Raw genomic sequence first — 144,179 nt, 5'->3', positions numbered from 1 at the left:
TCGTACGCATACAGTTACACGCGCCGACGACAGACATGGTTGGAACTGCCGCCTCCGCTGTGTATTACGCCGCCTGTTGTTCCTGTCTGTTCTCACCTTGATCATCAGCAACAGCAAGGACGAAACACGAGCTTTCGCGCTTGTTTTTTTACGAGCAAACGCGCGCGCACAACCGGCTCAGTGCTTTTTTTATCTGTGCTTTTGTTTCCGCCCCCTTTCAGCGCTTTAGCACCGAGGATGCGCGCAGAACACGCGCACAGCTGCCTAGCAATGGCGGTAATGAACGACACGTACATGTACAACGCGACGCACCGACGACGTGGAACCGGATGTTAGCTGCTGCGACACGAATCGACCATGTGTCGCGGACTGCGACGTAACCTGCCCTCAGATCAGCAGCTGTCGGTGTAACCCTGTTCGCGCGCCCTTCCGCGTGACTGTGTTGCTGGAACTCACTGCTGGCAACATCTCTTCATTGTAAGTTCAAAAAAAAAAAAACGTAAAGGTATTTCGTTTTTTTTTTCTCAGGTACAACAATAGGAAACTTCCTTTTTGTACGACGTGATTTTTCTTTATCAGTTGACGCAGTCACTCCGCATGCGTGTACAGCATTTATAGAATGTAGGAATTTCGTGGTGGGGGGCCGCTGTCCTTGTGCTGACATTGGGTGATCCAGAGATAAAGTGAGGAACTTATGACCTTGAAATATGGCCATGAAACGACGGATGTGAGCTTTACAAGACACAGTGCGGATGTGCCTCAAAGCTTCACTCCGCTGCTTCACGTCAGCCGCACGTATTCGCGACAGGCGGTGTGTTCTAGGGACGATGTTTCGACGAGCGCACTTGTCTCCTTCAAAACGGCAACGGTCAGCAACCACAAAGAAGGAAGCTGTGGTCATGAAAACGCCGGCTCTCGCTCATGGCCTGTTTATGAATTTACCATATCTCGTGTAATGTAAAAATGGAACCATCCGTCTGGTTAATACTCATCTCCTCGTTTCACTTTTTTTATCTAGCTCTTCGAAATCCGTTCTCTACTCTGTACGCGTAGGCTAGTTTAACATGTTCATGTATATCGGTGTGTATGGGGGTGGGGAGGAGGTCAAACGTTGGCAGGCCCCAATACCACGTCCTCCAGGCTTGTGAAATTTCAACCGTGCCAGTTGGGAAATCTTAGCCGTGCTTTGCTGCCACTCACCTCCCTCTGATTGATACGACCACCACAGGTTTACATGTATTCGTCAGTACACTTGCGGCACTGCGCCATGCTTTCGACTGGGTTGCAGAAATTATGTGCCTTTGCCCCCTTCTAACCACTACCACCACCACTTAAGTATCTGTCTTTCGTGGAACAAAAATGGCGTCGGGAGACTGGCCTCGCAGCTCATCAGCCCTGTTGGGGTCATGAAAGCCTTTTTTTTTTGCCATGCATAAATGCAGTTGACGTGCTGGAGGCTCCTACATGGTTTACAGATCATCGAAAACCACGTTTTCCCTCTTTCCGGTTTACTTACCTTCCCAACCACCACATGTACAGTGAAAAAAAAAGGGCAATGTCTATAGTTAACCTGTCTCACTTCTTTTTATCTATCTGTCGTTCTCAGTTCCCCATAAGTCAAACCACCGTTAAGTGCAATAAACAAGCGAGGAAGGGAACAGAGAAAATGTCATGAAAAGTTAATCATGTGGAGGTGGTTAGTAAACTAACAGATTGCTGTTTTTGGGATGTTCCTCTCTCTACCTACTAATATCAAAGATATATATCCTCCGGGTTACTTGACGACGTTGCACGATTGAGCTGTACAAGCTTCAAGGCACGTCCACTTTGCCCCTGAGGCCGAAGGAAACATACACGGAAATGATACTCGAGTGACAGCACATACACACAAAAAAAGGCGGTCGCTGTCAGAAGACTTAGCGAAAGGACAAGGGGTCAGGCTTCTCAGAAGGGCCAATAAAGCCCGGTGTTGTTTTCTTGCACTTTGACCACCGGCCGGTTTACAGACAAACTAGACGCATCACCACACGAGAGACGATAGAGACAGTGAAACGGCTTGTCGGGAAGCGACCTTTTGATGAAGCTGTTCAAGGAACTTTCTTCGTCAATTTTGTAGTTGCTAGCCGAGAGTGGGTAGACTCCACACTATCTTGACATTTAGAGGAAAATACAACAAAAAAAAAATGACCAAAAGAGCAGAGTTTCGCAATAATCGCCCACGACGTGGAGTGGTTAAGAAAAGAAAAATACTGTAACGAAGAAACCGCCGATAAGGGAACAGTTGGTCCGAGAAAGCCAGATGAACGAAAGAAAAGCAAACTAGAAGCATAACTGAAAAAAAAAAAAACGCTAACTTAGCGCGAAGAGCAGGCGGTGGCGAGATGCGAACGAGAGTTCGCGAGAGGGCAAACAAGCGACGCGATGACGTTATGGAAGGGTGGTGGGTGGATTGCAGGGAGGAACACTAAATGCGGACGCAAATGAACAGGCCGAGGCGCGATCTGATGCAAGCTGGGGCCGACAGAGTGCCGCCTCGGTGACAAAAATATCCATCTCAAGGCCTCCTCAAGGTCAGCGCTTCGAGGAGAAGCTCCGCTGCGCGCTCAACAATCCCAGTGCCTTTCGACGAAAGGACCTTGGGGGTATTCGAAGCGTGCGCCGGTCGCCGTCGCCGCGGCGGTTTTGCAACACCTGGGGCGCCCTGCACGGTGGGAGGTTAAAGAGCGCCGCCCCCCAACCCGCTACAGCTGCTTGCTTCCTACGCACTGTGCTTCGGCGAGTCAGCGCAGTTGCGAAGTTTGTTCCTAACGCGCACTGACCGCCTCTGCGCGGAGGGAGACGCATGACTAGAGAGAGCCCCAAAAACTTCGTTCTAGGGGCTTTAATAAAGACCGGTGACGAGTCGAGAAAGATGGAGAAATCCAGTCAGTTACGAGCTGCGAAAATCGTCAGATGGCAAAGCTGTCTTAATGATGATGATGACTATCGATATATAAAATCATTATAGTTACTTTTTTTTTACTTTTTCACTTTTCACTCTCACCACCAGACCTGCGTGACGTCACTTCTAATGGTGTCATTTCATTTTCACTACCCTCTTGGTCGCATGAACTGTATGACGCCTATTATTACCACTGGGACACCACCACCACTACCACCACCTACACCAACAATAAGAACAAGTACTACTACTACTACTACTACTACTACTACTACTACTACTACTACTACTACTACTACCATTGAAAGAGAAAAAGAATCAGGCATGATTCACCGACCCCCGTTGACGTTGTCGTCCACGCACTGAGCACATAGTATGACACGCACACTTTTTATTTTCTTTTGATATCTCTATTCAACACGCGGCTAAAAAGTTCTGCAATTAATTTTGAGGAAGTATAAGACGTATCCGTAATATCCCCAAATCATACATAACTAGTAGATAGCTCAATTATTCAAATAAGAATGAATGAAGGACGGGGTGCTGTCACGTGGATCAGTTATAGCCAAGCCAAATTTCACTAGAAAGAGCCAGTACGTTACCACCACGCAGACATCATTAGAAACTCGGAATAATTAATCAACACCAAAAACGAAGACATAAAACACACGCACACAGAACTAGGGCTGAACTACCAAACGGTAGTTCTTAAAGGGGGCATCCCACAGGGTCCGCGGAGCCATTTTAGTGCGTCCGTGGAACACAACCTGAAAAAAAGAAAAAAAAACAGAAAAAAGGAAGAAGAAAATTTTCACTAGCCATGTCATGGTCACCATGACAGGGACCATGACAGGGTCACCAACACTATATGGTTTTCAGTCAAAACGTGAACTAGAGGGTATATTATGCCTATACAGGTATGAAAAGTGAGCCGGAAAAGAATATCAAAAAGAAAGACAGGCCCTCGAAGTCACCAGCTGTACATCCTGCCCACCGCCGGTGACCGCCATATTGCCCTTGTGCCTGGGACGTCACGTCCAGCATGAAGCGGTGGTGCCCTCATCGTCTACCACAGTTTCGATCGCTGCAAATCGCCCAGTTTCTGTGCCAAGAAGAATAGAGCTAAAATAGGTCGATTTCGCGCACCAGTGATCACAGGGCAACATTTTTTTGCCGGAATGCAGGTGCTCACACAGCCAGCTGCTTTGTACGTCCCAGCTGGCGAGTGCACCAGTGATGCCGGACTCTAAGGCCATTCCCGCGTTCAGTTATAGTTAAGTATTTGACGAAATGAACAAACATTCTGCCAGCTTATTAGCGAATGCTCAAAGAATAACTCACAATACATGAACTATGATCGAAAATTGGGTGCCATGGCCTCTTTAAGCACAGCAACCGCAACACTGCTTGATATCCGGGTCTTAACATGAAATTTTTGGCCGATTCTGGGTGTTTCCTTGGCGTGGGCAATGCAGAGTCGATCCACAGCCCATTACAGACCATGCAAGGATGTCCAAACTCCAGTGCCCAAACTTACGTGCAAAATCTGGCTGTGGCACGTCCGAATGTAGAGCGTGCCTTGCGTCGCTCGCGTTAATTCGGGCCGCGGGCAAACTCGGCCCTGCTGTTGCACGGACTGATTCTGTAGGTGGTCGCGGCTGATAAGCAAGGGCGGGGAAGGTTTCTAGCGGACGTTCAACGCTTTACCTGGGGCTTTGAGACCTTCGCTTAAAAAAATAATTGAATATGCATTTTCCAGAGGCACATTAAGTCCCGTTACAGCAGCCCCTTCAGATATTTGTTATGCTTCACCAACTCACATATCTGCTTTGCGGCAGAGCTGACTTATAGTTCCAAGGCCTCTATGAGATAGTCGCAAAGATTTTTCTGGCACTTGCGGTCTATGCACGCTAAATTGCTTTTTCCAGTTTTGAACGCTTGGAGAACAAGCACAACTAAAAGCAGGTCAAATGCGGCAGCAAACCACACGACAAATTTACAAGCCCTTGAGATTGAATACTGAATCGGTGTGGCCCTTTATTTAGTTTATTCTTTGCCACGCAGGAATGAATGTACCCTATATCACGCTGAATGTTGTGTTAATTTAGGTCTTCCCCTTTTCTCAAATACTGCAAAGGGTCCCTCATCTCTTCCACCAGTCCAGAAGGGGTTACCGAAGCATCTATGACTGCGAACCACGGTTACGTAGCTTAGCAAATAACATCCCACTCGTACTGCCCTAACTATCACATGCAGTCAACTCTAAACAACAGCAATTAACCCAAATCACTGTATGAGCGGTTCGTGTAAATGAGATATGCCACAAAAAGACCGCTCAGCGTTCGCACTTCATTGTTCAAAAGACCGGTGCAATAAAGGCGAATATGTCTAGGTGCTTAGAGTATGTAGAGGGCCGGTCTCGCAAGGTAAGGACATCGTCGGTAGTACTGGTGCTGGACTCGTACACCCGCTTCCCTAGTTTCGTCAAACAATTACAAAAAAAAAACGAAAATGTTTGGCATCATTATATGCGGGGTATCTTAGTCACGCAGCCGTAGACACTTGTCAGTATGCCATCAAAAAAAAAAAGAACTTGGTTGTATATGCATTTGGCTAAGGTGAGTTGAAGGCGAAAGCCATAATATTTTGTTGAAATAAAAAAAATTAAATATAATAGTTGTCACCGTATCCGGGTGAACGCTCACACTTGGCTGCTTTCCAATGGGCGTTTGCCATCCTAAAAATGATTAAGAAACAATATATATGTATACGTGTAAACTGTAAACAGTTCTACGTCGGTTAGTTCACAACTCTCATTTGGGCCGAGCGAAAACGCAATCGCGGGTGTACACTTTCAGCAGTGTCACCTTGACACTCATCACAAATTTTCGCATCCGCAAAAAAAAAAAAAAAAACGCTGGAGCACTTTCATTCCTGTGCCGTTTGTTCTTAACGGCCATGATCCTCATATTTTCACCGACGAAAACGTTCATTCCGAGTCTAACATATGAAGTCCCTGTTCTAATCGCTTCCCGAAAAACGTCTGCACTTAGCCTGGTTGTATACGGCCTCCGTGAGCAACACACCTTCTACCAAAACATGACGGTTAACGTAAAGCTGTCAGTGGAGCCACTTTTACCTGCGGCATCGGTGGGAACAGCCCAACTATTTTAGGTTGTTCGTGGCAAGGTCTGCCTTCTTTTTCTTTTGCTGTTCACACTGTCAACGCGTTATGCAACAGGACACCGAAAGTTGTGCAAACGTTCTTCTCAGTTTTACGCCGTACGTTCGTAACTGCTTCTTAATAAATCAACTCTTACCGAACTGTCGCAGCAATTATCAGCCTTCCTCACACTGTGCTATACTACCACGTGGACAATAAATGTTTTGAAACTTCATATCACCAATAAAGTGCTGACGATCTCTGAAAGGCTTACTAAAGATATAATGTTTTCTTATTGTAATTGCAACGTACTTTTTCACAATACCTAAAACACCCCCCTTGCTGCCATAAGACGCTTCAGACGCTAATGGCACTTCGTTTGTTTGCAGTGGTTCGCTCAAGGTCACGGCGCAATCAGACATGCAGGACTTTCAGCGTAATGTATGTAATGATTGAATCAGGCGTTAAGCGTTTACGTCAAGTTTCTACACAGAACACTAATAATAGTAATCATCATCACCAACATCAGCCAGACTACGGTCACTGCAGGACACGGGCCTTTCCCGTGTTCCACTCGTGAACTCGGTAATGTGCCAGCTTACTGCTGCCACTTAATACCTACAAACTTCCTAGTATGATCTGCCCACCTAACTTTCTGTCTCCCGCTCCACCGCTTGCCTTCTTTTGAAATCCAGTCCGTGGTCCTTAATGACCAGCGGTCATCTTGCCTTCGTGCTATATACGCGCCCGGACGATGTCGATTTCTTCTTCTTGATTTGGACTATGATATCCTTAACACCCTTTTGTTCCCTGATACACGCTGCTCCTTTCTTGTCCCTTAGGGTTAAACGTATCGCTTTCATGCCACATGTACGACATCCCTATATATATATATATATATATATATATATATATATATATATATATATATATATATATTTATACAAGTTTCTTTTTTTTTGTGCTGAGGCCATGGCTATGCGCACTACAGTGTGGGAGGGCCAAAGGCTGTTCCGAGAAATGAACTAGAATATGCTGGTTAGAAAAGTTGGTTACGATTATTAGGACTAAGTACTACATTACGGGAGATACATCAGTCCCGTGAAAACGTCGCGAGCGCACAGCATACCTAGCCGAATGTTGCGGAGTGCTCAAGTAGCCCACTTTATTTTCAGACACAGACGCAGAACAAGGTTTCTAAGAACTTCTTTTTCATTTATCTCTATAAACAGGAAATATACGCATATTGAGGTAAGCCATCAAGCTAATTTGCTAATCAAGTACATAAGCCTTCACAAAAAAAATTGAAACTGCCTATTCAAACCTTGTTTGCGCAAATTTATTGCTTGTGTCTTTTAGCGCTGAAGTTTTGCCTGTATTCTGTTAAGCTGTCCAGCCTTAATCTGCAAATCTGGGGTTGTGGCCTCAAGTGAAGACCTTCGGGCGCGTTGACGGACTGCGCTGCTGCTTTCGGGCCTGGACGAGCGACTCTGGGTGATCCAGCATGTCGAAAAAGCTGCCGGGAGGCACGACTCTCCGTTAGCTCCTAGGTGGGAGCCCTGCAAAGTAATGCTGTGGAATTCAATAAAGTTTTGCCCCCTCTCGCTCTCTACGCAGTATCTCCTAGTAGCCGGATTAGGTAGCAGGATGAGGGCTCCCACTTTCCCGATTGGTCACGCTTCAGCTAGCTTGCGCGATTGGAGCAATGGAGAGCGAGACAAGCACCGGGAAGTCGGGCCACCGCCAAGTGATAGACGAGCCTGAAAAGCGAAAGATTTGTTCCGATCAAGAACAAGCGTACCTGGACGCCACTCACAGCCTCCTTGCAACCAGTACAATGCATCTTTAACAAACTTCTAGCTTCGCAGTTCATGCTTAATCAGCTGAACGCAAGAACAAAATATGACGCCGTATTCACGAAGGGAATATTTATCAAGGAGCTTGTCCCGGAGGTTAAATCTGGTAAACCATGAATCCTCCGGACATTGGCTATATCATCATACAAAGACGTGCTCTGTGAGGGGCAGTGAAGAATTTAGTACCTTAAACTCCAACAATTATTATTATTATTATTATTATTATTATTATTAGTAGTAGTAGTAGTAGTATAGCGAAAGTTTGCCGTAGCTTCCTCCCACCCCTATTAAATCAATGTATGACGAAATCCCCCCCCCCCCCCCCCCTCGAAACATGCTGACCCGGAGGAGTCCACGCTGCAGCCGTCTTGCGAGCCCTCCGCTCCACCACCCAAGCTTCTTCTTCGAAGGTGGGATGGGCAGAACACGACGTAAGTCAGAGACGAACGCTACTAAATCACGTGGAATGCCCCTGTCACACAGGCACCCGCGAACACCTTTGAACTCCCTCGTCCTTACGACAAGAGACATGCGGTCTGTGTCACACGGCGACCCTTACGAAAACGAAGGTAAAGGGATTATTTCGCAAAAGAAGTTCGATGATCTCCCATATCTGCGGAATGAGATACTCTCGTCCTCAGTAGTCTGCAGGTCAGAAAAAAATTCGAGCACTAAACTACCGCATTGAAAACAATAATACTTCTTGACAATATGATACATTTTGGAAATAATGAATATTCTTTCGTTGCACTACTCATTCATAACATATGTTCCTTCACATATGTATACACCCGCCAAAGTGAAGCTACTCTCCACACTAGTGCCCTCCACACCGTGCCTAGCGAGTAAGGCCAATGTATTTCGTCCGTTCGTGTGGTTGTTGTCGCCATGTTTGCGTTTGTCCGTGAGAGGCATGACTGACAGCGCTGCATCATCATCACCAGTTGAAGACACATCCCAATATACAAAAGTCAAAATGTGCGCTCTCGAGGCAAGGAGACACAAGAACTTTCGTACATGGGCTACAAAACAACTAGTTATCGAGCGTGGCGCAATTGTAAACAAACATTTTAGGCCCAAGGTGGCCAGTGTCGCTTCTAGCATCGCTACATTTAGCGAATGCTTTTTCATTCGAAATAAATTTTAATGCTGTGTTCACTTCAAACCTATTAGTTAGCGTGCCTTTGTAAAAACCGCATAACGAAGATTTACAAGAAAAACAACTAGAAATGATATTAGGATAATTCTGCGAAAATCAAACAGCGCCGGCTGAGCCGCTTGCGCCAACTATTACAACCTTGTCATTGCCATGCGACACTGGCACAACTCCATCTCCGTTGAACTCCCTAGGGGAGATTTACGTTGACGAAGTTTGGTGGTGGCCATGTGACAGGGCACAAACTTGGTCGAGTCTGCAGGAAGATCGTCCGCGCTGCCGTGTCCAAACAAAATTATTCCCGTGCACGACATTGCGAGCATCCTACAATGAAAAGTGCTGAAAAAGGCGTCGCAGCTCTCGCGAATTCCAAGGAGACCAACCCCAGCCAGAACCTAGTACACTGCTTCGCGTATTTATTACCGGTGTCTTACGGGCATTTTTCATCGCGATCAGTGCATATCCGGATCAACCATGATACGGTTTAGGTGCGGCGCTACATGGTCACTTGTAATCTCGATCAGGCCCGAGTGGTATTGAGACTATCGGGATCTGTCCAAGAGATCGCGATTTAGCTGTCGTCTGCGCCTCTAGCCAACACCACCTAGACTATTGTGAATAGTCTAGGTGGTGTTGCCCTAGCCGAGCTTGTTGAAAGCACGATAAACAAGAAAATAAAAAAAAACTAGATGTTCATTTAAAAAGAAATTGTAAACTGTTTAAATTAGAAGAATATCTGAACTATCGCATATTTGAAGAATCGTATTGACCGCATGTAGTTATGGGAGAAGCTGGCGATAAGCAGACGACCGTTGTCTTCCGCACTCTGTTTCGCGCTACTCTCGCACCGTTGAAGCAGTCAAGAGCACCTTGAAGCAAACTGATTATGAGCGTCGCAAGCCTTTCGACTACGTCGCAACCTACGCGCACTTCGTGGCCAAATGAAGAGGCCTTTACAGTAATTCAATGCTGACAGGAGCGACTCGGACATTTGAGGCGCCAGAAGTGAATCTATGGCGCGTACAGCGAGATGGCCGCTTCGCTGCTCCTCGGCGGCTACAAGCAGGTGCCATCAGAAATAAAAGAACATTGAGAATCTCACACAGCAATACAGGTAAGTTGAAAGAAAATCCATCGAATGATGGATTTATGAAATTACTTTTGTAGTGAGACGCAAAGTTTTGGACGTTTGAGTGGTTCTTGCACCAATAACATCGTTGATAAAAGGCTCTTTAGAAACATCGTGCGCTGAGTTTCGTCAATGACATGTTTTACGGCACGCAAGCACCAACTGCCGCATTTCACCTGACCCAAGCTCGAACCGGATCAGCTTGGGCCGTGTAGCGGCGGCCATAAAGTTCGTCGCGATGAAGAAAACGGATCTGGATCACCCTGATTTCGACTAAAAGTGCCCGTGTAGGCCCGTGTGCTCAGATTTGGGCGCACGTCAAAGAACCCCAGGTGGTCGAAATTTCCGGAGCCCTCCACTACGGCGTCTCTCATAATCATATGGTGGTTTGGGGATGTTAAACCCCACATATCAATCAAATCAAAGTGCCCGTGTGACAACAATATTACACACAACTGAAATCGCCAATTAGAATAACATGAAGACCATCGAGAGAAAATTCACAGCATATCCTAGGAGTGAATGATGAGTGGTGCGACGCGTCCATCCATCCGTCCGTCCGTGCTTCTGGCTGTGCCTCTGTGCGTTTGTGCATGCTTCCATCCATCCGTGCTTCCGTACGGCCTATCTTTTGTCTGTCTCTCTGTCCGTCCGTCCATCCGTCTGTGCTTCTGTCTGTCCGTCCCTTCATAGCTTATTCTGTCTGTCTGTCTGTCCGTCCGTCTGTGCTTCGGTGTGCCCGTCCGTCCGTGCTTTTGTCTGTCTGTCCATCCGTCCATGCTTTTGCCGGTCCATCAGTCCGTGCATACGTCTGTCCATGCGTTCGTTCGTGCTTCTGTCCGTCCGTCCGTGCTTCTGTCTGTCTGTCTGTACGTCAATCCGTCGGTCTGTGCTTCCATTTATACATCGGTCCGTCCATGCGTGCGTACGTCCATACGCCTGCCCGACTGTCTGTTCGTCCGTTTTTTCATGCTTCCGTCCATCCGCCCGTGCTTCTGTCTGTCCGTCCGTGCGGGCGTCCGCCCATGCTTCTGTCTCTCTCTCCATCCGTCTGTCCATGCTTCTGTCTCTATCTGTCCACGCGTCAGCCCGTCCGTGCTTTTGTCTGTCTGTCCGTGTGCGCATGCGTCTGTACGTCCTTCTTACCACGCTTGTCTGCCCATCCGTTCATCCGTGCCTGCGTCCATCTGCCTGCCTGTCTTTCTGTCTATCCGTCCGTCCATTCATGCTTCTGTCTGTCTGTCTGTCTGTCTGTCTGTCTGTCTGTCTGTCTGCCTGTCTCTCCATGCGTGCGTCCATACTTCTGTGTTTTTGCCAGTCTGTATGCTTGTCCGTCCGTCCATGCTTCTGTCTGTTTGTCTCTCTGCCCATCCACTCGTACGTCCACACGTCTGTCTATATGTCTGTGTTTCCGTCCGTGCTTCTGTCTCGCTGCTCGTCCGTCCGTGCTTCTGTCTGTCCATTCGTCCATGCAACTGTCTGTCTGTCTGTCTGTCTGTCTGTCTGTCTGTCTGTCTGTCTGTCTGTCTGTCTGTCTGTCTGTCTGTCTCTGTCCGTTCGCCCATCCGTGCTTCCGTGTATTCACCTGTCCTTGCTTTTCTCTGTCTGTCTGCTCAGCGGTCTGTCTGTACATCCGTCCATTCGTGCGTCCATCTGTCTATCCGTCCTTCCGTGCTTCTGCCTCTCTGTCCATCCATCCGTCCGTGCGCTCTTACGTCTGTCTGTCTGTCCATTCTCAACTATACGAATCGTGAAAGATAGAAAAATTACTAACGCCATCTAGTGACATTATTTCCAAGAATATATACGCACAACGCCATCTATTGAGCAATTCATAAACTTGAGGTGGCTACATACTTACACTAGTGCTACTGCTACAAAAGAGGGAACGACCCACAGCCTGAAGAGCCTCGCCTTAAAAAAAAAAACCACCAGGTCTGATAAAAGAATTATTAGGATGCGCAGCTTGTGTTGCCCATACACACACAGCATGACTACTAACAGTGTGTTTAGAAAACGTGGTGCTCCTGTGTTAAGAAAAAGTTGTTAAGGATTCAGAGCACCAGATCATGTACTTAGGGAACTGCAAGGAGGTCATGTGTGTTCAGGAAAAGGGCTTTTATTTAGTTGATTTAGAGTACTGGTACTCTACTATGGGAAGCCCTGTGTGTTTAGAAAAAGTGAGTAATGATTTAATGTACTTGGTACTCTACTATGGGAGAGCATAAAACCGTCCCGTGGGCCTCACACTTGATAAGGTTTTCTTGACAAAAATTACACATACAGTATCGCAGTGCGAAACGTCGTTGCATTGCATCAGGTTGATCGAAAACGACACTACCCAGTACCGTTGAGCCCGGACAAATCAAGGTCCATTAAAAATAATCGAGAACAATATCAATCGCAACTTGGCCTAATTACCGACAAGCAAGTTATATATCTCCGCTGTGAATGAAATTGCTTCTTTGTTATACTTTCTTAACCCTTCTAGCTCCCAGACGCATGCGCTGTTGAAATACTTTGGTATCCACCTCCTTCTGTTATCTAAATACTACGTCGGGCATTAGTATTGTGGATATATTGAGGGCAATAAGTGCCTTAATTTCTGCCCACGGAGATAAATGCAGTGCTCGTACTGTGTCCTCCCTGTCTTCTTATATTTCGTATTGTTCTATCTATCTATCTATCTATCTATCTATCTATCTATCTATCTATCTATCTATCTATCTATCTATCTATCTATCTATCTATCACGGTGTTAGTGAATCTATGAAAAAATTACGCTGGGTGTCAGCTGTACCAGTAGTCGATTGATATGTGGGGTTTAACGTCCCAAAACTACCTTATGATTATGAGAGACGCCATAGTGGAGGGCTCTAGAAATTTCGATCACCTGGGGTTTTTTAACGTGCACCCAAGTATGAGCACACGGGCCTACAACATTTCCGCCTCCATCGGAAATGCAGCCGCTGCAGCCGGAATTTGATCCCGCGACCTGCGGGTCAGCAGCCGAGTACCTTAGCCACTAGACCACCGCGGCGGGGCGCTGTACCAGTAGTCAACGAGACGTTAAAGGCTATGTACCCCGTGTAGAGGGATGACGATATGTGGGGTTTGACGTCCTAGAACCACCAACACTTTTTTGCAGACTAGTTGGTTCATACTTGAAAAATTGAATTTGATTTGTTTTGGGTCGGCTTTGTTTGCGGCATTTTTGGTTTTGTGCGCATCGTGGAAGTGCAGCGTAGCATGCGTATATATTGGCTTCAAGAAACGACAATAAACAGTTGGTAGTCTGCGCTCTTTCCTGTCTCCCTTGTTTTCCTTCAAGTTTGTGCAGCAATTCAATTTTTCAAAACAACCATATGATTATGAAAGACGCCGTAGTGGAGGGCTTTGGAGATTCGGACCACCTGGGGTTCTTTAACGTGGACCCAAATCTGAGCACACGGGCCTACAACATTTCCGCCTCTATGGGAAACACAGCCGCCGCAGCCGGGATTTGATACTGCTGCCTGAGGGTCAGTAGCCGAGTAATTTAGCCACTAGACCACCATGACCGGGCCCCTTGCAGAGGGGAATGGTTATCCATATAAGCGTGACGGAAGAGCACTAAACAGTAAGGGGCCGCCTGACGAAGCTGTGTGCAATCGCGCAGCGCATATCCCGAACTAAAGTCGGTTGTTTCGCGAACCCGCGGAACAGCGAAAATGCATTCGCGTGAACTCGATAGAATGTGGGGTAAAATGCTTTGGATTCCGAATTTTTCAGATAGTGTTGTCATATACTTGTGCGTGGGAAGGCCCGCGAGATTGAAAACCAGATGATAGCTCTTTTTCCAGATTGCGGCCACAGGCAAGATTTCTTTGTCTAATGAAGTGGTACGGGTGAGCTACTCGTTGTCGGCTCGGTTTCGCAATACCAAGCAAAAATATATCGCCTAGGAGTGTTACTAGGAAACCAGGAAGAGATAAAATAAAACTAGCTCATGAACTTTCTATCGCGGGCCGACAGCAGTATACATCGGAAACACTGCCCCGTTTTTTCGTATTGTTTTTATGTGTTATCTTATTGCAACACGTTTCGATTTGCTGATGGCACAGAACATAACGATTAGCTGCGAGCTGCGGTGTGTTTGCTAAAAGGATGTAGATTTGATTATCGACAAGCTATAATTTCAAATCTCGCCCATTCGATTATAATCAACATTGCTCGCATGAAATGCTGTCCAGGTTAATAAAGGAAAGAAGCGCAATTTTATGAGCTCGTTTTTCTTCTTAGACACAATAATGATGACATTCCACAGGTAATAGAGAGGAGTACAAGAACAACAAGAGAGAAGGCAGGGAGGTTAACCAGGCACATGCCCGGTGTGCTACTCTACGCTGGGGGAATGGGAAGGGGGAGTGTAAAGATAAAAGAGAGAAGAAAGAGAAGATAAAGAGACAAAAAAAAGGATTGTCAGTCAATGGGCTGACGCGTATGCAGCGGTGGCACCACACAAAAGTTTAGAGTGTTCACATAGGCCTGCAGTAGTCCACAAAAAGCTCAAGACGGCTTTAAGTGCTTTTTGAGCCGACGGTAGAAAAGGACGGTGCTCCAGTAGCATCTGCATAAAGAGTGGCTGATTGTCCAATTGACAGATAATCACGCCAAGGAAAGTATAGGGGATGTTATATGAGGCAATTGTAATGTAGATGTGAAGAAAGAAAAGTGGGCGAAAGATAACTGGGCCGTGGGGAGGGATCTAACCTGTGACCTACCTTCGAATAACGCGTCGGATGCTCTAGCAACTGAGCTACCATAGCGGTTGTTCACAATCACGAACGGTAATCATGAAAGATTATGAGTCCCACAATTCCATGTTCTTCTATGTTCACTGTTCTTTTCTTTTTCGTCTCTACCGCTGCGTATATAACGTAAGTATTTCAACTACCCGAACTTTCCTTTCTACTACTTTATAAACTTCACTGCGCTCTGCGGGTGACTGCGTAGTCACCTGGCCAAGTTACTTTTTTGCCTTAGTAGTACATGTCCTCGACGTATCTTGCCCGTAGCTTAGTTCTCAGTATTCAAAAGAAAAGTTTACAAAGGACAACATTCTCATTACACTCACGTTGTAATAATCACGCCATCCGATATATCTGCACTTAATTATATTACATGCCAAGAAACCTTATCCTATCTCCATACCCACCACGTTAATGTTGCGGTTTTGGAGCAAAAATGCTTACCCGAAGGCCGTTAGTTTGAATGCCAGCCACAGCGGTCGCATTTCGTCGGAGACACTACATATGATAGACGCCCTTGTGCTTAGTTCAGGTGCCTGTTGAATAACCCCAGGTGGTGGATATTGTCGGAGCCGTTTACTACGGCGTCTTAACAATCATATCGTGATGGCGGGATTTAAAACCTCCCCAATTAATAGTTCATATACCAAACTATCCATACCTGGTCCTGGCACCATCAAAAGCCTGCATGAATATCGGTTTGATTGCATCATGGTTGCTTGAATGCATTTTTCTGTTACTCATTCCCATGTTCACACTTGCAACGAATCGTTGATTCGATGCAAGGAAATTAGGCATCGGTGAGAGAAAAGAAATAAAGAAAAATAATGTGACAGTGTGTTCAGAAAGAACGAACATTAGGTCTTTGTAAACAATCCCGTTTGCTATGAAATTATTTCATGCGCAGATTTTCGACCAGGAACAACGACCCCGAAGTTAGTTTTTCAAATAAAAAATTTTTTTTGTTTAAAAATGAATCAAGTTTTGGCGGTCGCAAGAAACACATTCCTACCAATATAGTGGTTCCTACCAATATGGTGGTTGAACGCACCGATAACGGCAAAACGCAGTTCTCCTCGTTTTTTTCGCACAATAGTTCTTTTTCTCAAATAATAAGTGCGACGGGAACATTTTGTCACCGTTTGCTGTCGAAAGAGAGATACAAACTTAGTTATTCACTTTTATTTCGTGCCACTTACCTACAAAGTAAACATTTCAAAACAAATGTTTTACTTAGAACATTTTTTTACGAGTTGAGGCGTGCGCACGCGCAGATGTTAGCGTGGTTGTTCATGCCTAAAAAACTTAGGCGCATGTTGAGCGTTGTTTCTGTCACTCCTATGCCCTCTTTTTTAGGTGTGTAACTATTTTCTCGCTCGTTGTCATGTCACACCAAACTGTTGACACTCGTAAATGTTATCTGCGCGCCAAAGACAGGCAGGCAACATAAATTATATTGGATAATTTGCGCATTATTGTGAACCAGAAAAATTAGAAAGATAATATTATCTGGGGTTTAACGTATCAATACCGTGATGCGATTGGGGAGGCACGCTGTAGTGGAAGACTCCCAAGATTTGCACAAGCCAGTGTTCGTTAACGTGCACTGGCCTCACACAGTGCACGGGCCTTTAAAATTTCACCCTGATCGAAATGCGAACGCCGTGACTGGGATCGAGCCGGCGACCTTCGGTTCAGTAGCCGAGCACCATGACAGTTCCACAAGAAACTACAAAGAGAACACATACTGAGATAAAACAATCTTGAGCTCTCTGCCCGGTGCTTCTTTGCGTTCGAGACCTTGTGTAATAAATTTGCACGAATGCCGCTTCCCTGAAGTTCAAGGCGGAAAACTTGTTTTCCGCATGTGGCCGTCGGGCAAAGAGAATGGCCTTCGAAGGTTCCGCATTTTGTAAACAGAGCTCACGCGCTCAGCATGTGAGTTGGAAGTATGTAAAACAGGCTGCAATCGACGCACAACTGGTTTGTACGCTCCTACAGGGTGCAGTAGATTTAAAGAAAACCAGCCGTCGATAACTAGCAAACGAAATCAGCAGAGTCACCCGGGTTTGAATCTGACCCGCTGATCGATATTACGAGTTTACCCACCAGAAACGTTTGCCTGCGTATTCGGTAACAGTTCAGAATTTTTCGGCACTTTATTGCCACACAAATGGGACCGGCATTTCACCCCATTTTATTCCAGAACCGAAGGTACAAGACGCCAGCTCGATAGCATTACAGAATGCTGAAATAGATGGTTGTGCGACTTTCGCCGAGTGGTGGTATGCCTAACATATTTGTGACTCTTTTTTTTTCTTCAGCGTAAAATGTGCCATCAAGAAATTGTACTGAAATTTGCGTCAAGCGGTAATAGCTGGCGAAATACAGTTGCGATGAACATTTTCAAATTTGCAATTTTTAATAATATCGCACCAACGTCGACTCGCGGATACGGTAGTTTCTATAGTAACGCCGACATACAATTAGATCAGCGATATGGCCGTCAGCGTCACACCTGCCGTTTTTACGTTTGATATCACAGATGAGGCTGATACATCTCTAAGCAAAATGTGTGTTCAGGTGGCCATCGCTCACGATTGCACTTTCTGCGCTTGCGCATTGTGTAAAATATCTCTCTCGGTTCTTGTCTCTATTAGGCGCTAGCATGTCCAAGGGTAAACACTCGCGCGATGTTAATAATGATCACGAGGGTGCGCACGTGTCAATATTTATTATGATGGCATTTTTACTTTGATGTAGCAGAGTGCATAAATGTCTGAAACGACACTCTCCATCCACGAAGAAAGAAAGAGAGAAAAAAGAAAGAAAGAAATAAAGAAAGGAAGAAAAAGAAGTAAGTAGAAAGGAAGGAAAAAGAAAAAAAAGAAGATAGAAGTAGAGGAAAATTGACAAAAAATAAAGAATCGTTTTTCTACTCGCACATGTCTTATCTCGTGTGAAGGAGAACTGATCAATATGCTGGAGCATATGCGTCTCCATGTTTCTTGGATTTTTTTTGCGGCAAAAGTTATTGTACACTGTCGCCCGCGGGTGGACAAGGATGTGTCAATAAGCTTCCCGCATGCAGAGGCGTCGGTGCGAGACGTGAATGAAATGGGAGCAGCCCCGGCATGGAGTTGCATGAAGGACCTTTTAAGAGTCGGTTAGAAAGGCTTCAGCTGAAGCATTTATGGGAAGTATCTCCACAGCGATGGGGCTTACACGACAATGGTGTTGGAATTCCATGCAGTGGTTTGAGCAAGTACAAGAGGTGAAAAAATCACAGCATATCCACGGAATGAATGATGATGTGTGGGGTGAAGCATCCGTCAATCCGTCCGTGCTTCCGTCCATCCATGCGTTCGTCCGTCCGTGCGTGTTCCCGTCCGTGCATACTCACGTCCACGCGTCCATCCATTAATCCGTCAATGTCTCCGTCTGCCTGTCCGTCTGTTCGTCTTCTTGTCTGTCTGTTCATCCGTCCATGCATCCGTCCACCAATCTTGAGAACTCTTCAAGTACCGTCATCTGGCTCACTTCAAGTACCGCCATCCAGCGGATAATCCAAGGACTAACCGAGAGTATGTAACACATTTCTGCTGCCAGAGCTTTGTTATCACAGAGAGCGCGATAACGATGCCGTGCTACGTTTTTCGTAACATGTGGACATGTGGATCTGTGCCCGAGGATGGGTATGTGCCACTGGTATGCGGGTACATGCCACAGGTTACGTACGACAACGGGGGACGCACAAGCCATGTCATGGCTTGTGCGTCCCCCGTTTCGCCAAGTTTCGCCCCTAAAAGAGAAAGGAAGAGTAGGGTTCTCGTGCAGTGATTTGCATATGGAAGCCATGCAGCTCTCCCAACAACTCGCTTCTATAAATAGCTGCGCTTCATTCCTTAAGGTCGCTCCACAGCGTAACTGTGGAATGAAATAAAGCATGCGATAGCTGCTATCTCAGAGTTCTATGCATTGAAGAATGTATTGCATTGATGAGGCACTCTTGCGTGAGAACCCGCGAATAACACTTCCACCGAAAAAAAAAGACTCTGAAGAAATTAAGAGTTGACGTGTGCATTGCCCCATTTATTCTGCAGTACCACTGCCTAAACTAAGCCAAATGATGTGTTCATTATCAAATTGATATTGTAACTCTTGCTGCCTATCAACGGGCCTTGATATCCATATTGCCGCCTCAGAGGTGTTTCTGTTATCTGTGAGCCTTAGATTTGGACAGCAGTCTTGGTTGGTGGCGTATGGTATAACGGTGCACGGAACTGTGAAAAATAGGAATTTATTGGTTCCACGCGAGTGGTAGCAAAATAATTTATACTCGCTAGATGTCTCGTGGGTTACGAAACCGAGCCACTGTCCCAGCCGCTCAATAGCGTCGTGAAGCAATTTGTCCAAGACACAAAAGAACTCTGGAGGTCACGGCTGGAAAAAGAAATGCCTGTATGGCTGTGAACAACAAACAAAAAAACATGTAAGGACACTATGAAAGCACTCGTGCGAGTAATTGACTACCGAACAGTCGAAGAAAGGCTTCAGATTCTAATAGACCCGTTTCGACGGGAATGCCCTCCGAGTAGTAGTCAAAGGCCAGAGAAGAGAACATTGGGTCCTTGCAGTGTCAGTTCTGTGTTTCTTTTTGATCTTTCGCTAGACGATTTCAAAATATGGCTTTGACAGCAACTCTACAACGCCGGTTGCGAAAGTGGTGTCGACGTGTCCGCAATGTAGAGACGGGTATTTAAACTCATTTTCACGACTGCACAAAAGAAGGTGCACGTCGACGTTCACCAATGTATGATGCAACATACGCAGAAAAAGAAAGGAGGTGGGTTGCCTGGCAACGGATAACTCGTATGAATATTGTCGCGTGGGAAGCTTAAGGTTATTCACTCGGAGGTCATATTTCTTTCAAGTGCAACTTTAGAGTCCACTCGAGGCGTTACAAAACATTCTTTCGCAGTGCAACACGAAATAACATTGCTTCATGTCCTCCCCAGCTCTGCTGCCACTAATTACCATTTTAAATGCTTTGTCCAAACCAGGAGTCTCCGAAATCGATTCCATCTTCACGCACCTACAAAGAATCGTTTCGCAAGAACCCAGGGAACACAGAACCTGACTTTTTCTTTTCTGGCGAGTCGAGTATCGTTATGAAATTTCTCGAATGCGGAGTTTCGAGAAACTTGTTTTCGTCATCACTGCGGGCTGAGCCTGGAAGTTTTGCGACACATTTCAACGCGTTAAACTTGCTCAAGTCCCTTTTCATCTCTTCATGTTAGCGCCTTTAATTTACAGCTGCCTTCTACACAATGGTACACAAGGGCTTAGCCTAGTTTCTGAGCTCAAAGAATGTGATGGGGTGAACAAAATGCTAAAGAAAGAAAAAAACTCTGGCCGCAGCTTTGTCAGATCTGAATTTTTCCACATTTTTCCGAATGAGGAATGACAAACGCAAGATGGCCCGAAAATAGAAAAAGAAAGGAATGCTAAGCTTCTATTCATAAGAAATTTGCAGATATTATTCATCACAGGAAATAAATCATGACTGGGAAATCATTTGTAAGCTTAGCGTGTGTTTGAATGTCGAGTGTGCCGTATATGTCTTGCTAATTGTCGATTAAAAAGATCTGTAACAGATGGAGGTAATAAAAAACCTATTTGCTAAATAATAAAAAAACTCATGACATACACTATTCATCAGTTCATTACTAGTTAGTTGCCTGGTCTATTTTCACTGCTTCATTCCTACTAACCTTGTAAGTTCAGTGTAATTGATAGATGATTTGGCCCGGCTATTGGTAAGGATCCACCATTTCAGGTAGCGACACTTTGTGAAGGATGTATTGTTTGTTTTATAAAGACGATAGTCTTTCTTGCAATGCTTGGACGCAAAAAATTTGCCAAGTCTCTTTGTCGACTTCTCTGTTCGTCACCTGAAACAAGATGTTTCTTTGCCCTGCATTCTGTTTGCCTTTCATTCCAAAACTTAACCACATCTTCATCCCCAACCAACATTGCTCTGGTTTCTGCTTCCATATTTTGGCGTAGTGTCGATAAGAGCAAATGTTGCACACATCCGTGAGGCAGAGCATCAACACGACAATATACTGCGGCGTGTTTTTTCATACTTTAAACGTCACACATAAGTAATTCCAAGGAACGTAGTGTTCATTTCGCTAAGCTGACAAGGCAACGCTTTGCACGAAAAGGCGGGGGTTTCTTGTGCTTTGCTGAGACAATAGAGTTTCTTTAGTTTGACGTTTTTGTGGTCCGCCTCGCTCCGGGATCACCCGCGAAGCCGCAGCGGATCGGTGGCTGAATTTTCTTCTTTAGCTATTCGTTGCCGGCAGCAAAGCGGACCTTTCGCAGTTGCAGCGCCCTCTGGTCGTTTTCATCGTCGGTAAACAAAATAAAAAAAACATTTTTTTCACGTATACAAAGCAAAACAATAACGTATAAATTATCTTTTCATGAAGTATTTAGAAATCCACTTTCAATGTATTAACCGTCTATTGTTTTGACAAAGAAGCAAGCTCTGACTTGATAGTAGCCACTCAAAAGCCAGCAAGGTTACGTTCCAGATCCATTGCAAGCATTCACTGTGTGTTGTTTGCGCTTTTGACGCGTGTGTGGTGGCGGCGTTTTCATTTTTCACCGTTGAAACTGTGTCTGCATAACCATTGATGCCTCCGAGAAGTGTGCTAGAGGACCCATTTTTGATGGGTCTCTTAAAGTGATCCGAAATCGAGGACTTGTTGTGCCTTGAAGTCTTCCAATACACTCGGCGAGACCCGCTGTCACGACATGGCCTCTTGAACAACGACAGCACGGACAGAGCAAAATTTCGCACGTATTTTAGGTCTGAAAGAGAGGACGTGCGAAGCCTGTGCCGTGCACTTCAAGTGCCTGAAAATGTGACAACGCCGCAGGGCGTGCACGTTTCCGGAGTTGAGGCACTCTGCCTTACGCTACGGCATTTGGCTTATCCCAATAGGCTGCGAAAACTGGAGCCACTGCTCGGGCGGCATTATTGAGTGATTTCTTCAGCCACTAATGCAGTGGCTGAAGAAATCGCACATTGACAGCACGTTTGTACATCTGCTGCGAGATGTGAATAACCACACCTGGCTGGACATCGCTAAACTCCAACTCTTTTCCGAGTTATGAAGTTTGTTAATTTGTTTCGTTACTTCTAATCTAATATAACATTTTATCGCAAGCTGTGCATTCCAAAGGGACGCCGTTGCACAACTGTTGGGTCTTCATAGAGGGGACAGCGCGAGCCATTTGCCGTCCGTCGAAGGACAAGAAACGATTCTTTTCGGGGCATAAGCGCTTTCACGCCCTTAAATATCAGTCCATCATGTGTCCTAATGGATTCATTTGCCAACTGAACGGACCATACGTCGGCAGCCGGCATGACACAGGCAAGTTATTTTTGTTATACTGAGCCCCATCCTACTTGTCCAACTTAAAAAAAGAAACCATCATCGCACCTATCTGAGGGAGTGCTCTGTGCTACTTCAGCAAACAAGCTATCACTTCGTAATAATGTTGTGAAGTAAGCTCAGTCGGGACAACTAATTGTGGTTACAGCAGAAAGCAGCATATTATTCAAATCGAATGGTGTTGCAAAGAGAACATGAAAAAATTGTGAACTGTTTAATTCGAGAATAAGGTGCAAGCTAAAATGATAAATGCATGCTCCAGTTACCATTATACTGCTGTGGGCAAGTTTTCTTTGTTACTCTGCAACAAGTCTTCAGTTATAACTCGTCACAGGTAATGCCATGCAGGTTCTATTTGTAAATGCAGCATAAATGTGTTTTACTGCATAGTATTGTGAAGAAACCTTCATACTTGGATAGGCATCAAAGCTTTTTAATTTTTTTTATTTGAAGAGAGTGCATCTAAAAGGGCGCGCTACAGAGTCCACTTAACAGTTGTGTAAATTTATTGGGAAGTGGCAAGAATTTTATGAAGCATTCAGTGTCGCATATCATGTGGCAATATGTTTTCATATGCTCCTGTATTTCCAGGTATCCTTCGAAAGAGCAACACCTATCGCAAGCTAGAGAAGCTTGCCAAAGGCCACAGCTTTTGTTTGTACGGTGACCCTGCCTATCCACTGTGACCTCTGCTGCTGAAACCTTATGGCGGGAACGAGACTGTGCAGCAGTGGGCTTTCAACAAGAGAATGAGTTCCGTTAGACAAGCAGTCGAATGGGGTTTCGGAAAGATTGCAGGCTTGTTTGCTTTTCTGGATTTTCGTAAAAATCAGAGATTCAAACGACAGAACGTGTTACGCATGTACAAAGTTGGCACAATACTCGCTAATTGCCACACTTGTATGTATAGCTCACAGGTATCTCAATACTTTCTAGTTGAACCTCCCCAGCTGGAAGAATATTTGAGACCAAAGAACTGAGCAGATTCCTTCGAGACAGTTTCTTTATTTGTGTAGGCTAGTAATTTTTTTTCTAATTGTTCAAGCTTGTTGCTCATTTCCTGGAGAATTTGATTAGAATTCTGGCGCTGAGCCTCCATTTTCAGGCGCTCTTCCTCCAATGTTGGTTTTCTTGCTGCTTGTGTCATACGGCGTTCCTCGACGTCAAATCGTCGGTGTTCTAGCTCCCTTTCCTTCTGCCGGAGAAAGAACTCATTTTCTTCCCTTTTCAGAAGGAGCTGCAGTCCAAGGGCCTGGTGGCCTCTGATTCCTATCAAATAAAGTAGAGCACAAATGACATAGTTCTAAAGTGTTGCAGCTCATAACTAATTTACTCTGGGATCAGCACCATCTTATCACATTCGGGTATGATGAATGCCCAGCCTCAAATTGGCATTAAAAAAACAAGCAAACTAATCACATGTAGCGCATGTATGTTGTTTCAATGCAATGAGAGCTATGCATCATCTGGTGCAACTTGAAAAATCCTGCAAGTTTGATTTGAAATACCTGTCGGAACAGCAGACTGTCTGTAACGCCGCCGTTCCGGCGTACGAAGGGGCCCTTGAGCGTCATGGGCAGCGTCGCTGTCCTCTATAGTCTCTGCTTCCAAGGTATCCTGTGCTACAAGGCCATGAATGATCATCAGAAGTTAGGCACTGAGCACATTAGCTAAGGTATTGTGTATATCTCTTTTTAATTCATGTTTTGTAGTACTTTACTCAACAATGTATACACGGTGCAACTTGCGCTGCAGAATCGTGCATAAACACTTTCATCTGCGAATTTCTGCTAGTAGTAGTATTAAAGAATATAAATTAGCATAGTAGTAAGGGTGCACTTGCGTCTCATGTGTTTTTTTGCCTTCGAACATTTGTTTAATGTGGCTTGTTGTACACGTTGTGAATAAGTAAATAAGAAGATATTTCGCTTCCAATGTACTTTGCACATACCTGGTGCAGCAGCCGGCACGCCTGGTGCAGCAGCCGGCTCCTCTCCAGCTGGGCTGGTTGTGGTTCTGTCGCCTGCTGTCCCGTCACCTCCATGTGGTGGCTCACTGAGGTCATCCTCATAGATTGCCAACAGCAGATTTGTTGCTGTTGCCTCCTCTGCACATAGAAAACGAGGCACATGAATGAGAATGTCATTAGTAATTCTATAGGACCCCTGAAGAAATAATTCACACAGAATAAAAGCTACCTTTCTTCCCTATATCTGTCAAAATAGATATTTGTTTTCCCAGGTAATGAGCTTAATTCACAAATATGTTCACTGAAGTTATGAAAGAAATTCAGCAAGCTGAAACAAAGCATTAGATTATTTTTAAATTCAGTCATTTCTCACTGAGTGCCGATTAAGTACATCACACATCCACAACGTGGGACTGTTTAGTATATTGACTGCCTGAGGATCAATGCCATATAATGAACAGGCACAGTGGCCAGCATACTACTGAATAATGTAATATTTATAGTGAAAACTTTCCAGCTAAGTAACCTGTCTGACTACTGTGTCACAACAATTCATTCTGTGAACACCGCCATTGAAATACATGCCGTCACTCCCGATACAGAAATCGCTAAGATGAACACTTCACAGATGCCGTTTGCCTTCCGCGGCACGGTTCTGGGGGCATAATCGACCTCCCTCATGAGGTCCGATACATCTTGAAGCAGCTGCTCCCGCTCTCCAAATTGTTCTTCGGTGCCGGACCTACGGAGCAATCAGGCACGTTACGCTGCGACTGTTTCATCTACAACACTTTAACGGCGTTTACTAATAAAGTAAGCAAGCACTCACTTCCTCAGGTTCACTGTGTCCTGCTGTCGGAAATAGCCGATGAGGAGGTCCACTCGCTCTTTATTTCCGCGAATTGTGAGCTCGCGATTTACCGCTGTCATGACGTTTCACAGCACGCCCTCCCACGCGGCGGGATTGCTGAAGGGGTCAGCACACACCACTTCTTTCAACAGGCACAAATCTTCATAGATGCGAAATCGTTTGCGCGGCTTGCGCTGTGCAGGTGACGGCCAAGCTGCAGCACTCGCGGAAAGCGTGCCATCTCCGGAGGCAGCCATCTTGAAATGAGCAAAGTTGCTGCACGCACGAGAGAGGGCACGCGCGTTGTCCCCCTTCCGCTTGCAAAAACGGCAGCGACGCACCGCGCTCCGCTTAGGCCGCTCGTAAGCGGACCGTATTCCCCGCTCCGGTAACCCGCTTAAGGCCTTGGCGGAGGGCGCATGCGCACTCGCGTTCCCGCTCCGCTTACCTGCTAAGCGGAGCGTAAAAACGTCAAACTAAAAACCTCTAATGCGGTGGTCGAGACTGCACGGATCGATACTCTCTATCGCAGCGCCTCCAGAATTCTATTCACCAATTTTCTCGCGCAGATCATGAAATAAATATTTTATTGGCCCTCTGCAGACGGAAACACTGTCGCCAGTCGACATTTGCAGTGAAACATGCAGATACTGGAACATTCTTTTTTTTTTTCATTTTTCGCTATAGGCCGGCAAGAACCATATTTCACTCAGACTCGCCCAAGAAATATATTTTGCTGTGATGGCTCATTCGGAATCGGAATCAGCAAAATTTTCCTCAACCGAACTCGCTCGGAATCAGACTCACTAAACGTTTTCCCAACCTGACTCGCTCTGACTCAAGCTCACCAATACAACACTAAACCGGGCTCACAGGTACTTTGATCAATGACTTCACGTTTCATCGGCATGTGAAAGCGTGGCAATTCAGGCAGCTCTGAAGAAACTGAAGCATTGTAGGCAGCAACAAGTCGTGCTCTTTTCGGACAGTAAGCCCGCTTTGCAGCGGCTAAAACATGCATTGCTTTTGGATCGATGCACTCAAAGATCACTGCGAATCCTTAAAGACCTGCATGGCATTGGTATAAACATTAAGTTTCAATGGATTCCATCGCATGTGGGTATAGCGGGTAATGAGGCAGCTGACAGACTTGCCCGGAGTGCTCTGGAGCTTACAACAACGAAGAAGGCTCCCAAATACAATCAGCGTATCTTACGAGAGGCTGTCAATAAGCATTTTCACCCGTTATGGCTGACGCCTCACCAGCCATGCGTGACACAAGGGCTATCAAGGCAAGAGGCTTGCTTGCTTCATCGCACGCGAACGGGATCAGCGCGTACACCAGCATGGCTCCACATATCAGACTCTCCGCGACGCCCTGGTGCTCGAAGTGCAAGGAAAACGCTGATATAGAACACTATTTGCTTAAATGTCGTGAGCTTAAGAAGGAACGACAAGGTTTATTTGAGGAAGTGCAACAGTTAGGCTCGACATGTGACAGCGTGACTGATATTGTGTTTCCGCGTGGTTCCTCAATCTTCAGAAAACAGGTGTCACGACTTCTCTTGAAATTTTTGATTGCTACAGACCTCGCATGTGAATGGTGATAAGTGACAATTATGTTTGGGGTATAGTGCAGCGAGATAGAGTACCGGCACAATACTGCAAGTGGAATAGCACAAAGGCCGCCGTCTTATGCAGGATTACGTCGCGCTATGCACGATTTTTTTAAAGCCTACTCGTGATTAGTTAAAAAACAAAGGACATTAGCTACAACGATAGTTATAGCGCGAGAACAAAACGACGACACAGAGACAAGGAGGACGCGAAAGACACCTTGTCTCTCCTTGTCTTGTCTCCTCCTTGTTTCCTCCTTGTCTCCTCCTTGTCTCTGTGTCGTCGTTTTGTTCTCGCGCTATAACTATTGTCATGCCATACCAACTAGCCCAAGCTGCCACACTTCTAAGTTATATTAGCTACAACTAGCAAAGATAAAACCACGCGGGGCAATTGCGTGCAAATTATGCAAAAATAGATCCTCCGGCTACCTACAACATCCTCAACCTCAACCTCAACGACTTCACATGGGCTTTAGTGAGCTTCAGTGAGCCGACTCATGAGTCTGTCAGCGTAAGTTTAGGCTTTTTGATAATGGTGTGAATGCTATTTAGTGCCTATATCTGGTGCAATCACTGCTTTACGATATCTTTTAAATCTTGAAGCATCAAACACAAGTTGTCAGTGGATTCAATACGATTAGCATATATTGATTATATACTCAACTTACCCGAGGTTTTTCTATCAACTACCCGAGAAAGAGATTGCGGGCAAAAAGCAGACCCCCCTCCCCCTGTGCTTTTGGTCAATATATATTGAGTAATAACTGCAGGTAGGAGACCACAGACATTTACCACCTCAGAAGCAACCAGAGGTAGTAAATGTCCGTGCACTATATACTACCTGCATTTAATACTTAGGTAGGGAATGTTGTGACAGTGCTTTGCTACCTAAAAGTTAGTACGTATGGGTACCTTTTATTCAAGAGCTTAGGTCTGCAAAATATTTCCACATCAATCAGACTCACTCATGAAATAAAGAAATATGCTTTGCTCATATTATGAGGCCCTGGTTGAATGCTGGCTAAATCAAGGAAACCAGACAAAGAATGTCCGGTTTTCTGGCTATGTTTAGAACTTTAAGTGGGGTCTGATTAAGAGTTTACGTTCAGGGCTATATCTGACTCTGAATCAGCAATATTTTCTCTAGAGTCACTTATACTCACGGAATATTTCACCGGCCGGACTAATTGGAACTCAAATGCACGTAAAAATTGCCCACCCAGAATCACTGGAACTGAAACTGACGGCAAGACTCTGAACGAGTCACAAAAGTGCTTTACGCTATAAAGTTTCTCAAGAAAATAATTAAGCCAATCATGAATCAGGGCGTATCATTAGCAAAGCCGGTCAGACAATGGAGAAATGAACTTACGAAATACAAGTTTTGTGAATTCTGGCGCACTTTATTCGATGTCACCATAAACCAGAAAAAGAATTTCGAGCGAGAAAATTATAAATCACATTATAAAATGTAATGAACCATGACAAGACGCATTCTTCAATAAAAAAAAACTATCATTCTTGTTTCCACGGAGATAATTGTGCGTATACTCTCGCAGAGGCGATTCCGTGAAAAGTGAACATTACTGCTGACCTCGAAGGTTTAGACATTTTTTTTTCAAAGCAATCATGAAATTGTGACACATCGCACAATTTCCTTTTGCTTATGCCATCAGTTTTACGACTACTTACCATCCAACCACTGTCACAAAAAAAAGAAAACAAATGTATCCGACAAACCATGACCATGAGTGGATCTTTTCAAATATAATAACAATGACGTCATGCATCACGCTTCAAGCTGCACTAACCAAATCATTAGTTGAACTGAATGGGGTGCCAAAAAATAACCTCAACTCCAGAATCAGACACAATCGCCCTCAAATCCTAATAATGCATGAAGTTCATTCTTTCTCGCTGGCCGTGGATCTCACGTTCTAGAAATACTGCGAATTCAACATATTCCCTCTTTTTTTAATGTCACACCCGTACCAGTACCTGTAGCCTCTCACTAATGCATCACGCCTTCGTGTTGAATAGCTGATGAGGGTGTCATGGCAACAGATACGAAACTTCGCTCACCTTTTAGCGTAACTGGCGTTCAATATTTTGCGCAGCGCGAGAAAAAAGAAAAAAGAAATCATAGCATATCCTTGCAGTGAATAATGATGAGTGGGGCGAAACATCCTTCAGTCCGTCCGTGCGTCTGTCTGTGCAACCGTCCGTCCATCCGTGCGTTTGTTCGTGCGTCCATCCGGTCGTCCACGCGTCTGCCCGCCCGTCCGTGCGTTCGTCCATCCGTCCGTCCATTCATGCGCCCGTCCATTCACGCGTCCATCCGTCTGTCCATGCGTCCATCTATCCATCCATGAGTTTTTCCGTCCTTCCATCCGTCCGTTCGTGCATCTGTCCATGCGTCCGTCCGTGTGTCCCTCCCTGCGTTCGTCCACGCGTCCGTGTGTGCATCCGTTCGTGCGTGCGTCCATCCCTCCGTCCGTTCATGCACCTGCCGGCCTGTCTGTCCTGCCGTCTGTCCATCTAGTGAACACTCCAAGTACCGCCATCTCGCATCTTTTTATCGTATATTCATCATATACAAGTGCCGCCATCCAGCAGACATTCCAAAAACTAAACGAGAGGTGCCGCAGTTGGGCTAGAGGAGCGGCACGCGCGCATTCTCTTACACTCTCCGCTTCGTGTCTAGTTCCCCCCTTTTTCCGCCGCTAGTTCATGGCACTGCGGTCCAACCCTCGCTAAACCTGTTTAGAAAGATTTATTGTCACAGACGTCAACAACATTTCACCAGAACGTTTTCTTTTTATACATACAATAACGATGATGACAAAACAGACTTCAATTACATAAACATGGATACTGTGTTTAGAGAAATTTATTCTCACGGACAGTGAACATCAATTACAATCCAACAGAACATCGAGACAGAACACAATATCCACAAACACACACACCAAAAGTTGGTGTGTTTAGAAAAAGTGGATAACGATTTAGAATACTAGGTACTCTACTATGGGAGAGCGTAAAGCTGTCCCGTGAGGAGCCGAAATCATGAAAAGTGAGGTTAGCAGTAGTGGTTAACGATTCAGAGTACTAAGTACACTACTATGGGAGAGCATAGAGCCGTCCCGTGGGTAACGCCGCACTTGCTCAAATGAAATCATGAAAAGTAGGCTAACAACAAGGAGGTTACGCCGAGCGAATTTAAACGGCAAACTATTCTGGCCAGATAGTGCTCAAAGTGCGTCCTTCTGTTACCATTTTTTTATTAGTAAGCATCAAACTGAAGGCAAATTTTATTAGAGATTAAGTCACCGATACTTGTCTCTGTAGGTTATTTTTTCAGAAACAACTATCCTTTTATTTACGATTTACGTGCGCGGGTTTCCTCCTACATTAAACAGGAGGCGCGCGTGCCACTCCTCTAGTGCGACCGAGGGTCCCGTTGCAGTCTTGTACTTTGGGACCCTCTTCTGTATATTTTACTCCCTGTAACATTGTTTTATGACATGATAATAAACTGATTGATTGATTGATTGATTGACCGTGCAGGTGGTAACCTACTACTACTACTACTATACTACTACTACTACTACTACTACTACTTCATAAATAGTGGACGCACGACCCACGGCTTACGGAGCTTCGTCCCTGAAATAGAATATTCACACTTTTCTCATATTCATGCGACAAAGCAAATTTGAAAGCCTTGATGCATAATTTTTGCGCTGGGTATAGATTGCAGTCGGTACGGGTACAAACTCCTGAATTGCCTAATAGCGAGCAAATAATAAAACAAAATATGGAACCTCCACACAAGTGGGGTCAAACCTCAAGCAAGAGTGGAGCTTAGTGGCGTTCCTCGCATCTCCTCATTCCTTTTTATTCTCTTTCCCTCTATTTCTGGTATCATTTATTGTATGCGTTTGTTTCTATTTCTTACTCTATTTCTTTCTTTTTGTATCTTTTTCGCTTGCTCCCTCTATCGATATTGATTTTTATTTCTTCTCTTTGCCCATCTCTACCTTTTTATCTCCTTCTTTGTTTTTCTCTATTATTTTTTCGCTTTCTGCCTACCTCTTTTTTTTTACCGTTTCGCTTCCGCGTCTATTCCACTTGAAAAGATTTGAAAAGACTTGAAAAGACTTGAAAAGAGAGATACCAAATGAAAACATTTGGTATCTCTCTTTTCAGGTCTTTTTTCTCTCCTAATGTTTTTTTTATATTTTTATTCCGTCTGTCTATCTCTATTTTCGTTTTTCTCTTGCTATCGTTTTCTTGTCATCTCTTTTTTTACGGGTTTCACGCGCTCCACTTGCCGAACGGAGTTCTTTTTTTTTACCACTCGCAACCCCCTCACTTGGACGTGGGCCTTGTCCAATTGGTGTGCCGTATGCCAACCAACAGAGTTATCGCATGATGGAGCCAAGTTGCCGATAGCCTGAAAAGCCTTCGCTGTCAGGAGAAATACTTCAGCTTCAAGCACAATCTGTTGGCAGTGCTGCGAATTAAACGAACATGACAGTACAGAAATTAACTATCAGTGCCCTTATCAAAACTACAGCGACCCCCTATCACACAGAGGAGCTGACTGTGACGCAAACAAGTGAAACGTTCAAAGTTTGCGACTTTATTAATATGCAATACACAACGTGTTACACGGCAAACGTGTCATGAGACGAGTGTTTCATTTGTATTGGTTCTTTCGTTGCAACATGAAGTAAAAGTATGGCACTAAAGCCCATATTTTTACCAAAATAATAATTGTAACAAAGCTAAAGTAATAATAACGTAGAGTTTACAAGCGGGGCACAAAGTCACCACTTTTTCAAGTGCCTTACAGAGGTCATGATCACTCACTTCTGGGGGCGGAGTGCTAAGCTTGTGGTCAAACCTCAAGTTGTGGCTACTGGCTGGTAACTCGATAAAATTAGGAGCAGCTCTTGAATTAGACGCGCTTGCAATGAGCTGGCGCCACTTGGCAGCGTAGCAACGTTCGCGCGAGGCGGAATCGCTAGAGGCCTAATTTGGGCGAGTTGGTTCATCGGGGCTGGATTGTAGTAACAGCGTGACGACTGTAGAAAGAGACAAAAAAGGACTGCAAAGAGCACTGACTGTCAACTGAATTTTATTGAAAGTGCTACGACCGCCTTTATACACAGTGCAAGAACTAAGGTAGAGAGCGAGCACGCTTCGTGGCGCGCGTTCAAGGTCACGAGGCACGCTGGCGTAGCTTCTTTACGCCGTGCCATCCATCCCTATGCAGCTTCCCGCACGTCCGTCGGGAGGTTAGTTTCTCACGAAATTACCTAGAGAGAAATCTGGTGCTAGTTATCTGCTGGATGCAAGGGAATGTCTGGATATAGAAGCTTCGAACTTGGCTCGGATTCGTACACCTAGAAGATGCGTCTGGCTTCGCGTTAAAATGGTTTATTTCTTACTAAAAGAGCCCGTAATATGCTATTTATGTTTTGCCATTGCACGGGAACGTGTTCTATTTAACACTCAAAACTTCTGCGCCGGTGTACAATTTTACAAAGCATAAAAAGTAGCCAACGGCTACTAAAGTTGGAAGGCAGACGACAAAACCAGTGTACCTTCTGCCATTTTATGTCGTCTTTCTTTAGCCATTAGGTTGTGCTGTCAGGGTGGGGGACTTTTATTTTAGAATATAATACGCGCGAATGAAATCCGCTTATAGAAGTTTTGTTTTAGACGAGATTTATTAGCGCATTGGTATCCGCTTTTCAGCCGAAGCCTCGCTACACACCAGCCAACAGAAGCCTCGCAGACACATTAGCCGTTATTCCCAGTGCTCCTACGAGGCCCCTTAAGAAGTTCGCATAGATGGTGGCACCAGATTTTTCTCTAGGTATTTTTGTGAGAAACTGTATGGTCGAGACCAGATAAGAAAGGAAGTGATTGAAAGCGTGCGACACTTTTCTTCGTGTAGTTAGGGAGCAGCGCGAAAGATAGAAACAGAAAAGGCACTCATACAATCACAGGTATAGCTGACTGGCAACTGAAGCTTATCGCGGGAAAGAACGTAAATAAATACGTATCTGCGTATCAGCTCTCGTCAGTAAGAAAAAGAAAAAATATATCAAGAAATGTTTGCGGATATTGATTTGTGAGGCAATGAGCTCCGATACTCGGGTCATGCGATGATTGCGTCGCGAAGGGTTTCAGAATTCGTTTAGGTATCGTCCAAGAATTATACGAGCGAGATATTAGACTATTTTTTCTGATAACGTATCTACGCTAATATGTCATTCGATAGGTATTTGCTGTCGTCTTTGCCATAGTCATCATCTCCGGAGTAAATTTTAAATTAGTAACATGCATAACATGATACCACACCTCGTACCATTTAGCGTGAAGAAAAGCACGCGAGTTGGGGTGATAAACATGGCTAAAGCAGACATAAGACGAGCTCGTTGATTTTCGGGGCTCGGAGGCCGCACGCGGTAACATCACTGTGCTCGGGAGGCCTGCCGTCGAAGATAGGAAACGCACCACCCGTATTGAACAAACATGAAAATACGCACGAGGAGAGGGTGGTGTGTCACTTGGGCGGCAACTTCGAACTTTGATTTTATAGGCGTAGTCGCAATCACTGCTGGTGCACGTGAAATCTCAGCAACCATCATCGGGCGGCTTGTATACCCCTGTACGTGCGGCGCTATCAAACAAAACAGACTGTGCGAGAGGAGCCTCCCTCCCAAGAGTGACGCTATTATTGCGATAGCAATTATATCGACACTCTAGGCTGGATTTTGCCGCTGGCGTTGACGTCGGTGTCACCGTTACTCACCCTATATGTATACCTATCTGTATATACAGAAATGCAAGAAAGAAAAAAAAACCAGAAAAAGACTCCGGCGCGAGGAATCAAATTTGTATGCCCTGAATCTAGAATGCGAAGCGTGAACCACTGAGCCACAGCACGTCCTTCAATGCTCTATCGGCAAGCTATTTATATCTACCACTTACCGCTGCAGACGAGCATGTCGAGGAGGGGAGGGGGGGATTATTGTGTTTTCAACATTACCAGAAAGATGGCGCATTGAGCGCGCGTCGCCACATCACATGGCGGCGCGCGCTCTAATCTCGCACGTGTACTTTGCTCCAAGTAGAGGAGGGGAGCAACACTCCTTCGCGCGCCCTTATCTCGTGGTGGGGAGAAGGGAAAAATCGCACGTCATGGCTGGCCTCGGGCTTTACCTGGAATGATTATGTTGTAGTTACCGGGTGCACAAAGGTCACTGCAATCATTGCAGTCTTCATTTGCGAAAAGCGTGCGCTTTTCAGATACAGCGAAGTAACAACAAAGACGCCTATTTGTGTACATCTGTACCTGTGAGTATGTTTCGTGCGGCATTTGTGCGTGAGAAACTCGGGGCACGTTTTGATCTGCTTTCCATTCTGTGCGTGACCTTTCATTTTGTTGCTATTGCGTTAATTGCTTCGCCTTTGCGGCAAATCTGTGACTTTTTCTCTGACACCAGCGTTTCGTAGAGTAATGCGATTTCGGATCCCAAAGGGTTAGCTGGCTGCCTCACTTCTCATTACAATTGGTTGCTATCGGATTCATTGCTTCTCCCGTGTGGTGAAACCGTGACTTCTTGCTTAATCAGAAATCAAATTGGAAGCAAGACACGAAGTCCCCGTCAAACACAGGTTTCAGATTTCTTTTTTATAATTTTTTTCTTACCGGTAGTAAATAATCTTGACTAATATTTGGACACAATAAAACCGGTGCTTATCTTTATTTAGCGAACCGAAGTCAGCACATGGCTCTCGAAATGGTAAGCTTTTCTAACAAACAGAATTCGAAGTTCTGGGCATGAATTTTCAAGAACTCCTTATATCGTGTTCGTTTCGCATAATCCATAATTCAAAATGTTAGCTGCGAGTGAAAACTTTCGCTACGCACGTCATCTGCTACTGTTGCCGGCTTTCCACACATTATAAGCACGTGTTGAAATCTGTGACGGGCCGAAACCAGCTCGAAAAATGATATTATGGATAACAGAAGAGGGAAATTGTGCAATACTTTATAAACTCAGTACATTGCTCAACGTGGTAACACGGAGATCGAAGTAATTCCCGGGGACCAAATGCGGGGCGCAATTCGTTTCCCAGTACTACACAATCTGCTCGGTAGTGTAGAAATCTGAAGAGCAGGGCGATGGCTCGTAATCAATACATCAATACTTCTTTCTCTGCGTGGCGGCGCGGGGCCTGCGGATAAGAATCACTTGAGGGGAAATGTGGTACAAATGGTTGGGAGCAGTGATTCGATGGCAAGTCAGCCGCTATCCCATATTTCGAAGTTCTCAAGCAGTGAATCGTTGCCACTACTCGATCGAATTCAGAACTTGGGTTAACCGTGATACCCTGAGCTCCGTCCGTTCGCTTCTGTTCGCGAAGTGCCGTTCTTAGGCGTTGCATTGAAGAAAGCATTACTCAAGCGAATAGGTGACCAGCGTAGGTATTCACAGAGGAGGGGCCATGCTGCAATGGTTCGAGCACAGGTGGCAGCTAATTGCTGTGCTTGAGATGTCGAAGGATGTTGCCTAGTGAGGAACAGCATAATTAGCAAACAAAAATATCAGCATGCGGCCTAGTGATTTTTTTTCCAAAAAAGTTCTGAGTACCCATGACAATGCATTGCGGTGTGATCGAATTTCCTACTTTTACAATCCCCACTTCAACTAACGATTCCGCAACAAAAGCCACACTAACGGCTTCAGCTTTTTGAAACTGTTGAAACTGTTGAACACCTTTTGTGTTACTGACCGACGTACGCAACCGAGAGGCCTCATCTCCGCACTGACACCAACTACACGGAAGCGCTTTGACTGTCGAAAAGATATTGGGATCACGGGCTGCCCATCCAAGTTCCGAAAGGCAACGAAAACACTGTTTAATTTTTAGAAGGACGCCGGCTGATTCACTGGAGGGATGTCAATCGAAGAGCTGTTGCGTCAACTGAAACTGACTTTTTCTCTCCTGCTCGGTGACTTTCCTTTCCCCTGCCCCCTTTCCTAGTTTAGGCTACCTTTTTTATTACTATTCTCTCTCTCCTATTGAAGGAATTCTCGACCACTTTTAATGTGACCATGCAATGTCCTCAGTGTCGGTTTATTGTCCCACGAATCGTTTGCCGCTCTAGGTGATCGAATCCGTCAAGAACGTGTGAAGTTACAGTCGCACGCTTTCTGAGCTTCATCTCTTTTCTAGTGATGGGGAATAGAGTAAAAAAAGATTATAATTGATACGTATATTAACAAAAATATGAAAAGCTAAAAGTGAGAGAGACAGCAGAGAAAGAACTGATAATTATGCTAACAAGGTGCAGTGAACTGCATACCACTTGCTTACATGAAGTGTAAAACGAAGACGTTGGGGGAAGCTAGAACTATGAGAAACAGAAGAATGGTGGATGTCGGAGTGAGTGCAGGTTTTCTATAGAAATGTAAACATAGCAACAAGACGGCAGTGGCGATACCACCTCGAAATTCCACCTCTAGCTTTTCGTGAAATGAACCGAATTTGAAAAGTCACAGTTTCGACACAAGGTTGAAGCAATGAATGCGATAGAAACACGTCGGGCTATTATGAGAAGTAAGGCTAGGAGTTTAGGAACCATAGCAAATGTAGTCAGCATGGTCGAATGTGCTTGAACTGACAACAATGCAGTAACAATAATATCTAAACAGTTGTTGTGAATAGTTGACTGCGTGACGCACAACAGAATGTGAAGCCCAAATTTGGGATCGAAAAGCACGGCAAGCTGACTGTTTTTCACGTCCAAGTACATTAACGTTGAAATTTCTATTAACTATTACCGGCACATCCAGTAGGCATACCGTACGGGTGTCGTGCAACAAGAGGTTCATGACGTCAGTGTGCAAGGCTCCCATGGTGAGATGTACACTGCTGCGACGACGAAGCCGGGCGATGCAGCGCCGCCATAACTCATCTGGGCAACGAGTTGAGTTTGTCCGTCTAGTGTTAGTGGCAGTGCGAATTTCGTTGGGATACCAAATCACAAGCACAAGACCAGCAACTTCCCGGTTAGACCTGGACTTTATTGGAGCAATTTTTTCCTTTTGCTTCAAAGGGAAAGTGAAGACAGAGACGTCTTAGAATCCCCCTTTCATCCAACTGTATGTGCTTCAGGGAACGCACCCCTTCATTGATCAAGCCATCGGGAACGTCAATTTTTAGAAAAGATATTTATGGCTTGTCCTAACAAAATACATGCTTTTTTTCAAGAATATTTTTTTGCAGTCCACTGATAGTAAGCCAGTAGTAAATGATTTATATACATAACTGGCCGTTAGTGAGATGAGCAAAGTATATGAATGGCGCTGCCTAGCTGGTTATCGCAGTGCGCTAAGTAGCGAGGGGTCACTGGTTTGTATCTCCGGTAGGTGTCCATATAATTGCAAAGGTGTCCGTATCGTTGCTATTGCAATAAAATTTTTTCACAGGGCGGCATGAGACCGACTAAGATTTGTTAACTACTTATACGTCATTTACGAAAACAGGGAAAATTACAGAAAGTTGTTCATAAATGCTGAAGTGTATGATACTTATTTACCACCGATTGCAAGGTTTGATTCTGAAAGCTCTACACTAGTGTATTGTCGAAAACTTTTCTTAAATTTGTCTGATGCCCACCTACGAAGGTCCTCTCGGTGGCTGCAACTACGTCACGAATATGGCTTGCTTGAGTCCTTGAATACTCGCGAGTCGTGACACGCGCCTCGAACATACGGTCTTCAAGGAACCCCCGCAGGACAACGTCTGGGTCCCTGACGTCAGGTGATTGGGCTGGCCCAACAATTTTGCCGACAGTTCGCAAAGAGTTCCGAACATTTTACGAACTACGCTTTATTGAGCGGCATACCGAGGAGGCCCACGTCATAAAAGGGCGTAATCCGTTATTCCATTTGCCTTCTCGGCAATCGCGGCTATCTAACCCGACGGCGCCCTATACACACGCGAAATTCGTTAGTTTGTTCCACGCGACTCTGTGTGAAGGCTTATTTATTTTGTAGTTTATGAATACGTACGAAGCGCCATAACATATCTAAAATACAAAGAGCCAGCTATTTTTCAGCGTGAATTAGACCATGCAAAAAGAGAATTACGCGTAGCCAGATAATATAAGCGGAAATGCCTGGATACATGCCTGCAGCGCACCTATCACTTAAAATGGCTCTGAAACAAAGATTGAAGATGTCGTTTTTTTTACAGTTGCAACGAGTAGCTAACGACCCTGTTATCACCACCGGAAAGCATGTTTGCTGGAGCGCGGGATTTTTAATCATTCGCAGACGATTTTACAGCACCCAGTCGCAGTTCTGGTTTCAGAGAGCACCGAGTGAGACGAGACCCGGAGTGGTTTTCATGTGAACACATCTGGCTACATGAGTAAACAATACAGCATGCACATGAGCGCCTCATTGACAATTGCTCTGAACGAATGTTGCCTGGGTGCTGCTAGCATCTCCCATGAGACGTTGCACATACTACTCGCGAACCTTCAAAAATGCACTGCCAAGGCGAATAGTTATGCCTTTGCATTCCCGTGCGAGTCTGCGCACCCTACACTTTCTTTTAGAGTGGGCAAGAAGAAAGCAGTCACAAAGAATGTAGCAGCCAAAACAAACACGTGACGTGACGCAGGGAGCGGTTCTTTGTTTGCACGCGTTCGCGTGCAGCAGCGCAACGTGCAAATCGAAAGGAATTTTAAATATGTTGTAGGCAAGCTATTCATCGATATATCGTATAGATGATGCATCTGTGTTTACAAAAGTTAATCTGACAGGTTATCTCAACTTGAAAATTTTGTATCAGTGCTTCTTCACAGAAACTAAAATGATGTAATATTGAATGACAGGATCTGGTTGAATTACACTCATATCAAGGAAAATTCACAAATTTCAGCGAAGGACAATAAGCTTAAAGCGCACTTGATTCGGAAAACACAAGTCACTGCTCTGCGCGCACACACACACACACACACACACACACACACACACACACACACACACACACACACACACACACACACACACACACACACACACACACACACACACACACACACACACACACACACACACACACGCACACACACACACGCAAAGCACAGATAGTCATGCGAATTTACATCTCCAAGTAAAGATAGCAAAGCTTCAATGCATGCAGCCTTCAAGGTCAGCGGAAGTCTCCGTTCACTTGAGGATTTTCCGCACGCATCGTGTATCACCAGCGTAACTATTGCAATCACTTAAAGAACTTTTCCCGGAAACTTCGTATTAGTCGGACAGTTGGTAACAGAGTGGCATCGAGCCGCCTCATCACTTCATCGCTTCCATTATAAAGGGCAGGAAAAAAAAAGAAGACAACCGCTTGGATTGCGTGACCGTCTAACTGACGTACATGGGAGGAGTTACACGACGGCAGCGTTAAAGAAACTCTGCGTGCGCAGCGTATTAACTGTGCTTGCTTCTGGCGTTCGACCTTGAAATTCTTGACGTAGCACGAGCAACCTTGGCTCTCGACGAGATCTGTCCTCGACTTCTACGCTCTGTCACTTGCGGAGAGGAGACAAAGTGAAAACGAGAAATATGCAAAGCAAAAATGTGGTATGTTATCTTACGCATTTACCTAAGAGGACTGGAAGGTGAAATCGATGTTCTTTTGCTTCTATGTCGACTGTATTAACATCCTCTATCCGTTACCCCTAATCTAACCATGGCTGATGTGTCATTGGTTGATAGATATGTGAGTTTTACCGTCCCAAAACTACCATATAATTATGAGAGACGCCGTAGTGGAGGGCTCCGGAAATTTCGATCACCTGAGGTTCTTTAACGTGCACCCTAATCTGAGCCCACGGACCTACAACATTTCTGCCTCCATCAGAAATGCAGACGGGATTTGATCCCGTGACATGCGTGTCAGCAGCCGGATACCTTAGCATCTAGACCAACCACCGTGGCGGGGCAAGGTGCTTTTGAATTGTCGTCAAGATCGGAGGCATCGAAATCTTTCTGTGCCTCACGTGGCTTCGCAGTGCCTCCGGGATCGGTCCACCTTTGTCCAAGCGGCAATGATGTGTGACGGTGTACGGTGACGTCGTGATGACGTCACAAAATTTGCTTTGCCTCTCACGTATTGATAACATCTAAGGAGGACGACATCATGTGATGATTTTTTTTTGTCACTCACGCCGACGCCAAAAGTCAAATTTTGCGTTTGATGAGGCATCCTGGCTCCCTCCTTACAACAAAGAGTTTGTGAAACTATTATCACGTGGCCACGACCATGTAGAAGCTCCAGCAGGACTTGGAAGTCTACGGGACTCTTTTATTGTGTGAACTCTTGCCCAGAAAAGAAAACTTCCAGTTCAAGCAATTTAAGCTGCGCATTGGTGGCGTCGAGACTTGCGTCGGCTGTCGCAAAATTTTTGCTGAGGCATGTCGACATTCATACATGCGGCATCAAAGGTTTTAGCGTTACTGCTAGTGCTGGGAAAAGCTCTCGAACAAACTTCACTATTAGCACCCTGCGCATAATCTTAACAAAATGATTTGACACACTCGGTTCTAAGGCAGCCAGTATTTAAACTGTTTTACCTCCATGTCCTTGCTTTCCTCATCTTAAAACAATCGCAAATCTTCCCAATCATGGCAGATGTGGTCTGCGTCGAGCGCTAACAGTTTTTGTGAGTGAAACCCAAATACGCCGAAAGCAGACATCAAACGCACGTGGTAATATTGTTCAGCCAGCGTATCAGCCGAAATCTGCGATATCCGTCGGGTCGGGTCGATTTCGTCATAAGTGCGGTTTCAGAGGCACGCGTCGATTTCAACACATGGTCGATGGGGCCCGCTCGTTCTTGTGTGACAAGACTGATAAAAAAGCAGAAAACAAGTTCGTGGCGTCCTTGTCCTTGAAGACGACTCGAGATTTAGCGCAAAATACACCCAAGGACGTATTTTAGAACTAAGAAATGACGCAGAATGGCACAGTTTTTTTATTTTAACTAACACGTGTTTATGCTAATTTTCTACGAAGGCTAGACTGACCTGACTAGTAGATCTTGATAGAAGAAGCATTTAAATTCTACTTCTCTGGTTGATTTTATTCTAAGGTTACGCTTCTTCGCATGCTAATTCGCGATTTGTTCACGTGTTTTATGCCTTCGTGGTTTGCGAAAGAGCAATAAAAATAGTGCCAAAACGCAGAAATAGGGGTTGTCGAGCACAGTGGCGTTGAGACATTTAAGAGATATTAGGCCACTTAATCTGTCATTTTTTTGATGACGAACTTCGATGTTCGATGGAAAGGACTGAGCTGCGAAGGCAACCGGAGTCCACAAGCTTTAAGGGGCCCTGAACCATTTTTTTAGTAACCATGGAATTAATTCACTAGAAAAGTGTATTGCTACACAAATCGAACGCCATAAAAATTATAAGAACCCGTCCAGTACGAGCAGAGTTACAAAGATTTGTCACACGCTGCAATCATATTCTTTCTTCTCTCGTCCCGACTAAAGCTCTGGAAGGTGAGCAGAGATGATGGCAGGGGTAAACAAATAACGCCCCTCACGCCTCGTGACCTTGCATTTTTTTATTTTTTTCCTCGAATACGCGGCAATATCAGTGCGATCGCGCGTGGACGCGTGGACAAGTGACGGCCTCTCACGGCGACCTTCGTAACATCCAAGCGCGCCATGTTCAAATCAACGAATGGGTGATAGACAGGCTTACTGGGCTCAATTCCGTGATTTGTCGATAGAAGAGAAACCTATTTTTAGCTGACTTTAATAGTTTTTTGTTAATTCCTGGCCGCGTGCTGCGCTATATTATTTGGCTCACGTGTTGTCGGGAGCCTCTACTACCGATCGGCAGTGCTTTCTGACCATGCTCAAAAACTGTTGCAGGGCCCCTTTAGGATCATCTCAGTGACTGATTGGATGAGGCTAGTACGGTGACCACCGTCCCATGCGAACGTAATGAGGGCCACGTTGGCCGATGGGTGAGGGGACGGGGGACTGGTAGGAGAGTTGACACAGCCCGATAAAAATTATCAATTTTTCAACCCATTGCGTGAAACTGACTCTGGTAATATTTTATCATCTCTGAGACAGGCAACGAAGCCAAAGAAAGCATGGAGAACAGTGATGGTATTATTATTTAGGCATCTCTTAATAATTGTGATTTAGATGTGAAGAAAGTAAAGGGAACAAAAAAAGAACTTGCCGCTGGTTGAAACTGAACCTACGACTTTGTTACAATACGTTTAGAAACCGCACAGTTTAACTTTTCTGTACCTGCCTTGGCTTCCTTATCTGCTAGTTTTTATTAAAGCTGTGCGAAGAAAGAGACGAGCCCTCAAAAATTTTTTCCTTTAATGAAACTGTAATTTATATGGAAGGTGAGAGAGGGAGGTCATAACCACGACTTAAAGGGCCACTCACCAGGCCACATACCAAATTTTAGTTAGACCATGGAAGCTGTTGGGTGTATGATGAGAGACATTTTGCCGCAAAATTTTTAGAAATGGTTCTTTACAAGCTGAGAAAACAGTTCTTTTTTTTTTTTTGAAGCGGTGCAAAACGAGGATGAGACGAGGCGACCTCGAAACCCTTGCCGCTCTTCCATATCTATAGTCTTCGCTAGCCAAATCTCTTCCCTACCCTCTCTGCCAGCCGACCAAGAGGTCAAACGAGCATGACGTGCCCGAACAAACAAGCCCAATACCCGTGCACGCGAGCGGCGTTTTTTTTTTAAGTTTTAAAGACTATCGTCTTTCTTGGGGACCTTCGACGCAAACATTTTGGTCAGTCAGTCAGTCAGTCTGTCTGTCTGTCTGTCTGTCTGTCTGTACACTTGTCTCTTTGTCAACTCTTAACGGTTCCAGGTACTCTAAGTGGCACCAGCCGAAACCCCGAACGGCCGGCCCTATCCGCAGCGCCCACCAATGCTGCTCAAGATTCAGCGTTCATACTTGTGCGATTGTCAATTAAAAAACAAGTATTGCGCATATCTGAGGCATTATAACAAAACGTATATATTATGTATGTGTGTATTTTACTAAAAAAGGCATCATAAGTAATTCTAAGGCCAGTAGCGTTTATCACGCTGCACTGACCTTGCAACGCTTGTACGAAAAGGCTTTGCTAAAACGACACGGTGGTGGTACCTACCCGTCGCCTTGCGTTTTACATCTTATCACCTCTGTGACAGGCGCGCACACCTGTCTCAGAGCGACGCGCTTTGTTTTCCAAGAAAACTGCCAGATAGCACTCATGTCTCACGCGTGACGTGACTTGATGCGCTCGATCGCCTCCGCTGCACGCTCGAGGCAGAATACCATTAACCAATTTTCTTGCGCTGAACATCAAATAAATTGTTCACTCTCTCCACACGTAAGACTAGCGCTTTCGACAACGTTTGCAGATTAACATGCAGATATGGGGCCAATTTTTTTTTATTTCTTTTATTTGCATCGTTCTTAGTATCTCGGTCACGCATAAGATGACGATTTCTGTCTCAGAACCAATAAATTCACAATTAATTATCAAAGTCAGCTCAAAATTAGTTTCTTTTCTCTCGAGAAATGACGGAAAATGCTCAAAAATTGCGCATAAGAGGTCATCCCTCAGCCATTAGCTGATTTGAACATGGCACGCTCAGTTGTTACATGGATCGCTGCGAGAGGCCGCCACTTGTCCACGCGTGCGCGCGAGCCCACAGGGAAAGTGCCCAAGGTCACGAGGTGCGCGTGACGTTTTTTTTGTTTTGTTTTTTGCCCGTGAAATTCTTTTATGCTTAGCCTCTAGCGCTTTCGCCGGGACGAGAGAAGAGAGAGCGCGATTGCAGCATGCGACAAATCTTTTTACCGCTCGTCTGGACGGATTTTAAAAATTTTTTGCGGCGTTGAATTCGTGAGGAAATGGGCTTCTTTTAGTCAATCCATTCCACGGTTACTTGGAAAAGTGTTTCAGGGCCGTTTTAAGAATATAAGACCGATCTTTCTTACATCGTGTACACGAAAACTGATGAAGCATGTAATCAAAAATCGCTTTACCGCTACATGGGGGAAGAAAAACTCTTTCACTCCACCATGCACGGCTTCCGAGCGGGACTCATAACTCAGGATGTGATGCTGCAGCTTAAGGAGGATGTGCTCAATACTACTTTCCCACACATCACCAGAGCCATCCTCGTATTGGACCCGACCCAGGCTGTTGATAGTATTTCTCTCTCCTAGATTTTAGTCTATTGCCGAACTAAACGTAGGCTCTCGCACACACAGGTATGTCGCTGCCTTTCTCAGCAACAAGTCCGTCACCGTACGGTTTGGCACATTCACAACAGATTCCTTCACGCCATAGGTAGCATAGGAACGCCCCAGGGAGTGGTTTTGCCCCCATTCTTATTTAACATTACTCTCATCCCGCTAGCACGAAAGTTGCCAATCTTCCTGCCATCAATCACACCTTGTACGCGGATGACATCACCATCTAGATCAATGCTGGCAACCATGGCGAAATCGAATGGACACTTCCGTTGTACGCTGACACTGTTGTTGGGCATGCCGACAGTATTGGGACAACCTGCGGCTAAATTGAAACTCTTAGTAATTGACTTTGAAAAACGAGGTATACCTGGATCATTCAAGTTATACTTGATGACACCCCTATACGCCGTGTCAACAAAATCACAGTTTTAGGACTTAATATTTCCGACAATTGTTCCAAAGCTGACACCATAAAGTAGATCCGCACTTCCGTTCATAATGCACCTCCTCTCATTAGGCGCATTTCCAATCGTCATCGTGGTATGAGGGAAGCAGACCCATGCAGCCTCATGCAGGTGTTTTGCCTACGCAGAATTACCCACTCCATCTCGTAACTCTATCTCACACCCTCGGAGACCAAGGAACTCGATCGATTCAATCGCACTGCCTGTAAAGCTGCTTTCCATCTACCTAATTCAACAGCCACGGATAAATTACTTCAACTATACACAACAGCCTCGTAGAGCTTGTAGAGGCGCATCTTTTCAGTCAGTATCAAAGACTATCGCTTACAGAAATGGGTCAAGTATTCCTGCGCCGATTTGGAATCAACGTTCTTGGCCACACCACGCCCACGCACGCAGTTCCAGCAGCTGTTAGCAGCAACCTATGCATACCGCCACTCCCCAAGAACACTCACCCAGATCATATTCGAGCGAGACGGGAAGCTGTAGAGCCGAAGGCCTTCACAAGCGCTTCTCTCCTAATCCTCCAGCAGTATACGTAGACGTGGCCGAATATGCACGCCATCCAGCTTTAGTAATAGCCGTTGTAGACAGATTTCAAAAACTGGCCGCTAGTGCGTCCATTCCATATTCGACAATATCCCTAGAAGCAGATTTTCTCTGATTCTAAAATTCATATTGGTCATTTCGCCCCTCTCAAACTCCACTATCCTGTTGCTAGAATTCTTGAATTATCTCCTCCACCTGATCACCTCATCACCTTCCTCTGTGTCCCTGCGCACTGTGGACACCCAGGCAACACGGCCGCTCAAACCCTAGCCCGAGCACTCGTCAACCGGGCTCAAAGCGACCTGCCTTCGCTTCGATGTGCCAGGGATCTACACTGCCACTACCACGGTGTCATGCTCTTTTTTTACAGAAATTCCCGCCTAACGTATCCCTCACCACATAAATCTCTTTTCAAAAGTGACCAGGCTTTGGGGTGCAGACTTCAAATGGCTAGTCACGGCTCCTTTGCCTCTTCATTTTTACGCATGACGAACCTTCTCCTCATTGAAACTTGTGTCCTAGCATCAGAGCCGACTTCAAACGCGTATTTCTGAATTGCCCTAACAAACCCAAGCCACCGTGGTAAGGGTCAGAACACCAAAAGTAATGGGAGGCTACTCTGCGCAGCTCACAACCGGGGCTGCTGCTCCGGACAGCCAGCTGGGCAAGAGGGGTCGGCGAAGCACAGAAATGTTCGGCCACATAGAGCGTCCCGAGGGCCCGACGTCATCCTGCTACCACCTCCCCAGACCCCCCCCCCCCCTCAAATGATTCTTTCATGAATCTATAATAAAGTTGCTTACGTACCTACTCTGTCTCAAAACGTGGGCGTGGGCACAGCCACACATAATGTTTGATGTCACCAATGTCACCACGAAAGGCTCAAAACGGGCAAACGCCTCGACCATTCTTGAATGACCAAGCCAGCGTGAGCTGTTCTTCCGTCACCATACCTGCATTTCACGCCTTGGATTCTTTTCTTGCTTTTCAGCCTTCATTGCGTTAGTAAACTTCCATTTTCAGAGCACCCATCTGCATTTCCTTTTTCTTAAGGGTAAAAGTGTTACCCCATGAAAGGAAGGAATAATGATAAAAAATTCACAGCATATTCTTTGAGTGAATGATGATCAGTGGGGCGAAGCCTCCGTCCGTCCGTCTTTCCGTCTGTTTGTCTGTCCGTTCGTCTGCTCATGACACACTAGAACACACATCGAACGGGCAAACGGATGCTTCGCCCCACTCATCATTATTCACTCAGTGGATATGCTGTGATTCTCTTTTTTTATAACAGCTCCATCTATGCTCTTTAATCGTCAACAATACGAAAACCACTAACGCTATCTAGTGATATTGTGTCTAAGGACAGATACACATAACGCCATCTGGTGAGTAATTCTTAAAACTAACTAGAAGTGGCTACTACAACATACTATTAAAGAGCAGGTAACGACGCAAATCCTGAGGAGCTTCGCCCCTGAAAACTACGAAGGGAGTGTATTTCACTTATTTCCTTACACAGTTTATTCGAGCGTCTACAGCAGTTCTGTAGACGGAGGCTGCATACAGACGTGGTTGAGTGCTCGCAGCCTGTGTGAGCACTACGAACACGTGCTGCCAGCCATTTATAGTAGTGTCTACGTTTGCAGTGGTGCTGTGTACGCCTGATAAAATGTTTAATGTAGCAAGAATCTCACCCGCGAAGTATACTTCATGCATGTCATCGACATGCCATGGAGCATGGCGGCACGCGGTGTCAGCGTTCGTTGTACTCCGTGCAAAGCGGCAACATCTGCGACAGGCGTAGCACCACTCGCTCGGAAAAGTGGTACCACGACAGGACTGCTGCTTCGTTCTGGGGATCATGGCGGTGCGTAACGGCGTGCTTCATCCTGTGTAAGAATTCTTCCACACGACCAGCAAAACCGGGGAAGTCAGTGATACTGCCATAATGGTCAGCCATATTGTTTGACGAAAAAAAAATGGCAGCATATTCACGGAGTGAATGATGGAGAGTGGGGCGAAGCATCCGTCCGTACATTCGGTCTTGCTTCCGTCCGTCCATGCGTGCGTCTGTGTGACCGCCCGTGCGTCCATCCGCCCGTCCGTGCGTGCGTCTGTTCGTGCGTCCGCACGTCCATCTGTGCGTCCGTCTCTGCGTTCGTCCATGCATCCGCTCCTGCGCCCGTCCATGCGTCCATCCGTCCGTGCAGCCATCTGTGCGTCCGTCCATGCGTCTGTCTGTGTGTCCGTTCTTCCATCTATTCAATGCTCAAAGTACCACCATCTCGCATCTTTTCATCATATATTCTCGGTATAGAAACACCGCCATCCAGCGAACATTCCAAAAACTAAACGAGAGGTGGTACACGTACTCTTTCTTACGGCTTGCGCTTCGTGCCTACTTCCCACCTTTAACCACCTCAACTTCATGGTATATACTAGTTCACTGTATTAATAGCACAGCGGCTCAGCGCTCGCTAAACCTTTGTAAAACCAAGGAGGTTACGCCCAGCGAGTAGAACGTAGCAACCCTTTCTTGCAGGATAGTGCTCAATGTACATTTCAATGGCTGCTAACGGGTAATGAGCGACAGGAAAATTCGGCTTTTAGTTAACGCGCACGCTGCGAATTTTTTATTGTTAAAAAACGCACCGGATATATCTCCCACCGGCATTACCTTGCAGGTCAAAACGTAAGACTGGTTACACACTACGACTACAAATACGAGGGACGAACGGGTGCCGCTGTAATGCCTAGTTCACACTGAAACATCCGCTTTCTACAGCGACCGAAATTCCTCTGCCGCTGAGGGGGAGACGCAGGGGGCGCCGACCAGTGCGGACGCGAGAAGATCGGCCCCCGTTTCTGTTAATGTTTTCGTTAGGATTTTTGTGGTGCCTGTGCTCGAGCTGCGTTTCATTCGACGCAGTTTCTTCTGAGGATCACGTCGATACCAGACTTTTTTCGGTGAGTGGTCCTTTTGCTGAATTATTGGAACTTTTCTTGTGGAACGCGCCGCGGCTTGGCTAACCCTACCGGGCTCAGCCTAGCGTCGACGGCGAGGGGCGGGAGAAAAGGGGCAACATGCCCGAAGTAGAGATGGTGGAAGGAGAGGAAATCTCTCACGAAGAAGCCAATCGCCCGGGTTGGACGACAGCGCTGGGCAGGAACAAGAAAGCTCGTGTAGAAACACCAGTTTCCGCGGGACACGCATCACATGTGGGCTCGAAGGGAGGCCGCCGCATGGCAGCCCCGCAAGGTGCAATGAAGCGCCTCGCAGCTGCATCGAGGCTCCCCCGGCTGCCGAGGGACCACATACGAATTATCGTCAGGCCAAGGGACGGACTTGACGTCAGAAAAGTAAGCCAAATTAGGCTCGCACAGGCTATTGCCATGGCGGCTGCTCTTGCCCCGGCAGAGACGGAAGGGGACATCGTTTGCCCAAACATCGCCTAGAACATTCTCGTAGTTTCCACACCGGAGCAGAAGAACGCAAACGCCTACGCCGCGATCCAACAGATTCGGATAAGCGAAGGAATGTACCATGTGGCGGCATATGTCGCGGCCCCCGATAACACCTGTAAAGGAGCCATACGAGGAGTGGACACTGACATCAGCGAGGCCCAGCTCCAAACGATGATCGTCAACCAGCGAAATCCGAAGGCCCTAGAAGCCAAAAGGATCAAGAACACCACCACTGTGGTAGTGCTTTTCGACGGCATGAAGGTACCAAACTATGTCATATGCGGCGTCAGCATGCTGCGCTGCACGCTCTACAAGTGCCAAACCGACGTGTGCTACGCGTGTGGAGGGCTTGGTCACAGGGCCGACGTTTGCCCCAATCCCAACAAGAGGGTGTGCAGGGGCTGTGGGCTCGTGTCTCCACCCGACGATCGCCAGTGCTCGCCGAAATGTGCCCTTTGCGGAGGCCCACATCCGACGGCGGACAGAACGTGCAAAGAACGCTTTCAAGTTCCTTACGTCGTGCGACGGAGAAGACGACGGCGCCGAAAGCGCGTCAAAAAGTCTCAGCAACAGCTGGCCGAAGAGGACCGGTCAAGGGATTCCAGCATGGCAAGTGCTCCCAGGCAGGGGCGTTCCGTCGCGCCGGCTGGCCGCCGGCGCGACCGCTCCAGGGGCCGCGCTCGCACCAAAGGGCGCTCTTGCTCCCGGGCACGAATCCAGGAAGTACCTACCTGGGCGGATCGAGCCAAGCCGAAGCCAGCGGCGCCGCCACCAGAGGTAACGTGGGTACCATTGCCAGAGCATTGGGAAGACCCCAGGGTAGCTAAGTTGATCCAAGAGAATGCTTGCCTTAAGGCAGAGATTCAACAGCTGAGGGCTGACCTTGAGTCGTTCCGCAAACATTACTCCTCGCAGGGTGAGAGACTACAGATTCCCCCACCAAGGGACGTGCAGGCGCGCTCGGGAAAACGTAGGGCCTCAACCCCCCATGGGGAGTGGGATGCTATGGAGACAGAATCCAACAGAAAGGCCCTGGAAAGCATGCTGCAATCTATTCCACAACTGGCTGATAACACGACTACCCTACTGAAAAGGGTGTCGTCTCTTGAAGGTACACAGGCAGCGCTAGCTACGGGTAGCTCGCCTCCGATAAGCCCGAACAGGGAACAGTCGCCTGCAGGCGCGGTAACAGTCAACCCGACAGGAGATTGGCTGTCTCAGAACAGTAATTATGGCGGACAACACTAATAAACTGGTCGTGTGGCAGTGGAACTGTGCCAGTTTCAAAAGGCGCAGGGCTCCACTGCTGCACTTTATTGCTTCTCAGGCGGTCAAACCGCACGTAATTATGTTACAGGAAACTCTCGGTGATGCGCTAACTTTCCCGGGCTATCGAGTCGTCTCGGTGCGCGAGCAAGGGAAGCGCGGTTTGGCAACCTTGGTCGCAAAAAAGTGCTCCTTTCAAGAACACAAACTACAGCTTGGCAACAGCAAGGCTGAGGTCATTATCCTCGAAATAATCCCCAACAGCTGGCTCAAGAACAGCGTATTCCTCCTGAATGTGTACAGCTCGCCGTCGGACAAGCGGCAGGGGTTCGCTTCGATCATGGCCAAAGCGGTGGCTTTGGCCAGGGGGGCCCCCATCGTGGTAGCGGGAGACTTTAATGCTCCGCATGACGCTTGGGGATACACCAGGCAGTCCCCCAAAGGCAACAACCTCCTAAAGGCCGTATCTAGCTGTTCTCTTGAATTGATTACGGACCCGCAATACCCGACAAGAATTGGCACATCGGTGGTCCGAGACACAACTCCAGGCTTGGCGTTCGTCAAGAACGTCGCCGGAACAGGGTGGCGAAATTTGCAAGAGAGTCTAGGTAGCGACCACTTCATAGTGGCTATTACCCTAGCAGTCAATGCAGCTCCCCCCAGGGAATTTAAAGTAACGGACTGGGGTGCCTTTCGTAAATTGCAGAAGGAGGACCAGGATGAATACGACAGCTTAGACAGCCTCTTTGCAAGGCTCAAGGAGGATGCTAATGCTGCGACCAAGGTTGTCAAAACGAACCTGAGGGTTGATCGGATGGATGCATGCCTCGCGCATCTCTTAGAGGCTAAGAATTCCATCCTGTCCCGGTGGAGGACGCAAAGGCTCAATCGCCGACTTCGAAAGAAAATTGCGCAACTCAATCGCGAGATCGAAGTCTACTCTATTGAACTCTCCAAACAGCAGTGAAATGAAGTATGTTCTTCGGTTGACGGACAGATGAGAGCGGGAGCCAAATGGAACCTCTTCAAACAATTACTTGATGAGTCACAGTCGAAGGGAAATCAGCGATTGGCTATTGACAGAATCGTTCACAACCAAAAAGCGAAGGGAGTGTCTGAAAAGGCCCTCCTGAAGAGGTTAGCGGACAGCTATCTTCCGCTGGGCCCTTCCGGCGACGCGGACTATCCGCATTACAGGGGTGGAATGGTGGCGGAGCTGGACGCACCTTTCACTGAACCAGAAATCTGTAAGGTCCTCCACGAGCTCAACGGATGCTCTGCACCGGGCCCGGATGGAATCTCAAATAAGCTCTTACGTAACCTGAATGGCAAATCCATCGAGAAGCTTACCGAGGAAGTCAACAAGATCTGGGAGACGGGGCACGTCCCCGAATCCTGGAAGACAGCTTCGGTAGCGCTTATCCCAAAGCCAGGCAAACCTCTGGCTTTGGAGAACATGCGACCCATCTCGCTTACGTCCTGCGTAGGCAAGGTGGCCGAACATGCGATTCACCATCGGGTATCCGAGTACATAGAAAGCAGAGAGCTGTTTCGACACAATATGGTAGGATTCAGACCTGCACTATCCACACAGAACGTGATGCTCCTTATCAAAAGACAAATCCTTGACAACAACACCAGGGATACTAGAGGCATACTAGCTCTAGACCTAGCCAAAGCTTTTGATAATATCTCGCACAAGTTTGTGCTTGAGGCAATTTCGGTTATGGGCCTAGGACAACGGTTCCACGCATACGTTAGGTCTTTTCTCAGGGATCGCAGGGCTACCATTAGGATCGGTCAAATCCAATCCACGGAATTTACCTTGGGAGCGAGAGGCACCCCACAGGGGGCAGTTATCTCTCCTCTACTCTTCAATATTGCCATGTAGGGCCTCTCGGAGCGACTCGCTACGGTGCGCGCGGTTAACCATGCTCTCTACGCGGACGATATTACCGTGTGGTGCATGGGAGGGTCCGACGCCGGGGTAGAGCAGGCGCTTCAAGCGGCATTAGACATCACGGAGAACTTTCTAGTTGGTTCGGGCCTGAGCCTGTCATCGGCAAAGTCTGAGTTACTACTATACAGACCCACCCGACAAGGACTGAGGAACCTCACTCCTTTAGAACAGATTCCCATAGCTTTATACACACGGGATGGGCAGAAAATACCCAGGGTGGACTCCATCAGGGTCCTCGGACTCCTGCTAGAGTCCAAGGGGGGCAACTCATGAACTATAGCCCGCATCACCTCCAAGACGGAGAACATGCTTAGGCTCATACTCAGGTTCTCGAACCGCAGGGGTGGGCTGAGCGAGAGCAATCTCCTTCGGCTCTATCATGCATTTCTCATGAGCCACATTAATTATGTCGCTTCGGCGTTGCGCTGGTCCAAAAGAGAAGAGGCAAGAATTGATACACTAATGCGCAAAAGCATAAAGCGAGTTCTAGGCTTGCCCATCCACACTAGCACCGAGAAGCTCCTACAATTGGGCATGCATAACTCCCTCTCGGAGGTGATCGAGGCCCAGCAGATGGCTCAGGTCGTGCGACTATCGTCCTCGAGGGCTGGTAGGCGCATCCTGGAATCCATAGGCTGCGGTCCTACGGCGACTAACCAGCGTAATGTAACACTACCACCCTCGATCAGAGGCACGTTTTCGGTAGCTCCACTTCCAAGAAATGTCCACCCACAATACAATGTAGGGCGCCGCATAGCTCGGGCCCGTTCCTTATTAAAATCAGTTGCAAACAGACCGTATCTCGCGACCTTTGTCGATGCAGCCCAGTACGGGCGTTCGGATCGCTTCGCAGTGGTCTCGGTCGATCATAGTGGCACACTCCTATGCTCTGCCTCGGTTAGAAAGGTTTCGGCAATGGTGGCTGAGCAAATCGCCATCGCCATAGCAATGAAGGACCCATCGCGTCCTAATGTCTTTACAGATTCGCGTTCCGCAGCTAGGGCTTTCGCCTCGGGCTCGATCTCGCGTGAGGCATCCTCGGCTGTGAGGGGGCTGCCGGGTTTCACACCATAACATGGTTCCCGGCCCACATGGGGGCCAACGTACATCCTGATGTCCCCAACGCCAATGAGTTTGCCCATGACCATGCGCGAGGTATCGCTCACCGCGGGGGTCCCGGCGGATTCGCAGGCGGGGACGCCGGAAGATACAGGGACTCGCTACTCACTTTCCACGAGATCATGACTCATTATCATCTATCTCGGAGGGCTTTTCCACTTCCTCATCCTAAACTTACGCGACCGCAATCATCGGCCTACAGGATGCTCCAAACGGGGTCTTCCCCTTCGCGAGGCAGGTTCAGTCATTTTTCGCCCAACATCGAGCCGCATTGTCCGGACTGCGGAGAGGCGTATTGCTCATTACCTCATATGCTCTGGCAATGTCCCGCGTTACGTGACGCAGAGTTCAACAAAGAAGAGGACTGGGAGGAAGCCCTTAACAGCGGCGACCTCTTGGTTCAACTTCGGGCTGTCCAGAGGGCCTGCGAGAGGGCGGAGGGCCACGGTCTTCCGGTCCCTACGAGGGAGCGGCCCGTGACTGCTACGGATTCCCCCTAAACGGGGCCGTTACAACGCAGTTCCTCAGGACCTGAATAAAGTTCTTTGTCTGTCTGTCTATCTGCCGCTGAAACGCAGCGTCGTTCGCACTGGACGCGCCCCACGCCGCCGAATATGCCATCTACTACGGGGCGAACGCGGGATGGATGAGCTGTCACCCGGTTGTTGTCGCGGCTCGCAAACGCTACTACGCTATCTGGTGGTGTATACTTCGACGATTCTCTTACGCAAGATGCAAGAAAAGACAGTACTGCTTACTTTGCTGGCAAGTGGCTGTCTTGTAATGCACGAAGAGCAGAAAAACCCCTTACGCCAGCGGCGTTGGTGGGGTCGTTTTGCTCTGCAAGACCGCAACAAGCTCGGTCACGCCAACAGCAAGCTCGGTCACCTCTTTCACGAAATACGGAGGTGAAGTAGGCTCAGAGTAGGTTAAACTCCCGTTGGTTTCAACATTCAGTTACGTGCACTGCGGCATGACAAGTGAGTAGGGCTTGGCCGCCATTTTTCAAAATTCCTTGACTAGCGCTCCTAATGGTCCGCGGTGACCGATTCGGCGGCAGACGCCGCAAAAATCGGTCCGAGAGCGATCGGCGTGGTGAAAGCCCTTTCAGCGGCTCTCGCCGCCGCCGAACCGGATTCGGAGCACTTTCGGCGGCCGGAATGCTCAGTGTGAACGCGGCCTAAGGAGCTTCGTCCCTAAAAACAATGAAAGTAGCACTTGAGGTAGCCAGTAGCTGTACTTCTCTTTCTGGTACTTAATGGCCGATTTAAGTTTATCTTAATTGCAAGATGGTCTGTCAAACGCGTCAAGTGGCGATCGGTTACTTAGCTCATAAGTTAAGGATAAGTGATGTTTGTGAATACGGGCCTAGTATGGCCAGCGGGGCCACCATCCTTAGCTAGAAGAAGTGTTTGAGTGCACTCTATGGTCCGAGCTACCGGTTCCGAGCCGGCTCCAGGGGGTCCGGCGCGGCGTGTGTAAAAATATTATGGTGGTGCTGCGGTCGAAGTGAATAGGGTTCCGTTGGGCGGACTGTGATGCGCGCGCTCATCTCGCCAAATGTTTTTATGGGATGCGGAGCGCATATGACAGAGAGGCCGATGAGCATCTTTTGCGGCGCGCTCGCAGGTAGAGTCCCGCGTTCCTCGTTTTGTAAAGTGTGGCGCAGGTGTACTGTCTCTCCCACTCAATAACGGAGCCCTTGTCTGTCAACATCCAGCACCTCACTTTGAACCGCTCGTTCGACCCACTAAAAAAATAAGCACATGCAGAATAGAACACGTATTTTTCAGAACCATTTATTAACAATTTTAGCATGTACGAATTGAAAGGAAGGATTTTCCTCCAACAACCCTCAAGTTTATTAGGGCAAAAGTTTCCGGGTGGGTACTGATAAATGTGTATTTATCCTTAGGGGTTTTTTTCAAAAAGCGCCAATGTCTCTGCAAATTTTAGTGGAGGTCAAATCATGAATACTTGACATAATATGTCCCGTTCGTCGAGAATAGTGAACATGTTTTTAAAATTAACCCATTTACACAAATTCATAGAGACAACTTGATCTCATAGTGGCAACCAGCATAAAAGAGAATGTTTTCGAGTTAAAAAAAACTGGGGGACTCTTAGGCTTCGCCTTTAAGAGTTGAACGCGATAGTGAAATCCGGCACCTTGTGCACCCTTCAACCACTAAGTGTATACTTATTAATATGTTTTGTTACATACACATGCATGCACACAAACACGCACACTGTAGATTGGACCAGCGAGCGCTATTATAATTGAACTGACTCGTTTCCGTCATGAAACTTGTCGAACGAAATGCGTTAAAGGGGTCCTGAAACACTTTTTCAAGTAATCATGGAATTAATTTACTAGAAGAGCTTATTGCCTGACGAAGTCAACGCCGCAAAAATTTTATGAATCCGTCCAGTGCGAGTGAAGTTACAAAGGTTTGTCGCATGCTGGAATTGCATTATATTTTCTCTCGTCGCGGCGAAAGCGCTGGAAGCTAAGCAGGGAGGGGTGACAGGGCAAGAAACTACCGCGCCTCGTGACGTTGAGCACTTTTTTTTTTCTTTGAATGCGCGGCTTTTTCAGTGTGATCGTGCGCGCACGCGTGGACAAGTAGCGGCCTCCAGCGCCTATCTCGGTAGCTTGATTTTGCGGTCACAGACGCACAGACGACTTTTTGCTCACAATCAACGGGGCCGACGCCGGCGGCGGGTTTTATGTGACACTAGCTCTCTAACGCTATCGCGTTAAAAGAGGCATGCGCTCGCTTCACGTTAGCATGTTCAAAAAAAGTGGGCAACAATTTATAATGCTATATAGGTGTTCTACTATGGGAGAGCATGAAGCCGTCCCGTGGGCCTCACACTTGATGAGGCCCTTTTCACAAAATATCTAAAAAAACAGAGCGTCCCCCTCGCCCGAGACAGCTACCTTTGCCACACTCCTCTGGGCAGAAAACTTGTATCACTGTCATTTTTCAGTAATGTCATGCACGAAATATTTGGCGCATGCGAGTACACAGTAGTGTGGCTTCCGCAAGTATGCCAGCAACGTGCACATTTGAATTCTGCGTATTTCAATCATCGATGCTCTCTGCATCGCTGGCTTGTCGTCAATCGAATGTTTCTGATATCTCAATCTGATCTCTTATCGTGGTCGCTGGTCATTGCACGTTTCCCCATTTCTTTGCCACTTGGATATTGCCACAGTCACCTTTTTCCTTGCAATACTTACTTTGGTGGCCCATTACACGTGTCACTACTTCCTCGCGCAAACCACGCCTAAATGACTGGGAACCTTTCAGATTATATTGGAACCACGTGCTTGGAACCTACCGATAAAATTACGCACACAATGCGAACATTCGAGCTTATTCAAGAACTTAGGTGGCCACAAGCGATAACGCTGGAATTTTCGATGGCACATGTACAAATGCCGACGCTTTTTACCACTTGGCACATTACTCCACGGTTGACGCCTGTTCTCAACGTTATCAGCCAGTGCTCAGCGTGCATCGTTTGTATCTTAAGTTTTCATTTTACGGGCTCAGGTTTATCCAAATGAATAGTTCCGTATTTATCAGTCTTTTTGCAGCCTTCTCCACCGTCGCAAGCACGTGACAATATGAGCACATGACCGCCGATACGTCCTGTAGCAATTCCAGTGTTGCGCTGCTTTGTCGTGGACGAATCTTCGTTTTCCGTCATGGAGGAAGAAAACAGCTCAAAGGTAGCATCACGCAAAGTGAAATAAATAAATAAACAAATAAATAAAAACAAAGAAATAAATAAATGAATATGAAAGGAAAACTTAGTACGCCAGGCACATCCATTTCCTTGCTAGAGCAGGAGCTCCCGAATTACTTTTTACTTACCTTTTTAAACATCCTTGATTTGCGTGTGAAGGATGCTTATAGAGAATTCAACCATATTGCTCCACAATTAAAGTTTACATGCTTGTCTTTTTCAGTGTCCGAAAGAGCCTAAAATTTTATAAATCACCTCTGACTTCCATGTCAATACGTAATTCCGAGAAAGAGGCATAAACCATTCTTTTTTGTCTAGAAATCCTCCTTCTTTTTAATAAATACTCGATTCACGTGTCCTCCGGTCAGGCTGATTCTTAATCAGCTATTTTGGGCGCATGACATTGCACAGAACCATCATCATCATCACAAAAGAAGAAGACATGGAGTCATCCGCCGAGCACGCCCTTGTCTTGGACACGCCCAGAACGACTGACGTAGAACAACCGTGGAATAAATGCGGAACAGAAATGAGGCATACCGGTGACTACCAGGAGCTCGTCGATCTGCTGATGAGTGCGCCGGCGCCGACCACGACGAGATTTCGAGTAAGCGACCTGAGGCGTGTTCTCGGCTGCTGCCCCACGGGGGACCTGTTCAAGGAGTACGTGGAGAGTTCTGAAGCCGAAGGCAGGGACTCGCTCTCTTTGCGGGAGTGTCGGGACGCCTACCGCTCCGGCAAGTACCTCGAATCGAGGCCCTGGATACTGCACGTCCTGCGGTTCTCGACCGTACTCGTCGTAGGAAGGCGCCGTCGCCAAGATGCCATACTGAAGCGTGTTGCGAGTCTCTCTGTGGACACGGAAGCAGCGGGATGCATTGATAGGTCGATCAGAGTGAACATGTGCTCCACGACTTGCGGATTCGTTACTCACTTTCCCTTTTTCATCCTGATCGTCTCCCTGGTGCAGGTACGTTGCATGCCCTACGACAATGCGCCACAACGGACACTGTAGCCGTGTTTTGTTTTAAGGCAGGATCCTTAGGTGCCTCATCAAACGCGAAAATTTAACTCCCGCGTTCCACGGTGTCAGAGCCAACGCAAGCGATGCAAAAACTACGCTTATGCCATAACGCGAACTTCAGAAGTGTGCACACAACTTGTGTCATTGTACTGTGCGCTCCGGGAATGAAAGAGGTATACTTGCCGGCATGAAAGAAGGAAACAGACAGAAGGGAGAATTGCGCAATGCTATAAATAAAAAAAAGATTAGTAAAAGCCGTACGCACACGCCAATCTTCGCTTTCTGCCATTTTCCCAAGAGAAACAAAATGGCTCCTGAATTCTGAATAGTAAGCCTTTTCTTTTTAACTGCAGGTTGCCACATTTGCCTATCACTGCGCAGTCCCTTCCTGCTCCGAATCCACCCAGGACCGCCAGCTCTGCCATTTACCCTGCAACACCTCTCTCATCTTCAATCCACGCAAGCGACGTGAACTGTGGCGTTTCCTGACTTACTCGCTGGTGCACGACGGCTTCTTGCACATCGGCAGCAACGTGTTCCTCCAGATCGCCTTCGCCTTCCCGCTTGAAGTGGTCCACTCCTGGTGGCCGATAATGCTCGTATACGTCAGTGGTCTTCTCTGCGGTCCGCTGGCGCAGTCGTTGCTGAACCCTGACGCTTTCATTGCCGGTTCTTCGAGCGGAGTGTACTCCCTCCAGACGGCGCACTTGGCACACGTCCTAAGCAACATACGCGACATGGAACTTGCCGGGCTCAGAATAGCCATGCTGCTTCTCGTTTACTTGAATGACCTGTACTCGATCGTGCGGGGCCCCCAAAACCGCCATGGCCAGCTTTTGAGCTACGCCGGTCACTACGGTGGCGCGCTGGCTGGTCTGGTAGTTGGGCTACCTGTGCTGAACTCAGCGCAACGCAAGCGTTCCTATTTGTGACGCGGATCTTGATCATAAACTTTCTTATAGGCGAACTGATTTCGTATCTACCTAGCGCTGGTGAAATGGTGTCACTAACAGAGGCAAACATTATCCCGCGTTTCTATCCACACTATAGGGCTTTTACCTATTAACCCAGAGATGTTGGAGTGGCGCGCTCTCGCGTGTGACTTGATAGCGTGAACTCCGCTTTCAACCACACAGCAGCAGCCACTGCTCTTTCTATTTCTACTATTCTTCTTTATATTCTTGCCCCACTTTACAAGGCACTGCACCATGTCGCCAATCACGCAGGTGGAAATTAGTTGCCTTTTCTCTTTCCTCAAGAGCGAATTACTCAAGAACTACTTACTGTACGCGAATAGTCTGTTTCAGGTGGGAACTTTGCCGAACGAACAGTCTTAAGGGAGTCAACAAACGCCTGCAACGTACGTTCTTGAGTGCAATTATGAACTCGTTTTAGTTTCGTGCTCAATCAACAAGGTTATGATTTTTCCCGGACAGCCAGCGAGCACGCCGCTTGCACTGACTGCATTGCTGGTGAGAAAGTGAAACTATGTGTTCTCACTCGTCGTCTAAAGCTTCCCCCTTACGATTGATGATTGATTTGTGGTGTTTAACGTCCCAAAACCACTATATGATTATGAGAGACGCCGTAGTGGAGGGCTCCGGAAATTTCGACCACCTGGGGTTCTTTAACGTGCACCCAAATCTGAGTACACGGGTCTACAACATTTCCGCCTCCATCGAAAATGCAGCGCCACCACCGGGATTTGATCCCGCGACCTGCGCGTCAACAGCCGAGTACCTTAGCCACTAGACCACCGTGGCGGGGCCTTCCCCCTTACGATACTAATTAGTGTTTTTTCTCGACATTTCAGTAAGCGTGCCTTTCTCCAGCATCTACACGTATGTAGATCAACCTTCCGAAAGTTCCTGGTGTCGCTGACGGCGAAGCTGTGTAAGACGAAGGCCACGTTTTTCAATGCGTGGTTGAGGCCGTTTACTGGAACCGCATCACCGTCGAGGCTCTAGTCCTGCAAACAAGTAGACTTGCGAACCCACCAAACAACGTCTCTGTGGTGATCGAGTTCATGACGAACAGTGATCATTCAGTTTCTCTTTTTATGATGGTTCTACGAAGCGCCGTCGGAGATGAAGAGGAAGACAGCAAAAAGAAGGACAACCATAGAGTAACATTAAGCTTTCAGTTGCTTGTTTCTTATTCCTGCAAAATTATTCCAACATAAGCAGGAGCTTTGTTTAACCACGCTAATTTCTAGTCAATGTAGTGAATGATTGTCTGATCTGAACGAGTGACAAACAATTATTGCACTTCTTTCATTCTGCCAAGGGTGTCTTTTCTTTTTTTTTCTCTGGTGGGTGGTTTCGATATTGAGTATAAAAAAATCTCACCGAATAACGTCATCGATTCTTTGCCGATAACCCTGAGTGGGTACGAGCCATGGCTGTGGTATCATCATTACCATCACCATCATCATATGGAACAACGCTCACTGATATCCACGTGGACTTGGCTCTGGCTTGTATGTCTCACGTTACGTGTTTATATACACCTTTTGAATATACTCTACGACGCCTTTTCCCTTCGTAACATTTTGGTGGAGAGTGCGGGGCCTCCCTTTCACCATCACGACGATTCTCCGTAGCGGACACTCCTTGGCTGCCTCTGCTATGTCTGCCCAAGAGCAATACGAGGATGCATCGGAAAGGTCTCCATTCGTGCCTCGGCGAGCCGGGCCTGCCACGCCGCAACAAACCGCTGCTAACTGCACCGTCGTCCTTTTCTCCCCGTAACAATATTTTTTCTGCGTTGTTTCTCTAATGACAGTTTTTACTAGTGACATGTTTTTTCACTAGATTTTTTACTAGTGATAAAGTTTTCACTAGTGACATATTTTAGATAATCGCTCATTACTTCTGCCACTCTGGCATTCGCAAACTACACACGAAACAATAGCTGCAGGGCAGCTGTTTATATTACTGCTTCGCCAGTAAATCGATCGTTCACAAAATTTACTAGAAATGTGAGGTAGCATCAAGTTACCGAATTTTAGATATTCTTGCTTGAATTGTAGTAATGGGCGACGGCAGCGTTTTGTCTAAATTGCCGGCGCAAGCCAGTGTAGACTCGCTGTAATCGGGGGCTTGAGGGACAGGTGTTTGTGAAGCCGGGGGAGGGGGCAAGGGCGGGTCGTTGCACACCCTGGCCAGTGCAAATGACTGCAGCTGGTCTCAGCTCAGTAATGTTGCTTAAGTGAGAGCAATATGTGAAATAGTTCGAATTGACACCACACATGGTCATCGCTTAGGTATTAGGATATACCAAATAGTTATCGCTGATTATATATGACATGCACAGGCCGACAGAGATTAACGTGGCAAAGGCAAGGTCGGTAGAGTTTCGGTTCAAGTACACGACATCAAGAAACGCTTGAAGAGCTCCGCTTTTTAGAACGTGTATGCACCGCCTGAGGTGATAGCCTTCTGAGAATGCCCACTAAACAGCGGCAGCAGCTTTCGCTTACAAATTTACCATAAGCAGTCTGCTAGGCACGCACTCGTCTTCAAGAGTGAACCACGTATATACGTACAACCATGGTCACCACATTTGTGTTGAATTCCCCAGCAGCAGCTTTTTGGTTGGTGCTCCGACACATAGAGACATTTGCGGGGTCTCACGTGCTTTGTCAGAAGCGTGTGCTGCCTACAACAGTAGTCAATGCGACTGCGTCAGAGTCCGAAACTGCCTCAAGGTGTCGCCCCGCAGAGCAAAAACCTAAGATCCCTAGATAGGAAATTGGCATCTCATGTGCTCTACGCAGACGTGCCCGCGGTTGTGCACCAATCAAATAAAGCCGTAGTTTCAGATACCCAATGCCGCTCAGTGGCGCTCACAAAGCACGCTTACCAGGGAGGCGATTCCGAGGCCACGTCGTGGGCTTCCTTTCTATAGGGGCCTTCGCGGTAGGGTTGGGACGGCACCCCACCTGGTATAAGTCGCCTATGCTTGTTTCTGGCGTGCAATAAATGGCTGAAATACAAGCGAGTCTATCAAACACGGTTACAAGCTTAAAGAAGAGTGGCACGCATGGCGGGTATCGCAGAAGTCACTGTCAGCGAAGTTCTTGCTGCACGCGGTTTAGGAAGGTGAGGGACGCTTTCCCATACTGAGATTGTCTATCCGATTCTTTTTTCGCTTCGGGTTCTTAGGATAGTTGTGAAAGCTAACGCCCTTTTCATGGGCGTGCGATGTACACTAAGGTACAAAGCAGTACTTACTTCATCAATGTGCAGCACTCGCCGCGGAGACAAGCAGCCGCAGGTCTAAGAAACAAAGCGCGGTGCTCCTGAAACGAGCGTCAAAAGCAGAAACCAATGATTGAGTGAATAGCGTCAGTAGGCAGGGTACACACGATAACTAAGTGATAGGTCCATGGTTGATTCTTACCACAGGGCCTACGTAGCAGACAAAAGCGCACGCATCCCTCTCTTAGGTCACACCGGCGCGGTTCGCAGTGCTGCCATTGTTGGCGCACTAGGCGAACAAATGAGCAGAAAACATTGTTCTTGCCACCTCAGTTACGATTCCACCGTAAGTTGCAGAATAGCCCGTCTTTCAGTTATTTTCGTTACGGTGGAGCTGGACATCACGCTTTACACCGACACGACATGCCATGTCAGTCAGTCATCCCAATATTGAACGCGTATAATATTGGACCACCTCGAGCACACCACACAAATTTCACTCCGTGAGCTTAAGTTCAAGCCGAAAGCCTAAGAAGTGTAAAGAAAGGCTGCGGTACAGTTTTTGCTGGCATGCTGGTCCTCCAAACGACAGATACTTTCTCCTTGGACGTCTGGCTTTGTCGCGAAAAAAACGTGCCACTGTAATCGTGCATATTTTGACACTGCGTAAAAAAATGAATAAATAAGCATTTGTACGCTGTAGGCAGTGTAACCTTATAGCTATCTTCTGAGTCAATGGACTGTTGAGCCCACCACTTTAAATATAATCTGTTACTTGCGTCTTCAATAAATCATGCATTTTTGCCGCAAATTTTAAAGCTCGCAAAACGTCAAGCAGATCCTAATTCTTGAAGCTTAGTCATGATTTCTTATGACCTCGTTTTATCAAAATTGTGGACCAATTTCGCTATATCAGAACTGTCGAAAACTTTATCAAACTGTTTGGCAGTTGGCGTACAAGCGTGCCTTCGATCGTTTTGCATATAAATAATTAAAAATATTGCTTTTAATTCAGGCCTTCCCTGCCTGTGCGTTATATTATTTACATAGACTGCTTTCGAAAACAAACTAGTAGTGCTCTTACAGTTACACCCTAGTCTACGTACTTCTAACACGGTGAGAAATCCGCAACATTGTGAGAATTATGAGACACAGATGTAGCCGATACAGAAGCAGCCACAAGACGAACACTAGAATATTTATAGAACAAGTATATTGTATCAGAAACATCGTTATTGCTTTAAGCCAGGCGAAACTCTAAGGTTCTTTCTACAACTATTATAAACACACGTGGCTGGGGCAACCTATAATAAAAAACTAACTCCCCAGGAAAAAAATCTTTCTTTCAAAGTAATGAGGTTCAGCTGACATTTCTTTATTATATGCCGAATTTCTAAAACTTCAGACGCAGATGTACATCAGATAGCATCAGGGCACCTAGCACATCTCGGTACCCTTAATAAGCTGATCAATACATGTGATCAACAAAACGCATGGCAGTGTCACCCTCCTCACTGCGCACCATAGCAACGTGTGTTGTTTCGTGCTCTAGACTTGAACAAGATTGTGCGAAAAAAATAATAAAACCCATGAAAGATTCATAAACTGATATCGGCTTGGGCGGCAGGTGTACTAGAAACAAAGTCGGTGCTCGAGTGTCCTATGGTGTCCTTGATGGTGGCCCATCTGCATACGCTGTCACATTCAAAAAGCTAAGATGCGCCCGGCACTGTAGTGCCTCATCCATCGACTCGCTCCTCGAGGTTGCTCTTTCCCAACAGTGGCGTACGCGTGCATCGACAGACTTGATCAGTTCCGACAGACAGCTGCCGTGGTTTACCTGAAAGAATAGGTTTTGTTGCGTCATTGCGAACATGGGCAACAGCATGACGGCCGCCAGAGAGCAGAAGATATGGATGGAAGAGATTCCCTTCTGGACCGATATCTACCGAAAGTTGCAGCGTGGCGACAAGGCCTACGCAGTGGAACTGAGGGCGTTCCTCACGCCGATGGCCAAGTGCCCTGCGAGCGTCATTGAAGAGCTTAGCGAGCTCGTGGACCAAGACGAAAAAAGCTGGCTCACGCTGGAGCAGTTCCTCCTCATCACAACCTCTGGTCGTCCCTCAACCGTAAGGCAGAAGCGGTTCCACAGGGTCGTCACGGCGGCCGCCAACGTCTACGCTGGGAATCTGCAGCGAGCCAGGGCGGTGCGTTGCGCCATGGTCGACTATCCGCTCTTCGTGCTTCAGGTAAAAGTTCGCGACGTTCTGGACAATGTTTGAAATGGCGGGCTGCGTTTGATATTGCAAGCACAGTCGAGCCATACCAGCACTTCCATTCGTAGGTTGCCAAACTCACTCATAGTCGGCCCACTGAGGCTGACTCCGACTGACACCGAGACGTGAGTCTGTGTCTGAGTGAGTCCGGGTCAGTAATAGTTTGATGACGTTGAGTCCGAGTGAACCCTAAGCGCAGCATATGCTTCTTGAATGAGCCTGAGCGAGCTTCATCATTTATCGCCGACCTATGGCTCTATCTGGCGGCCTATGAGCATTAATACCAGCCTCTAGTCACTCACGTTTGTAACCAAGCTCATTCGCACATATTTCAGCACATAAGTGTTCGTGTGCTATGTCAGTATTTTTGATCAGGGACATCAGTTGCGGAGGATGGGCAGTGCCAAGACTTCCCCCTACAAACTCTCTCACGGGAATGCTCTTGATCTCTCTTGTGAGTCGCGTATTTTAAATGCGCAGCATTTATTAGTCGCAGGATGTCGCGTTTCGTCGTAGGCACCGTCCACACCCCAACTGCGCATGCTCGGCTCGTCTCGGCCCTCGTCTCGTCTCCCTCGAATGCGGGTGGTATGTATAATTTAATGAAGGGTGCCTTTACTTGGCTTTCACTTGACTTGACGCTTTGCTTGACTTGAGTAGACGCAACATTCACGCGATACCCCCCACCACTCGATACCCCCACCACTCGAGTACAAATTTACTCGAGTTCTCCCCATGGGAAGATGCGGGCGCCATTTTTTTACAGAAATGTCCTGACTGAATTGCAACCACTGATAACCCGTATTTGAAGCCGCAAGGTCAAAAGACGTATCGTAGAATACCCATTATGTGAAATATTAGCGTTTAAGATCATTCATACCATCACCAGAAAAGCTAATTTCATGCCAGCAGACTTACTCAGACTCCTTTAGACACTGGCCAAGCTGAGTTTGCGTTTGAGTGAGTCGGGCTGAGCAATACTTTGGCGAAATTGAGTCCGAGTCAGTCCAGCTGAGAAATGGTTTAGGGAGTGTGAATCCGAGTGAGTTCTGTTCAAAAAAAAAAAAAACATCGGTGAATCTGAGTCCGAGTGAGCTCTCATAGCAAAATGTATTTCTTGAGTGAGTCTGAGTGAGTGCCAACATTCTTCGCCGAGACATGGTTCACATTGAACTGCTTTACTTTCGAGATGGGAAGTAAATTTGCACCACAAAATATACAGGTAAAAATCGAATCTCGGGAGAGTTGGCAAGGGTTCATTATATAGGTATTATTCGCGGTGCATTGACGATAGAGGAAATGGACATGATAAGCAGAGGCGAAGAGTGCTTCTATCTTTGCGTCTACTTATCCTACCTCTTTTCATCATCATGCATGCACCACGAATAATTCGTTATATATACGTAACACCTTACACAGGTGGGCATACATTAACATTCACTACCTTGTAATGAATGCGCCAGTAGTGAAAACGAAGTACGGAGCCTGACACGTAACCATGCAAAATTTTTGTTAGCTGTTTCCTTGAGACATTTCAAGGCAAGGTCTTGAAACCATGTCCGCGGCGTACGCCCAGGCCAACTTCGAGATGCCAGACTTGAATTCTATCTTGATTCAGCAATAAATCATATGTTCTTTTTCTTTAATCGATTTCCCATTTTGAATAACCACGATCCAGACATCACTTCTTCAAGCTTGGGTGCGTTTATACGCAGCCCCACCTCGATGAACTTTTATGGGATGTGCAACTGCAGAACTCGACGTGGCAGACAAACTCAGCCTTTCTGTTGTGATGCTGAAACGGCTCGCTACTAACACATGATTGATATGTGAGGTTTACCATGCCAAAACCACCATATGATTATGAGAGACGCCGTAGTGGAGGGCTTCGGAAATTTAGACCAACTAGGGTTTTTTAACGTACACTAAATCTGAGCACAGGGGCGTATACGTTTCCGCCGCCATCGGAAATGCAGCCGCCGCAGCCGGGATCAGATCCCACGACCGGCGGGTTAGCAGCCAAGTACTTTAGCCACTAGACCACCGCGGTAGGGCGCTACTAACACTTGCCTTGAAGGACCACAATGGAGCTTTTTCATCTAAACATAAACATATCTCACAAAATAAATAATCTGACAGTAGAGTTAAGATGGGTTACCAAGTATATTTTGGCTGGCGTCTGGCAGGGAAAACCACATGTGTGGCTAGATATGTGCCAGAACAAACAACTTGCTGCTGATTACTGGCTGGTCATTGAAAAGTTTGGTCATTTATCTTTGGAAATCATTTCGAATAAATCGCTTAGTTAGAGCATACTGTGCGTGCCGCCTGCCGGCATACGCTATACGGGCCCACTTCTATTTCTTTCAGTCAGTTTCTTCTTCCTCGGTCATCTAAACAACCCACGAATCAGTTATATCGCAACAATGGGTCATATTTGTGTGCTTGTATCAACCTCATTGAGTTTACTGATGAATTAAGACTGGAAGGTGAGGTTCCCACCAGAAATTTGTGGTGGGAAGATTCCGCCATATTTCTAACTTTGTTTGCCCAATTCGATTTCTTTTAGGAAACTAAAGTATTGAGGATGTCTATGCTTTTTTCCAGGTTCTCTTCTTCGTCCTCATCACAATGACGCAGATCGTCACGTACGTCCTGTATCTGTACCGATGCTGTCCGACAAGCACCAAGGAAATCGAAGACTACATGCGCTTCGAAGACAAGCTCGTCCTCGTGATGGAGCGTAAGCGCGAGTTCTGGCGCAACTTGTCGTTCGTTCTCGTCAGCTTCAACGGCCTTTCACTGGCGGCCAGCGTGGTCATCCAGATGCTGGTCTGCCTACCAATCAGCTTCTTGCATAGCCCCTGGAAGATACCGTTCATCTACTCTGCAGGAGCCTTCACCGCTGCTCAAATCACTTACGTCTGCCGCTATGGCTTCACTGTGGGTGCCTCAGCAGCCATTTATGCCGTACTTTGGGCGCACGTGGTCGACGTCTTGGTTAACCACTCCCAATTTGGCAGCGTGGTCGGACGCGTAATCGTGGTTTTAATCTACACCGTTGCCGACGCGGCTCAGGCGTACTACCTGAATCACATTCCGAGTGTGGGCACTCTTCCTCACCTTGTCGGTGTGGCGATCGGCTGCACGATGGGCGTTGTGATCCTGCGCAAGAATCGCGGTCAGAAATGGGAAGAGTGGGTTTACCGCCTTTTCAAAGCCCTTCACTGGGCAGTGGTCTTGTTCGCATTCGAACAGGCTGCAATGGGATCGACATATTAACATGTACGTAAGAAAAGTGGACTCACAGGCAAAGAGCACTAAAATTACTTTATTGTGTTCGTGCAGATAGAATAAATATGACTGCAAGCGTGCAAATTTTGAGCTGTTTCCAGGAAAATGTTTTTACTCAAGTACACATTTACTTGCACCCAAAGGGTGCACCACATAATTTTCATCCCAAGGCATGAGGTCTCGCTATGAATAACACACAGGGTACGCGGCCTATTGCACATTCCAGGATTTACACTCTTAAATAAGTTATTCCTGCTAAATATTCTTACCGCTGTCACACGGCAGCCCCAGAACTCCATTTACCTCCGTTCAGCATCCAACTTCTTAATGAAGCTTTGCGAGAATGGCGTTGCGATCATGCTACACGGCTTAGTGCAAGCTTTCGACGGGAGCCGCACCGGACCGAAACGGTGCTGCTGCGCTTGTCGGAACATCCCACCTTTCACATATGTAATCGCCTTTAAAGCTAAGTACTCGTGTCTATTTTTTGTTTAGCATAGAGAGAGAGAGAGAGAGAGAGAGAAAATTTTAATGCGGAAAGGCAGGGAGGTTAACCAGAAAACATATCCGGTTTGCTACCCTGCACTGGGGAAAGGGTAAGGGGAAAGGGAGGAAGAGAAGCACAAACACACATACACACACTCGCACACAGTAGTGTCACAATCGTTCTACGAGGCGGGTCGCTCGCAGAAACTTCATCAGCGCCTTCGTTGCTTTCTGGCATGAAGCTCGATCTTTCCGACATTACAAGATTGACTGCTCAGAAAATGGCTGGTCGTCGAGGCGAGCAAACACTGCTGAGAGGGACTGTCGCTGAGAGCTGTACTGGGGGCACTGACATAAAATATGTTCAATTGTTTCGTCATTGTCGCAATGGTCGCATGTAGCGCTGTCTCTCATTCCGATGCGGCAGGCAAAAGCGTTCGTGAAAGACACCCCAAGCCACATACGGCAGAGAAGGGTCGTCTCGGATCGGGGTAGGCCAGATGGAATAGTAAGTCGTAGGCATGGGTCCAGGCGGTGAAGACGGGTGTGGAGAAAACCGGGCGTATTCCGCATAGACCTTGCGACATCCTGCGCAAGCGTATTAATCTTTGCTGCTGCGTCGCTTCTTGATAGTGGAATAGGTTCCATCACTCCATTTTCGTGAGCATTCTTAGCTGCATTGTCGGCATGCTCGTTACCGATGATGCCGCAATGGCCTGGTAACCACTGAAAAGATATGTCATGTCCTTCGTCTATTAGGTGATGGTACAGTTGTCGTATTTCGAGCGCCAATTGATCTTGAGGTCCACGACGTAGAGTATTGTGTAGACATTGGAGAGCTGGTTTCGAATCAGTAAAAATGCTCCATTTTTGTGGTGTCTCTTGGTCAATCCTGCGGAGTGCGCTGCGGAGTGCCGCGAGCTCCACGGCTGTCGATGTCGTTTTGTGTGACGTTCTGAACTGGATGGTTTCGGCTCTTGCTGGGAAGATCACAGCTCCTGCAGATCCTCCAACAGTTGTCGAGCCATCCGTGTAAAGTTTGACATGATCTTTGTATTCTTCGTGTAGCATGAGTAGAATCATCTGCTTTAAAGCTGGCGCCGAGAGCTCCGCCTTCTTGCGAATCCCCGGCACTGTCAAGCGCAGTTTTGGTCGGTCCAAGCACCAAGGAGGTGTTAGTATCCGTTCCGGAGGTGTGTAGACTGTTGGAAGGCACTCACGGAAAGTCAATACTCTCTTACAGAAGGAGGCACTCGGTCGATCTTCTGGAAGCGAAGCTAGGTGGTGGGCAGGGGCGCGAGCTAGGTGTCTAATATGAGCTCTAAGCACCTCCAAAGTAATGTGCACTGTGGCCGGATGATCTTTGGCGATTGCGATGGTTTCCGCTGTTGATGTACAGCGTGGTAATCCAAGACAAACTCTGAGTGCCTGGCCCTGGGCGTTTTCTATTGTGCGTATACTGCTTTTGCAAGCGTTCGTCAGAACCGGCAAGCTATACCGCAGGTACCCCAGAAACAGCGTTTTGTACAAATGCAACATCGCGTGCACTGATGTGCCCCACGTTTTGCCTCCGAGGAACTTGAAAAGTTGTGCGATGGCCGTTAGGCGCTTCTTTAGAGTGGCCACATGGGGACTCCAGCAGAGATTTCGATCGATCGTGACCCCCAAAAACCTGTGGGTCCTGGCGTAGCAGACACTGTGTCCATTGATGGCGATGGGATATGACGTCATTGCCTTCCGCGTGAACGCGACCAGCGCCGATTTCTCAGGAGAAATCTCGAGGCCTTGTTCTCTAAGGTACGCCGATATTGAATTCGCTGCTTTCTGGAGTCTCGCACGTACCTGAGGACGTGTTACACCTGATGTCCAGGCACAAATATCATCTGCATAGAGAGATATCTGCACGGAATCTGGTATGCGTTCAACGAGACCGATCAGAACCAGGTTGAACAGTGTGGGGCTCAATACACCACCTTGAGGAACACCACGGTGTGTATAATGTTCAGAAGTCGGCCCATCATCAGTTTGCATAAACAATGATCTCATATGTAGGTAGCATTGGATCCAGCGGTACACTCGCCCACCCAAACCAACTGACTCGAGGGCGTCAAGTATGGCTTCGTGAGAAACATTGTCATATGCTCCTTTGACATCTAAAAATAGTGCGACAGATAACCGTCTGCTCATTTTCTGGTGTTGTACGTAGGTCACCAGGTCAATGACATTGTCAATGGAGCTCCGAAGACGACGAAAACCGGCCATGGCGTCTGGATATATTCTATGGCGTTCTAGGAACCACTCGAGTCTGGCAAGGATCATTCGCTCCATCAGCTTCCCTACGCAACTAGCCAGCGCTATTGGGCGGTATGATGTCAGCTCTAGAGGCGATTTTCCAGGTTTGAGAAGTGCAACCAACCGGCTTGTTTTCCACTCTCTGGGGACCGTTCCATCTCTCCAAGACTCATTGAATACTTCCAGCAAAGCACTTCGTGCTCGATCACCGAGATTGCATAATAGGCGGTATGATATGTCATCCGGGCCAGGCGATGACAATCGATTGCATGAAGCAAGAGCCACATTCAGTTCTTCCATTGAAAAAGGCAGGTCCAGGTGCGGGTCAAGTGAATGTGGCGTGTAATGAGCAGTAAGGGCTTCTGTGCAATTTGGTGGGCCCGCAATCTTCCTACAAAAATCTTCCGCTACCTCGATATCCCTTCTATTTTGGAAAAGGGCCAAGGCTTTAAACGGAAAACGTTGTTGGGGAAATGTGCGTAGGCCTCGCACGGTTCGCCATATTTGAGAAAGCGGTTTGCGAGGGTCTAGACTCGCGCAAAATTTCGCCCACCGTTGAAACTCCAGTTTGTCTATACGACGCTGGATCTTCTTTTGCATGCGCCTGGCCATCCGTAGATCTTGAATGGATTTTGTGCGTCGATATCTACGCTCCGCACGCCGACGAGTCGCACGGAGTCGCTCTAACTCCATGTCCGTTTCTGAGGGCTTTGAAGAATATGCCAGCGTGCGCATCGCACTCTGCGCTGCTTGTTTGATCGCTTGCTCAATGTCAGAGGTTAAGCCTTTTTCACAAGCGTGTTCAATGTTGGTTTTGAATGCTGAAAGATCGATCTTCCGTACGGTTTTCGGCGGGTGGTCGCTAGCAAAGCCTTCGATGGTGAGATAACTGGGGATGTGATCGCTACCATGTGTCTCGATGTCTAAAAACCACTTAACGCTTGTGGCGAAGCGACGTGACACGAACGTCAAGTCCAAACAGCTGCTGTATGTTGATCCTCGCAGAAATGTAGGGCTCCCATCATTAAGTAGAGACAGTTCATGAGTCGATACAAATGAAGCCAGCCTCCGGCCCGTGGTATTGACTTTTGAACTTCCCCAGATTGGGTGGTGGGCGTTGAAGTCTCCTATAATTATCCACGGATCCGGGACGCTCGAAAGAATGTCATCCAGTCTTTGGCAATCAAAACGGGCTGAGGGAGATAAGTAGACACCTATTAATGTGAAGGTGAGGGTTTTCTGCTTCACAGTCAGGCAAACATATTGGTTCTCATCATGAGGCGACACAGGTTGAATGATGTAGGTAAGCTCCCGACGAATATACACAATGACCTTGCTGCTTTCGTTTCGGGTTTTGGACGGGATTGATTCGTAGCCAGATAGCCTGATCGGGTTTGATAATTTCGGTTCACATATTACGATGATTGGGAAAAGGTTAGAAAACACGTACTGACGAAAATCGGAAATCCGTGATCTAAGTCCTCTTGCGTTCCACTGGATGACTGATGCTTCTCTGACGTCTTTGCGGAACGATTGTTGATCTCCTGCCATGACTCTACGCGAGGGAGGCGAGGACTGGGCTCAGCGCGTCCAACACCTGTAACCCGCTTCGAGCGGTTGGAGTTCCCAGGCTTCTTAGTATGTCTGCCATGACAGCGACGAGGGATCGTAACATCGGGATGATCTGTCGATCGACCCTTGACACATCCTCAACGGAAGTAGACTCGGTGGAAGGTGTAGGGCGGCGAGGCCTCGCAGGAGGCTCCTTTGCAGGCTGTGTACGCGGAAGCGTAGGCCACTCATCCGCAGCTGTGAGCTTCTCCACTTCTTTTCGCTTCGTGCTTACTACTTCACTCGTGCTCGGAGGAAATGGGTTATGCGCAACACTCTGTCCTCCACGCCTCCGTCGGCGACTACGTCGCCGCCGTACCCTTTCAGCAGCCTCTCTGTGGGTTGAATTGTCCCTAACCATTTGTTTGATAATGGCTATTTCCTTCTTAATCCGAGGGCATTCCTTGGATGCAGCATCATGCGGACCATCACAGTTTCTGCACTTCAGACTTGTAGCCCGACACGCGTCTGCAGTGTGCGGCTCAGCGCATCGGGGGCATACTGTGGTGTTTGTACATACACTCTTGATGTGACCAATTTTCATGCAGTTATGGCACTGGAGTGGTTTAGGGACAAATGGTCGAACAGGATGTTGGAAGTGTCCCACTTTGACATGCGACGGAATGGAATCTCCTTTGAACATTATCTTTACACATCGGGTGTTTCCGAGGCGAAGTGCATTCGCGATGAGAACTCCTTCGTTCGCTGGTTTTATGAGAGTTGGGAGGTCCGAGTTTGCTATGGCCAAATCAATGTCGTAGATTACTCCCGCCGTGCAGGCACCGTCCATTGGAATAACCGGTCGTACTTTGATGCCTCCCAAATCTGATACTCTGCGAAGCTTGTCTATGGCGCTGGCAGTCATTGTGTCCACAGCTAGAATATTCTTCCGCGTGTTCACCCGGATATCCTTAATGTCGTTTGGTGCTACCCCCTCAAAGTACATAGAGAGAGCTTGCCTGTTTACTGCTCGAAGGCTGATGGTGGAGTCCTCGGGCATGAAGAGGATGGTGTGCGGCCAGCATTCTCCTTTTGACTGAGACGTTAATGTCCCTGCTGGTGAAGACGACTTGATACTTCTTCTTTTGGCCTTCCTGCTTCTCACGGTCTCGAAGTCGTCATCCGACGAGTCGTCGCCAGTGGCCGAGTACAGTTCCGTGTCCTCGCTGGTGCTCGAACAGGTGCTTCGTTTCCGCGACGAGCTTGCCAAAGGTGGTCTATGGTCGGACATAGCCGCAGAAGGCTCCACGTCCACAGCCATGATGCAGTGACTATCACCGTTGGCCTCACTGGTTCTGGGCCAGGCGCGCTGATTTACCGAGGAGCTCGCCATAGCAGACCTCTGGCTGGGCGGACCAGTGGATGACTCCGCGTCCGTCGCCTTGGGGCAGGGAGCAGCGTCTCCCGTAGAAAGCGAAAAACTTGATAACAATGCTCGGAGCCGAAAGCAGAAGCGTTCTATGAAGACTTTGTTTAGCATGCATTCTAATAAAGTTAAAGCGATAAAGTATGCGAGAAAGTACACTGCACCCGAGCGTGCATCTCGCACGTGTGTAAAAAAATATATATACGAAACACTTGCCAGTGGCGGCTTGGCGAAGCATTTGGCGTAGACGGTGCAGACGCTGATTTCCTCGAAAGTATTATTCGAACTTGCACTACACGGTGTGTGATGCTGCACCGAACAAAAGTGCAATGTGAAAATCTACAATAGAGGTTACAAAGACAACTTTGTCAGAGCGGTGTTTTTAGTACTGAGCAGTAGCTATGGGGGAACGAGAGAACACCGTCGACTCGAAATGGCCATTACCGAACTCCCTTTTTAAAACGCTCTATTTTCCTTCCACGGCGAAATAGAGACCATGTGACATGAACTGCATTTTCCTGGACGAAAAGAAGAAATTTATAAACAGAGTTTTGTGGTGAACGTATGACAGGGGTATAAAACACAGATAACACCTCAGCTGCACTTACAAAGCTGGCTGCGAATGAAGACAACACTGCACAGCACTTCCCAACGCTGCAAAATTTAGCGACATCTCAGGCTTTGATCACATGAAAAGCGACAGAGACACTTGGCACCTGCCAGATATGCGTACTTTTTCCATTTCGATTTCCCAGTGAACACGGCTCATATGCGCGATGAATTCACTTTTCATAGTCTGCTTCATAGCAGGCTATGAAAAGTCTGCTATGAAGCAGAATTTTTATAAAATAGTTATGGAGATATTTTGGTATGAAAACACCGCAATTATAGTACAACTCTAGGTATAAAAATATGCGGTGATTCATCACTAAAATTATTTTTGGGTTCTATTATCAAATGAGATTCATTTCTTAACCACCTAAGGACACAATCTATCTATCTATCTATCTATCTATCTATCTATCTATCTATCTATCTATCTATCTATCTATCTATCTATCTATCTATCTATCTATCTATCTATCTATCTATCTATCTATCTATCTATCTATCTATCTATCTATCTATCTATCTATCTATCTATCTATCTATCTATCTATCTATCTATCTATCTATCTATCTATCTATCTATCTATCTATCTATCTATCTATCTATCTATCTGTCTGTCTGTCTGTCTGTCTGTCTATCTATCTATCTATCTATCTATCTATCTATCTATCTATCTATCTATCTATCTATCTATCTATCTATCTATCTATCTATCTATCTATCTATCTATCTATCTATCTATCTATCTATCTATCTAATGTAAAGGTCTTTAAATCGAGCCTTACTTCAAAAATGATTTGTTTTGGTCGAAAGGAATATATATATATATATATATATATATATATATATATATATATATATTCGAATAACGCTTCGGCCCTCACAGGAAAGTAAGAGGGAAAATTCCAAAGAAGCAGCATATATAAAGCCACAGTATTTTGCAAACAGAAGCTTTATCCTAAAAACGCTCTTGTGCTTCCGAACTCAATTGAGAAAGTCAATTGCTTAGTACCGTACCGTGTGCTTAAGGTAAAATGAGATTGGAGCGAAGTGCAGTGAAGGTACAAGGACATGGATGGATCCCACTAGGCCTCATTAGTTAGCATGACAAAGCAGAGGTCAGCAGAATCTCCCTGCCATCTCTTAATACGTTTGTGTTCTTGTCCGCGCTCCCTACTTGAAGTAATTATGCTCCAGGCTTTTCGCTGCCTACGATCGATCAAGGGATTAAGTATTGCTTCCACCTTCAGATCTTAATCTTATTTACATTCAAATGAATCTGATTGCTTCCAGACCAGCTCAGCGTTCTTTAGATGAAATATAAATTCTCATCATTCGGCGGCTGATTTCATTCTGCTTTACTGATATATTGATACAAATAGGTTCTGTGGATTCTTGAAATATATCCTCTGCTCGTGTTTTTTTACGTACTTGTATGCTTAGTTGTTCTCATAATCAAATGAACATAAGCGAAGAATCCTGATGTTTGGCTTGAAATGGTAGCGTGTACAAAGACAAGATTTGCCTTACCATGCTATCATTGCAGTCTGGTCTAGAATTCATCTGTGAGTAACATTTCAAAATGTGTGTTCCTGCACAAAAAAGCAAAAAAAAAAGAAAGTTATCACCAGCGTTTACGACACTGCCTAATGCAAGTTTTGAGAGCAGCTTAATTTTAGGGCGATGCCATCAGTGTTTGAAGTTTTGGCTATCCGCACATGTAGCAGTGTAACAAGCGCTACATATTGCCACAAAAACTCTCAGCGCTCTAGCGCTACCACGGTGTATTCTTACACCGTGAACGCTACACTAATCACTCCGTGCAATGCACGCGTCAGTCACGAACCAAGCGAAACGCACTAGATGGCTACGCACACCACTATGTGCATTCAAATAGTAGCGAACGAAGTGAAATGCCGATAGCCCCGTCACGACAAGCTAAGTCAGCTGCAGTGCAGGTTATGGTTTTGCATGTGCACGAGCTTCGGCTAGAGTTGCCAGCCATCCCGAATTTCAGACTGTAGTGACCTTTTGTGCACATTCTGTCATTCCCACGCCTTCATCGACGGGTCAGTTACTTGTCCCAAATTCGTTTCAGATCGTCCAGTTATACATTTTTATGCGATACAACGCACACAAAACAACGTACCTCATGACAAGAGACACGAATTTTGCACAAATCACGCACACAAAACAACGTAACTCATGACAAGAGACACGAAGTTCGCACAAATCGCACACACAAATCAACGTTTTGATGTGAAGCTTTGAGGGCTTTCGTGGAGTTGTGAGGGCTACGAGTGGTTTTAGCTACTTCAGCTGAACTTATCCGTGAAGTACGTGCGGCAACTCTTACGAGTACATTGTCTATCAAGTGGATCTGTTAAGAGCAGTGCGTAGCCAGTCGAAGTGCTTCAAGTGGCCAGAGCCATAAAGGAACAACGAATTCGTCTTGAAGATACCGGAATAGTGAAAACTACTTTTGGTGACTCGCTGTTAGTGTACGCACTCCCCTCCTTCGTCTCAGCTTCCTTAATAGAAGAGTTGGTAACCCTAGCTCCATAGAGTTTCTCACAATAATACCTAGAGAAAAGTGTGGCGCCACCGTCTATGCGAATTTCTTAAGGGGCACCGTTGGAGCGCTGGGAATGACGGTATATGTGTCAACAAGGCTTGTGTTGGCTGGTGTTGAGCGAGGCTTCGGCTCAAAAACGAACACGACTGCGTAGATAAAGCTTAAAACAAACCATTTATGAGCAGATCTTATTCTCGTGTATTCCATTCTAAAATAAAAGTACACTCACCTTGACTGCACAAGCAAACGGCGAAAGAAAGAAACAGACGACATAAAAGTGGCGGAGGGAACGCTCGCTTTGTCGTGTGCCTCCTAAGTTTAGCGACTGTTGGTTACCTCTTACGCTGTGTAAAATTTTACATCGACGCAGAAGGTTTCAGGGTTAAATAAAACACGTTTCTGTGCAATGACACATAAACAGCTGATTACGTGCCCTTTTAGTAAGAAGTCAATCATTTCAACATGAAGCCAGACGCGTCTTCGAGCTATACAAATCCGAGTCAATTTCGAAGCTCACATGTACTGTCATTCCCATGAATCCAGCAGCTCACTAGTGCCAAATTTCTCTCTAGGTAAGTTTGTGAGAAACTTTGTGCCTTTCTCTGACCAAGGGGATAACGCGCGTGGTGGAGGAAGGAAGTCAGGGCAGAGGCCAAGGTCGCGTGGCTCGTTGGTCACACATTTTAAAAGGAATAAACGACGCGACTTCGACGTTGTACACTGAATGAAAACGCGGGAGCAGCGCTCACTAACGAGACAGAGTTTTATTGCCTCAACGCAATGTAAAGGTAATTGTACAGGGAAACACGGTGGACGAAACTTTAACCTTTTTGCACGATACAAGGGGCAACAGCCGTCAAACGAAAACATTACACTTGTGCGAATGGATTAGGTGGCTGGGATTCGGTCTCAATCTTATTCGTTCAGTGGAATGAAAGGTTCGCCTTCGCAGGTGTCACCGCTTAGTTTGATAGCAACGACTTCGGCTATGACATGCTCGTTTGTTTTCCTCTGACCTTCCATGAAAACTCTGAACCCTCGTGGGTACCGAACCTGCTGAAGTGGAGTGTCATGTTGATGCCTTGTTGCTGCCTTATTTGAACAATGACTGCAGTGGTGTGCACCTACTTACTGATCAAAACAGTGACATGTTCATCAAATGTAGGAGAGCGCCACCTTAGAGGCCAGCGGCTCTTGATATCGACAGACTCTGTGTTCGCTCTCTTTCGTTTGGTTGCTCTATCGGCTGCCTACCGACGCCGTTGCTGACATCGCTCAATTCTGGAACGGGTGCCTAATAGCCACGCTTTAAAGGGGTACTGGCAAAAAAATTTGGGCCTCGCATTTTTTTTTTGCTTTGTGTTGCTAGCGGCCACTAGTCACAACGCGGCATGTCGTTCGCCGTAGCGCGTGATTGCTAAAGTGTTACAAGCTCCTCATTACCGATAAATCTAAGTTTTAGTTTGAGAAAGCTCCAAAAACGACAAACCTCCGGCTGCAGCTACAATCACCTAACATATGAAACACACGACCCCGTCAGCACGCAAAACTTTGACGTTCTTCAAAGAAGTGTGAGGTATGTCACGAATTCTTTTAATATTTGTTGGTAATATATACCAAATATTTTATTAACCTAATATTTTGCCACTCTAAGGTTATTTCATCATCATCATCATCATCATCATCATCATCATCATCATCATCATCATCATCAGCAGCAGCAGCAGCAGCAGCAGCAGCAGCATCATCAGCCTAACTACGCCCACTACAGAACAAATGCCTTTCCCATGTTTCGTCAATAAACCCACTCCTGTGCTTTCTGCAGGCATGTCAGTTAGTTACCCTTAATGGCCAGCGGTTAACCTGCCTACGTGCTATACAAGCCCGGCCCATATCCATTTCTTCTCCTCGATTTCAACAATCATATCCTTAAGCCAGGCTTGTTCCTGACCCACTCTGCTCTCTTCTTGTCTCTCAAGGTTACGCGCATCATTTTCATTTCCATCACTCGCTGCGTTATGCTCAATTCAAGCTGAACCCTTTTTGTAGGCCTTCAGGTTTCGGCTCCGTCGTGAGTGGCGGTAAGATGCAGCTATTATAAATCTTTCTCTTGAAGGATAGTGTTAAGTGAAGTTTATTTCCTTCCATGCAAAGAAAGAAGCTGGGGCTAAAAGCTGGGGTGCCTGACAAAGCCCTCAGCTCCATTGTACACTATGGCGACAGTTAACAAAACACTATAACTACATACATGACATAATATATAAATATATCAGCTACACTTGCAAGTATAACAAAACAAACTGTTCTTAAGCATATAGCAGTGAAAATGTTATACCTACCAGAGACCAGTGTCGAGTAAATATTTCTTTGTTTCGAGCGACCAGAGGCACCGCCATCGTAATCAACGGAGAGTGCGAAGGGACAGAGGTTAATCCCCTCTTCCCCCACCTCGCCCGGTAAAACTGCCGGACTTTAAATAAAATTCATTCATTCATTCATTCATTCATTCATTTATTCATTCATTCATTCATTCATTTATTCATTCATTCATTCATTCATTCCTTCATTCATTCATTCATTACTTTTTTAATATTTTCATTGAAACTACAAAATTAACACTTGTAGACATTTTATTCATAGCCACAGTTACCTGATAAGTTAATTTATGTTTGCCATAGTGAGTATGCGTCTTAGGGACCCACAGGCTTTGTTTTTGAAAATGGTATGTACTATTAGTCAAATTAATGCTTTGAGTATGTAAATGCTTGACTTTAATATGCTGCAGCAGACGAGAAAAATAGTCTTGATTTGACTTGATTTGACTAGATTTTAAATATACCTGATTTGAGCAGAATAGACTTTAGGCAAAGCATATATTGACGAAACTATGGTGAAGTGGGAAGATCCTGGGGACTGCCACCGTAAAAATAAATGCACCGCAAAACTCCCTTTTGAAGAACTTGTAGTTTCTGATAAATAGTAGTCGTAGTTGTTCCCCAGACCAGAATACAATAGGATAGTTTAGAATATACAAGCGCATAATACATCTGTAGTCTCAACCATACGGGTACAAGACTATAGTCACCTTGTAGAGGCGGCCAACACTTCGGCTTATTTCCGACGCTAATTTTGAGACATTCGTGTTCCAGGAAAGGTTCTGGTGGAACCAGACACCGAGAAATTTCATAGAATCAACCTCGTGTATTTTTACGTGTCCAAACTGAATGTTGACATTAAAGAAATCTGCAGTATTAATCGGTCTAAAATAATATTGCTGCTTTTGTTAAATTTAAAGAAAACATGTAGGATTTGACATGATTGCAGGTTACCCAAGTACCCACTTACCATAGCCTGTGATTGTACAATAGATTTTGCTCTAAAAACACATTTGTATCGTCAGCAGACATGATCATGTCATGAGAACCTGGTAGTTTGGTTATATCAATGATATATATATTAAAAACAATCGGGGTCCTAGTATTGAGCCTTGAGGTACTCCACAAGTGACTGTTAGTTGGTTAGATGTAATGTCGTTCACTCGTGCGTACTGCATTCTATGAAATAAGTAATCTTGCCTTAAGTTGAGTGTACTATCACGCGCACCGCAATAATTTACCTTTTGTTATAAGATTTTGTCTTGTGCGCAGTGAAATGCCTTTCGAAAATCTAAGAACAGACCAAAGGTGTAAAGCTTGTGTTCTATGTTTTCAATTATTTTATTTTTAATAACAAGCAGCGCTTGCTCTGTGGACTTTTTGTTTCAGAAAACCGTACTGGCAAACAGATATTATGTTGTGCTTAGTTGCAAAACATTCGAGCCCTGCAATTTCTGACTCCTTCAAATCATTTCAAAAATACGGGCACCACAGAAATTGGTTGGTAGTTTGACATGTCCATTCTGTTACCACCTTTGTATATTGGGCAGACCACGGCAATTTTCGGGTCATTCGGAAACACACCTGTAGTAAACATTAAGTTAGCAAAATAAGCCAATACGTCAGATATGAAAGGCGCAAGGTACTCATGGGAACTGCTCTTATATCGTCGTGACATAAAGATACATCATTTTTTTAACTTGTTGATGAAATTCACTATTTCCCGAGGGGATGTGGATCAGAAAAACATAGACTTTGATGAAGAAATAGTACTACTATTCATGATTTGAGAATACCTATTATTCTAGTTATTTCACTCTCATGGTACAGATTCGCTGTTACTAACTGTCCTAAGTAGACAATATTCTTTTAAAACTAGCTGTGTCTTGCTACCTACCCACCGGAAAGCGCTGTTCTCTGCCGAGACTGTTGCAAATTACTTTGTTTTTTGTGAACATGAGTTTTTCAGACCCAATCTTCTGCATTACGGGTGCAATTGAAGAATAATGAACTGTAATTGGTCCGATGATTTACTCATCACTGCAACGTCATCAGGGAATCGTAGGTTAGTGAGATGTTCTCTATTAACTCGTTCCGCTAGCTCTTTCCAATCTAGGGCTCTGTCTTGTAAACAGCGATGTGCGGTGTGCGGTGTGTGGTGTGCGGTGTGCGGTGTAAACAAATTGTGTGGCATGGGAGAGATACCGTCTTCCTGCCTTACACACTTCTTTATTGGGACCCTATCGCTTTATTTATGGAGGAGTATGATGGCTGTGAATCCACTCTACTTCTTGCAGTTAGTTTATGATGCTAAGGGGAATAAAGTACACACTGGCGAGCAAATGCGTACTGGCAAATATACTGGCGAGCTAATGCGTACAACGCTGCTGCAGTCCGAGCTCGTTCACGTTCAGCGCTTCGTCGTCGTCATCCTCAGGGATCTACTTAGCCCGTGACAATATAGTCTTCGTTGATGCTCTGCATGATTCCGCAGTGCCTGCGTGAGTGCTGATATATCTCGACCAGATCAAATTCCTTCCCGTTATCTATATATGAAGCCAATGTATATAGAGGTTGGTTGTATTTCGCGCCCATTCGTTTGAGTATGGTTTTTATTGTTGCGTAGCCTGTACAAAATCTTTCTTGGTCCTTTGGTTGAGTGACTGTAATCTTGTCTTGATTTTATCGACCATTGTTTTGAGAAAACACATAACTAAAGCGGGAAGACACGCTTTGTTATGGTCGTTTTTTTTCGTCTGAGTGGCTTAAAGAAAAAGAAAATTCACCTCTACATTTATGCGCTTTATAGCTGTCGAAGGACATCAAGCAAGTTGAAAAAAAATAACAACGTAAAATGAAGGTTGAGCAAGAAACATCCGTTTTTTGCATTCCGAAAGCTGACTAAATATACTACACGCACCTGCTGCTCTGGCCAACCCCTGCTCTCACAGCTTGTTCGCTTTTTTATTTAACATTGACTTAGACATCTGGCATCGAAGGTTCACGCAATGCGCCATCTGTGAAGAAAAGTGGAATATTTCCGCACCTTCGTCAACGCAGCTCACTCTGCCGTATTTGCGCTCTGTATCAAGCAGTGCAGATTATCGAGTATTATGCTACAATACAGGTCCCAGTAATTATAACATCTGAAGCCGAATCTATCCGACATTCTGCAAACCGAAACATCGCTAAGCTGAGTGCAGGCCACTCATGTGCAAAAAAAAAAAAAAGATAGGAAGGCATATGGCACACATTCGTTCTTTCTTAGTGGCATAAACTCAGCACTACAGAACTCGCATTGGACATGTCATGCAGCCTTCAATCTGAAATCTGATGTTTCAGCACTTATCATGTAGCATTTTTTACTTCTTTTTTATTAAACGCATATAACGAGAGGTTGGTGTAAATGCGTAGCGCCGGCTTCTCCTCTTCCCTTTCACAAAAGTCGACATCGCATATTTGGTAGCAAACACAAGGCTATACTTAGATACATAGCACAACACTTACGCCATTCTGTCCTTTTATTTTTTGTGGTGTTAACGAGAACAAGCACTTAACTAGCCCGTTTCTACAGTTATCAAAATCCCGTGGTACACAACATTCAAAATCCGCATACAGAATCGCAGCTACATACTAGTACGTACTGCTCTTGCTTCTCAGCAGAGACAGCACAGTGAACGCGCTATTTAAGCCACACAAACTGAAAGAGCACATTCCTCGACTTCGATAGAACTCTACCAGAGCGGTGGCCTTAACAGCGGAATTGTCTAGATAAGGTCTCTCTATTGTACTATCGAGTGTAAAATCCTCGGTAATGTTTTCTTTAGGGACTATATTGACGCGCAGCTAAGAATATTGCGTGCTTTGCCTGCACGAAAGGAGTTGAATGAGAGCATGTGCACGTGCGATGTGGGGAGGGGCACCATGCCCGTTCAGTGTGATGGATGACTGCCCCATGTTGTAGAACATGCTGGCGATGTAAATGTCCATTTGTTAAGGAGTCAGCGTCGATCAGCTCATTAAATTCAGCTGTCGGCGTTAGCGTCATTGGTTGTGAGCGAAACGTCGGCGTTGTCCGTGAGTGATAATTAAATCCGGAAAGAAATGAAGAAGAGTGTAGCTTCCAGCTGGAATTGAACCTGGGCCTTTAACAAGGCAAGCAGCTGCTTTACGTTAGAGCCACGCCAGCACGTGAGAATGTGTTCGGTAACTTTCCTTGTATCGCACGAAAGCTTTCCTAAAGCAAGAAGCCCGCATCGCAGTCCTCGTCAGAATGAATGAAAAAATATCTTATACTGCCGTGAGGCAGCGTGAAGAGCCGCGGTGCCATATGTAGAATTGTGTGGCACAAACGCAATAATATGCCGTATTATTTTAATATATGGGGTTTTACATCTCAAAACTAGAACATTATTATGAGAGATGCTGTAGTGCAGAGCTCTGAAAAATTCGACCATCTGGTGTTCTATGACGTGCACTGACATACCACAGTATATGGGCGTCTGCCATTTCGCATCCATCGAAATGGGACCACCGCGGGCGGGATTGAACATGTGGCTTTTGGGTGAGCAGCCGAGTACCCTATTCCTTGGTACAACGAGGTGGACCGAGGTGGCACAAGCGTAAAATTGCCTCATGTTTCACATCGGAACGGAATTGCACAACTTGTAGAAGGTTTGAAACCCCCTCATAGCAAATCGATTCAGGTCTAATTAGTCATCACCATCAGTAACATCTATATTGGCAGTAGGCATTCTGGTACAGTTGAAAACGACGAAATTTTCCTTTCCGCGCAACGTAGTTGTGGCGTCCTCCGAGTAGCGAAGCCTGGCTAACGAATGAGAACGTTGCGCAATCGGGACTCGACTACGCCATCACGTTCAACTTTCAAAGGCGAAGCGGGGGGCAGAATTTTCCTGTATGTGAGAAGCACTCTTGCATGATGATGCACTGCATCTGCGCTGCTTCGACGGCTGGCGGCCCCCTGGCGGATATCCAACTACAAATAATTCGGAGACAAATCATTTCTTTTATCATGTCGCTGGCGAGATTAACAAAAGATGGAAAGGGCGTGAGCTAGAGAGGAGGAGGGTTGCCACAAAAGCTCTCATTTCCCACTTCGCATGCAAGCAGAAGGGGTTCGTCACAGGTCCGCTTCGGTGACGCGGCCATTCGTTAAATTTAGTTATTTATTAATAAAATTTTTTCCGGGTGTTGGAAGGGAACAAACATAAGCTGTCTGCTTTTCAACAAGAAAACAATTTGATCAACACGAGTAAACATAACTTTTTTTAATCATGTGTTTCATATTAAGGAGCAGAGAAATACGCGCAGTGTGAAAGTGCCGTTCTGAGGAAGCAGCTTTAATTCACAACTTAAGTAAACACATAATGAGCAAACGTTGGTCCCAGGGAATCCGAACAAGTGCAAGAAATGTTAGCGATTACGAGCAGGCCACATCGTACTTGTCACAATCACGTCAGCTATGATGACGCACGTGCGTTTTTTCCTCAAGAAAACTTGAATATAACACAAGACCAAAGTTCAGATAAATACGGAGAAGTAAGGGTTGAAAAATCGTTCAACAGGGAATGCCGCACGAGACAGCGGCGTAGACTGGGGTGGCAAACCACGCCCATGCCATCCCCCTTCTTAATGTGTTTTTCACCATGACATACAGAGCCCAAAAAATGGCAGCCAACTAGATCTCCCGGCCAGGCCCTACTCTGAATCAAGAAAGTGACCCCCCCCCCCCTGCCCCTCACTTGAAAATAAATTGTGCCTACGCCCCCTTGCTGGAGGTTATGCTTCATCAAAATGACCTAATGGTCTTTGTCACAGCAGCAGTATTGCCTTGACCAAGATAAGTTCGCTTGCCAAAACGTCAGCTGCAGCGACATTCCGTATTAAAAGCTTTCTCAAACCGCTGAGTTCATCACATGCATTACAGGGACAGTATGGTGAGTAAACACCCACAAGCTTTCAAACTGGCCACATGCATGCATTTCATTGAACAGGCAGGAGCCTATAATAGCTTCACATTGTTTTCACTATATGCCAGTATTAAAGGATGAATAAACTATCTAGATGAACGAGCATGCATTCAGGCTTTTCTGTAAATGTATTTTTCCAGCAACAATAAAACCGTGGTAATGAGTATACTAGTCTAGCGCATATGTCAGTCCAGTCAGACTTGCAAAGAACTGGGTTTTCTCATGCAAACCAGGTAAAATACCCGGTCAAATAATGGACAGAAATACTTCTACTCACCCGTTGTCATTAGGAAATTTGACAAATCTTCGCGGAACTGGCAATCCGTGAGTTAAGACACAAAAGAGCGCACAAAACATGTGACGCTTGATTTAGCCAACTTTGTCTAATGCACCGTCGACCTATACTCGACGCAGCTCACGGTGGCCTCCGTTCATAGCACGCTGCATAAAATCTCTTATCTTTCCCGCATTTACACTTGGCACGCCAAACGAGCGATGAAACCGAGCACGATCCAACTTGCGATATCGCCGAGTGAGTGGCGAGGGTGATTCGAGACAATCGGTACGAACAAAAAAGTCAAGGCTTAGCCCGGTTTGAAATTCGCAAAAGAAAAAGACAAATAAACAAAAAGAGGGCAGAGTTCAATGTAGTTTCTTAATTTGTAAAGACTCGAGAAGGACAATAAATGCTAACGTCCAGAGCAATCTCACTTCTGCCCAGGAATCGCTACGAGCGAGCATGTTGCTTGAAACCGATATTGGCGCCCAGTATTCGGGACATGTGAAAAGCTCAAACACCTTGTAAGTTTTTTTTCTTGTTAGTTGCCTTTTTATATTTGTTGTCTAGGTAACAGGTTTGGACTACATCCTAAAAGCGCTACAAGAAGTCTTTCAACAACAGCACTTTTACTCTGCTTACGGCTGTCGTCCCGTTTTGCATTCCGATACCGATAAAACTGGAACATTAGTCATTGTGTTAGCTCTGCGTATACGTCAAAAACTTTGTATCGAAAACAGCTGCTGTTTACATTTCGGCGTATAGCTTCTCAGTTGCGAAATCAGCTAACAAATACGTTTTACGGGATTGCACGCTTTCTTAGGTAAAAGCGTAACTACTGCAATTAATGGCTTAGTTTCGATGCGTTATATCTAAATGCTTCATCTAAACGGATGAATTACAGCTCATGGTTACTGAACTGGACATGGAAAGCAGAAAAGCAGGTCTGAAAACTAATATGCACAAAACTAAACTAATATCTCGCTGTCTCGAGAGAAAACCGCCCTTTGCGATATGTGGAGAGACGCTGGAAGTTTTAAAGGAATATGTCTACATAGGACAGGTATCAACCGTGGAGCCAGACCATAAGAGTGAAATAGCTAGAAGAATAAGGATTGGTTGGATCACATTCGGTAAGCATTCTCAAATCATGAATGCTAATCTGCCACTAACTCTCATGTGGAAAGTATATAACAGGTGCATCTTGCCGGTATTTACCTAGACACCTGTAGGTTGACAAAGAGGGTTCAGCTTGAATTGAGGACGACGTTATAATAAAATGATAGGTGTAACCTTAACAGACAAACAGAGAGCAGAATGGGCCAAGGAACAAACTGAGGTTAAGGATATAGTTGAAATCAAGATGAAGAAATGGACATGAGTCGGCTGCGTAGCATGTAGGCAGGATAACCACTGGTCATAAAGGGTAACTGACTGGATTCTTAGAGGAGGCAAACGCATGAATGGGAGACAGATAGAGTTGGCAGGTATAACGTGGAAGCAGAAAGCACAATAACGAGTTGATTGGCGGATCATGGGAGAGGCCTTTGCCCTGTAGTGGGCGTAGTGAAGCTGCTGCTGATGATGATGATGCTGTTGCCGCTGCTGCTGCTGCTGATGATGATATTGATGATCTAACCGTTTCGCCAGATCTCATTAAAACGTCCGTGGGATGGCACAGATACTTCACAACCTTGTGTGCTTCAAATCAAAGGAACTGCATAATGATGTCACAATAATCACTTAAATGATGAGTGGTGTTTCGAATGAATGCGCGCATACATTGGTGGGGCAGAGTTCGCCTCCAAGGGGAGGCAAAGCTTCATCGAAGCGGCCCCCTTCATCCCAATTATGTCACTGTATGGGGGGCTGACCTTGAGCCTGAAGGAGGTGCACCCCCACCCCCCTTACCCTATTTGTCGACCTTGTGCTTATGCCTATGTGTACATACGTGGAAGTATGAAACATTTTTGTGAAATAGACGCTAGTGTTCCACACCTATAAGCATTGACGGAAGCACAGAATATCATGCATTTGCATGTGAAACATAAAAAAGAAGGAGGCTGGACAGTGGCAACTTTTTGTATAATTAGACAGCGATAGTGGACCGCACGGAGTTAAACGCGTGCCTATTTTCCCCCTTAACAAAGCTTCACAGCATTGCAGTGCCTAATGCGGGGAAGAAAATGACTGCGAAAATTTGTGGCTACACAGAAAAGCTCACTTCACACACTGCTTTGCGATCGTACTAAGAATTGATGCAACGAAAGTATTTTACGCGAGTGTGTGTGCTCCCTTTCCATCTCTTTTGAAATGTAGCACATAATGAGTACTTGTTGAATGCGAACACATGGCGGTAAATCTTTTTCCGCTACAGATGTACACATCTGTGTTTATTTCCATGTATACCGACACCAAAAAAGTGTCGAGGCGAAGTGCGACTCTTAGATCAAGGTACACTTATTGAAGCTGTAAAGTTTCTTCTCCGGAATACGTGCACCAACCATATTTTAAAACTTTCTTAAACAGTACGTGGGACACCTTCTTTTCTGTCGTCGACACTCGCTTCATTTCGCGAAGTTCCCGAGATCTGATTTACCGCTACTATAAAGGAAGGTGGAGCTATATTTCACGAAAAAAAATAAATAAATACGGCGTTTGCCACGGGATAAATCTCACACTGTTTACAGAAGTATAAAACAAAGCACCTACACAACTAGTGGGCAAATGACGAGAAGTTGGCAGGTCAAGCGACAACTGGCCCCGCTTCGTGAATTCATGTCGCATTTTCGAAATATCACAGAGACCGCAATAACAAGACAAGGCCCCCTTTTTTCGAGTTGCTTGCAAACCCCGTCGTTAACATGCGCACGCTTTGGGGAAGTATGCTCTGGTTCGATAAACTGTATCGCGATATATGATTTCCGGGCACACACATGCTTGCTCAGTCTGAAAACCGATTTCCCTTAATTTTTTCTCACTTGAATAAACGATTGCCACTTCCTCAGCCACTTCGATTGTCGTATTTCTGGCAAGTATTTACGAAGGAAAAGGTAAAAACAAGTGATATATAACCAGTAAGAACCGCTCCGGAGTGCCGGCTTCTGAACGAGAGCCTACGTATTCAAAGCGCAAATCTCGGCAAACGTCAGAGTCGAGACAAATGAACCGCCGCTTTCTTTCGAATGGTGACTCGACGGGCACTTTCTGCGTGCGTTATCGCTCTCACAAAAAAGATGGTAGAGATAGGAAGGCTCATTAATCAACGTTGCGCAAGGCATAGCAAAGGGCGGTTTTAGCGCGAGTCCCGAGTAATGAACTCAAATTTTGTGCTTGCACAGAAGAAATAATATAGGTTTAGTAGGCGTTGCCTATGCGTTCTTTGTGGACTCAGGGAGGCGAAATAGTGTGTAAAGTGTTTAAAGTTGCTTCCATAAACTGGCTGAACAATCAGTCACGTGATCAGTCGCGTGATTGTGCTCACCGGCATTTTATTTTAAGTATACGACCCCTGTGTTCGCTCGAAACACGCGCTGGCGGAGCCCCTTCCACGCTGCAGTTCTTTTTTTTTTTTTCGCTCTCGCTCTATTTTTTTTTTTGCTACGACTTACGTTCCTTGTAGATTACCGATTGAACTCATCGACCACCTCGCACATTTTGTTGTTTTACGGAGTAGTGTAATATACACCAATAACCGTGCAATATCATGTTTGTATGAGGATAGCGTGGTTGATGGCGATCACAATATTGTCCAAAAGTTATGTCTTGGCTGATATTTTACAGAATAATTATCTTTATTTGTGCATACCACAGACAGTCATGAGCTATGGCAGCAGTGGCGAGAAAGCATCACGTTCAAAATTGGGAAAATTTGGTCATTTGCAAAGCGCGAACCAACCAACGGAAATCATTCCAACGCTCAACTGTTGCGGGAAAGTAGCTGTACTTGTACAAATCTGTTCTATATCTAAACTGGAAAAGGATAAGAATAGGCGAGGTATGATTACAGGAAGGTTGAGCAAACTGGTTGATTAATTGATTGATATGTGAGGTTCGACGTCCCAAAACCATGAGTATGAGAGACGCCGCAGTGATGGGCTCGGGAAATTTCGGCCACCTGGGGTTCTTTCCCGAGCACCCAAACATGATCACACGGGCCGACAGAAGTTTAGCCACCATTGAAAATCCAGCCGCCACCGCCGGGATTCGATCCCACGACCTCCAGGCCAGCAGTCGAGAACCTTAGACACTAGACCACCTTGGCGGAACTTGAGCAAACTGAAAGTACTGGTTTAAGTTGGCACAGCGTGGGGACTCAATCAAGGCATGTTACAACTTTAAACTTTAGTTGCGGTGACGTGTTGCCAGAGTATTCAGATTGAGATTAGAGAGTTTGGAAGAGGGTGAAAAGTGCCTATCGTACCAATGTTATATAAAACAAATAGCTTTTTTTAACAGACTCAGTCCTTGTAATATCGTTCGAACGAAATGAACTCAAAACAATATATGCATATTCTATAGGACTGGACGTATTAGTGTTTTTTCTTTATGTGAGCCGTTCGGTTTCTTGAGGAGTTGCTCGAAAGGTGCGCTGGATATAATGCAGTTTTTTAACGATACATTACATTGTATTTGAATATGTTTGCTCTAAAGTACGTTGCCCGTAAATATAAGTCCTGGATCCTTGTATTCTGGTACTTTCAGTCTAAAATAATTATGGAAAGAGTACGAGAAAACGGAGGTAGCTAAACGCCTAGTGAATGTCATTGAAACAGCTTTGGTGAAGTTTATACTCATTTGCCAGGTATATTGCACTATAAATCAAAAGTGGGAAAACACGTCGTTAGGAACTGTTTGGTCGTCACGAGAGTTAATAGTGTGGTCAATAACGCAATTGTTGTCATATATACCCATCTCAGAGGTTATGTTTTGTGGCAAGTCATTTATGTTAAGTAGAAATGGAATTGAGCCAAGGACTGTACTCTGTGGCACGCCTGAAGATAGATTCGCAACAGGGGAGTCAGAAGCATTGTAGTGTACATATTTGGAGTGATTTATCCCAAAACTGGCAATTCAGTTGATTAGTTTAAGATTATTAAAAATGAGACTAAGCTCAAGTAGTAGTTTATGTTGCCTGACAGTGTGGAGAGCTTTGGACAGATTTATTAAACTTGCGTCAACTTGCGTACCAAGATATTGTCGTTTGGTTATGTCGTGGGTGAATTCCACTAACTGAGTTACTGCGTGATCACCATGACGAAAACCACACTAACAGTCGCTTAGTGTACAATTGGTTTCCAAGTAACTCGTGATATGTTTGTAAACTATGTGTCCGAGTAGCTTACACGAGTGAGAAGTCAGATAAAAGTTTAACAAGTCTGTGTGTTCATCAAGGGGCGCTAAATAGTTTGATAAACAACTATAGGTTAAGCGCGAAACGCATTAGCGGATTTATAAGTATCCCCTGATTATGTGTATAAGAGGATACGGCATTGTAAGGAAAAAAAGGATTGTGCATAAACTACATGAGCACGCAGAAGGCACGGACAAAAGCATTTTTTTTTTATTCGCCGTGGTCCATGTCCTCTGTGCCATTGTGAAGTTTGTGCGCCACAATTTTTTTCTTTGCAAGTATGAGCCAACTCGTGCAGCACAAAGTTTTATTTGGAGGCATAGTAAGGCTACAGAGCAAGACCAACCATCAAATATTTGATTGCTAGCCGGCTATATTGACAGTTTTGAGTAGCTTGTAGCAGCTGACTCTTTGTGGTAAGACAACTCGCTTGGCAAGAAAACATAATGTGAGATGTTTAACGTACTTAGAAAGAAAACTTGAACACTTCAAGAGGGTGCCTTCAAATAAAAGACTTACAGAAAAAATACTTTTTTCAAGCGAGTTTCAGACATCTGAGTTCAAATGTTGAAGCTCATTTCGGTACTTTGTTTCTCGTTTTTATTTGATTTCTCTTTCTGTCTCCTTTACGACCACTATTTCCCTGCTCAGGGTATCATACTGGTCACTTGTACTAGGTTAGCCTCATTGCGTTTTTCTTTTCATCCATTTCTGCCACTCTAATACCAATGGCGTGTTTAATACAAGCTTCGCTCGGACCTCACGAGTGAATTCAGAATTTTCGTACGCCAACGTGTAAGGGCATCGTGCGATACGTTAGGCTTCATTCTGGCCATTTTGTCATTTCACGTCTGTTAAGCTCGTCAGATTGCAGAAAGTTGGTGTACGGATTAAGGTGCGGGAATGAAGGCTGCTTTAATCCAAAACTTAAGTGCCCGGTGGTGGCACTCGCATCTCGGCGTTCGTATGGCCGGGTGTATATTCCTTGGGTATATATTGTTTTTCATGGCACTGCTGAAGTGGATTTCAGAGGCTGCATAGAAAGAAAACATGGTTGATATCTGATCCACCAGGTGCCGCGACAATCTGAGATGCTCACAAGAAAGCAGTGTTCGTTTTTAAAGAACTCAATCAAATAATTTTATTATGCTGACAGTTACGTGGTCCTTACCTTAAGTAAACTTAGGCTCCGGTACCATATGTAACCAATAAAACTGATGTTGAATCAGAACTGTAATTATTGTACCAGTTTTATTTTTTAACTCTGCTTTTCGAAAACCGGAGGAGCTGGAGCGGAAGTGCTTAGAAGAAAAACAGCTGTGCCACGTCTTGCTCGTGTTCTTATAGTACTAGCAAGCATGCGTGTTTTAGGTACGCCAAGCATTGAGAGTGTTGCTATTGTTGTGTGGACATTGTTACGCGTACATGACACTATATAGATAGTTTGGCAGTTCAAATGCTATATCGAAGTCTGAAAGCTGCTGAAGTTACTGAAATTGTTTACTGGCAGAATGGCGACCTAATGTGGCAAATGGTTGGCTTCATTGCTTCTTAAAAGGTAGTAAAAGTTTCATCTGCTGACACGCTTTTACAGAGGTCACGTCAATAGTTCATGCAGAGGTGGTGAAAGGTTGGTGTAATCTTACGGCAACGAGACCTGAGGACTTTTAAATGCCCCCGCACATGCTAAGAAGAGGCAGAGCTTCATCAATAAAACACGAAGCCGTTTGGAACAAGGAATATAATTTATTGCGGTCAGTACAGAACAAATATTGCAACTAGTATTACAATAATACAGAAGTAAGAAATGCATGCGCAAAATAGTCTCAACAAGCAACTCCCCGTTACGGCTCATACGTATCCACATAAGAGATTTCGGAAAACGCCAGACCATGGCGGCACCGGGGGATGAAAATCATCTTCGTCTTCGTTGTGTTCATAGGTGCTTTGCTTATTCACCATAGCCTAGGCGTCAACACAGCCAGCTTTTTCATAAAAAATTGTGCCGCAAAAGCAAAACGACACTATGGGAGCGAGAAATGTCAGGACTATTGGTTGTATTGACGGTGAAGTGTACAACGCATGCACAACGCCACCAATACTTAAAGTTGAAGTGGGAGAGATTCAAAATTGTATAGCTAAAGAAGCGAAAAGACGACTGGAAAAAAGATTGTGTTTCAGATCTAACGGTGTAGTTAGTTTTTCAGAAAAGAAGTAAAAAAAAAGATCATTCCGACAAGAAATGTTGCCACTGACAGGAGTCGTACAAGCCCGGTAACTTGAAGAATGCGAGTTTATCACGCGCGACATAAATAACGCGTATACATTTGAAGGAGCAAGGACATGCTCAAGAGAGCTTCAGGAACAATCTGTGTGTATACTTCGCCCTTACGAAAATGCAAATAAATATTTATGTAGTTTTCCCACAACGACGACGTTGGAATGTCCCTGAAACGGCTTTGGAACTTTCGTGCATGGTTAGCCTAGAACTAGAGTACATTATTCTCAACACAGGAAGTACATTGTATGGAAGGAACTATGGGACACTGGAAGGCCACACTTCTCCAAAACCGTGCTTTTCTCGCTCAACAACTTCACCGGGCTGACGGGCTATGCCCTGCCTTCCGCGATGTTCCGCCGGCGCACGGAAGATGGCGGAGGTTACGCCCCGCGCTTGCCTGGCTGGTCTCGATGCCACTAAGTGCCGTCACAACCGCTGTCACTCCCGTTCTTTCCCTCGGTATACAGAATGCGAGAACACGATATTATTAGCGGTATGAGTGACATCACAAAACTGTGAGGTGCCCAAAATGAAGAGTTGGCTGAAAAGTCATTGTGGAGGCACAGCGGCAAGCTGTAACAGAGTGGCTGCTTGAAGCCTTGTAATTATACGTTAAACTCAGAGTCCCTGAACCAGTCTGTTACTATTCGAAGAACTGCCGCTGCATGTCAATAGGTTTGTATATTATCATCCAATTCGTTTCAGGGTTTCCTTTCAATGCCGCCCCAGAAGCAAATGCTAGACCATCCCCAGCACCAAAGAGTTCTCTCAGAAACTAATAAAATACAAGAGTATACAATGCGCAGCCTTGTCCTTGGTGCACAGAACGCGAGAAAGAACACAAAACAAAAAATCAACCTCTCCTTCGCCAGTCTCACCATGCACAAGCAGACAGACGTCATGGTTTTCGTTTTCTGCTTTGTACAAAATTAATGCATTAAAAAAACGAGCCATCGTGTGGTATTTGTGTGTGTGTGTGGTATTTCACCGTGGCTTTTATTAGGTGGGACGACCCGTGCGAGTTAAGCTGCTCACAATAGGCGGCTGCCAAAGAATGCAAAGATCAAACGACTGTGGTTCTTAGACTCGCGCGTGTCTTGCTTTCAGTTGCCACGTGCAAAGCGTGGACGTCATGTAGTTTCGCCAGTTATGAAGACCGGCTCTCTGGAATAAGAGAAAAAAAAACAGCGACTAGCTGAGAGCACGAATGCCCGGTAAGTTCTGTCCACAGAGCTTGACACGCTTCCGCTCACGGACTCACTGTTGGAGCCAAAACCTGATGCAGTTACCTACACGCCCTCTTGTTAACCACAACTGCGAGATTGATGAAGTGCTTCGAAGGACACGTGCATGAAAGCTGTGCAAAACGCCTCGTCATAATTTGCCCATGCGTTTCCTTCCGTTGTGAAATTCAGAGCAGCAGTAAACTTACTTTAAGCACTTTGTGCTTCGTGTGTGGCATGTGTGTTCTATGTGTGTGTCTCTTCACACTAATCCAGATTCAACAAGTACGGCAACGACGAGGAACGTGAAGTAAATGGCAAGAAGCACGCCACCGTAGAAGCGCTTGCTCTCGAAGCGTGTTGCCAGCATTGTGGCCATTGAAGACAATAGGCTGGTGGCTAGACCAGAGAAGAGCACCGTGATGAGCTTGGTGTAGCGAAGCTGGGCATGAAAAACAAAAAGACAGAGAGAAAGTCTTAGAAAAAGAAAGTAGGTGTATTCTCTGATGCATTCAAAGAAAGTATAAAATAAAACATATAGTTTTGAAGAGGTTGAGATCTAATTCTGATACGGGAGAAATTAGGAAGGCTCAACTTTTCATATTTACGTCAATTCGTGGTACACAAGCGGATCAGCGGCATTGCACGCTCCTCTACTGCAAAGCCCATCAGAATGTGTGGCGCAGTATTGGGGCGACAAAAGCACAACCTACTCAGGTTTTGTCTGTCATATATTTTCTGTGTAATTCGTCACAAATGAATTTTATAGATGAATGCAGCTTACTCTTGCTTAACTGCTACGAAAAAGACTAGTGTGTGTCACGAAATAGAACAATTAGGCTTTAATTATTTAATTACGCTTTAGAAGAACAGGTAAAGAAATGAACATGAGAAGTAGTGCTCAATATTCCTCAGTGACGGCTGTAAAGAACAATTATCTTGCAGAACCATCACGAGATATTCTAGCCACTACTTTAGCACTGAGACATGATGGCATGGAAGATATTATCTAAAAGAATTCCAATACTCACCACAAGAACGCTGTTTGTTCCGGCTAACTGAATAATAGATGGAATTCCAACACCGAGTAGAAGAGCTGTAGGAAGCAGTTAAGGAGAGCGTGCGAATAGATGCTGACAGAAGAAACAGCAAATGAGCTGCAATCATAATGTCGGTGATATGCTGACACAAGAAACAGCAAATGAGCTGCAAGCATAATGTCGGTGATAGCAGCCCCTAAATTTCTTTGCGGATTAGATTGGCAGGTGGGAAGCACGATAGAGTCTAAATTTAGATCGGCTGCCCTATCATGTAGTCATTTTCCTGAACAAGAACTGTGTTCTTGAAGGTATATTGTCTGCGAATTTAAATTCTTTCTCAATGTTAGCAGAATATACACATAAGCTATAAAATATAAGACCTGATGGCTTTCCTACAGGCTTTCATCGTGTGCTCTCGATGCCTATTGCGGGTGAAATACAATTAGGAAAACAGCAACTGGGCAGACTTTAACGAATCGTGAAGATGAGTACGCATACGTAAAAAATAGATGAACATAGATATCATGCAGTTTGTCAAAGGATACTCAGGCAGGGTGTTCCAAAGCAGGCCGAGATAGACATTCGTGGGTAGCCTTTTCTGGCGATGTTCACGTTGGCAAGAAAGTCTGGAAACGAAGACATTGGAGAAGGAAGCAATATAAACGTAATCATACATCACAGTTTCAGGAGCATAATATCTCACATGGTACAGGCATGAAGATAGTGTTGCATTTTACAGAATTAAAAATATATTAATGCCTTGCTCACCAACATTTGACTGAAAGGCTAATGACACACATGATAATTATGATTACCTCGTTGTTAAGCAGTGAGGCTGTGCAAAATGCCCATAAGTTTAACCTGAGAATCTTATTCCATAAATTACTTGAAATAATTTCGAGTAATTATAACAATGTCTCGTCGTTTAAGAGGCCTGGGTGGACATGCAACCAACTATTTAAGACACGCGGGTCGTTGAAAGCCATTTTGTTTGAAGGCCACACAGATAAGATCATCTTGCGTTGCATGATTGGTTTTCATAGAAGTTTCTTGTTTATTCAGAATTGTTATCGCAAAACTGTCACTACAAAATCCAATGAAAGATTGTGTTAGTGATAAGCGCCAACTGCACATGGGTTCGAGGATGTACGTTTATTCGGCAAGTCGGTTTCTATGAGAGAGATGAAATACAATACAGCTCTGTCTTTCTTTCTGGAAAGAATGATTTTTGCTTGCAAACAAATAGCATCATTGCTCACACTCCAGAAGACTTTGAGTTCTTCAAACTTTTGGATCTACAAAAAAAGCACGTCTTTGATGTCATCCCTCCGAGTGGTAGATATGAAGTGGGAGCATCTTTTTGTCAAGTCAATGCATGGGACATCACTTAATCCTTGCTACATTACTGGTCTACTTGCCTGAACTTGAAAACAATCTAGCCACTTACCGAGAAGACCGTTTCCCCATGCGAGTATTGTCAGTCCGAGTATTCCATCACTAATGCGAAACACAATGCCAACGGCCTGCAAAAAAAACGAGAACATCGCATTCACATGACTAAACTTATATGACAGGGATTAACATTGTTCCCGCACTGGCAAGCGTTTAGCATAACATGTTGTCGGGACAATTACGTCTTCACAATACAGCCGTGCCAGTGAAACCACTACCATTAACCACCCCATTGTTTCTGGTTTTTATGACCATCACAGTTATAATTGTTCATTTTATTGCAGAGAAGTTATGGCCTAGGTTTGTGGCGTGTCGTAGGTAGACGATGTCTTCAGTATGAACAGGAAAGCCCTCGATAACCATCGAAGCATTCTGTATGTATGGTTAACAAGAGCAGTTGAAACCAGGTTCTCTGTTGGTTCATAGCAGAGCTGGTGCCCACCAGCTCTGCTAAGACCCAAGCCAGCCTTGTGTGACTCAGTGAAAGCTGCACTAGTTTTGTATTCATTCATTTCTGTGCTTCAGCTGCGCAACAAAAATAGGGTGTGCACAAACACGTTCTTGCAGTAGTGCTGCGTTATCAGCAGTGACTTATTTGCCATTTATACGCAGTGACTGGTTCCTGTATGCCGATTAGCAATGCATGGTGTGATGTTACCAGCATTCATGTCAATTCTCATGCAAACCTAATAAACTTTTAATGATACTGTGTCCTGAATTTCTGCAGAAAATACACGAGAGTCCTTCATAGAAATTTAGTCGCCCTACACTTCCCTGCGAATTTTCAAGCGTAGTTTTGATCGACAACGCATAAATTAGCATTCGGTGAGCAATATGTCGTTATACTATTCGACAGTGTGCTAGCAACACATGTCAAAACACAAGGTAATGTAAATCACCAGAAAGGTCCAGAACATTTACTTCTAAGCTTGTTTCGCAACCACTTCTGCAAGAACCTTCAAGCGAGCCTTCTAAATCGAATGCCTGTCAAGTAGTGTATCCCTCGGTTGCACCAAATAGAGGTGATACTGTGGAAAAAACAAGGTTAAGTTGTTTCCGGCATCGCGCTCACCTGCAACAAGACGACGATCTCCATGGAGATGACGTAGATCCACACGACGCCAACAAAGAAGCCGGCGTAGGCAAATACGAAGTGGTACTTGGGTGCCTTGTCATTTTCAGACGTTAACAGCACGACCACTCCAATCAGGGCACCTACAGCGGCAACAACCGTCCATAGGGGAACCACGCCGCCGATCTCCACTTTGCCCACTGCAAGTGAAAGCTAGTTAGAAAGTTGCAATTGCCGTCTAAAACGAGAACAGGTCGTTGAAGATCATGTCCCCCAGCCTTCAGTAAGCTTTTACCATAATGCCAATATAACATGTACATTATCGAAAGAGTAAAAGCTACCTCCGTTCGGACTCTACAGACCACGCACACTCCTGTATAGCTCCTGCAGATCTTGTTTAACACTGTATGACTCTCTCGCGAAGAAAAGATATATACCTTATTACTAACAAGCTTCACGGTCGATACTACAAATGTCTATTCTATTAGGCTCCAGGGCATAAATTAGGCTGTACAGAGTGGGTTCAGACCTTGAGCTGTGAATCACAACATGCAGATATAAATATACAAATTTTCTGAAGTTCTAGAAGTGTATGCGGCAGATTTTCTGGCAGCGTTGTTGCTATGAAGGAGCAAAAAACGCAAGCGTTGAACGGTGGATACACACCTCAAGTCATCTACATATAGTACTGACCTCCGCTTTTAAATTAGTCTTTGTAAAAGGGGCCTACTGTGCTACTCGATGCACACGTAGGAATCACACGTTTACGTGAACAACATTAACCGGATTGAATTTAAGTCTAGCACAGTGTAGCGGAATGATTATTTGTGGAGATGTCTGGGTCGTTATGCATAGTCTCAAAGGAAAATGGAAACGGTTCGTTTCCTCATAAATAAGACAATATAATTGGTGAATGAGAGCGTCCACGCAAACTCCCTTAATATTTTCACTACGAAACGTACAAAAAGTTCGTAAGCGATACTAAATACTATGGCGATGCAATACAGTCTACACAATGTATACAAAACGAAAGATTGATACTTACGCCCAAAGACGCAGACTAGGAGCACAGGGACTGTAATGCAGTGGATGACGTTGAGAGGGCGGCACCAGTTGTTGTTCTTCTGGGTGAGGTCCACCACCGGGGTCGTTATTGCCAAAGTGAAAAACACTGGTATCTATGGGAGACGAAGAGCGACACAGACGGTGTTGCTTATCCTAGTTATAGTTGCGCACAACACTACATGCGCGCAGTATAGCAAAGCAGCATGAAAGTACCAACGCCGCCTCTGTTTTGCACGCTTTTGGTGTGCTTACGAGCATATGTGGCCCAAATACAAGCATATGCGGCGTTATGCATCATTGATGTTACGATCTTGTCATATAACTAACTTGCGCAATATTAAAGCAGGAACCAACGGATATTTAGCAGAATTTTCAAGAGTACCTGTCTAGAATATCACGTAGTCTCTAAAACAACAGGATGCTGATGCAGCAGCTATCACTATAGGAAGGAGCACCAGAACAGTCCTCGCATCCCCAGTACCATCGGTATTAAATTCAGTGGTAAGTTAAACTACCTGATAAAACAGGTATCAGTAGGAGCTGCGGCTACTGAACCAGCATTTAGCCTCTTCAACCGAAATTGTGGATGGTTGTTATGTATATACCTTAAGGTGTTCATAATATCATGCACTCATCCTTTCACCTCGTCTTCACCATGTTCAATGGCGCAGCAATAAGCAATAAATATTAATAAACTATATGAATATGCATGGTTCTATTGTTAAGGTGACTTCAAGTTTCCGTATACTATACGGCTTTGTTCCTGAAATGTTCTGCTAAACAAGAAAAGACGCGGTTTTGTGGCAAACTATCAACCATCATACCACGGAAGTTCTTGCCTCGACGAAGGATGACGAAGTCCAGCAGACTATGTTTAACTATTGCACCGATTGCTCATGTGTAGTTTTGCTAAGCCCCTGGGTCTCGATTCGACTCATTAACAACGTAGATAGCATTGTTACCTAGTAAGCACGTTGCAGAGCATGTTAAGGGCAGATAACATTGTGGACATGACTGTCAACGCATCTGTAGCATTGTCGCACGCTCAACCATTGTACGTTGTATCAGCTTCCCGAGTGGGTTTGTCTGTTCCCTTTTTAATGGGATCATGCACATTAGAAACCTATGTGAAGGTGACATTTTCTTCCAAATAACAGCCACTGACATGACTCGGGACAAAGAGAGCAAAAAGAGTTAAATAACTCTGCATGTAGACTTCCAACATTAATGACATTGTCTACCGCTGGCGCTGAAAAGAAACAGGGCGGGGGGGGGGGGGGGGCTTCAAAACTTTCACACCAGAAATTTTTCATCTGTATACTATGTACACGTACGCATAGAAACACATGCACAGCATACTTAAGGTGTCGTGGAAATTAGTTGCTAGCTGAATCCCTGCTGTTAACGTACCATGCAACGTGCCATCCAACGTGCAAACCGGGCAAGAAAAGTGGGTGTAAGAAAAACATTAATGACCCATCATTGCTTATAACATAGGTACCATACTAGTAAATAAGTCAGTAAATCCCAATTTTCCCCAGGCATGTCGTTCTTGCGGGCGAACATTTGTTATAGACAGCTCCCCCTTAATCATGACTAGTCGACTCAACTGCATTTGTCGAAACACCTGTAATGTCATACTGTTCCAAAGTGTGAGTTCAAGGATAAAATTAGAACAAGCAGCTACCTTAAAAATGCTAACGAGGTACATCAGGAATGCCTCCTTCTCTTTCTCGTCCAAATTAACGGAGAGAAGTTTGTTGATCACGTCCAATACAAGGCCCGTTGAGCTCTTTTCCTCTTCCTCCGGGATGCAAGGAAGCTTGTCCGGTTTTGAGGATCTTCTTGGTTTGTCGACGGCAATGGTAAGTGTGTCCACTGAAAAAAAAAAGAACAGAGAACAGTTTATATTAGGTAGGCAAGTCAGATATTGCACTGGCATGTAAGGAAGACAACGTTGCTGTTAAGCCATTCAAGGCGACATTAGCAATGAATTTACCATTACGCTACATTGGCCGTCGTTCAGCCAGCAGTGCAACATTGGCCATTAGTCAATTAAGACTCGAAAGCGCGAGACAAGTACTGGTGGTACGGCTTGATGTATACAGCGTGTTCTCATCTTTGATCTGAATAAACATTGCTTGAATAAGCAGAGCAGAGCAATGCACACTTCTTTTTACAACACTGGTAGCTCGAGGCAGCAATTTTCACTTTGCTGCCTCTTCTTTTTCCTCTATATACATAAGACAGCAAACAATCTACGGAATTTATCTGACATCATTCAATGCGAAACGATCAACTTACCGTCGACTTCCTCCTCAAGGCTGTCAGCACCGAGGTTGATGTAATAGATGCCCTCATCGGGATCTGGCTCTGTGTTTTTCCGGGCAGCTTCAATGTCATTGCTCGGTTCGGTTTTCAAATATCTGAATGCTGCAAAGAAAAAAAAAATGGCACTGAACAGAGATTACCAAGCAACAACACTCTTGCTACAAACCTTTAGAAAAAGCATGCGACTGTAAATATGACCCCGAGAAAGTCACTTGAAGCCGCTGAATGAAGACTTATTCCCCCCAGAAAGTTTTAATCTACCTCGATGCCACTATGTATACTGTTACTAACTACATTTCCAATGGGCAAACATATAGGATAAACACTTTGTGCTTCTCGCCCCGGGTGTTGAATTCACAATGCCAGGGGCCTCTGTCAGGTACAAAGCGCCGTTCGTTTCTTCCTGTGCTAGAAACCTATATTCCTCATGCGAGTAGATTCAACTTTGAACTCAAGTTAAACCAGCAGTCTAGCCAAAGGCAAACATATTTTATGAAATTCAGGCTTTGTAACGTTACTTTCGTCTCTTTGCTGCTTATTATCTATTTAAAGAAACGCGTAAATATGACAAAGCCTTCGCACGGAACACCAAACAACGTTCTGATTCTTGTAAAACAGGACGCAAATAGAAGTTGCCAATTACACCGAGTACACTTACCGATTGGCACGACATAGGCCCGCTCCGGGTCATCTAAGGAGTGCCGTCTTCCATTGAAAGTGAGTTCGCTTGCAACTGTGGATACTTCTGTAACCGAAACGAAGTGCCAAAGAGATGCACATGAAATATAGTTGCAGGGAGCATGCTACTAATTGAGTAAGATAAAAGATTGCGAGAACAGGTACCTTCGAGGATGTGTACCAGTGAAGATTTACCATAAACGAACTCGGAAAGACCTCCACAAGAACACTCCGGACGCACACGCAGTCTCCGTTCGCATTCGTCGTCTTCCTACACAAGCGATGGCCGGAGAGGTGGCAGCGTTTGCGTTCGACGTGTCCTTGCGTTGGCCTTCTCGTGGTTCCTTTATGCTAAATACAAAGTACGTTGCTGTGTTGCCTTTTAATTGACTACGTAGTGATGTACCTGTTCTTGTGACCAAGATTGTGATACCTGGTGGTTCTCTTTTTTTGTGGGGTGGGTTGGCCATGTGGTACGTACTCATTTTGTGTCTTAAGCTTTACGGGTGGCATTTGCCAAGCGTGTGTTTTGTTGGGGGCTACAACACTCTTGGGCGGGACACCACACTGTGGGCGGTGAGGCGCCACCTTAGCGCTGGGGGGGCCTGGAAGACAAAGACCCAAGAATTAAGGCATTTGTCCTGCGTTCGAGCACTTCGCATTCATTCTGCGATTGAAATAAAACGAGCCCTTTCGTTTCACTCTGAATAAGCACCAGTGTCATGCAGCACTGTGCTTATGACCTCCTTGTGAAGTTAGCATGCACTTTGTTATGTTGGCTAGTCCTAATTAAATTCTACTCTTTGTCTAGATTTTAAAACCATCTTAATTATCATATCACAACACAGATACAGCGTCTCTATACAAAAAATAGAATTTTTTCTAGCTCTCTTTAGGACTACGAATAGAAATCACGTATGAATAGCATTCTAAATTGGCTAGAAAAATGCAGTACTCGAACGCAGGATATGCAGAAGACTTAAGACTTTAAAGTACAACAACGCGACCACGGAGAAAAACACGATTTTCAAAAGGCACGTTGCTCTTCATGCAACTTTAGCCATCTTAATGTTGTCATTTTTTTCTTGAGCCGCAGGCTTAAGGAGCTCTGTCAAAGTGTCTTTTCGCAAACAAGCAAAAAAGTACAAACACACAAGCTGAACGACGTGCATGTCCATAAAGGTTGCTACAGTCGACAGTGACATGCTTTAATGCAGGTGATTCGCAATGATCAGGCTGCATGCTTATGACATATCAGAACCAAATAAGAAGTCTCCATGCAAAACATGCGCTTCGTTCGACGCTTGCAAAGTCGAATGCTCATAGCTTTTTTTTTTTGCCTCTCGAAAACGAAGTACACCAAGGCTGCTTTCTTACACCTTGAGTTCAAGCAGATGCATACAGCTTAAAATGAAGAAAACGGCCACAACTTTCGCACAAGGACAGCACTGAACAAGTGTAAGTCAGAAGAGCAGTCCTCTTGCAAAACTGTACACATATAGACGATGAACGACAGCGCTGGGGACTGAAAGACAGAGCAGGTGACTGAAGATATCGAAACGAATAGGAAATGCCAAAAATTGAGTGAGACACGAAAGACTCTCGGGAGCTCTGGATACAGTACAAAGCTCTCACACCAAGATATATACAGTTCTGGGTTGAAAAGCACAAACGAGTTCGCAAAAATCAACATCCAGAACGACAAAAGATATGAGAACTCGGAGAGCTTACGACTCCCGAGGTAGTCCTGCAAGAAGCGAGACAATGGTGCCAAGGACCATCAAATTGTGCGGTAACAGTACGGCGAAAGGGGTTGCATCACAAAAGTTCAAAAGGACAGCTTTTGTATACCTTACGTGCGTTGTGAAGGCACAGAAACGCTGAATCCGTCTTTTAGCAGCCACACCTCTGTGTGAAAGTGCGCGCTACCGACGCGGGTCTCGGAAGACCGTCTCCTACCCAAAGGAGAGAAGGACACTTGCGCTGCACTTTAGCGTCAAGCCGTCTGCCAAAAGCTCGGAGGCGGGTTTCTGCATCCCACGCGCACGATCCAGGTGACAGGCACCAAGGTGAGATGGCGCTGCCGACGCAAGACATGGCGCCCGTCCGGTTTGGCAGTACATACGAGCCTGCAAACCGTCAGCGCCAGAAGCGTTGGTCGAGTGGGGAAGCACCTACCGTTCTTAGGAGGCTTTTCATCGTGGCCAGCTTTTTCTGTGTCTCGCTGTTGGCGATCCTGCTCTTTGACCAGGTACCTTTGGTAAACTATTCCACTCACGACGACAACAGTAATGTATGCGCAGTAGAGGCAGATGAAACCTGCGTGTTCAGAAAGAAAACTCCGTCTTGAAGGGCTGCCTGCTGATTTTGTTTCTATTTGAAGTTCAATTTTCTTTTTAAAGACCACTCTACTCTGGAATTCTCACTTTACTGACGCCCACTATAGCATGCCTTCTTCCACAATTCTTACTAAAAGTTTGTTCATGATTTTGCTTTTGAATTCTTGCTTTTAGCTTGACAACATAGTATGAAAGTACCTAGCAGTTGTATGATACAGTCGTTAAGAGCGTTCTTCATATTACACAAGTCCATGCCACAATAGGCGTGGAAGCTGTACGGAAACACGGGAAAACATCGTGGATAGTCAACAATAAGTGTAAGCTAACTGATCCCTTTCAGTTCGCCATTTTTATCATATTAATATTTTTCCGTATGTAGTATAAAAACATCTCAGTAAAACGAACATTTAGCCGTACCTATAGCGTGCATCATGGTGATCGATCCCGTATAAAACAAGTAGAAGGCCCAAGCCCCAGCGGAGAAGTAGAACACGACGTCTCTCACGAATGGTCGGGAGGCCAACTTGAAGGGTGCCACCAGGAACACCGAACCGGCAACAACGGTGGTGACGAATATACCGCCACCTGCGCAGATGAATACGATTCGCCCTTAGGAAAGAATGATTCCTTCTGGAAAAAAACACAGAATATCCATGGAGTAATAATGATGAGTGAGGCGAAGCGTCCGTCAACCCGTCCATGCTTCCGTCCGTCCACGCCACCATCCGTGCGTCCATCTATGCGTCCGTCCGTCTGTACATGCGTCCGTTCATGAGTCCGTCCATCAATCTGTTTGTCTGTCTGCCTGTCTGTCCATGCATCCATCTGTCCATACATCCGCGCGTCTATCCATCCGTCCGTCTGTCTACTAGTCTGTCTGTCCATCCGTCTATGCGTCCATCTAGCGAACACTCCAAGTACCGCCATCTCTCATCTCGCATCCCCTGTGGCATATACAGGCTTTAGAGCGGGTATGTGCCAGCGGAAGCTACGCACTACTACATACATACAAGGGGTGGACAGACCAACGCCTTAAGGAGCTTCGCCCCTAAAATAACGTTATGCGAAGCGGGATTAACGCTTGCCAGTAACAGTCATGACAATACGTTTCCTGAAGTTGTTAATGAGCGAGCTCAATAACGTGAACTGTATAAAGCCAGTTGACGCTGATAGCATTGGTTAGGTAATATTGAACGTTTATGAGTAAGTCATTTCTTATAGCATAAATATTTTAATTAACAAAGCAATGACGCTTCGTTCACAGACAATTATGCCCAAACTAACAATTGAAGCTTACTGGGGCGGGGCATACGTTACGCTCCATTAATGTTCAATTGTGGTGCAGAGCTGACTGATGGTTGGTTTGACATTTGTTTTTACGTTCACGACGGTTCCCGCCGACTATTTTACGTCAATGGCGTGAAAACAGACTATGTTGCCTGACCTGCAAGGAAGCACAATCTCCTTACAGTTTAAAATTTGTAGTGCATAATGTTCAGTAATGCAATGTATCAGTAAATGAACATGTTGTTCACATACAACGGTCTTTTAACCCGTGAAATATATTTCGTTTATCTATAAGTGCAACAATGTACAATAAGCAAATTTTATGAAGGATTATCGAGCTTAACCCACCAATAAGGCCTCCAATGACAAGCTCGTATGATCCTTGTCTCACTCCCGCCAGGGCAGCGAAGATGTCCGGCGAACCATTGCCGAATGCGAGGAGTGTGACGCCATGCACTTTAGTCAAGGCATTTTTGATATAAAGATACGTTATACTGCACTGTTAGAAACCACCGCAATTAAAAGGCGAGAACATTTTGGCATAGTGACCAGCACGCTAATGTGGAGTCGTGTCTTTAACAGCACAAATGTTCAAAAAATGTTTTGTTAGTGCCTTCAGCTTGAAAGAAAAATTAGTTTGTTAAAAAGTTTGGAAAAAATAGATTCGTGAATAATGGCAAATAAGTGCACTGCAAACGTAGAGAACATCGGAAGTTTGTCTCAGTATGAGACGTATTAAAAAAAAGACAAATGGTATAACGAAGAAAGCCTCCAAGAAAGACGACAATTTCGACTATGATGAGCTATTTTAGTCAAGCAAATGTAGGTCACAGTTCTGCAGCACAAAGGATACTGCCATGTTCTGGGACATGCGGAGGGTCTTTGAGATGACGAACAACGCTGGGGTCAGGCTGGAAGAAAAATTTGTTAGAGAGGTCAATTTTCTTTTTATTGTTGTGTATATAGATATAATCAGTTTATTATCACATAAGCACAGTGTGACAAAGTGTTGTATCTTAGCAAGAATAGGCCGAGAAAAATTATCGTAGTTAAAAACGTGTTACGAATGCTTTCAATTGAGCTATCCTGTCTACTTTGCATTATAAAAACACATTCTATGCATTTCAGCTTTTCTTCTTTACTATTATCTATATGGTCTATTAGGTATGCCGAGAAAGAATTAATTAAAATTTTCATGCATGTTCTCGTTGCAACCTGAATGAAGGCAATACAATGTACTTATTGGTTCTGCGGTAATAAATCAGTCAATTCAAATTTAGCACTGACTTTCTAACAACTAGATGTCTACGGGTAAACGATAACCACGACACAAGTATGAGAGGAGTGGAAGTCATCGCAAACAGGTGCAGTGATGATCACTTACAAGTCACCTGACGTAACGCCGAGGGCGACGAACAACACCAGCAACCACATCACCTGCGAGCAGAAAATAGTAATACATTATTCAACGAAGAGATACGTAGAAAATGTAACATAAAGGCAACTCCAGATACCACAAAGCAACCAGTATTAACCTTTATTTCGTACCTTCCTCCTAATACAGAGCAGGTAAAGTTTACGCAGCACTTACAAAAAAAAAAATGTTTCCGTATCTGCACGTTTGACTGCAAATGTCGTCGAAAGACGATAATCTTGCGGGTGGAGAGTGTGAACAAAACGTTTATTTGATCTGCTGCGCGAGAAAATCGGTGAATTGTATTCTGGAAGTGCTGCGTTACAGAGTCTGCATCTGCGCAGCGAAGGCAAACTAGCGCATCGAGGCAGTTAGACACGAGCGCCATCTGGCAGTTACCTTCGAAAACGATGGAAGGCGTGCGCGCCCGTGGAGAAAGACACGCGCATGTCTCGAATGCGATATGTTGTAGAACGTAAAGTGACGGGCAGGTGCCACCACCGTGTCGCCTTAGCAAAGCGTTGGAAACACTTGCCTTTTCGAGCATCGCGTTGCACTGTCAGCACAGCATGATAAACTCTATGGTCCTTAAAATTACGTGCGTGTGCATTCTCTAGTATAAAGGAACACATACAAAACATCAACGTGTTATTATGGTGCTTCCAAATGCGCAATAATTGCCTTTTAATTGACAATCGCACATGTATGAACGCTGAAGCTTGAGCAATATTGGTGGGCGCTGTGGATGGGGTTGGCCATTTAAAATATCGTTAGGTGCCGTTAAGAAAATTGTTACTGTAGACAAAAAGATAAATGGACCAAAATTTTGCTGTCAGAGGTCCCCAAGAAAGGCTATCGCACTTAAAAATGTTGTTATGTAGGAATTGGGGTAACTCTAAATTGTACGCTTAATGCAGCTTCCCAACCGTGAAATTATAGGAAGCGTGTCACACGGAGAACCCAGTTATTCCCTTTGTTATCACGCTCTTGCCAACGCCCAGGTCTATGAAATCGTGGGCTTGCCGAGGTGGTGGCACCCTCTCTGGTGCGGCGCGTGGATCAGCCTGATGTTTCAGAAGCGCTTTTCGAAACTCTGGCTCTATTGAGATGAATTCTTGATTACTGCTGTAGTTCGTGTTACTTTAGACCTAGTTTACTTTTATTGGTTTCGAGCATTGTTAGCCTTGTTTGAGGCTTTCGTTGGCCGTTATGTGACCATGGAATATGAGACAGTGGATGAAAGACAAGTCAGACCCCAGAAGCGTAACGTGTTTTAAAACTTCAGCCGTATCTAAGCAAGGTATCGGTTAAGCGGGGTTGCTATATAGAGTCATTTATTACCACGGCCAGTAACACTTAAAGCCAAACTCAACGAGTTCACATGGTGGACCCGTAATTCAGGCCAATAAGGCAAAAAAAAAATGATGATGTTTTGCTCGTGCGATTAGCTGCTAAGAATCGCATAGAATGCGTGTCCCCAAACTTAACAGCCTCTAGTCTGGTGAGAAGTTATCATAGTGAAAGATTGCAAACTTCCACTATCACATTTTTAACTCCCGAGAGTTTCTTGCTGCTTCCATGAGCCGAAAATCAAATGAATTAATATTAAAAAAAATAATTGTTGCCACCTTTTTTTTCGTCGCAACCTCTAAAGTTTTAGGAGCTTGCTCCTTATGCTCGAGCCTTGCCCATCCACCGGCCATAGTAGCCATGCTTCGTCTGGAGCGAATGACAGGGTCAGAATGGGACGCGATTCGCGCGTCCTTCTCTCTTCTTGGACGAGAGGGCACGCTGGGCCAGCGACGCTACGCCATAAAAACGCGAGCTCCGACGCGAGACGCAACCGACGCGACCGGCGTCCGTGGGTGCTCCCATAGTTAGCACCGTTCCAAGGCACTTGGCGCTTGCGAATGCTAGTCAAATCCGCCGATTTTCGCGCAGTAGGGAGGGGGCGCTGCAACGGGCGTTCGTTATACTACTACTACTACTACTACTACTACTACTACTACTACTACTACTACTACTAATAATAATAATAATAATAATAATAATAATAATAATAATAATTCACAGTTTACCAGGTTTAACTTCCGGAGCAAGCTTCTTCATCATCATTCACTTCATGCATATGGCGTCATTTTTCGTAAAACCTTAGCCGGTTACAAACTCATGTGTCTAGTTGAACTCGTGCTATTCTGACATTAAAAAAGTACCTGGCCCAAGTGTTGGAACCCCGGGCGATGCCTAGGACCAGCCGCCAATTTCACTGTTCACAAGAACTGTATACCTTTAGAGCTCAATTAAACGTGGCAACCAAAGTCACCAACGAAGCTTCTCTTATTAGCACAATGCAGTTATTCATGAAAACCCGTTTTCGCTCGCGGTGTCGACGCTCAGAATTGCCTGATCTTGATTTACCTTTAACTGAGACAAATGTATGATGCAATACACGTCACTGTTGTGCTTGCTGTGGCGTGATTACCCTTCCCACATCTGGTCGTTGAAATGACTCTTATCTGTGAGGATGCTTCATCGCACCTTGTTTGCGACACAAGTACGTATAATTGCGGCTGCGACGCTGTCTGAGGGACATCCATAAAGTGGGGCAATTCCTGTCATGCCCATGTGGCGCGGGATGCTTTTACGACGTGATGCGACGGGCACAGCTGTTTATTGCGTGCGTAAGCATGAAAGGAAAATCCAGCAGATCTAGCTTTCCATGAGTTGCAGTTCTCTCAAAGGCTTAGATAGCAAAATGAATCTTTAATCGAAAACTAGTTAAAGGAATATATGATAAGTGTATGATTTTCTTGGAGCTCTCTGCAATATAAAAGTACAATTTTTGCCGTCACTGTAGTGGCAAATGGCAACTTTACACTTTCGAAGTAACATAACTCAGGTGTTAGATTGTTGCCGCGGGAAATTGTCAAGGGAAACATGTAGCTTTAGAAAACGAAAAAGAACTTGTAGAGAAAACGTATTCTAAAATATGCCAAAATACTAAATATTGGTATTAAGGGATGAAATTCTAGAATTGATGTTGTGCCAAGTGCTCATAAAATAATAATCGTTCTAAAAAGAAGCGAGAAGTCTGTGTTGCGGTAGCACACTGCGATTATTCATAAAGATAGAAAATTCTAACAGCTGACATGTATCTGTCTGACGCAGTACGAAGGTAACAGGAGCGGAGATGTGGAGAGTATTGACGGTAACTGTAACCTGTACCGGCGACATATGGTGCATTGCCGATTGCGATCGAGCCCGGTCAAGATCGAATTTCTCGACAGCGCTTGGCGTTCTTTTTTAGCTTGCGCAAAGGAAGAATTCGGCATTCCAATGAGTTCCCGGTCGCGATAAAAAGTGTCCGCGTCACAGCGGTATCATATATTAGAAATTTACAAGCTCAATTATTTCATAATCGCAGTGACTTTTTGTACTTTAGGCCCCGAGCGCTGTTACGTAAAAACTCTATGCACTTTAATGCAATATTCAACGTGATCACAAAACTTTCCGCTGTTTTGAACAGGGCACTTACCGTGAGCATGAGAGATTCCACGAAGTGTGCAGGGCCAAAGAGGCAGTAGATTCCCTCTATGTAGTTGACGTAGCCCATGTTGGAGGCACATGATGGTTCAGAACGAACAAACTCACACCTGTCAGTCTGGTTCAAGCTCGTCACGTCCCGACACTGCAGAAAGGGTAGGCGATATTGTTATAGACCGTGATGTATGTCGTTTTTTTCTTTAGTACTGCGCAGTAAAATAAACAAGGCGGACCATGCGCTGATAAGCAGGTTAAATTGATCAAATTCGCCACAATATTGAGTTACTCATGCATACAATTTTCAGTAAAAATCAGCGTCCACAAGAAAAATTTGAGTTCACAAGAGAACGACACAACGAAAAATTTTCTAAGGAACAGAGTAGATCACAGGTTCTTGCGAAATTCTTTTTGACCCATCTGCAGTTGTGCGAAAAATTTTCCACTGTGCATTTATATGGACCAGCCTGCATTTCAATATTATTCCTGGGTCTACGCGGGTATCCGCAGGACAGTTCAAAAACTTTTATATATAGATCGGTGCTATAGAATGGCTGTTTGTAAGTTTGATGTAGCCGACTTGAAGGACTAGACAAGAACTGGAAGCAGTGTTTATTCGGGAAAAAAATGTTTATTTCTACTATTTAATAGAGGGAAGGTATTGGTTGGCCATGCGTTACCAACTGCCAAGGGCGGCTTGCAAAATAAAATAGAAGGTAGTACTCTGGCACTAAAAAAAAAAAAAGAACACACACACTAAATGGCGTTATATGGCAAGTAAGAAGACAACGAACAAGGTATATATGACATACTTTTTCTTTTCCGTAAAGCGCAAATACATTGAAGCACGACACTCTAAAAAAATTGAAATGAATGTTTTTGTTATCTGGACTGTTACAGTCTCGCTATCATATAAGGGGCATATGAATATGTGTTATTATTTTCGGCACGCAACGCACTGTTTAGTGTGCTGTCCTGATGTCATCAACAAGTTATTGTGTAAACCATTTAATGCACAGGTAACAACTAGAATTCACATATATAGGAGTTACGAGATACTCATATGTGGTTTAGGAAACAAAGCCTACAACTCTCTAATTTCTAGAAAGTGAAAGTAAATGCCTAAAGTGTTTCCCCTTATCAGCATAGCTCGTCCTGTAAGGTTTGAGTTGCTGACACTTTTTTAAGGAAGAACACTGAGCAAGAGGACGACCGACTCACCGATGCCGCCATAAACTCGACCGCAGCTGTGGACACCATTCCGGAGTATGGTAGACGCTAACGCGAGGTCTCAAACACGAGGTGGCTTCTGAGAACTGGTCCGAACGAAAAGTCACGATGTAGAAGTCTCTCCAAACTCGTTCGCGCGGATGCATCGGCTGAAGGGGCGAACCCGTGCTGAGGTCGCGGGACCCGGGACACCGCTTAAGTAGTGCTCCTCGTGAAGCGCTGCCTGCTCACTCATTGGTCCAGGATGAGCGATCACGTGGTCCTCCTGCACATCCGGTGTCGTCCTGCGTGCCAATCATGACATTGCAACGCTGTACTTCGGACGGCGAGAGAAAAACAAACGCGATGCGTAGGGGAGGTGAGATGATATGTCGTTCTTGTTGTTCCGCTATATATCCCTCTCCCCCTTTCAGCGCCGCGGAAGTGTCTTGCTCCTCCCCAAATGCTCAACTTCCAGTACGTTCTCTTTCTCTTTATCTCAGAATTATAGCCCATGAAGTGCCGTTATGAAGGATTTTTTTCTTTTGTTTTAGGGGACGTTGTAAAAACAACAGTCTCACGTCATCGGTCCGTGCATTGCGGGTCTTATCACCGACACCTCGCAAAACAAGTGCGAACATCACCGCTTCGAGTGCGAGACGGTGAACGCAATGCCGTAGGTAACATGTATCTGCGCTAGATAAGTCCAAACCCGCTCGCCTTATTCCTCATCCTGCTGCGTCTGGTCTCGTTCGCGTCCGCTGTACCTTTTGCGTGCAATGTATGCGTAGCCGGCACGCCAGATAAGCTGTGCCAGACTGCGTTCCCCGTTCTCGATCAGCGCCTCGTCGTCGATAGGCGAGCGCGACGACACTGCGACTGCCGTGGAATCCCGTTTATTGTTCTCCGATTAAGATTCGTTCGAGTGTTGTTTTTCCGCACTGCGAAGCGCCTATTATGACTGCGACGCGAGGCAGCGAGGTGATAATAGTTAAATAATGCGTAAGTGAGGAACGCTATAAAAATTTCAAGAATAAAAACATGAAAAAAGGACGAAGAGCGAGAAAAAAATTAGTGGCGGACTTTGCCAGCTGTGTTAGCCACCGCATTAAGCTATGCATTAAATTCTGACGGCTGTTAAATGGAACTGCTTACACAAAGCACTTCCTACTTCGTATTCAGTGTGCAACATCGTCAGCATGTTCGTGCGGACACGACGACGAGGATACCTGTCACCTGTTGCTCGACTGTCCGAAACACGACACACACCGAAGGCGACTAGAACAGGAACTCCATAAGTTACTAGCAGAGCGGCCATTTGCGTTGAATAAAATACTAGGCCCATGGCCATCCAAAACAAATTGCAAAGCAATGAAGGTGCTGCAACACTTCTTCAAAAAAACGAAGATTTGTGACCACTATTGAGCAGGCAAAAGTTAAAAGTGAGCGTGGCGACTGCGTGTTTGTTCTGCCCATAGGAGAACGTTTGCTCTCACTCATGTAGGACTGCATATATGTATATACGCTATTTTTCTTTTTCTTTATTTGTAACAACCAAGTGAAAAGGGGTAGCCGTCACCAAATAACGGTGACAAAAACTCCGTCGTTTATTTTCTATTTGAATAAAAAAAAAAGGCCATTGCTGTACGGTATAGAGCGTCAGCGAGTTGGACTCATCCTCAGTTACTGATTTACACTGCGTCATAAGAGATTGAATAACTCAGCAAATGAAAGGAAAAAAGACAAATGAACAAGAAACTCAACTAGCGAATAAAGCCGGTAGAATCACATACCTTTCCAGATAAATCGAGCGCTGAGCAAAAATGCGGAAGACCAAGTTATTGTGGTCTGGTTTTTTAATATCACTTAATCCGTCGGTGCGGAGGTAACACACACTAGTCAATGTTGGCTGCTACTTTGGCGACAATCTATTGTTCTCACACCAGGAATATATTTCTCTATATGCCGGGAAGACGAATGAATATTCCAAAGAAATGTCCATTGACCAACAGGCGTTCTCATTACAAACACAGCAGGCTCATCACAGGAAAATGGTACGAAGCCGAAGGTACACGAGTAGATCGTATACAGAGCGTTAAAAAGTGTAAATTGTTGAAAGTCCAGCAAATTTCAGTTATATAGGCCACATTATTCTTGAATGTATAGTGAATGAGTAGGTTTCCATTTAAGAGAGTGACTTCGTCTTGCGGAATATAGTCTTATGCATGCTGACACTTCGTCGTGCGCAATAATATTGTATGTAACACCAAGTGCACGAAAAATAAAGTGTCAATAATGTTCTGAAAGAGCGTTACTTGACAAGAAGCTTAAGCAATGTAAAAATACGAGGTTAGTATAAGTCAAATTGCGAATGATGTTGAAGTGCTTGCGAAAGTGTCGAAAAACAACAAGGGGGGTGGGAGGAGAGGGAAGGGCAAGAAGACAGATTGCACATATTATTAAATTACTAAATGATGCTGCCTCGCAAACGTGTCCGACAAGATAGAAAGCAGAGCAAACGAGAACAATTTGCAATTATCTTTTTTATGGTAATCAGCAGGAACTGGTCACATGCCATTTCGTTTGAATACATCCAACGATGGAAGCTTCCCAGGCGCTCAATAAGTGATGGGCGACGTGCTGGCTTCCTTTTAGTTAGCATTGATGATCTTTTAGTTTGCTTAGTGGGGACTCTGCGGCCTCCAAAATCAACCATTCCCATATTTGCCCCATATATTTTGCATAAACTATGGCTTGCAAGCGTAACACAAACACACACACACACACATGCTGAAAAAAATATATAAATATTTAGTGCCCTACGGATAGTTCGAACGTTACCTGACGAATGCGCAAAGCAGCGCACATTTGCGTGAAAGGCAGCCACGCTATTGGGCATGTGGAAAAATAGAATATTTAAGAGCAGGACGTTTTGGCTACAACACAGGAGCCAGGACGTTTTGCATTTATTTGATTTTATCGTAGTCAGCACCCTATTTTAATTGTCTTCATGTTTGTTCTTGCCCAGACTCGTTTCCGCCCAGCTGTATACTTCATCAAAGCAGGATATAATAGAACCATCGATGAAGGTCGACCAATGGTCTCACAGTCCACACAGCATATCTTGCAATATGAACGAGATGAATTTTGGTGATGGATTTCGCTTATATGCATAAAAAAATCCGTGTTTCCTGCTACCCGCCGTTGTAGAACTTAACGGGAAGACGCAAGCGGTGATGTCCTTGAGGACGTAGGTTGGACTGCCAGCTACGGCGGCCACATTTCGATGAGAACGAAATACATACAGCCCTGTACTTCAATTAAGGTGAACATCACAGTATAACCCTTGAAAGTCTAGATTTAATCCCGGCTTCGTAAACATATCGTGATAAGTTCGGCACGTAAATCCGCGGGAAAGGAATGACAATGAATGTTTCGTACTACGAGCACCGGAACAGGAAGAGAACAACTGAGCAGAGACAAGGTGATAAGTTCGTAGCGGACTGCGCTTCCGCTTCTGTACCCTCTACACTCCCCCACCCATTCCCTTCCCGGTGGCTAGAAAGGCAGCATCAGGCAGCTTCTATTTGTTTCTCTTTGCGTGCAGTGGAGAACGGAAGCATCTCGGTCAACAGTATCGGAGAGGATGGAGCGGCGGGGAACCGTGACTACGCGTAACGTTAAACGCCGCCGGCAAGCCCACGGGAGCGCCGTGAATTCCGAGCGACGCCGCCTCCGCTGTGGATTAACGCGGCGTTCTGGAGCGCTCGTGGCTCGCTGCTCATTCATGCTAGCGTAGTCGCCCCTATTTCGTGCATCGCGCTGAGAGCGAAGGGGTGTAAGCGGTGATAAAGGCGACGATACCCGTTATCCGTCGTTCTCTCCGACTCCGACATGCAGTGTCTGCGTATAAGAGAAAAGCAAACACGGTCGGACGAGCTAAACCACTTCGAGTGGCGTGTGCGCGTATGATGAGACTTATCACTGCCTGGCGGGCTTGCCAGGTGAAGTGGGGACTTGTGTAGTGAGAAATCTCCAAACGTCGCGCATTGTAAATGAAAGGACCACGCAGCGCGCTGCTTAGTCACAACTTCTTTGTTGCCAGGTGAAGTGGGTACTTATGTAGGGAGAATTCTCCGAGCGTCGCACGTTCTAAATTGAAGGGCCGTGCCGTTCTCTGCTAGACCACAACTTATTTGTTGCCAGGTGAAGTGGGGACTTATGTAGTGATAAATCTCTAAATTTTGCGCGTTGGGAATTAAGTAATCGCGTAGTGCCCTGCCTAACCACGACATTTTTGTTGAAGAAGGTCTATTGTGTAGAAAGTAACCTAAAGTCTTCGTTTCAGTGAAGATGGGAAAAGATACAAAGTGAAACTAGTTAGAAAGTCTTCATGAATGAAGGGAGGAGAGAAGATAGCGTCTTCCTCACCACATCTTCAGTCTCCACACCATCCTCTCCCTCCCTCAGCCATACACCTACCCCCTATCAGCTCACATTTGCCGGCAGGCGCGCACGCTCCCTCCAGAACGGTCTAGCGAAGGACAAAACAGAAAGAAAACGACGACTAGGATTACGGTTCATAACAAGAAGCGAATGAGGCATGACGTCGCAAACAGCTTCAGAATGACTGAATGGAGCATTTTTGAAGCTGATGGTCCCTGCAGTGGAGGCATAGACTATGGTATAGCCAAATCTTGCATTTCTTGATTAACAGTTTACGAAATTTGGTGTATGATTTCGTCATATTTACTTTAAATGTTTATCACTTGAACCCGCTATCTGCACGTGGATCGAGGTACAAAGGGGTCATTTCAAGCACTTTAAAAATTAAACTTCATTTATTATTTCATGCAACACCTCCGGAATCGTGACTATTAGGTCCGACTTGAAGCCTTGCAAGTTACGAGAGAGTTCAATAAATTATAACTTCTTCGCACCTCGTGGGAGTGGAGTGGACCAAACTCCATTTAAAACCAGCAGGTTGGCAGCCTGGCCTAAGCCAACCGGGTCGTCGCAGTAAGGTTTAGCGTTTCCGCCGCTTCCCGGGCCTGCTGGATGGCCCAAACTAGATCTTCAGGTTCTAAGCTGACCAAGAGTTGCGCCACCGCGTCTCAAGGAGGTCCAGGGTTTTGTAATCGAGAAGCTTCCCACTGTGTAGTCATTTCCATAGAATATGTTCCACGTATTCGTGTTTACAAAGGAAGGGCACAAAATGTGGTGCCCTGCCAGCGACGGGAATTTGCCTGGGTAGAGGTGCACTGATTTCAACACTATACGTACAGTGAATTAGAAGCTTCTGGTGTTGTCAAATCCATCGGTGAGCTGGCTTTCTTTATATAACAGAGTTTCCGGAGCAATTTTTCTAAGCTGCAAAAGATGACCTTTGGTTCATTCATGCAGATGCAAGACTACCCGCCGGCCCACAGAGTGAACTCAAGCGGTGATGCAAAGGCATCGCGGGATGTTTACAGGCTACTGGTTTTCATGAAACAACAAGAAATCGGAATGCGAATTCACTATATGCAAATCTTATTACCCCACAAATCGAATTCTTCTATCATATTGAGCGATTCCCAGCCCGCCAGCTGGAACTTCACCCAAGGCCTTGTCTTACCCTTCACCTGTTTTACATTCAAAGCATCTTAAGGCCTTCCCTGCTGTGGCGTCCAAGATCGCTTAGTGCCGACTGCGAACCCGCACTTTTCCGTGCACCTTTTTGTACTCTTACATCCAACCGGGTGTCATCTATTCACGCTGCTGTCTATGCGAAGGCGTTGCTTCGCTCAACCCGTAGGATCTTGCACCCAACAACCTCGTCTCACCACCCCACACCGAGGAGCACAATGGTAGACCCTTTTTTTTCAGCACAGACCGAGAGGTTTTCACACTGGTCATGGCATGAGCTGAGGACATCATTGAGAAGCACGTCACGACAGCACACATGTCCTGATACCTCCTATTCCTCAGTTTCCTTGATGTCTAATGTTGTCTCTCACTCACTCTTATACGAACATCGTAGATGGTTGAGTGCTGCTTAAATTTTAAGCATGCTGAGGCCATACCACTAAGGCATCAATGCTAATTAAGACGGGTTTGATCATAGGACAACTGCAGCACAATTACTATGGTCTCATTTTTATTTTTATTTTTTTTCTCACATTAGAAGTTTTTCTTTTTTATTTTCTTGCCACCATAGTGTAGTCGACAGAGAGAGGGCAGAGGTGTACGGCTCAGTGCTGGTCCCCCGGAATTTTTCAGTTGTTCTCGCACGATAGCGATAGGGAACTCTTTTGGGAGAAATTCCTGCGTCGGCGTCAGTGATTGCGAGCAAAACAGCGTTGTCCGTGAACGAAAATTCGAGAGGAATGCAATAAAAAAATAATTTTTTTTTCGAGTGGGAACTGAACCCAGCTTTTTTTGCTGGAAAGCCGAAGTTCTACCACGGAGTCGCGTCACAACATAAAGGTGCTTCGGGAAAGCATATATATAAGTGCGCCGTAGTTTGTTGAATCACAGTATGCCACACTGCGGTAAAAAAGCGCAGAATGTCACCAGGCCTAAAAGATATAAATTCCCAAACTGGTGGTTGGTTTAAAGGCTTAACCACAACAAACCACTTAGCCATAACTAACCGTTATCAATAGTAGCAGTCCCAAGAAAGCACGCACATTTGTAAATGCGTGTGTTGTATTACGGACGTGTGGTAGGCCCTTGGCTGATTCTCAAAAGGAAAAATGACGGCTTAGTATACATTCCGCTATTGTATATGCGGTTATTTATTTGTAGTACAGTTCAGCCGTCTATCGAGAAGTGAGGCTAGGCTAGTGATTGCGAAGGCTATGTGAAGGGGGCCCTACTGCGCTATCACATTTCACTCTTAAAGGCGACGCTGCAGAGTCCTCCAAAGTCACTCAGGAATAACAAGATTTATAGTTGAAATTGAAGGCATATGATACAAGGTTAGCAAAATAAAGTAGATAGAAGCCTTAAAGATCAAATTGAAACTGCCAGTTGGCTTAAAATAGAAGAAACACTGGCTGAGTATTTTTCAAGTCTCATAATTTTCTTTTATAGGGGCTTTTTTTAGATAGAAGTACATGAAACATGGTATTCAATTTTTTTTTTCACTTTCTGGCGATTATAAAGAACACGTTGTATGGACACTTTTTGTATGTTTGCAGTGTTCGGCCCTTCAAAAGGGGATGATATGACACTGTTCTAGCTTTCCAATGCTTTTTGTGCTATTACAAAAGCCGAAACAGTGTATTCTGCAATGCAAATTTGAGCTACTAAAGCGATCGAGTGCGCCATCAAAGCCACATCAAGGACTCACCCGAAAAGGCCTCTTTATTCTCAGTTCCCGAGTTAAACTGTCAGTTCGGAAAACGCAAACACATCTTTAAAAGTGAAAAATGTTCCTCATCCAAAAGTCTGGTGGTTGTTAGCCCATCCTCCATAGCAGGCACAATGAACAGAGTAGTGTTTACCCCCCCCCCCCCCCTTCTTAAAAAAAAGAAACAAACGAATCAGAAGGTTACTGGCTCGGCTAACTAGCATACAATTCGCGTTGACGACCTGTTCAAAATTCTGCTTGAATTTTCTGAATATACGCTTAGTACAATGCAGCAATACCTAGTACATGAACTTGCGAAATCAAGAGAAAATCAGAAAATGACACCGGTTGACCCACCTCGTTGTAGCTAATTTTGCGGTGCCTGCGTCCGTGAACATGGTAGTACCGTATATACTCGTGTAAGGGCCGCCCTCGTGTAAGGGCCGCACCCCAACTTTGAAAGCGGATATTTCGAAAAAAAAAAACAAAAGTTCAAAATGTCCCGCCAGAAAAGTGTAGTTAGTTCATTTACAGCCAGATGGCGCTGCACGCTTTTCCGCTTTTATTCTACTTCCGCCGACGCGCCGACCACGCTGTTGACAGCGCGCCGCCATATTTGCCTTGTGCGGCCTCTTTGTTGGCATCGTTCCTAGCATCGTGTCGATACGTTGGCAGCGCGACTTCAGATCGGTGTCGTCGGTGTCACTTTGTTGGTTGTAGTGAACCCTGCAGAAGCCAGCGCACGTGACGGACGATGGGCCGGCATCTGAGATCATTCACTGCAGCATTTAAGCTGCAAGTGATTGACTATGCCGAGGAGCACGGGAAGCGGGAAGCTGGACGAAAGTACGACGTCGATGAGAAGCGCGTGCGTTACTGGATGAATCAGAAAGATGCCCTCGCCGCTACTAACAGGAGCCGAAAGGCGTTTCGCGGGAAAAAGTGCAAGTACCCGCAACTCGAAAGCGAGCTCGTCAACTACGTCGTCGACACACGAAGGGACGGCTACGCCGTATCGACTGACATGATACGCGTCAAAGCCCTCAGCATCGCTCGCCACATGGAAATACCCCCGGCACAATTCAAGGCAAGTCGGGGCTGGGCTACGCGGTTTATGAACCGTAACCAGCTTTCTATTCGGCGCCGAACGACGATTTGCCAAAAACTGCCGCGCGAGTACGAAGACCACGTCATTAAGTTTCATCGCTTCGTGAATGCTCTCAGGAGGGAGCATGAATACGACCTGTCCCAAATTGGGAATGCGGACCAGACACCTGTGTGGTTCGATGCACCGGAAAGCACCACAGTGGATTTAAAAGGTGCGAAAAGTGTGTCTGTGCGCACGACTGGTGCAGAACGCCAAAGGTGCACTGTGATGTTGTGCATCACGGCAGACGGCAGGAGGCTTCCGCCGTACGTCGTATTTAAAAGGAAGACTCTCCCAAAAGAGAAGTTCCCTCAGGGAATCGTCGTACGTGCGCAAGAGAAGGGCTGGATGTCCGAGGAACTGGTCGTTGACTGGATTAAGACCGTCTGGGCAAACAGACCTGGAGGGCTGTTACAACGGAAAGCCCTCCTTGTTTTGGACAGCTTTAGGGGCCACTTGACCGACCGCGTCAAGAACCGAGTTGCCGCAACTCGTACGGACTTGGCCGTCATTCCCGGTGGCCTGACGAGTGTGCTGCAGCCGCTCGACGTATGCGTCAACAGACCATTCAAAGTGGAATTTCGCCGATGTTACTCTGAATGGATGGCTGGAGGCGTCCACGAGAAGACCCCTACAGGACGGCTGAAGCGGGCGTCGCTCCAACAGGTGTGTGAATGGATTTTGAATGCGTGGCGTGCCATGTCAGTAGAAGTAGTTGCTAAAAGCTTCAAGGTAACGGGAATTTCGAACTCCATGAACGGCACCGAAGATGACCGTCTCTGGGAAGACGCGGACGCCGAGGCGAGCTCCTCCGAGAACGAGGACAGCGAAATGGAATCCGAATAAAAACATTTCTGGCATGTCATTTGTGACTCTTGCACTCTGCTACTGTTGCATAAACAGTACAGACCTTTGGCCTGTACTGCCTGTACTAAATCGGCCTGATTCGTGTAAGGGCCGCACCTAGCAAAATTTTCGAAAAAAAAGTGCGGCCCTTACACGAGTATATACGGTATTCACGTAGATAGACCGGAGACTGTCAAGTGACCCCCAGATAAAGCCACGGGCGATACCTCTCATTTGTATTTTGAAGTTTGAAGTTTATTAGTTGTTTCGTTTCACAAAAAGAGGAGTAAGAGATTAAGGCCTTGTGGCATGACAGAGGCTCTTACTCATTTGCGCATTCGATATGCATACACATGGTTTTGATGCAATTTGAACAATGAATAATCGGCATCTACACAACTATAAATACAAACAAAGCAATCCGAAACTAAAATGAAATCCAGGGGGCGCTGTGCATTTAGGCAACACTGGCAGTAATAGCGGGTGCAGTGAGGTCGGCGCGCAGATTATCACTGGGAGAAATACTGCTTTTCTTAGATTGGGACGTGAATTCGCGATGTTTTGTTGAAGGCGAGCGAGTTCTTGGCGCTGAGAACCTTATTTTGGTTGATCTGAAGGGCAAATTTGACGACGAAATGGATGTCGCTGCTCTGTGTGTCCAGACGTCTGGCGTAAACTTGGACCCACACGAGATCGTAGAGCGTGTGCGAGGTGTTTTTACGGAGCCTGGAAGTGCCGATGGCCAGTGCTCCTGCACTGCAGGCTTCTCTGGAAAGTGCTATCACGTGTCAGCCGTGCTAATTTAGTGCTACGGGTAAGTGCTTCTGCGCTTTAAGATGCGCAGTCATTCTTCGACAATGGGCATGCTTAATGCCTGGAGGTGCGCAGGGGCTTCTCATGTATCTCAGCTGACCCGTGCTCTTGCATGTAATTGTGGCGCCCTCAAATGTTGTTGCTTACCCGCATTTATCACTCTGTATGCCACGTAAGCCGCGATTATCCGACGTAAGCTCACAAGTCAAGAAAGCTGAGCGCGCAGTACCTGAAGAGCGAGGCACAAGCAGTGCACTGCTCGGCGGGCGTAATCGAACAAGCATCTCTTAATTATGCGACATCCTCAGTGCGCGAGAAAGCCACTGCACCACATTGTAATTGTTTTTTCCCTGAGCTAACTAACAACGCGTAGGTGGACGAATTTCGAAAGCCCTCAGGAATCATGAAGGGGCTATAGGTTCCTTTTTTCTGTTGTTTCTTTTGTAATAACCATGCCAGCCTTTTTTTCCCTCGCACTTGCTGATGTGAACTGCTGCGGATGCACGGCACAAACATCGTAATTTCAGCCCGGGTGCCCCCCCTTCCCTCTGGCTACGGGCGTGCATTGAGCAGTATTATTCCACTCAAACATTTCTTCGTAAACACGTTGACAGCAGCTTGTTATTTCTCAAGTGGTAACAACAATCACTCATTTTACCTGCACCATTGAACTTATATGCCATGATCACTTGCAAGCTTATGTGCTACTCGCTAGCTTGCTAGCTTTGAATACCAGTGTCGCACAGATGCGATCACAGGATCCAGTACTTTCTAGACACCGCGAACATAACGTCCCCCAATGTCGAGAATGGGGTCCTTATGTCCGCAGTATCTCGAAGGGCGACGACCGACGATTGTCGCCCTTCGTTTCGCTAGCTGTACCCGAGCTAGTCCCTCGAACGCCCAGCAAATAAAATGAACGGCATTTCTTGATCAAAACGCCTTTACTCCGCCTGCGCCAAAACATGGACTCTGCATTGCAAAACACACTCTACGCCGTATATAAGCACGCTCACATTAACCCTACCACATTTTCAGTTTATTCAAGCTCTGTCATCTTAATACTAGTAGGTGTCATTTGGATAGAGCAACGGATATGCAGCGCAGGGACACACGCCTACACACCTGGAAGAAAGAAATCGCTTTTCGTGAAGTGCTGTGAACAAACAGCCATCGCCGGAGTCGCTTATTTGCCGAGGCGCAGGTTAGATGTCCATGCCATTATTCTTCGCGGTTAATTCACTCAGAATAGAGGGAAACTTGTGAAAAGGCTCTGTTTCATCCTTCCAACTCGCCAATTTGCATTGCGGCACGCTGCAAAACTGCTTGGAAGTTCTTTTTTTCTTGGCTGAAGACGAGGCCATCAGGCTTCAATGCATCCGCACGTGCGAGAGTGTTTCGTCTGGTGCATGGACCTCAATAGGCTGTTTCACCCGCTCGCCGCTATGAGGCGCATCGACTAGAATTATTCGTGAATACAGTGTCACAGAAAACAAACACGTACACAAAGACTTCATGAAGTAATATTGAAATGAAGATGCGCGAGCTTACGGGGCGCGGAAGAAGACGTAAAGTAGTGGAGTGGCGCTTGGACTGTGTGCTTGGGTGAAGCGTTCGAGGCCTGTCTCCGAAGTACGCTGCTCTTTCACAACGCCATTTCACCTAATCTTTAAATAAACACAGTCACTCGTAACAGTTTGGTGGAAGGTGCCGGGTACATCAATCTGGACGACCCAGCTCTACCGATTTTGCGATGGAGCAGACTCTTGGCAGGCTTGCCACCGCAGCTACCAAACATGGAGGACGTGAGAGCAGGCCATAACAACCTCGTTGCTGATGAGCAACATGCTCACCCGCCTGGACAAGCTCGCTGCGGCATGCGGGAACGTCAGCCGAGGACCTTTTCGGGGCAGCCGGATGACGATGTTGACGACTGGCTCAAGCACTACCAAAGAGTGAGTCGCAGCAACCGCTGGAACACTGCTAAGCAGCTCGAGAACGTGGTGTTTTTTCTCGTCGGTAACGCGTCTCTTTGGTTCGACAACCATGAGAGTGCATTGACCACATGGGACATTTTCCTGGACGAGCTGAAGAGGTGTGTCGGTGACTCAACAGCTAAGGTCAAGCAGGCGGAGCAAACGCTTTCACGCAGAGCTCAGTTACCTGGCGAAACATGCACCACCTACATTGAGGCCGTCTTGAAGCTTTGCCGAATCGTGAGTGCAAGCATGTGTGACGAAGATAAGGTAGGTCATCTGTTCAAGGGAATCGCGGAAGACGTGTACAATTTTCTTATCACTATGGAAGACTTACACACACCTTCCGACCTAACGAGACACTGGCGAGCGTTTGAAGCGCTAAAGAGGAGGAGAGTCCTACCGAAATTTGGACGTCTTGAGAATGCGCCCACGATTGCAAGCGTCAACCTTTCATCGCAAGATGACATCTCTTCTCTTATAAGACGAGTGGTTAAGGAAGAACTGTCTCAACTGCAAGCTGTGGACACCGCTGGTGTCTGCCATCAGTGTGCATTCTACCAACGGCCCCGTGAACCACTGGTACCTCGGATGCGACAGAGCTACTTGGAGCCTCGCCCGAATTACACCGATCGGTTCGAACGAAGGAGTGAATGATCACTCAAAAACCAGGAACACAGGCAAGCTGCATCACAGCGATTTACTCCTCGGCCACCATCACCCGGTTTTTATCAACCGACGAGGTCTACTTCGCCGGGGACGACTAGACGCGACACCCTTACTTGCTACAACTGCGGGCTACCTGGACACATCGCTAGGTACTGCTACCGTCGCCAGCAGCGAGCTTCACGATTCAACGTGTACACGCCCTATGTACCTGCTGGCGAGTCTCGACCTTTTCAGGGCTCTTTCCAACGGCAACACGCAGCACGTGCTGACTCGCCTTGCTCGGACCGCAGCGTTATCCCACCACCCGCACGCCAACAGCGATCCCCATCTCCGCGTCGCCGCTCGGGGACGCCACCATCACTGGGAAACTAACTGGTGCGACCAATGGGGGCGAGGCCGCAAAATCATCTTCCGCAAGACCCCCTTGTATTGTAATGATTGAGAACAAAGTGATTGTTTTTGTAGACAATGTGAGTACTGTTGCACTAGTTGATACCGGTGCTTTTGTTTCCATAATGAGCATGTCTTTTAAAAATTGCCTTGGGACGAAAGTAATGTTTGCTTGGAATTGGAGTGCTACGTTCCGCGGCGTAGGGAGAGAAATGATGAGCCCGGTTGGAGTTTGTTCTGTTTTACTTTCTGTAAGAAATCAAACGTTTCGAGCTGAACTAACGGTGCTTGCACGAGCGTCCCACGACGTCATTCTACGTATAGATTTTTTGCGGGAATGTGGTGCAACTCTAGATTGTGGTAGTGGTGAAATTATTTTTCGTCCCGTGTTGTCGTCTTCATTGACGAAAGATACCGTTGATGACTGCTTGGATGTGTTTTCCGTGCCTGAAGACGTCTGCTTGGCCCCGCATACCGCAATGTTTGTGCGCGTAAACTCTTCGCGTTCATGTGTGGCTTCTTACTACGGTTTAACCGAGCCGAACTTCAGTATAACGCGCTTAAGAAAAACGTTATTGTGCCTCGTTGCCTCGTGCTCACCGTCGATGGTTGTGCCGATTTATGGACTGTGAACGTTTCCGCGCAGCCCATATATCTGCCGGCAGGACTTAAATTGGCAAGCTTTCAAGAGCAAAGTACTCTTACCATACGGTCACTCCAACTCTCGGTGGATGTAAAAAAAACCCCACGCCAACTCGTACCCCGACTATTCTGCCAGCATTGCCCGTATGATTAACAAGTCACTTCCATCAACTGAACGGTCGCTGCTGCAGGAGGTGATCGCACGCTACGCCTCAGTCTTTGACTTTGCCCAAGACGAGACGTCTACCGTTCTGCCACCGTCTTCACGTACGCAACACCGCACCTATAGAGGCCAAGCACCACCAATACGCCAGAAGCCCTATCGTATATCGCCTTCCGAAAGGAAAGTCATCGCTGAGCAAGTTGAAGACATGCTAAACAAGGGCGTCATACAAGAATCGTGTAGTCCATAGGCAGCTCTTGTCATTCTAGTCAGGAAAAAGGATAATTCATGGAGATTCCGCGTAGACTATCGTCGCTTAAATGCCGTCACAAAAAAAGACGTCTACCCTTTGCCACGTATGGATGACACCGTGGACTGCCTGCATTCTGCCTCCTATTTTTCTTCTGTTGACTTGCGTTCTGGGTATTGGCATATTCCTATGCATTCCTCAGATAAAGAGAAGACGGCTTTCGTAACACCAGACGGTCTCTTTGAGTTTAACGTTATGCCCTTCGGTTTGGGCAATGCTCCAGCGACATTCGAGAGATTTATAGATACAGTACTCCGTGGACTAAAATGGGAATTTGCATGTGCTATTTAGATGACGTGAATATACGGCAAAACTTTTCAAAAGCAAACCACCGCTTGTCGCTTGTGTTTGAATGCTTACGCGAAGCTTACCTTGTTTTAAACTCAAAGAAGTGTCATTTTGGAGAACGTCAAGCCCTCGTATTAGGCTTTCTCGTAGATAAAGAAGGCGTGCGACCAGACCCACAGAACACTGCAGTGGTTCGCAACTTTGAACCACCACGAACACTGAAGGACCTGCGAAGTTTTCTGGGTCCGTGCTCATATTTCCGCCGATTCATTAAGAACTTCGCACAACTTGCCTCCCCACTGACGTCCCTTCTTCATAAAGACACACCACACTTGTGGGATGATAAATGGGAGGCTGCATTTTAACAGCTGAAGTTTTTATTGACTTCAGGACCCATCCTAAAGCATTTTGCTCCTGATGCTTTGACTGAACTTCATACTGATGCTAGTGGGCTAGGTGTTGGTGCTGTGCTGGTCCAACTCTGCAACAGCCGTCAGCTCGTCGTATAGCATATGCCAGTCGGACACTGACCCGAGCAGAGAAGTACACCGTCACCGAGCTCGAGTGCTTAGCAGTCGTCTTCGCCATTCAGAAGTTCCGACCGTATCTGCATGGCCACGAGTTCACAATAGTGACCGATCACCACTCACTATGCTGGCTTGTGGGACTTCGTGACCCGTCTGGCCGGCTGGCTCGTTGGGCGTTGCACCTCCAAGAGTACAGCTTTTCTGTTACCTATAAGAGCGGACGATGTCACACAGGTTCCGACTGCTTATTCTGCCTTCCTTCAGTACACACCAAGGCTGACGACGATGACATTGATGACTATTTAGCTTCTGTCTCGTCCGACTTCCCAGATACCAGCAGCTTCAAACGTGAGCAGCAGCGCGACCCTACTCTGAAACCCTTCTCGAAGCTGCACATAACTCCGTCGACAAGCACTTTAAAATTTCAAATGGCTTGCTGTATAGAAGAAACAATTCAGCAGATGGCCTCCCGTTGCTTCTAGTGGTGCCGGAAAGCCTGCGCCAGGTCGTCCTTCGTTCTGTGCACGATGACATAACATCTGGTCATCTCGGTTTCACACGTACGCTACATCGACTTCGTGAGAGGTTCTACTAGCCGAAAATGTGAAAGTCCACAAAATAGTACGTCACCAACTGCGCTATATGTCAGCGCCACAAGCGATCCACCATTGCCCCGGCAAGTTATTTGCAGCCCATCCCTCCACCGACATCCCCTTTTGAAAAAGTCGGCATCGACTTACTCGGACCCCTTCCTAAGACCCCATCGGGCCTCCGATATGCTATAAAGTGCGTTGATTATTTAACGTGTTATACGGAAACGGACGCACTGACGTCGGCCACATCAGCCGCTGTTTCTTCTTTTCTGTTAAAACGGGTCATACTGCATCACGGTGCTCCACGGGTTGTCATCAGTGACCGTGGACGACAATTTATCGCCGATGTGGTTGAAGCAGTTTTGCGCCTCTGTGGCTCCTCTTATCGCCACTCCACCTTTTACCATCCGCAAATTAATGGTCTCACTGAGAGAACAATTCGAACTTTCACGAGTATGCTATCAATGTACGTTGATGCTGACCACAGGAACTGGGACGCCGTCTTACTGTTTGTTACGTGTATAATACCGCCAAGCATGAAGTTACTGGACATTCACCCTTCTTTCTGCTTTACGCATGAAATCCACAGAGTTTTCTGAACACTCTATTACCTTTCTTCCAGTAAAGTCACCTCATTCCACTTCTAGAGGCTGGTAAATCTCCTTTGGATATTGCCTCATACCGTCCTATTGCACTTGCCAGTTGTGTGGGAAAAAGGATGGGACGAATGATTCTAACACAAATGGAGTGGTATTAAGAGAACTACGAAACCTATCTAGTATCCATGACCGGATTCAGGCGCGGCCATTCGTCAATCGACAACGTTGTTGATCTGGTGACATAAGTTCAACACTAGAAAGCCTGTAAGAGACTGTGCGCCGCCCTGTTTCTAGACGTTAAGGGGGCTTACGAATGTCACCCATGAAGCCATCCTTAGTGCTTTGGAAACAGTAGGTCTTCGTGGTAAGATATATATGTGGATGTACAGCTACTTACAGCTGAGATCATTTTACGTGATGACAGCGAATGGCCCAACACCTGATTATTACAGCAGCCGAGGAGTTCCTCAGGGAGGAGTGCTAAGCCCTACACTTTTAAACCTAACTCTCATTGGTCTAGTCGAGCATTGTAGAACTTTCACTGTAGTCGAGCATTGTAGAACCTAGCATTGGTCTAGTCGAGCATTGTAGAACCTAGCACTGTAGAACTTTCTGTCTATGCTGATGACATCTGCATTTGGACATCAGGTGTGACAAGGCCTCATCTTCGCGCCCGCCTTCAGAAGGCTGCTACAACGACGTCATGCTACCTTCGTAAACAAGGCCTCAAGGTGTCCTGCGGAAAATGTGCACTGGTAGCGTTCACGCGAAAACCGATGTCTGCTTACAGCATATCGATTAACGAAGAATATATATCGTTCAGCAGAAGCCACAGGTTCTTGGGAGTCATAATAGATAGAAACCTGTCGTGGACTCCACACGTGAACTATGTGAAGAAGCGGCTGATCGCAACATGCCACATGTTCAAATTCCTTGCAGGAAAGAATTGGGAAGTGCCTTTACCATCCATGCTACAACTGTACAGAGTGATGTTTATTGGATTCTTGCGGTACAGCTTACCTGCAATATCTAACACCGGCAAGACCAACCTGCGCGCAATTCAGAGCATTCAAGCCCAAGCACTTAAGATATGCCTTGGATTACCCCGCAGTGCTTCAACGGCTGAAACCATTGCCATCGCTCAGGATCACTCGATAAAGACGCATATTATTACCGAGACAATGCGCATGCACCTCAGGCAATATACCAGGACCCCTTCTCACCACCTGGCGAGCCTAGCTGCTGAAAGGCCGCGCACGACATACGGCACTATTGTCTACAAGCATCGTTCATCGTTTGCTGAGACATACGCACCTGCATCAAAGCCACCGCTTCCTCCTTGGAGCTTGAGCCGGCCGCGAGTTCACTTAACAATTCCAGGAATGAAGAGAAAATTGGACTTACCGACACATGCCCTGAAACAACAGAGTCTATTACTACTGGAACAAAACTACAGTAACCACCTGCACATTTGCACGGATGGCTCTACTACGCCATCTAGTTAAGGTGGAGCAGTGGTTATACCATCACAAGGGGTAACTCGTTGTTTTAAGACTTCATATGTGACAACGTCAACGACGACAGAACTCGAGGCTCTGCACAATGCACTGGAACTCATCAATTAAGAAGAAAGACCAGGTAAATGGGCTGTGTTTTCTGACTCAAAACCAGCGTTACAGTGCCTGATATCAGTTCTCCGACGCGGATGCCACGACCAGTTGACCAACCAAACCGTGAAACTTCACCACCTTTTAATACAAAAAGGCCATGACATCGTCTTTCAGTGGTTACCTGGGCATTGTAGTATAGGCGGCAATGATTCTGCAGATCATGCTGCTCGCACGTCACATAAAGAAGCGAACAGCGTTCCGATTCCGCTTTCAAGAGCGGATGCGGCGAGGCAGATTCGTTAACTGGACCGCAGTCTCACCCTGACTGAGTGGAACACACCAAGCATACGACGTACAAGAATGCACGAGCTCGACCCTTCACTACAACTCCGGCCTCCACCCGGCCTACATCGGCGTGCAGCTTCGCTGCTCTATCGCCTTTGTCTGGAAGTTGCTTTCACGAAACCTGATACCACGTTAATCGGAATTACTGACAGTGCGGCGTGCGATGTTTGCGACACCGATGAAAGTATCGAACACCTGCTGTGCCATTGTCCTCGATTTGCCTCAGATAGACAAGTACTTGCCAACGCAATGCGGCGACTGGATGATCGGCCTCTTTCTGTGCAGGTGCTTTTACAGCACCGTCCACATGCCTCGACAGCCCACAAGGCAGTGAAAGCCCAGCTGTGTTTTCCTGAGAAAGACAGGCTTGTGTGAACGCCTCTGACATGCGGTAGAGTTCTACACGCTGCGGTGAAATTACTGTCAGTCTCTCCTTCACCTTTTTTTTCTTTTCCCTCTCTTCCCTCTTCCTCGACTTTCTTGTCCCCTTTCCTAATCCCCCAGTGTAGGGTAGCCAACCGGATGTCTTTCTGGTTAACCTCCCTGCCTTCTCCTTTTTGTTGCTTCCTCTTCTTCCTCTTCTTCATTCTATTACCTTTCTCGCATCAGGAAGATCTGTCCATCACTCAGACGTTGTGTCGCGCTGAAGAAACCCGTGAACTAGCACGCCTTCGAACATTGTCTTCGCAAGAACACAGCAAGAGTCGGTACGATGCCAAGCATATACCCGTAGAGTTTTCTCCTGGTGACTACGTGTGGCTGTGGACTCCAGTTCGTAGAAAAGGATTGTACCGGAAGCTTCTAGCAAACTATCCCGGCCCATCCGTGATAGTCACTCGTCTCAGTGACGTGAATTACGTTGTCGCCCGAGTCACAGCCAATAACCGGCGTTCGCGCACTACGCAAATTGTTCACGTAGCCCGCTTCAAACAGTACCATCATAGGCCTATTCAACTCGCTCGGCGAGCTTCGTCTGCCGCCGGGGGAAATGAAACGAAGATACGCGAGCCTACGGGGGGCGGAAGAAGAAGTAGAGTAGTGGAGCGGCGCTTGGACTGTGTGGTTGGGGGAAGCGTTCTTGGCCTGTCTCAGAAGTACGCTGCTCTTTCACAACGCCAATTCACCTCATCTTTAAATAAACACAGTCACTCGTAACAATATACATGCAAACGTCGCATATATATATATATATATATATATATATATATATATATATATATATATACATATATATATGTATATATATATATATATATATATATATATATATATATATATATAAGCAAAATAAGTGTATACCTAAGGGCTCGTTTTTCCGTGTTTTGACACAATATTATTGAGATCTAACAGACAGTAATGTTAATTGATTGATATGTGGGGTTTAACGTCCCAAAACCACTATATGATTATGAGAGACGCCGTAGTGGAGGGCTCCGAAAATTTAGACCACCTGGGGTTCTTTAACGTGCACCCAAATCTGAGCACGTGGGCCTACAACATCTCCGCCTCCATTGGAAATGCAGCCGCCGCAGCCGGGATTCGAACCCGCGCCCTGCGGGTCAGCAGCCGAGTACCTTAGCCACTAGACCACCGCGGTGGGGCGACAGTAATGCCAAGAAATGTATAGGCGAAGTTATGAGAAGAAATGGAATGTAAATAAGAAGAAAGAAAAGTGAGTGAAAAAACAACCAGCCGTGAGCAGGAGTTTGCTCACGGCTGGTCATTTTTTCACCCACTTTGATATATATATATATATATATATATATATTGATACAAAACAGCCGCTAAACACGGCTGCATGGAAGAGGAGGACGAAGTGGGTTTTTCCGTTGGATGCTGGTTACCTCGCATCAACGACGCCCTCGACTGCCTGTACGGTGCCACCTATTTTTCAACTATTGACCTTCGGTCAGGGTACTGGCAGATAGCCGTCGACGAGATGGACCGCGCGAAGACAGCATTCATCACTCCTGATGGTCTTTATCAGTTTAAGGTGATGCCCTTTGGACTCTGCAATGCACCAGCCACATTTGAAAGAATGATGGACTCATTGCTCCAAGGGTTGAAATGGTCCACCTTCTTTTGTTACCTTGACGATGTTATTGTCTTTTCGCCCACATTCGACTCGCAATCTTGATCGTTTGTCAGCTATTTTGGACGTTTTTCGTCGAGCCGGACTCCAGCTTAACGCCTCCAAGTGGCACTTCGCTCGTCGCCAAATTTCCGTGCTTGGTCACCTTGTCGATGCCCAAGGCGTGCGTCCAGACCCACAGAAAATTCGTGCAGTCACGAACTTTCCCGTTCCGAGGTCCACAAAGAATGTCCGCAGTTTTGTGGGGTTGTGCTCGTATTTCAGGCGCTTTGTTAAGGACTTTGCGACCATTGCACGCCCACTCAGAGACCTCTTGAAGAAAGACGCCTCGTTTACCTGGGGCCATGATCAAGCGTCATCGTTTTCGCAACTTACGACACTGCTTACAACGCCACCAATCTTGGCTCACTTTGATCCATTAGCCCCAACCGAGGTTCACACGGACGCCAGTGGACACGGCATAGGAGCTGTGCTATTGCAGCAACAACGCGGACACGACCGTGTTATAGCCTATGCAAGTCGACTACTATCTCCAGCCGAGCGCAACTATTCCATCATGGAGCGCGAGTGCCTCGCCCTTGTATGGGCAGTCGCCAAGTTTCGCCCATACCTGTACGGGCGCTCATTCCGTGTTGTCACGGATCATCACGCGCTCTGCTGGCTAGCCTCCCTGAAGGACCCCACGGGACGTCTCGCTCGTCAGGCTCTACGCCTTCAAGAGTACACGTTCTCTGTAATGTACAAAACAGGGCGATTACATCAGGATGCGGATTGTTTATCCCGCTACCCTGTTGACGAAGCAACCGATACCGACGCTATCACGGACGTTTTTTCCGTGTCGCAGCTGTTAAACATTGGCGAAGAGCAACGTCCGGATGCTTCTTTACGAGCCATCATTGACAAACTGGAGTCAACGCCACGCGACCCGTCCCTACGAATGTTTTTGGTGAAAGACGGGATCCTATATCGCCGAAGCCTTGATTCCTTCGGATCAGACTTACTTCCTGTCATCCCAGCGCACCTGCGTTCCTCTGTCCTGCATCAACTCCATGACGCTCCCATAACGGGCCATTTGGGCGTTTCTCGCACGTACGATCGAGTACGACGTCGGTTTTTCTGGCCTGGACTTGCCCGCTCTGTTCGACGCTATGTCGCCGCTTGTGAGCCCTGTTAGCGTCGCAAAACGCCGTCTGCCCTCCCAGCCGGCTACCTTCAGCCGATCGACGTTCCCAACGAGCCTTTTTTCCGAGTTGGTCTCGACCTGTTGGGCCCTTTTCCACTCTCCACAGCCGGAAATAAATGGATTGCTGTTGCCACGGACTACGCGACGCGGTACGCAATCACACGAGCACTCCCGACCAGCTACGCTACCGGCGTTGCGGACTTTCTGCTGTACGACACAATATTAGTGCACGGTGCTCCCCGTCAACTTCTCACCGACCGTGGTCGCACGTTCTTATCAGCTGTCGTTCATGAAATCCTGAGGTCTTGTCATACCAAGCACAAATTTACTACGTCGTACCATCCCCAGTCAAATGGCCTCACGGAGCGCCTTAACAGGACCCTAACCGATATGCTTGCCAAATACGTTGCGCCAGACCACCACGATTGGGACATTCACTTGCCGTATGTGACGTTCGCCTACAACTCATCTAGTCACAACACTGCCGGATATTCGCCCTTCTATCTACTATATGGCCGGGACCCAACTCTACCTTTAGACACGTTACTACCTGCGGCCACTGAATATGCTGGTGAAGCCATTGCCCGCGCCGACCACGCGCGCCAAGTCGCCCGTACCCGTCTAGAGGCTTCACAGGCGCGCCAACAACAGCTCTACAATTCTCACCATAGGGACGTGCACTTTTCTCCGGGTTCTCTCGTGCTCCTCTGGTCACCTACTCGGCGTGTGGGACTGTCGGAAAAACTGTTGTCGCCCTACACTGGACCATTCCGTATCGTTCGCCAAGTGACAGACGTCACGTACGAGATTGTTCCAACTGATCCAACAAAGTCATAGTCAGCTCCGAGCGACATTGTTCACGTGGCTCGGCTAAAGCCCTATTACCCCCCTTCGACATCATCTGCGTAAATTTAGCACCGGGACGGTGCTTCTACCGCCGGGGGTTATGATACAAAACAGCCGCTAAACACGGCTGCATGAAAGAGGAGGACGAAGTGGGTTTTTCCGTTGGATGCTGGTCTGGCGCCATCTTACTCGTCGAGTTCTGTGCGCTGTAAATAGATCACTAAACAAGTTACTCGTAACAATTTATATATATATATATATATATATATATATATATATATATATATATATATATATATATATATATATATATATATATATATATCAGGCAAGATCAGTGTTCTTCCCCTCTCATGTCTGAGCTCGCTATTGATTTTCCTGTTCTCACCCATTAATAAGCCTATCTCACAGAGATGTTTGCTTTGCGAAAAAAGAACGACTAGTTTGTCCTTTAACTTTGTCCTAACTTGCTTAACCAATGTTTTTCATTCCCTGCGTCTCAACAGCTACAACCAGTAAGCCATTTTAACATATGTCAGCCATTTTCTCCAAACGCTTGCTTTGAGGGAAAAAAAAAGGACTAATCAAGTTTGTCCTTCAACTTCATCCTAATTTACTAACCAGTTTCTTCCGCTACGTCTCGATGGCTTGAACCAGTTAGTCGAACTACCTTATGTCAGCAATTCTTTCCAAAACTCACTCTGAGGAAAAAAAAAAAACTACTAAACTTTTTTTTAGTTTCATCTTAACTTGCTTAACCAGGAAGTTCGATGGCTTGAACCAGGAAGTTCGATGGCTTGAATCGATGGCTTGAACCACGAAGTTCAGCTAGCTTATGTCAATAGCTTTCTCCTGAATGGGTAGCCGAATTATCTTAAGGAGACTCCGAAGAGTGACGTGATCTTTATTGAACTGTGTACTGTATCAAGAATAGAATACTTTCTTAGATCGAACAAAACTGTTTGTTTCTTGCGTTTTTTCTTTCCAGAGTGTACACCTTTATGTAGCCTAATGCAGCAAAGCAGGTATGCCACCGGGTGACTGGGGTTTGATTGATTGGTGGGGTTTAACGTCCCAAAACCACCATATGATTATGAGAGACGTCGTGGTGGAGGGCTCCGGAAATTTTGACCATCTGGGGTTCTTTAACGTGCGCCCAAATCTGAGCACACGGGCCTACAACATTTCCGCCTCCATCGGAAATGCAGCCGCCGCAGCCAGAATTTGATCCCGCGACTTGCGGGTCAGCAGCCGAGTACCTCAGCCACTAGACCACCACGGCGGGGCCTGGTGACTGGGCTACGCTACCCCTAAGGTATTTTATGCCGGCACAATTTCATTGACAGCTCCCGACGTGGCCATCACGCGGTTAAGGTGCTTGACAGCTGCCGCGAAAAGTTGCGGGATCACAACCCGACGGTGGCGACCGCTTTTGGATACAGGCGAAATGCCAGACTTCCGTGTGCTCAGATTCACGTGCACGTCGAAAAACCCCCGGTCATCGAAATTTCCGGAGCCCGCCACCACGGTGTCTCGAGACGTTAAACTCCAGCGATTAAGAATAATTATTGCTAGGAATGAATTACTTTTTGGAAATTGCACTGCACTGAATTGAATTATTTAGAGTTTATTGTTGGAAAAGAACATGAAGGTGTAAGTTCATTCCCGAATTACGCACCGCAGTACCTATAATTCATTGTCATCTATCTATCTACCGTATATACTCGTGTAAGGGCCGCACTTTTTTTTCGAAAATTTTGCTAGGTGCGGCCCTTACACGAATCAGGCCGATTTAGTACAGGCAGTACAGGCCAAAGGTCTGTACTGTTTATGCAACAGTAGCAGAGTGCAAGAGTCACAAATGACATGCCAGAAATGTTTTTATTCGGATTCCATTTCGCTGTCCTCGTTCTCGGAGGAGCTCGCCTCGGCGTCCGCGTCTTCCCAGAGACGGTCATCTTCGGTGCCGTTCATGGAGTTCGAAATTCCCGTTACCTTGAAGCTTTTAGCAACTACTTCTACTGACATGGCACGCCACGCATTCAAAATCCATTCACACACCTGTTGGAGCGACGCCCGCTTCAGCCGTCCTGTAGGGGTCTTCTCGTGGACGCCTCCAGCCATCCATTCAGAGTAACATCGGCGAAATTCCACTTTGAATGGTCTGTTGACGCATACGTCGAGCGGCTGCAGCACACTCGTCAGGCCACCGGGAATGACGGCCAAGTCCGTACGAGTTGCGGCAACTCGGTTCTTGACGCGGTCGGTCAAGTGGCCCCTAAAGCTGTCCAAAACAAGGAGGGCTTTCCGTTGTAACAGCCCTCCAGGTCTGTTTGCCCAGACGGTCTTAATCCAGTCAACGACCAGTTCCTCGGACATCCAGCCCTTCTCTTGCGCACGTACGACGATTCCCTGAGGGAACTTCTCTTTTGGGAGAGTCTTCCTTTTAAATACGACGTACGGCGGAAGCCTCCTGCCGTCTGCCGTGATGCACAACATCACAGTGCACCTTTGGCGTTCTGCACCAGTCGTGCGCACAGACACACTTTTCGCACCTTTTAAATCCACTGTGGTGCTTTCCGGTGCATCGAACCACACAGGTGTCTGGTCCGCATTCCCAATTTGGGACAGGTCGTATTCATGCTCCCTCCTGAGAGCATTCACGAAGCGATGAAACTTAATGACGTGGTCTTCGTACTCGCGCGGCAGTTTTTGGCAAATCGTCGTTCGGCGCCGAATAGAAAGCTGGTTACGGTTCATAAACCGCGTAGCCCAGCCCCGACTTGCCTTGAATTGTGCCGGGGGTATTTCCATGTGGCGAGCGATGCTGAGGGCTTTGACGCGTATCATGTCAGTCGATACGGCGTAGCCGTCCCTTCGTGTGTCGACGACGTAGTTGACGAGCTCGCTTTCGAGTTGCGGGTACTTGCACTTTTTCCCGCGAAACGCCTTTCGGCTCCTGTTAGTAGCGGCGAGGGCATCTTTCTGATTCATCCAGTAACGCACGCGCTTCTCATCGACGTCGTACTTTCGTCCAGCTTCCCGCTTCCCGTGCTCCTCGGCATAGTCAATCACTTGCAGCTTAAATGCTGCAGTGAATGATCTCAGATGCCGGCCCATCGTCCGTCACGTGCGCTGGCTTCTGCAGGGTTCACTACAACCAACAAAGTGACACCGACGACACCGATCTGAAGTCGCGCTGCCAACGTATCGACACGATGCTAGGAACGATGCCAACAAAGAGGCCGCACAAGGCAAATATGGCGGCGCGCTGTCAACAGCGTGGTCGGCGCGTCGGCGGAAGTAGAATAAAAGCGAAAAAGCGTGCAGCGCCATCTGGCTGTAAATGAACTAACTACACTTTTCTGGCGGGACATTTTGAACTTTTGTTTTTTTTTTTTCGAAATATCCGCTTTCAAAGTTGGGGTGCGGCCCTTACACGAGGGCGGCCCTTACACGAGTATATACGGTATCTATCTATCTATCTATCTATCTATCTATCTATCTATCTATCTATCTATCTATCTATCTATCTATCTATCTATCTATCTATCTATCTATCTATCTATCTATCTGTCTGTCTGTCTGTCTGTCTGTCTGTCTGTCTGTCTGTCTGTCTGTCTGTCTATCTATCTATCTATCTATCTATCTATCTATCTATCTATCTATCTATCTATCTATCTATCTATCTATCTATCTATCTATCTATCTATCTATCTATCTATCTATCTATCTATCTATCTATCTATCTATCTATCTATGTGCGTCATGATGCTCTCGTAGTCGTCTCCTGAATTCGACACTTAACAACATTGGTATAGGAGTCGATGAGTGCGTGACAAATATGATTCGCAAGTTATAACACGAATAACTTCACTTCCTTGTGACAGAAGTCACAAAACCTCTTTAACGAACACCGCATGGCACCTACCCACTTGCCTCTGGCCGTGGTATGCTGGTTTGAGCCAAAGATGATTCGCAGATGATAATAACCCAGATGTTGCAAATCTTACCAAGATAGCGTGAAAGAGAGGGTGTCGTTGAAGTGGCGGTACCGACGTAGACGGCGTTGTGGATGAGCGAAAAAAACCTTGCGGAAGCGAGGAATAAAAATATCGCAGCTCGACAGCTATGCAAGTGCTTCAGAATACTTCGTTATAAGATCCTATACAAGCGTACAGGGACGAAGCCAATTGTGTTCGTAGGGTGGGTAATCGCTTTTATAACAATGCCTTAAGCAATACATATGCACAGCTTTGAAAACTGACAGCTAGATTGCGCGAGCTATATATCCGCAAGCTAAATTAAACTATACTCAAACGTTTTTTTGAATACGCTCTCAGCCACGATTGATGACCTGCAAATCATCGCACCATAACTTGCCCTTTGTTACGAGCAAACCTAACGTCCCTGCTCTAACGTGAGTGCTTACGTGATATCAGGCCAAAAGCTATCTTTAACATGACGGCGTAGTCAGCACGTCTGGTGAGTCCCTCATGGGAACAACAGCCCCATTTACACAAGAACACCGATTTACCTCGCAATACTTGTTTGAAAGAGAAAAATCCAGCTTCGGCTGTTACTCGTTGACTGCTTCACATGCGATTGTTTTCCATAGCGCGTGTGATGTTCCATATTAAGGCCAGAGCCTTAGATACCCCTTCCAACGCCAATTTCGACCGACGTCCGGCGTCAGTGTCTCCCGCCGGCGATGTCAACTTAAGTGACGTATAAAAATTGGATTAATCCCCCTTTTCACAAATCGGTATAACAGGACAGTGAAACGTGGCCTTGTAGACATAGTTAAGCCTTCATTGTGCTTTTTTTTTGCGGCAAAGTATCGTGGTCTGAATTCCCTGATAATGTGGTCCAGGATCGTGGTCTGTGTATTGCAAAGGGTGCAAGTAGATGTGAAGAAGTCTGGGCACATGTGTCCATGGATGTACAAGCTTTGTCGGAAACATTTATAAACAACTGGCAGTCGTAAAGCACAAAGCGACGAATGGTCTTCCGTGAGACATTCACAAGAGGTTGAGAGCCATGGCGTCTCAAAACAGCGTAGAAGCGACTTCGTGCTTCCCTATTAGGGCGTGTTTACACTAGAGAGACTCGACACCGATTTTGGTCTGCGGGCTGTCTTTAAAAGTGTCTTTTCTCTTGTCATCGGCCTATATACATACACTGCAAAGACACAAACAGTTCGCGAGTGGTCTTTCGAAGACCCCGCCCGCGCTTTGTCGTGCTCACAGTCTTTCGTTGGCCAATTCTGTAGTCACATTGGAGGCCCACGCAGCTAGACAAACTAAACTTGCACACCTGCACCTCATTTTCAACCATGCTCCCCGCTCTGCCTTGTCCCTCTCCGGCAACGCTGCGCAGCCCTCGCCATAATCCATGGTAACGAGGAACGGGGGTGATGCTCCCAAAAGGGAAGCGAGAAAAAGGCTTCCGTTGGGTGCTGCCTATTCAGACACCACGGAAGCCTCAGAGAGGGCATTGTTAACTCCCCCAAGATTACCCGCTTCGTGGTCGTTTGAAGCAAAGACGTGGGGCAAATTTTCGCTCATCCGCCGATCTCCTGGAGACACGCTGACGACAGGTCTGCCGATGCGTTTTGCTGGTGATTTCGGTCTCTCATCATGTTACACTACGATGAAATGCTGTATTTTGAGGCGTCGTCGTCGTCGTTGGCCTAGTGTGACCATGGGGTCTGGCGACTGCGTCGGCGGGCGACTCGTCGGCCGATAGTTTGCGTATGCCTCGTGTCTTCGGCGGGCTCGTGTCAGTGTCGTGTCGCGCTAGTGTAAACGCGCCTTTAGCGGTCACCTTTTCGAGGCATCAAACGAACCTGCAAGGCCAGCAAATAAATAAATAAATAATACTATGAACTATCTCCCCGAAGGGAACCATGGTGGAATGAGCAGGGGTGCGCACGTCGTTGACTCAGCTTAAACGGGCGTCGACTCGGATGCTCGAAGAATGGTTTGAAGCGAAACTCCATGTAGCTTTTATTCGGGTAAACGTCTCTTTGAAACGTAAAAACATGGTAGGCGGGTTGGTATTGGTGTACTCATCGCAGATAAACGAGCCGAAAGAGTTCTGTTCGATGGTTGAGCGTTGCGGGTGGTGAAGAGGGTTGAGCGAGAGAGAAGTGTGTTGCAAGCGAGTGGAGGAGCAATATCATTTAGGTGTGTTGGGAGGAGCCGGCAGCTGCTGCGGGTGAGGGAGAAAATGGCGTCAACTCGCAGCTGCGACTTCACCTACTTGGCATCGTTCCACCAACTGTGGCAAGGGGAACGCTGTGCGGCGCGTTGCCACGGAGACACGGATGGACAGCTTGACACAGGCAAGACAAAGGGCTGCTTTGCATCTAATACCCGTGCCACACGGGCAGAGAAAATGGCATTTACCCCCGAATGCCTTCAGATTTATTGCCATTCGCTCGGTGCCACATGGGCGAACAAAATGGCATTCGTCCGAATGCCATTCGCCACCAAATGCCTTCGCCAGAACTCAGTTGACTGAGAAATGCCTACTCTCGACGACACAACTCGCGAAGTGCGATTTACCTTAACGTAAATAAAAGAAATCATATTCAGCTAAAAATAAAAATTCCCGTCTTTTATCGGCACTAAACTCTTAAAAAAGTGCTTTGAACGTTATACGAAGATCAGTTTGAAATGGTTTGCAATTAATTGAAGTTTAATGTCCTGAAGCTGGCGCATAATAACTCGTCTCTGCTCCAGAATTATTCGCTCTTGAGCACGATGCTTTGCACGGAAACACACGAGTGCTGCCGTGAAAATATGAACTCTGTGAACATCTTCAGAGAGATGCGACAGGTACGATGCGACAGACGCCATTTTCTATTTACGCTGTGGATCTGACTATTGTTGGCTTAGGTTGCTACGGCCGGCTGCAACGTCGTAAAACAAAGCAAGTAACTAAAACTCAGGGCAGCGTAATATGCTTATTTCTACATTTAATGATTATCTGATGTGTATGAACCTTGTAAACGCTTGTTTATTTTTTTATTGCTATTCACCCAATGATCACTTGGAAGGTGCTGCGATCAACATCATCAAGTCAAATGTCATTCGCTTTGGACGTGTAGCAGCGCCGCCGAAAAAAATGTCATTCGGGAACTGAAGGCCTTCGCCACCGAATGCCATTTTCTATGCCCGTGTGGCACGGTTATAAAAGAGCTTACGCCTGAACGAGGAACCTCGTCGTCGCCTTTTTGTTTTTAATTTTGCTGGCGTCCATGTGCAGCGCTATCACCCCAATATAAAATGCCAGGAGTGCTGCTTGCTGCGATTGTAACTGCTTCCTAACTTCGAATAAGTGCTTTTTACTTATACAGAATAACTGGCAAACAACGTACAATGCCTACGTTGACTGTTTTGTAATCAATGTGCGTGCCGTTCCTTCACTGTTTACGGAAGTATCCCAATGTTTCATTGTTCATCTGGACGTATGCGCTAATACCTAACATAATGAATCGTCACTCCGCGCATTCAATCATCCTGCCAGAACTTGTTAACTAACCTAGCTTTAACATAAGCCTTAAAAATGCAGTAGATGGCTGAAAAATAGCGTCTTTTTGTATCATAGATGTTTTAAAAATACTGCCTTTTTATATCACCCGCTAAGAGCCGCCGAGGTGGTCTAGTGGCTACGGTACTCGGCTGCTCACCCGATTGTCGCCGGATCGAATTCTGGCGGCAGCGGCTGCCGTTTTGATGGAGGCCAAATTGCTGTAGGCCCGTGTGCTCAGTTTTGGGTGCACGTTAAAGAACCCCAGATGGTCGAAATTTCCAGGGCCTTTTACTACGGTGTCTCTCATATTCATGTGGTGGTTTCGGGACGTTAAACCCAACATATCATTCAATTATATCACCCACTATAGACAAACTAACTTTGGAATGCAGTTCGCGCCATGGCTTTCTGCTGCTTGCATGCATTTGACGAATGGCGAACCTAAATAGTTTTGGAGAGTTTCAAACTGGTATAAAAATAAAAGCATTTTTATGGCAGTCCAGGGGTTGTAGACGCCCGCTTAGTTCGTCTTGTAGAAGAAAAATAAAATTTTTTCATTTCATTCCCTTCTTGATCTTTATTAGGGTGAGGACTCAATTATCAGATTTTATTATATCATAACTTTCACTTGTTATGAAATATTGACAATGTCATGGAAGAATTTTTTGTAGCAAGTCTCATCAACATATGTGCGGGGTACTCTGACAAAAAAAAATACCTTTCCGGTAGTGGAGATCAGATCCACGACATTATTGTTTTCAAGAAAAGTTGAAGTGGAACCTTTCTAAGGAATCGAGTCCCTCAAAACGAGCCCTGCAGCATTTTTCCAGATAATCATGGAATAGCTTCATTACAAGAGCTTATTGCCTCAGCAATCAACTTCCGCAGAAATCTTCACAAACAACCGAGTACTAGCTATGTGAGAGGGATTTGCCACAAGCTTAGAGCGCTTTCTCTTTGCTTTCGCACCAGCGAGCGCACTGAAAGCTACGCAGGAAGGAGGGTGGAAAGGGAGTAAGAAGATTTGTTGTTTCATGCACACGTGGCGTGACCTTGAACACTTTATTTTCAACGCGATAGCGTCACAGAGCTCGTTTCGTAGAAATTCCGGCGTCGGTGTTTGTGAGCGAACAATCATCAAATTTTGCGTGTCCGAAAAACCTAGAACGATGCATATAAAAAAATAATAGGAATATTCTGGGTCAGAGTGGGGATCGAACCCGGGTCATTTGGGTCCGAGTGACGATCGACCACAGGTCATTTGCGTGGTAAAATGGTGTTCTGCCCACCAGACTGACGTTTGCTTGTGAATATAGTGAAAATAACCCTTTGCTTGGAAACGCAGTGAAAGCAACTTTCATGCTTTTTAAACACACGCATCCTGTATACATACCTCACGACACATCATGAAATATTGCAGTAATAATGCGTGGTACAATCGTACGGTGCCATTGGGTGTCAGAAGATGTGATTATCACAATGACTTCATGGTTTAAAGCCGGTCACCCCCTACAAAAATGACACTTATTACTACACCTAATCCCTTAAAAGGCCTTGTATTCATGCACAGCAAGTTCGAAAACATTTCATTCATTCAGTGTTTGAACTGCACAGTCAAACAGAATATTGCTATCGCGTTCAACTTCTAAAGGCAACGCTTCAGAGTACCTCAATTGTCATTTTTTTCTAACGCACGTCTTGCATTCAGACAAAACATTTAGTGGGATCGCGAGTGAGTATGCAGGTAAGTGGCGGCCTCCCTTGGCGGGCACGGTAACTATGGAGCTCACAGTTCTCATAAAAACCAACGGCCATGGACTTTAGGCGAGTATAGTGAGAATTGTGGTCACAATGAAGCTGTCAGTGTAGGCGGCCTGAGTCTTCAGTACTCCAGCCAGACACGTTATAAAGTGCACATGAATGTCTGCCCAAGCATATTCAGTACTAACTGCCAGAGACATTTCGACAGCTCGTCATGCTACGTCCCAGTCGTAGCCGAGTGTAAGCATGACAGAGCCGCTACGGTGCTGGCACGCACTATAGGCCGAACTTCGAAGCAGAGAAAGATGAAAGCAGATCAAAAACTGTCGGCCGAAACATGTACTCATTCTATTTCTAATCTATGGTTTACCAATCTGTTCTTTGTTGAAACATCCCTATCTAAACATCCCGTGGGGTAAAACAATTCCATCTCAAAGATAAGGTACCGTCCGTTTCATGGCTGATATCCCGTAATGGCTGGCACCAAGACTATGAGAAACAACCAGCCACCAAATCACAGCGTGGTCTCGGCCAATCTGTGATTAGGTGCGAGTATCTGCAAGAAGTATGTCTGGAGGGCGAGGCTGTCTCATCGCAGAGGTATTTCTGGGTAGACGCTTAATATGTATCTGATAGTAGGCTTCAGTAGTACTACTGGTAGTAGTACTACTACCAGTACTACTGGTAGTAGTAAGTGTATCGTGGTGTCAGTGGCGGACGTGGAATGTGGGAAGATAGTTGGTGTAGCAGCTTGAAGTAACCAGGGTATACGGCATCATTGATAGAGTGAGGATGGAGAGATTTTCAACCAACTCTGAGAATTAATTCTAAAGCTCAGGCCATGTGATGAGCAATACTATTTAGCTCGAGTTTTCTCAACAGCCTTGACTGCCGATTGACAGTGGTTCCTGACCACATGGAAAAAAATGTAGCAGGGCTCTTTCAAGTATTTCATACATATATAAA

The 144,179-nt window shown here is 46.0% G+C and overlaps 3 protein-coding genes across 3 annotated transcripts; 2 read left to right on the top strand and 1 right to left on the bottom strand.

The window, feature by feature from the left end:
- The first annotated feature begins 57,402 nt into the window (after positions 1-57,402).
- On the top strand, positions 57,403-58,829 carry LOC119161162 (rhomboid-related protein 2). The gene is made up of 2 exons (XM_037413516.2): positions 57,403-57,843; positions 58,251-58,829. The coding sequence occupies exons 1-2, from the start codon at positions 57,403-57,405 to the stop codon at positions 58,827-58,829; spliced, it is 1,020 nt and encodes a 339-aa protein (XP_037269413.2).
- Positions 58,830-63,973: 5,144 nt separating this feature from the next.
- LOC119161151 (uncharacterized) lies at positions 63,974-93,308 on the top strand. The gene is made up of 3 exons (XM_037413505.2): positions 63,974-64,348; positions 66,983-67,572; positions 93,122-93,308. Exons 1-3 carry the CDS (start codon positions 63,974-63,976, stop codon positions 93,306-93,308), a joined length of 1,152 nt encoding a protein of 383 aa, XP_037269402.2.
- On the bottom strand, positions 92,334-111,830 carry LOC119173969 (mitochondrial sodium/calcium exchanger protein). Its single transcript, XM_037424754.2, has 16 exons — positions 111,551-111,830; positions 110,325-110,477; positions 106,760-106,812; positions 106,229-106,286; positions 105,724-105,826; positions 104,506-104,673; positions 103,928-104,068; positions 101,730-101,816; positions 101,045-101,173; positions 100,428-100,618; positions 98,721-98,853; positions 97,676-97,875; positions 96,599-96,674; positions 95,697-95,777; positions 95,143-95,207; positions 92,334-94,553 (listed from the first exon to the last, which is right to left on the bottom strand). Exons 1-16 carry the CDS (start codon positions 111,587-111,589, stop codon positions 94,374-94,376), a joined length of 1,857 nt encoding a protein of 618 aa, XP_037280651.2. The 5' UTR covers positions 111,590-111,830; the 3' UTR covers positions 92,334-94,373.
- Between the last annotated feature and the right edge of the window lie 32,349 nt (positions 111,831-144,179).

Source organism: Rhipicephalus microplus, chromosome 3 (assembly GCF_043290135.1).
Source record: "Rhipicephalus microplus isolate Deutch F79 chromosome 3, USDA_Rmic, whole genome shotgun sequence".
NCBI lineage: Eukaryota > Metazoa > Arthropoda > Arachnida > Ixodida > Ixodidae > Rhipicephalus > Rhipicephalus microplus.
Note: the sequence above shows the minus strand (reverse complement) of the source record. Positions and strands in the feature narration are given on the sequence as shown.

What these genes read in the sequence shown, in the direction of transcription:
- LOC119161162 (XM_037413516.2), top strand. Translation starts at nt 57,403, where the DNA reads ATGAGGCATACCGGTGACTACCAGGAGCTCGTCGATCTGCTGATGAGT. An exon ending in TGATCGTCTCCCTGGTGCAG is followed by an intron (nt 57,844 to 58,250) that starts GTACGTTGCATG and finishes TTTTAACTGCAG; the next exon opens with GTTGCCACATTTGCCTATCA.
- LOC119161151 (XM_037413505.2), top strand. Translation starts at nt 63,974, where the DNA reads ATGGGCAACAGCATGACGGCCGCCAGAGAGCAGAAGATATGGATGGAA. An exon ending in ATCCGCTCTTCGTGCTTCAG is followed by an intron (nt 64,349 to 66,982) that starts GTAAAAGTTCGC and finishes GCTTTTTTCCAG; the next exon opens with GTTCTCTTCTTCGTCCTCAT. An exon ending in CGCGGTCAGAAATGGGAAGA is followed by an intron (nt 67,573 to 93,121) that starts GTGGGTTTACCG and finishes TTCTCAACACAG; the next exon opens with GAAGTACATTGTATGGAAGG.
- LOC119173969 (XM_037424754.2), bottom strand. Translation starts at nt 111,589, where the DNA reads ATGGTGTCCACAGCTGCGGTCGAGTTTATGGCGGCATCG. An exon ending in TCGAGTTTATGGCGGCATCG is followed by an intron (nt 110,478 to 111,550) that starts GTGAGTCGGTCG and finishes CCCTTTCTGCAG; the next exon opens with TGTCGGGACGTGACGAGCTT. An exon ending in GGCGTTACGTCAGGTGACTT is followed by an intron (nt 106,287 to 106,759) that starts GTAAGTGATCAT and finishes TTTTTCTTCCAG; the next exon opens with CCTGACCCCAGCGTTGTTCG.